General features: G+C 44.2%; 1 protein-coding gene across 3 annotated transcripts; it reads right to left on the bottom strand.

The window, feature by feature from the left end:
- Positions 1 to 21,674: 21,674 nt before the first annotated feature.
- On the bottom strand, positions 21,675 to 100,655 carry LRP12 (LDL receptor related protein 12). Of its 3 annotated transcripts, XM_073590169.1 has the most exons (9): positions 100,506 to 100,655; positions 91,547 to 91,627; positions 57,292 to 57,348; positions 53,115 to 53,250; positions 51,755 to 51,957; positions 42,238 to 43,330; positions 41,174 to 41,306; positions 29,808 to 29,888; positions 21,675 to 29,368 (listed from the first exon to the last, which is right to left on the bottom strand). In XM_073590169.1, exons 2-9 carry the CDS (start codon positions 91,614 to 91,616, stop codon positions 28,520 to 28,522), a joined length of 2,622 nt encoding a protein of 873 aa, XP_073446270.1. In that variant the 5' UTR covers positions 91,617 to 91,627; positions 100,506 to 100,655; the 3' UTR covers positions 21,675 to 28,519. The 3 variants fall into 3 exon arrangements, with proteins under 3 accessions (XP_073446270.1, XP_073446271.1, XP_073446273.1); XM_073590170.1 differs by lacking the exon at positions 29,808 to 29,888; XM_073590172.1 differs by having other exon boundaries at positions 29,235 to 29,888.
- Between the last annotated feature and the right edge of the window lie 43,524 nt (positions 100,656 to 144,179).

The following is a 144,179-nucleotide window of genomic DNA, read 5'->3' on the forward strand; positions in this document are numbered from 1 at the left end:
CTCCAGATCCCTTTTCCCAAAGGTGAGATCTGAAGAGGAGGTCAAGTCTAGATGGAAATGTTTGAAAAATGTAGAGGGGGAAGACCAAGTGGCAGCTCTACATATCTGATCTATTGAAGCGCTGGCTTTCTCTTCCCAGGATGATGCCACTGCCCTGGTTGAGTGGGCCCTTACGTCCTCCGGTATGGCCGCCCCGCAAGAGGAGTAGGATAGGGTGATGGCTTCTCTTATCCACCCCGCCAGTGTGGCCTTCGATGCTTTTTGACCTTTCCGAGGACCCTGAAAGCAAACAAACAGAGCCCTATCCTTCCTAAATTCCCTCGTGGTTGTTAAATATTGGACCAGGCATCTTTTTACATCTAAAGTGTGCAACACCTCTTCTGTTTTGTTTTTGGGATTGGGGCAGAAAGAGGGTAGGGAAATTTCCTGGGTCCTATGAAACTGTGACGACACCTTGGGGAGATATGCTGGGTCGGTTTTAAGAATTACTCTATCATCCAGAATTTGCGTGAAGGGTGCGTGGGCAGACAGAGCTTGCATGTCACTAATATGGCGGGCAGAAGTTAAGGCTACGAGGAGGGAAGTCTTAAGTGACAATATTTTTAAGGGAGCCTCCGCTAGGGGTTCGAAGGGAGATTTGGTTAGTGCGTTTAGCGCCAGGTTTAGATCCCAGGGGGGGTGTGGTGTAGAGGGATCGGCCTGGATCTACTTGAGGCTCTAATGAATCTCATAATCCATCTATTTTTGGCTAGGTCATGGTTATACAGAGCTCCCAAGGCCGCCACCTGTACTTTTAAGGTGCTGGTAGCTAACCCCTTTTCCAACCCCCTCTGAAGGAATTCCAAAATCTTGGCTACAGGGATTTCGCCCGTTGGGTAAGAGCCTGACACTGACATGAACTTCTTCCACACTTTGCCAACTTTGGTGGTTACTGGCTTTCTACTTTGTAGTAGTGTGGATACCAAGTTTGACGAGAAGCCCTTGTTACTTAGGAGCTCCCTCTCAAAAGCCAAGCTGTCATGTGTAGATTTTTTATGTGGGGGTGATACACTGGTTCCTGGGTTAGCAGGTCTGGAGTTTCTGGTAGAACCCAGGGATCCGTTACGGACATTCTTCTCAGCCAGAACCAAATTCTCTGTGGCCAGAAGGGCGCTATTACCACTACCGTTGCCTTGTCTTCCCGTATTTTCCTCAGTACTAAGGAGATGAGAGATATTGGTGGGAAGGCGTAGGCCAGCTGATAACCCCAGGGTATCGTGAAAGCGTCTAGCGCTACTGGGCCCCCCGGGGATCGATTGAGCAGAAGGTTTCCAGCTTCCGGTTCTGACTGTTCGCAAATAAGTCTATTTGTGGCTGGCCCCAGAGTTTCACGATCTGGTTGAAGATTAGCTGGCTTAGTTCCCACTCCCCCTGTTTTAGACGTGTTCTGCTTAAAAAGTCCACCTTTCGATTTTCTGCACCTTTTATGTGAAGGGCTGTCAGGGACTCTAGATTGTGTTCTGCCAGGTGGAAGATGGATTTTGTTACCTCCATCAGTGGTCGAGATCTGGTGCCCCCCTGGTGGTTTAGGTATGCCACCACTACCTGGTTGTCTGAGAAGACCCTTGCGTGATGGGAATGAAGGGAGTCCAGAAAATGATTGAGAGCTAGTTTTACTGCCAGCAGCTCCCTCATATTTGAGGAAGCGGACTTTCTTCCCTGGTCCCAGGCCCCCTGTGCCACTTGGTTGTCTAGATGTGCACCCCACCCCCAGGGGCTTGCGTCTGTAGTTAGGATCTTTGTCGCAGGCAATGTCCAAGGAACCCTCTTGACTAGGTTGACTGGAATTGTCCACCACGTTAAGGAATGTTTTGTCTCTGGTGAGATGTTTAACTGCATGTCTAAATTCTCGTGTAGGGAAGTGTTTGCGTTTAATATTTCCCATTGTAAGTCTTGAATATGGCTCTGAGCCCACTGAACTGCTGGCATGCAGGCTGTCATGGACCCTAACAGTGACATCGCTTTTCTCAGGGTAGTGTTTTGGGGAGGCTATCATTTGTGACGCCATTTGTGTCATTTTTTGAACCTTTGCCTGCGGCAGTTAACATTTCTGTTCAATTGAATCCAGTGTTATCCCCAAATACTCCTGTACCTGACTTGGTACGAGTTTGGACTTTAGTAAGTTCAGCATCCACCCTAGACTCAGTAGGGACCTCATGACTATGTCCAATTGTTGTTTGCAGTGGTGAGAGGTGACCCTTATTATTAAGAGATCGTCCAGGTATGGGACTATCAGAATGTTTTGCTCTCTTATGTGGGCCATTACCTCTGACATTACCTTTGTAAATACCCTTGGAGCAATGGCTAGCCCGAAGGGGAGGGCTTTGAACTGATAATGTTTTAACTCCCCCTGAATTGTCACCGCCACTCTGAGGTATTTCCTGTGGTCTCTGTGGATAGGCACATGATAATATGCATCCCTCAATTCTAATACGGCCATGAAGCAAGCTGGGGGAAGCATTTTTCTACAAGATTTTATCGTCTCCATTTTGAAGTGCTGAATTTCTAGAAATTTGTTCAGCCTTTTCAGATTTATGATCACCCTGTATGAACCGTCTGGTTTCTTGCGAAGGAAAAGAGGGGAGTAGAAGCATTTGCCCCTGTCTTAGTAGGGGACTTCTTGTAACACGTTTTTCTCCCTTAGGTTCACTATTTCTTGTTGTAGAGCAGGGGTCCTCAAACTTTTTAAACAGGGGGCCAGTTTACTGTCCCTCGGACCACTGGAGGGCCAGAATATACAGTAGTTTAATTAACCCCTTTCTGCCATATGATGTACTATCCCGTCCATGTCCCCTGGGACTTAATTCCCAGGGACGGGATAGTACGTCATAGCAATCAGCAGCGCTCACTTGGTCAGCGCTGCTGATCGCGGCCGGGTGTCAGCTGATTATCACATCTGACACCCGGCACTATGTGTCAGGGGCGGTCACGGACCGCCCCCAACACGTTAACCCCTGGCACACTGCGATCAAACACGATCACAGTGTATCGGGGGTTTAGGGAAGCATCGGCAGGGAGGGGGCTCCCTCCGTGCTTCCCTGCGACCCCCACAGCAGCGCGATGTCCCCGGATCCAAACTGGCGGTGGGGACATTCGGGGGCCTGCAGGGAGCCGGCTTCCTCAGTGCATGCAAAGCGCAGGCACGAGGAAGCCTGCAGCACTGCCTGTGACAGATCACTGATCTGTCACAGTGATCTGTGATGTGACAGATCAGCGATCTGTCATATGACAGTTATGTCCCCCCTGGGACATTGTAATACAGTTAAAAAAAAAAGTGTAAAAGTAATTTATAAAAAAATCACGAAATAAATTAAAAAAAAAAAAATTCCCTAAAAATTCATTTTTTGGAAATAAAAAAACTAAAACAATAAAAGTACACATATCTGGTATCGCCGCGTCCGTAAAGACCCGCCCTATAAAACTGTCCCATTAGTTAACCCCTTTAGTGAACCCCTTAAAAAATAAAAATAACAAACAAAGCAAAAAATAATGCTTCATTATCATACCGTCGAACAAAAAGTGCAATAACGCACGATCAAAAAGACGCATATAAATATCGAAGGTACCGCTGAAAACGTCATCTTGTCCCGCAAAAGATGAGCTGCCATACAGCATCATCAGCGAAAAAATAAAAAAGTTATAGCTCGCAGAATAAAGCGATGCAAAAATAATTATTTTTTTATATAAAATTGTTTTCATTGCATAAAAGCGCCAAAACATAAAAAAAGACCTAAATGAGGTATCACTGTAACCATACTGACCCGAAGAATAAAACCGCCTTATCAATTTTACCGCACGTGGAACGGTGTAAACGCACCCCCCCAAAAGAAATTCTTGAAATGCTGGTTTTTGTTCATTCTGCATCCAAAAAAATCGGAATAAAAAGCGATCAAAAAATGTCACGTGCCCGAAAATGGTGCCAATAAAAACGTCAACTCGTCCCGCAAAAAATAAGACCTCACATGACTTGGTGGGTCAAAATACGGAAAAATTATAGCTCTCAAAATGTGGTGATGCAAAAACTATCTTTACAATAAAAAGCGTCTTTTAGCGTGTGACAGCTGCCAAACATAAAACCCGCCATAAATAGTAAATCAAACCCCCCGTTATCACCCCCTTAGTTAGGGAAAAATAATAAATTAAAAAAAATGTATTTATTTCCATTTTCCCATTAGGGTTAGGGTTAGGGCTGAGATTAGGGTTAGGGGTGTGTTGGGGTTAGGGTTGTGTTGGGGTTAGGGTTGGAGTTAGAATTGGGGGTTTCCACTGTTTGGGCACATCAGGGGCTCTCCAAATGCAACATGGCGTCTAATCTCAATTCCAAACAATTCTGCGTTGAAAAAGTCAAATGGTGCTCCTTCCCTTCCAAGCTGTGCCATATGCCCAAACAGTGTTTTACTCCCACATATAGGGTATCTGCCTACTCAGGACAAATTGCAAAACAACTTTAGGAGTCCAATTTCTCCTGTTACCCTTAGGAAAATAAAAAATTGGGGGCAAAAATATCATTTTGTGGAAAAAAATATGATTTTTTTATTTTCACGCCCGGGCGTTATTAACTTCTGTGAAGCACATGGGGGTTAAAAGTGCTCACGACACATCTAGATAAGTTCCGTGGGGGGTCTAGTTTCCAAAATTGGGTCACTTGTGGGGAGTTTCAACAGTTTAGGCACATCAGAGGCTCTCCAAACGCAACATGACACCCGCAGACCATTCCATCAAAGTCTGCATTCCAAAACGTCACTACTTCCCTTCCGAAACCCGACGTGTCCCCATACAGTAGTTTTCTCCCACATATGGGGTATCAGTGTACTCAAGACAAATTGGACAACAACTTTTGGGGTCCAATTTCTCCTGTTACCCTTGGGAAAATAAAAAAATTGGGGACTAAAAGATCATGTTTGTGGAAAAAATATGATTTTTTTATTTTCATGCCCTGGCATTATAAACTTCTGTGAAGCACTGGGGGGTTCAAAGTGCTCACCACACATCTAGATAAGTTCCTTAGGGGGTCTAGTTTCCAAAATGGGGTCAATTGTGGGGGGGTTCCACTGTTTAGGCACATCAGAGGCTCTCCAAAGGCAACATGACACCGGCAGACCATTCCATCAAAGTCTGCATTCCAAAACGTCACTACTTCCCTTCCGAGCTCTGACGTGTGCCCATACAGTAGTTTTCTCCCACATATGGCGTATCAGTGTACTCAGGAAAAATTGACAACAACTTTTGGGGTCCAATTTCTCCTGCTACAGTACCATTGGGAAAATAAAAAATTGGGGACTAAAAGATCATGTTTGTGGAAAAAATATGATTTTTTTATTTTCACGCCCGGGCATTATAAACTTCTGTGAAGCCCTTGGGGGTTCAAAGTGCTCACCACACATCTATATAAGTTCCTTGGGGGGTCTAGTTTCCAAATGGTGTCATTTGTGGGGGGTTTCCACTGTTTAGGCACATCAGGGGCTTTCCAAACGCGGCATGGTGTCCAATACCAATTCCAGCCAAAAAAAATCAAATTGTGCTGCTTGCGCCAAAATAGTGGTTTACCCCCACATATGGGGTATCAGCGTACTCACAACAAATTGCACAATAACTTTTGGTGTCCTGTTACCCTGGGAAAAATAAAAATTGAGGGTGAAAAGATCATTTTTGTGGAAAAAATTATTTTTTAATTGTACGACTGTACGTTATAAACTTCTGTGAAGCCCTTGTGGGTTCAAAGTTCTCACCACATATCTAGATAAGTTCCTTGGGGGGTCTAGTTTCCAAAATGGGGTTACTTGTGGGGGGTTTCCATTGTTTAGGTACATCAGGGGCTCTCCAAACGTGACATGGCGTCCGATCTGAATTCCAGCCAATTTTGCATTGAAAAAGTCAAACGGCGCTCCTTCCCTTCTGAGCTCTGCCATGCGCCGAAACAGTGGTTCCCCCCCACATATCAGGTAGCAGCGTACTTAGGAGAAATTGCACAATAACTTATGCAGTCCAATTTCTCCTGTTACCCTTGGTAAAATCAAAAAAATTGGACCTGAAGTAATTTTTTTGTGAAAAGTTAAATGATCATTTTTTTTAAACATTTAAAAAATTCCTGTGAAGCACCTGAAGGGTTAATAAACTTCTTGAATGTGGTTTTGAGCACCTCCAGGGGTGCAGTTTTTAGAATGGTATCACTTTTGGGTGTTTTCTATCATATAGACCCCTCAAAGTGACTTCAAATGTGATGTGGTCAGAAAAAATAAAATGGTGTTGCAAAAATGAGAAATCGCTGGTCAACTTTTAACCCTTATAACTTCCAAATGAAAAAAAATTTTGGTTCCAAAATTGTGCTGATGTAAAGTAGACATGTGGGAAATGTTATTTATTAAATTTTTTGTGTGCCATACCTCTGTGATTTAAGGGCATAAAAATTCAAAGTTGGAAAATTGCGAAAGTTTCACCAAATTTCCTTTTTTTTCACAAATAAACCCAAGTTATTTCAATGAAATTTTACCACTAACATGAAGTACAATATGTCATGAGAAAACAATGTCAGAATCAGTGGGATCCATGGAAGAGTTTCAGAGTTATTACCTCATAAAGGGACAGTGGACAGTGGTCAGAATTGTAAAAATTGGCTCTGTCATGAACGTGCAAACCACCCTTGGGGGTTAGGGGGGTTAAAGAAAACGATGAACAAATTTCTATGCACACAGCACATATCTTATTTTGAAGTAAAAAAAAAACAAAACAGGAACAAAAACAATTTTTAAAATAAAGAACAAGTAAAGTTAAATCAACAAACTTACTGGTATTTCAATGGGAACTATGGGCCTGCTTTTGGCTAATGAGATGGTCAATGACCGGTTCCATATTTGTCACTGCTAGTGGTAACAAGTGAAGCAATTGTTCTCTTTCTTGATATCATTGTTTCCTAGGAATTCCAAATTGCTCTTAGTAAAATACCAATATATATACAGCACTACAAAAACAATATGCCAGCAATAAAATTGCCCACACAGAGACATACAGACTGCACTGCCCATCAATGCAGTCTGATCAATGCCCATCAATGCAGCCTTGCCAGTCCATATCATTTCAGCCTCACCAGTGCCCATATTGGTGGAACTCCGCTTTAACCTCAGGCCTAGACTGGTGTGGTGCAAGAGTCCCCAATAGGCAGGTAAATGTCCCCAATAGGCAGCATATTCCCCAGTAGGCAGCATAGTCCCCAATAGACAAGTAAATGTCCCCAACAGGCAGGTAAATGTCCCCAATAGGCAGCATAGGTCCTCAATAGGCAGCTTAGTCCCCAATAGGCAGCATAAGGTCCTCAATAGGCAGCATAGGCTCCTAAATAGGCAGAATAGGTCTCCAATAGGCAGGTAAATGTCCCCAACAGGCAGGTAAATGTCCCCAATAGGCAGGTAAATGTCCCCAATAGGCAGCACAGGTCCCCAATAGGCAGATAAATGTCCCCAATAGGCAGCATAGGTCCCCAATAGGCAGGTACATGTCCCCAATAGGCAGCATATTCCCCAGTAGGCAGCATAGTCCCCAATAGACAAGTAAATGTCCCCAACAGGCAGGTAAATGTCCCCAATAGGCAGCATAGGTCCTCAATAGGCAGCATAGTCCCCAATAGGCAGCATAAGGTCCTCAATAGGCAGCATAGGCTCCTAAATAGGCAGAATAGGTCTCCAATAGGCAGGTAAATGTCCCCAACAGGCAGGTAAATGTCCCCAATAGGCAGGTAAATGTCCCCAATAGGCAGCACAGGTCCCCAATAGGCAGATAAATGTCCCCAATAGGCAGCATAGGTCCCCAATAGGCAGGTACATGTCCCCAATAGGCAGCATAGGTACTCATCAGGCAGCATAGGTCCTCAATCGGCAGCATAGTTCCCAATAGGCAGCATAGGTCCCCAATAGGCAGGTAAATGTCCCCAATAGGCAGGTAAATGTCCCCAATAGGCAGCATAGGCTCCTAAATAGGCAGCATAGGTCTCCAATAGGCAGGTAAATGTCCCCAACAGGCAGGTAAATGTCCCCAATAGGCAGGCAAATGTCCCCAATAGGCAGCACAGGTCCCCAATAGGCAGGTAAATGTCCCCAATAGGCAGCATAGGTCCCCAATAGGCAGGTACACGTCCCCAATAGGCAGCATAGGTACTCATCAGGCAGCATAGGTCCTCAATCGGCAGCATAGTCCCCAATAGGCAGCATAGGGTCCTAAATAGGCAGCATTGGTCCCCAATAGGCAGGTAAATGTCCCCAGTAGGCAGCATAGGTTCTCAATAGGCAGCATAGGTCTCCAATAGACAGCATAGGCTCCTAAATAGGCAGCATAGGTCTCCAATAGGCAGCATAGGTCTCCAATAGGCAGGTAAATGTCCCCAATAGGCTGTTAAATGTTTCCAATAGGCAGGTAAATGTCCCCAATAGGCAGCACAGGTCCCCAATAGGCAGGTAAATGTCCCCAATAGGACCCGGCGTTAAAAACCAAAACAACAACAACAACAACAAAAAACAGTACTCACCTATGTCCCCTGCTGCTCTGAAGAGGCGCCCGCTCGTCTCCGTCTTCTTCTGGCATAGGCACAGGAAGCGTGACGTCATCAGGCGGCGCAGGCGGTGTGACGACAATCACGTCGTCTGTGTGTACTCGTATATAGCATATGGAGGGCTGCGAAACGCCTTTCCTCGGCGCCTCGTTGTTCTGCCCACGATTACAGGGCCCGCCAGCATTGAACTGCAGTGAAGTTCAATGTTGGCTGGGCCCATGGGGCCAGATAAAAGTCCTCGGCGGGCCGCATGTGGCCCGCGGGCAGTAGTTTGAGGACCCCTGTTGTAGAGCAAGCTGCTCTTGTGATGTCCTTTGAGGGGTTATTACGAAAGAGCTGTTTGGGAGGCAAATGAATTTTAGCCTCAGACCTTCCTTTATTATGTGCAGTATCCAAGAACTCGCGGATATTTTCTCCCAGGCCTGGAGAAAGTATGATAATCTTCCCCCGACCCGGGGAGTACCTTCATTGTGGCTTCTTGTTGTCGGGGGGTTTGTTAAACATAAAGTCTTTATTCTTGTTCCTTCTGTCCTCCTAACCTTCTTTGTTCCCTTTTGGGGGCTTCCGCCGCATAAACCTTCTATTCCGAAAGGGTCGTTTGTATGACTGGCTGGGGAACCCGGGAAAGGATTTTTTCTTGTCCCCGGCCTGGTCTAAGATGTCATCCAGTATTGGGTTAAACAAGAATTCCCCCTCGCACGGGATTGCGCACAATTTGGCTTCTGTCTGCAAATCTCCCAGCCAGCATTTCAGCCATAAGGCGCGTCTTGCGGCATTTGAAAAGGCCGCTGTCCTGGCTGCCAGTCTGGTTGAGTCTACCGACACATCCGCCAGAAACGCTGCTGCTCCCTTCATTACGGAAACTGACCTCTGTATCGTTTCCCTCGGGACCTTCTCCTTTATTTGAGAATCTAGGTGGTCCAGCCATACCATCAGGGCCCGTGCCGTACATGTGGCTGCTATGGCTGGTTTTAGCCCCCCTCCTGCTGCTTCCCAAGCGCTTTTTAAAAAGTTTCAGCCTTCTTATCCATTGGGTCCTTCAGGGTGCCCATGTCTTCGAAGGGCAGGGCAAACTTTTTAGAGGCTTTTGCGACCGCTACATCTAATTTAGGAGCTTTGTTCCAAAAGGAGCAGGCCGGGTCGTCAAAGGGGTATTTTCTCTTTGGTGTTAGGAGGACTTTTTTGTCTGGCTTTTTCCACTCTCGCTTGATGAGGGAGTGGATTTTCTCATTAATCGGGAAAGCCCTCCATTTCTTTTGCTCTAGCCCTCCGAACATTATATCTTGGGCTGTTTTCTTGGGGCGTTCGTCTACCAGCCCCATAGTTGTCCTCACGGCCTTTACCAGGGCGTCCGTCTCCTCAATGGGAAAGCAGCTGTGTCCCCCTTCTGAGGATAACGGAGAGGATTGGGAGGATGATGAATCACTTGAGTCGGATAGTTCGCTTCCCGACTCACTGATGCTCGACTCTGGGGATCTATGCCTGGACCGGCGTTTTTTCTTTGAGGTCCTGGCGCCCTTAAGGGCGTCTTCGATCTGAGTTTTTATTAATGCTTTGAGGTTTAAGGCAAACCCTGGGGATTCCTCTTGTATTATCTGCTCTATGCAAGCCGCACAGAGCTTTTTCTCCCATTTAGGGGGTAGTTCCTCCGTGCATATAGCACATACCACGTGTTTAGATTTGGTAGTGCATTACGCCCCTGAAAAAGAAAAATTAATAGTCGCAAATTAGCAGACGGCATTCACAGAGATCACTCACCCTCCTGTGGAACAAACGATGCCGTCTCGGACGTAGGGATTATCTCCACTGCTGAATCCACTTCTGGCTGTGCTGCCATGGTGGAGCTTTGGCTGCACCGCGGTCTCGTGTGACCGCTGCTGCTGCGCTGCTGGGAAGAGTCACGCTGGCGCTGTTCCTGAGTTTGCTGTGGTCCCTGCTTCGGTGACCGCCTCCGTGTCTCCTTCTCCTTCTGCGGTTTCCCACTCATGGTGACCGCTTCCTTCTCTTTCAGCGTGCTTTTTAAAGCCTCATCATTTTTTTTTTTTTTTTTTAAATTTCAAGTCGCCCCCTTCCCAGGGATCCCTGCGCTCCGCCGGTAGTCTCATGCGTGCGCACCGTGCAATCACCGAGCGGTGCATCGCGCTTCCCTTCCCCTAAGGGAGCTGACGTGACGCACGCGCGCCCCCATCCTCCGGTGTACCGCGCGTCCGGCGCCGGTTTCCTGCGGCCTCCCGGCGCTGCACAATTGGCTCTGGTGGCAGCCGCCCCCGCTGTGTGCTGCAGAGGCCTGCCTGCTTCCCGGCTCTCGGTGGCCCCCCTCCGTCCCGGGTATGGCAGGCTCTGCTGTATGGCCCTTGGTGACCGCCGCCACCTGCCCGGCCCCTTATCAGATTGGCTGGGCTCTCCTGTAGTGACCGCCGTCACTATACTGCAGGAGGCCCCCCTTTTTTTTTCTCCTTTTTTCCCGGGATCGGCAGACTTCCTGGATTCTTCACTGCCTCTCCCCACTCACCCTCAAGGCCCGCCGACCCCGATGGTGGTGCTTTGGGGGGGGAGCCTGTTCAAGGCCTCGACCCAGCCGAGGCAGGGAGCCCCGCTGCCTTATTGCCGGTCTGGATCGGTCCCCGGAATCCTGCGACGACTTCCAGGTACGTGCTGTAGGTTCCCCGTCAGGGACAGGAAACCAACTGATGTGGGAGAGAGGTACCGCCTTTTTCATCTGTAGGCTTCTTGTCCCTGAGGGCGGATCCCTCTCTCTCCGTGGTGCCATCATGGGGGAAAGAGAAAGTGGTCCTTGTAGTGCTATGGTGTGGATGTAGCAACCCAACGTCCAACACATTAATGAGCTTCTTACTTAGTCTAGTACCCTACTCCACAGTGACAAAAATTCTTGAAACAACTGCCTACAGATAGCTACTTTTCTTTAGGAAGAGACTCTAGTTTGGCCCACATTTTTAAAGTACATTTTCAGAAGAAGATAATGAATGAGCATTAGCATAGTTAAGAATACTAGTTAGAACACGATACCGTATGACCAAAACGCTCATTTATCATTCATACAGTTTATGCCGGGATTAAATTATAGTTATTGGCCACATAACACTGCATGTAACAGGGGATGGGCTGATGACAACATACATGCGATTTGGGGAGGGAATGATGCATAACAGCCATGAAATGGTGAGTTTGGCATGTCTGATGTTGAAATAAGACCAGGGAAGGCTACATGAAAAGTTTCGGGACACTGGGATGACATCTCAATGGCTTATGGTCATCAAAGGGTTGTAAGATGAGCCCAAGTAAGGTTATTTAGTGTGATGACAGAACCCAAGATGAAATATTATGCACTTCTGCCCAATGTGGCATCACTACTAGGAAAGTTATGTGCCAGATTGTCTTATCTGTCTCTGCCTTACTTTTTCCCAGGTGGCCACATGTTCACCAACATGTCTGTCCATGCGGGTTTCAAGAAATTGAGGAGACAGGATACAAAAGTGACACGGTATGACTGCATAGAATTTCTTACAATTTGAGTGGACAACACATTTTTAAAAAATGAAAGGGAAACATTTGGAATAAATATACTCCAATCCTTCATGTAGGGAATATATACTGGAGGAAAGGAGGGACATACAGACGCTGAACTTGTGAACTGTTATTTACTACATTCCTCAAAGCATTCCAATGAATATTTCACTCAAAAAAATCACTGGGCCAAATAAGAAAATACATTAGACTAAACCCATTTCAGGATATTAAGGAATTCCGAAAGTGGACACAGGACGCTCCACAAACAGCACAAGAGAATTGTATAAATAATACAGAGCTCAAAATAATCATTCATCTCAAAGAGAGGAAAAAAATAAAGCACCAAAATTGTCCACACTCATTAACATTGATCTTTGAACAAATTATTAAACAACATGTATGTCAATACCTGGATAAGAATGAAGTGATTAAACAGAGTCAGCATGGGTTTGTAACTAATAAGTCATGTCAGATTAACTTAATTTCCTTCTATGACGGTATCACTGATTGGGTGGATCAAGGAAATGCTGTAGATATAGTATATCTTGACTTCAGCAAAGCATTTGACAAAGTCTCTCATACAATCCTTATTGAAAAAATGATTAAGTATGGAATGGACAAGGCAACTGTTAGGTGGATTCATAACTGGCTTAGTGATCGGACCCAAAGAGTGGTCGTAAATGGCTGCACATCCAGTTGGAAGAATGTCTCAAGTGGGGTACCACAGGGCTCTGTCCTGGGCCCTGTATTGTTCAACATCTTTATCAACGATTTAGATGAAGGAATTGAGGGTAAACTGATTAAATTTGCTGATGACACAAAGCTAGGAGGGATAGCTAATACTAGAGAAGAGAGAGAGAGGATTCAAAAAGATTTAAATAAACTGGAGAAGTGGGCAGCAACTAACAGAATGGTTTTTAACAGGGAGAAATGCAAAGTACTACATCTGGGCAATAAAAATGGAAAAAGCATATATAGAATGGGAGGAATAGGGCTAAGTGACAGCACATGTGAAAAAGACTTGGGTATACTAATAGATCACAGACTGAATATGAGTCAACAATGTGATGCAGCAGCAAAAAAGGCAAATGCAATTCTAGGATGTATTAACAGAAGCATACAGTCTAGATCACGTGAAGTCATTATTTCCCTCTACTCCTCTTTGGTCAGACCTCATCTGGAATATTGTGTCCAGTTTTGGGCACCACATTTTAAAAAAGACATCAACAAACTGGAGCAAGTTCAGAAAAGAGCGACCAGAATGGTGACCGGTCTGCAAACCCTGTCTTATGAGGAAAGGTTGCAGGATTTGGGAATGTTTAGTTTGCAAAAGAGAAGACTGAGAGGAGACTTAATAGCTGTCTACAAATATCTAAAGGGCTGTCACATTGTAGAAGGATCAACTTTATTCTCATTTGCACAAGGAAAGACTAGAAGCAATGGGATGAAACTGAATGGGAGGAGACACAGATTAGATATTAGAAAAAACTTTTTGACAGTTAGAGTGATCAATGAGTGGAACAGGCTGCCACGAGAAGTGGTGAGTTCTCCTTCAATGGAAGTCTTCAAACAGAGGCTGGACAGACATCTGACTGGGATGATTTAGCGAATCCTGCTTTGAGCAGGGGGTTGGACCAGATGGCCCAGGAGGTCCCTTCCAACTCTACGATTCTATGATTAACACGTCCATGTTTGGACTACTACACTATGATTAGCAGTTAGATCCTGCAAACAATTGTGGTGATGGTGCAGGAAGGAGATTTGTATCCGGGATCCATAGGCAATAAGCGCCTGGGCTGATGCTGACTGGGGCATCTAGGTGGTTAGACAGAGGGAGGTGCCCCTTTGGAATGCAATGAAGGGGGGATGATTGGCTGCCATAACAAACAGAGCCTAATAGTGGCATAAGGTCTACCATTTTACTACCTCTTTTAGGCACAGTCAGTATTACAGTATACGAGCTCTTGTATACCAGTATACATACAGTATATGAGGGCTGGGCCCAATGCTCCATCGTTCTTTTTGAAAGGACCTTTGCCAGACTCCTGTGGCAGAAGAATATCTCAAGAGCAAAACGATTGCCCATTGGAATTCCAAATAATTTTGTCAGACTCTGGCTTCATTCAGATCTGTTTTTCGCCCCCTCATAGGTGGGGATAAGGACAGATTTTCATCATTGTGTCAGTGTTTCATCTGCGATTTAAAAAAAAAAAAAAAAAAATGTATATAATAAAATTCAATAAGTAATCTGAACATGAAAAACGTTTGAGAAAATTACACATACTACTCTCAATGAAGTTTCCTTCGACTTCAAACATACGTATTCCACTTCGGCTTTGGTAATTGGATGCCCTAAGAGTAGGAGACTTCTTGCTACTGCAAGAATGCTGTTGCTGCCTGTTTGATTACATTATCATCACAGAATCATTTCCCATGCAGAAATTTCTTCAGGTTCAGAAATGGACAGTAATCACAGGGAGCTAGGTCTGGACTGTAGGGAGGATGGCTAAGCTCCATGAAGCCACATTCCCCCGATAGCAGTTTGGAATTTATGAGACTTGTCAGCTGGCGCATTGTCGTAAAGCAGCAACACACCTGTCTACAACTTTCCAGGACATTTCTCTTTGATGGCCTCTTGTAATGTCTTCTTTGTTGAAGGATATGTGTCTCCAGCAATTGCCTTTTGTGGCACGAATTCTATTAATAAAACACCTACTGTGACCCACAAAACTGGTGCCGTGATCTTTCCAGCTGCCTGCTGGACACAAAATTTCTTTGGAGTTGGTGACACCTTGTGCTTCCATTGCATGGACTTTTGGTCTCGGGATCATGGTGTTGAACCCACATTTCATCACATGTAATAATTTGAGAACAGAAGTGTTCTGGATTTTCTCTAAGAAGGTCAAAATTCTATTGGCTAAAAATTTCTGACAATGTTTTTTGCTCAGGCGTCAACATTCGTGGCCACCACTGGTAACTGACCTTTGACATCATCAAAACATCATGAATGATACTGGAAACTGTGGCAACTGAAAAACCTAGTTTGTGAGCAATAACCTTGACTTTGACTTGATGACATTCCAAAATCATAGCCTCCACTACCCTCCGTCAGGAACAATGGATCTGACAGGCGCAGCTCTTCTACTTTCATTTCTCCCTTCTCACCAGATTTTCAGGAAACCCCCTCCCTCTAGATAGTCTCCTGGCTCTAGCTGCTGTGTGAAACCTGATACCACAGTTGATCTGCAGAGCTTCAGGAAGGAAGATATAGCTGTGCTGGCTTCAGGCTCATTGGTCCCGAACACATCACACTTTATAAGGCTGGTATGTAATGTTTTTAGCCATTACTATTGTTTATTTAGCTTGTTTTATGAATGGCTAGAGAAAGGTTTGTGGATATTTCATATAAATAAGGCAGATTTTCTTACAAATGAAAGTGTGCTTCTCAGGCACATTGTTCCCTAATGCATATTCTCTCTCTTGCTTCAGATTATCTTCTGAAATGGAGAAGAAAATGTATGATCTTTCAAAACCCCATCATGTTGAGGAAGTGGGAAACATGCTGTTAGATGATGATGATGATGCAGACCCCACAATGAATGAGGATTTTGAAGAAAGTGAGATTGATTCTCATGATGAGGTGGAAGTCTGTGAACTAAATTCTGAAACAGAGCAAGATGGTGACAGTGATGAGGAGGAAGAAGATATAGAATCTTATATGGGAAAAGATAAAAAAAACCAAATTGAACAAGAATCCACCCATAAAAAAAACATATGGAACCTCATAACATTATCACTCACCTTCCTGCAGTTATGGGAACAGCACGTAATGCAAAAAATGCAGCTGAATGCTGGAATACTTTTTTCACAGATGACATTCTGGACTCTATTGTCATATACACTAATCAATACATAGACAATATAAAGCACAAGTTCATCTGTGACAGAATCCTGAAGCCCACGGATGAATTCAAACTGCGTGCATTTTTTGGATTATTATACCTTGCAGGAGCTTATAGGGCAAATCGGCAAAGTTTGGAGGAACTTTGGGGTCTAAAAAGTGATGGAATTGAAAAATTTTGCCTTTTTATGTCTCTAAAAAGATTCAAGATTCTAATTCGTTGCCTTCGGTTTGATGACAGAACTACCCGAACCGAACGTAAAACATATGACCGGCTTGCTCCAATTCGCGATGTATTCCAAAAATTTCTGTAAAACTGTAAGATAAACTATCGCCCTGGGTAAAATGTCACAATTGACGAAATGCTCCCTGGTTTTCGTGGCAGATGCGCATTTCGTCAATACATACCATCAAAACCTAGCAAATACGGAATAAAAATGTATGCCCTTGTTGATGCCAGTAAGACCTACACATACAACATTGAAATTTATGCTGGAAAACAGCCAGATGGTCCTTACTGTGTCAGCAACAAACCCACTGATGTTGTGAAAAGAATATCTGAGCCCTTATTTGGATCAGGTCGCAATATAACTGCTGATAATTGGTTTTCAAATTGTGATCTTATTGATTATCTAAAAACGCAGAAGCTTTCATATGTCGGAACTGTAAGAAAAAATAAAAAAGAATTGCCGCCACAGCTTGTTACTGTGACAGGGAGAAAACAGTACAGCAGTATGTTTGCATTCCATGATGGAAAGGTTTTGGTTTCCTATGTACCACGTGAAAAAAAAAAAAAAATCTACTTCTCTCAACGCTTCATAATGATGATGCCATCGATCCTAAATCTGAAGCACAACAAAAACCAGAGATTATTACATTTTATAATGAAACCAAAAGGGGTGTTGATACAGCTGATCAGATGTGCTCAACTTTCAGCGTCAGCAGAAACACCAAGCGCTGGCCAATGGTCATATTTTTCGCTAAGCTAAATTTGGGTGGTATAAATTCACAAATCGTTTACCTTGAAAACCAGCTTGAACCACTCCGTAGACGATTGTACCTGAAAAAATTGGCCCATGAACTAATGCTTGGAGAGCTACGCAGGAGAAGTATGAAAACCATCGGTATCCCCTCTGGCCTTCAAGTTAGGCTCAAAAGATTCCGCCCAGATATTGATACTGAAAACCCAACACCTGTACTACCTCCCAAAAGAAGAAGATGCACCACCTGCACCATGGAAAGCGGGAACAGAAGGCTTTCTAATTATGAAAGTCTCAAATGTCATCATGCAATCTGCCTGACACATGCAAAAATGTATTGCAATTCTTGCTCTTTGCTTTGCAAATGTGTTTTTTCTGGGGAACCTTCAGGATCTAATTCAGATTAATTCTGTGTGTAATATTATTCTAGGTGCCTAGAAAATGTTTTTGTGCCAAAATTTTCTCTTTTTAATAACCGTTACTTGATATCATTGGGGGCTATTTGGTGGGAGTTTTGAAATTTGTGTATATCAAAGTTATTACTTTTATGTTGAGTAAATGGGTTTGTTTTGCACCTGATAATGTGTAGTCTCTTTTATTACATCCCTATGAAGGTCTCTGATCACTTTTAGATCACTGAAATTGAGAAAATTAGATATTCTAGGCATTTTTCTAGCCTGCGCTTGACAGGCACATCGTTCCATTACGAGTTAGTGCGAATATTGTTCCTGACGGAGGGTTAACGGCACATTTGCTCTGAAGATACTTTTACAAGTCACTATGATCGGGGGTCATCTTCAATTGATTTCCTACCCCACTTAAACTGCTTGGCCCAAAACGTTACTTGGGTGTAGGAAGATGTAACATCAACATATCATCCTTTCATGGATTTCTTTAAATTTCTTACAAAGGAAGAAAAGAAACCTAAATCACAGAACAAAGCCACATTTTCTTTGTAAAACCACGCCGCACTGTACTGCACTTGCCATCCTATCACATCCATCGATTCCATCAGACTGAACTCCTGAATCTGGGGCACATCCAGCCATGTCTTAACGTGCACAAAAAAACTCAGCTCTTTACCACTGACAGAGTGTGCTGGGGTAGGTAACTTATTGAACGCTCATTTGCAAAACTTTTCCTACTCATTACAATGTTAAAAGTGGACAGTACATGGGTGGCATTAGTGTTCCATCTATGGCTTTCACAGACCAATAGACTTGTATGAGTGTTCTTAATCCAAGTCCTGGGTCAAATACAGACATGTCGCCTCGTATTTATTTATTTTTTTAATTTTGCAGTTGGAGGAAAAAGAAAAAAAAGACAATCTACATAGATAATAGGTGTGTGTTCTAACTGAAGAACAGAACACGCATGTGAAATGTCTACTGTAAATGAGGCCCAACACTTGAGATAAGCACAAAAGGCTGCAATTCCTATTGGACAGTTTTATACCACAATTTTGTTGCAAACGTCAATGTCGCAAAATTTTTGTGCAACTCTGTAGCTTTTAGCATTTCTCAACAGTCCTAACCTGCTTCACCAACTTTTTAAAATATGGGGGGAAAAAAAAATGGCCAAGTCAATCCAACAAATTCATTATAAAAATATATATATGTCGCAAATCATGCCAGTAGGATACCCTGTAAAATTTTTGTAGACTTGCTCCAGTTTGCAATCTAGTACAAATACAGAGAACAGTGGTTAGGTGAAGAAATCAGAGTAACTATGAACTTTTAGAGGCAATGAACTTTAGTGGGAGGGACCCACATTGGCAAAAAAAAAAAAAATCATTGGAATTTGTCACAGTAGTCAGAGCGGCTGGTTAACGGTTATCTGATTAATCCAGAGCGTCAAGGTCATGTTCATTCTAGTGCACACATCAGTAAGCAGTAAAATGTGACCTCAAAACGGAGCAACAGAAGTCATGTAGAAACTTAGCAATTCACCAAGGTAGAGGTTATCGTCAACTTACTGTAATATTGTGAAGGTCTCCTTTGTTCCACCACAAGTCTCTGATCTGTTCAGGAACAGACACCACAAGACTTCTGAAGGCGTCCTGTGATATCTGGCATCAAGATGTCAGCAGCAGATCCTTTCAGTCTTGTCTGCTCTAGGGTTGGCCTTCATGTATTGGACTTTTTTTTTTCCCAGCACAATACACAGATGCTGGATGTGATTGAGAATGGCAAATTTGGAGGCCATTTCAACACCTCGAACATTTTCAAAACAAGGTTTGAATAATTTTATGAAGGGTGAAGGGTGTGCTGTCTTGCTGAACAAGTCCACTGGAATTGGGGAAGCCATTTTGTTAGATCCTCACCAGTGTGTGAACAGCTATGTTACTCGGTGAAATAACAAAACTGTGCTGAAGGGGTCATATTGCCAAAATTGAAGTCATCACAGGCCATGATCGTTACCTGGTATTCTCTTACTAAAAAGGTAGAGATTCTCCAAGAACCCCCACCCAGTAGGATTTTAGGTAACAGCAGTGAGAGCTACAAATAAAAATAAAAGGTGCATCTTGTGGGAGAAGTTGCTCAATATATTTTAGCAGGCTTTTAATTTTTACACGCACGCTAAATTACCCATAAAATATTTACAAGCAAGGTCAAGCTCCAAATTATAGAACACAGACATCTTTAACATAAGAATCACATTGGTGTTGCCAGGGAAAGATGCAAAAATACAGTATTACATGATGGTCAAGTAGAGTAGAATGAGAGCTTGTTAGTGGGAAGGGGGCAAGAGGGAAAAACCTCGGCCGATGGCAATACAGTTAGAGACATTAAACTTAGAAATGAATGTTTCATTACAGACGTATAAGAAAGAGAGCAATACTTACCACTGGAATCATCTCTGATGGTCTCCACTGGGACCAGATGTGACTATGTCCCAACCACAAGACATCTGTCCCTGAAGGCAATCAGTGGCCTCAGAAGTGGTGACAGGTGGTGGGATCACCACTTTTGGTACCTGTGGAGACCACCAGGGGATCCCATTGGTAAGTGTTGCTTTTTTTTGCTCTGTAAACTTGATCAAAGTAGCAGAAATCCCCTTTAACCCCCAGAACTTTACGGTTTTGCATTTTCGTTTCCCTCCTTCCCAGAGCCATAACTTTTTTTTTTAATTTTTCCATCAATATGGCCATGTGAAGGCTTATTTTTTTGCGGGACGAGTTGTACTTTTGAACGACTCCATTGGTTTTACCATGTCGTGACTATAAAAAAAAAAAAAAAAAAAAAACACACGAAAAAAATTCCAAGTGCGCTGAAATTGCAAAAAAAACAAAACAAAAAAACTAAAAACCCCATGCTTGTTTTTTTGGTTGGCTTTTTTCCAGGTTCACCAAATGCTAAAACTGACCTGCCATTATGATTCTCCAGGTCATTATTAGGAGTTCATAGACACCAAACATGTCTAGGTTCTCTTTTAACTAAGTGGTAAAAAAAAAAATTCCAAAGTTTGCTAAAAAAAAAATAAAAAAATTGCGCTATTTTCTGATACCCCGTAGTGTCTCCATTTTTCGTGACCTGGGGCCGGGAGAAGACTTTTTTTTGCGTGCCGGGCTGATGTTTTTAATGATACCATTTATGTGCAGATACGATCTTTTGATCGCTCACTATTGCATTTTAATTCAATGTTGCGACGACTAAAAAAAAAACAAAAAAAAAAAAACAAAACGTAATTCTGGTGTTCTGAATTTTTTTCTTGCTACACCGTTTAGCGAGGTTAACCATTTTTTTTTTTTTTTAAATTGACAGATCGGGCGATTCTGAATGTGGCGATACCAAATATGTGTATGCTTGATTTTATTTTTATTTATTTTTTAAATGGGGCTAAAGGGGGGTGATTTGAACTTTATTTTTTTTTTTAAATATTTTTAAAACTTTTTTTCTTTACTGTTGCCATACTTCCACCGCCGGAGCCCACATCAGAGGGAGGGATACCGACATCGGCGTAATTATACGTCCAGTCGGTAAGGGGTTAATCAAGAACCAACTCTCTGCACAGGTGTAATGCAATAGAGTCACAATTAAGCATTCAGCAATATATGCTCCAATACCTATACCATAGAAACGGCGGACTAAAAGATCTAAATTGTTATCAAAATTTGTATTTAGATTTCAATATAGAAGAAAACGGATGGCACTCACCAGTAAAAATCACTTTTTATTCCAACATTTTAAAACATATTGTGTGACCCGTAGAAGCGTTATCGCAGCGCGAAACGGCCGTCGTCTCCTCCACTGCTGCTCCCATCCTCCCGACGCCGATGTTTTAAAATGTTGGAATAAAAAGTGACTTTTACCGGTGAGTGCCATCCGTTTTCTTCTATATTGAAACCTAAATACAAATTTTGATAATTTAGATCTTTTAGTCCGCCGTTTCTATAGTATAGGCATTTCATTTTAAAGTATAACAGAAAACTAAACAATAAATCTACAAAACACTAAAGCAGCAAACTTTGTGAAAATCATAAATTTGCACCAGTTTCAAAACCTTTGGCCACTTTTTATACGCGCCGAATTAGTTAACGAGGTGTGCGCCTCCAACATATCCCCTCAAGACCAGCGTTAATGCCAGTATTGATGGGCTCCGATTCAAAGTGTTTCTTTTATAAGTCAAGTGGATAAAGAATGTAGATGGGACAATTAATTATTAACATCAGACCCAAAACACACAGTTTAGCAAAAAAAAGTAAAATTTAATGTTCATACATAAAACATTTGGTCAGTTTAACTGACTACACAGGACATATGCACAGGACTTGAAACATGCGTGTAAAATGCCGTTCAAAGTGTTTAAATTCAATAAATAGCATACAGACACAAACACAACGTCCATATTAATAATGTTCAGTAAAAGTACGAAAGAAAAGAAGAAATGAAGGAAAAACAAAAAAAAAACAAACTAAAAATGAATAAATAAAAAACAGATTTCTTTTTCCAATGTAATCGCAGGTTTGTCAATATTACACTGTGTTTTTTTTTTTTTTTTTACATTATAAAAATATAGAAAAAACAGTGAAAATTTTTTCTCATAACCAGCAATGAACCAGTAAGAACCCAGATAAAATAATGGTATTAGTATAAGCAAATCTGTCTGTAGCAAAAGCAGAAACCACCTGAATATAATCAAGAAAGCGCATAGTGTTTTTTTTTGGTGTATGTATATAGCGATATACATACACGGAGTCACAGGAGGTGCGAGTGTTGGAAAATAGCTCTGCTCTCTGACAGTACCAAAACGACCAATTACCAAGCAAGACTCGAGACTCAGGTAGTATATAGATACAATAAATAAAGCCCAAGTACAACTCTTAAAAAAAGAAAAATTCAAATTAAAGACCCACTTAAAAATTCAAGGCAATGCATAGTAGTAATCTCTTCCCTTTAAATCTACGTCATTACTCTACAGGTCACATTCCGAATTGGGAAAACCTACAGTGGGGAAAATGAGTATTTGATACACTGCCGATTTTGCAAGTTTTCCCACCTACAAAGAAGGGAGAGGTCTGTAATTTATATCGTAGGTACACATCACCTGTCAGACAGAATCTAGAAATAAAAAAAAAAACCAGAAAGCACATTTCATGATTTTTCCATAATTAAATTGCATTTTATTGCATGAAATAAGTATTTGATACAATAAAATTTTTTTCGATTCCGTCTCTCACAGTTGAAGTGTAGCTACGATAAAAATCACAGACCTCTCCATTCTTTTTAGGTGGGAAAACTTGCAAAATCGGCAGTGTATGAAATACTCCCCACTGTAGTTGTATACTTAAGGGGGGACTGGTTGTTGGAGAACTTCTTCTGCCTACAAAGTGGAGCAATTTTTCAGATTTTAAAATACTCCTCTCTGCAATTACGGCATATCTAGAAGGTCTGGTGGGCAGGAGGCCGGTGTACTTGCATGTAGGCTCCCTGTAGGTTCAGCGACTTGGGGGCTAAGGGTCCCGTTACACACAGCGACGACGCACCAGCGATCCCAACAACGATCTGACCTGGTCAGGATCGCTGGTGTGTCGCTACATGATCGCTGGTGAGCTGTCAAACAGGCAGATCTCACCAGAGATCAGGACCAGCGAGGACATGGGTAACTAAGCGCGCGTGTCGCTTAGTTACCCTCCCCTCTGTTTACCTTGGATACCAGCTCCCAGCGCAAGCATGATGGTATCCAGGGTACACAGCAAGTAACTAAGTGACACGCGCACTTACAGTGCCTACAAGTAGTATTCAACCCCCTGCAGATTTAGCAGGTTTACACATTCGGAATTAACTTGGCATTGTGACATTTGGACTGTAGATCAGCCTGGAAGTGTGAAATGCACTGCAGCAAAAAAAAATGTTATTTCTTTGTTTAATTTTTTTTTAAATTGTGAAAAGTTTATTCAGAGGGTCATTTATTATTCAACCCCTCAAACCACCAGAATTCTGTTTGGTTCCCCTAAAGTATTAAGAAGTATTTCAGGCACAAAGAACAATGAGCTTCACATGTTTGGATTAATTATCTCTTTTTCCAGCCTTTTCTGACTATTTAAGACCCTCCCCAAACTTGTGAACTGCACTCATACATGGTCAACATGGGAAAGAAAAAGGAGCATTCCAAGGCGATCAGAGACAAGATCGTGGAGGGTCACAAGGCTGGCAAGGGGTACAAAACCCTTTCCAAGGAGTTGGGCCTACCTGTCTCCACTGTTGGGAGCATCATCCGGAAGTGGAAGGCTTATGGAACTACTGTTAGCCTTCCACGGCCTGGACAGCCTTTGAAAGTTTCCTCCCGTGCCGAGGCCAGGCTTGTCCGAAGAGTCAAGGCTAACCCAAGGACAACAAGGAAGGAGCTCCGGGAAGATCTCATGGCAGTGGGGACATTGGTTTCAGTCAATACCATGAGTAACGTACTCCACCGCAATGGTCTCCGTTCCAGACGAGCCCGTAAGGTACCTTTACTTTCAAAGCGTCATGTCAAGGCTCGTCTACAGTTTGCTCATGATCACTTGGAGGACTCTGAGACAGACTGGTTCAAGGTTCTCTGGTCCGATGAAACCAAGATCGAGATCTTTGGTGCCAACCACACACGTGACGTTTGGAGACTGGATGGCACTGCATACGACCCCAAGAATACCATCCCTACAGTCAAGCATGGTGGTGGCAGCATCATGCTGTGGGGCTGTTTCTCAGCCAAGGGGCCTGACCATCTGGTCCGCATCCATGGGAAGATGGATAGCACGGCCTACCTGGAGATTTTGGCCAAGAGCCTCCGCTCCTCCATCAAGGATCTTAAGATGGGTCGTCATTTCATCTTCCAACAAGACAACGACCCAAAGCACACAGCCAACAAAATCAAGGCCTGGTTCAAGAGGCAAAAATCAAGGTGTTGGAGTGGCCTAGTCAGTCTCCTGACCTTAACCCAATTGAAAACTTGTGGAAGGAGCTCAAGATTAAAGTCCACATGAGACACCCAAAGAACCTAGATAACTTGGAGAAGATCTGCATGGAGGAGTGGGCCAAGATAACTCCAGAGACCTGTGCCGGCCTGATCAGGTCTTATAAAAGACGATTATTAGCTGTAATTGCAAACAAGGGTTATTCCACAAAATATTAAACCTAGGGGTTGAATAATAATTGACGCACACTTTGTTTAAAATGTATTAAAATTTAACTGAGCAACATAACTTTTTGGTTTGTAAGATTTATGCATCTGTTAATAATCTTGTGTGAAGTTTGAAGGCTCTAACTTATTTGCATCTTATCAAACCTGCTAAATCTGCAGGGGGTTGAATACTACTTGTAGGCACTGTAGTTGCCCGCTGTTTACCTTGGATATCAGCTCCCAGCGTCTGCTTACAGCGCTGGGAGCTCGCTGATCGATGGTCTCCCGCTGCCACACGCAGCGATGGGCGCTGGCCAGCGGGAGACCAACGATCAAAAAATGGCCCAGGAACATTCCTGCACGATCTGCGATACCCGGGGGGGGGTGATGGCGCGGTCACCGATACGTGTCACACAGCGAGATTGCTGCTGATGTCGCTGTTGCGTCACAAAACTCGTGACTCAGCAGCGATGTCGCGGTGTGTGACGGGGGCTTAAGTGAGCCCACCTATCAGCTCTCTGCCATCATAGACAATTCTGTGCACAAGGTTTATTTGCTAATACAGAAGTGTATTCCCTTTACATCACAAGTTTAATATTCAAGTTCACAAATCTTACACAATGTTAAATTCTAGCACATGTAAGTGGCAAGCTTGTAAACTAGCAGAGACCATGGCGTCGACTCCCGAAATACTCCGAATCCCAAGGGCTCATGCAGACGAGTGTATAAATCGGGCAGCACAATGACTCATGTTACTGAATAATGCTGTCCAGGTAAACAACTTTATTTCCCCCCTCGGTCCAAGTGTCTGCGAGAAAAAAAAAAAGTTGGGTCTCACACAGTCCACCTGATTTTTTCCGGATAGATTCCTCTTACAAATCTAGGAAACTGTATACGAACACGTACATGGTTTAATGGGAGTTGTATGAAAATGGATCGCATAGGGACGTAACAAAATTGGACACATGGATGGCACACATGAAAATTAGGGAAAAAAAAGGTTTTTTTTTGATGAAACTAACGATTTTTCAAACTTCTGTAGGCGCCATTTTCCCTCATCCCAGAATGTTCTCAGCACCTGCAAGCTAGCAACTGAATTGGCACTTTAGTAATCTCCACTAACATCAGGTAGATGGGCTTCTGTGCTGTCTCTGAACCCAGCAAAGCAGCTCGAATCGCTATTCAGAAGGATGGACACAGACATACTAATTACGGCACAAACATTTTTGTAAAACAAGATATGAAAAATGTAGACTTTATGCGCATGTATACTGCCACCAAATACATAATTTCTTTCCTTTCAATTGCAACTCAACAGGCTGCATTTTTCCCCATTTTCCAATCCTATTGTTAAACAGGTAAAATTGCAAAAAAAATAAAACAATTAAAAATATTCTCTGTTCTCAAAAACTATGATTTTTAAATGTAATTGCATAATGTTTGTGGCCCCTGGGTTACCTGCTACTACTGCAATCAGTAGAGGTTGAACATGCGCAGGAGCTGATCTGAGGCTCGCTGGACCCTGGAGCACCACAGCCAATCAGCTCCTCCAATGCTGCATATGAGACCTCCTTTAAAAGAAAAATATTCCCACTTTGCCTAGACTGAAGACACAACCCCAATTCCTGAGGAAGCCCCAATATCCACCATACTTTGCAGGTAAAGTGGTGTGCCCATTTTGGTGGAGTAGGTGTCATGGAAATTGAGAAGTCAGAGGTTTGGCTTATCGACTCCACAGCCCTGGGAATAGACATGACTAGTCCAACTGTGACCACCCAATTGTGGACACAGACAGAAAGACCCCTGTGAAAGAATGGTGTATATCGGCCTTTTCCAGTACAATAGCTCATCATAAAGCAGAATTCCACCGGATTTGGAGGCAGATATGGGCTCCCCTTATCTTTTGGGCCCCTGTTCAGCTGCACAGGTAACACCAATGAAATATCGGCCCCTGCGTCCCCCCATACGGCTACTCTTCAAAACACTCCAGTTGAACGACAGTTCTCTCCCATGTGTATATGTAGGGAAAGACGTGTCAATCATCTGGAGCAGGGCAGGGAGAAGCCGACCAAGGGCTGCACAAAAAGCTACCTGCTTTCTTCTGATATAGACTCCAAAACTGACCGGGAGCACAAAGCAGCGCTGGTTCTGGAGCGACTGTGCAAAAGTTTAAAAATCCTGCCCAATCTCTATAAACCGCCTGGATTATTTTGCTCAGCAGTTTCTTTAAATCCCTCGCCTATACAGACAGCACACCTTGTAATCTGTGCTGTTCCTGTTTCGCCTTGTCATGATTGTTATAATCCAGAGGCAGCAGCATGTGTGCCTATTGTGTAATGGAGAGAATACACAACCGTATACTATGGAGCGCCTCATAAAAGGGGTCCTTAAAAGGGGTTGTACACTACTAGAACAACCCCTTCTTGGTCAAAATGTTTGGCCTCCATAAAAGAAAGCTTATACGCACCTCTTGTTTCGGCACCGTTCCCATGGTGTCGGCAGTAGCTGTTGTGACTCGTGGCGCTGACGACCAATCGGAGCTGGCATCACTGGTCCTGCCTTCGGACAAATTGATCATAAAGAGGAGATCAGATCAGTTGCAGCCCGGACTTCCTATTCATGTTCTATTTGTCTGAAGTCGGGGACAGTGAAGCCAGCACTGACTGGGCACCGGCGTCTCAACACCCCACGAGTGTGCCGGGGAGAACGAACGCCGACACTGCGGGAACAGAGACGGTACGGGAGGCGAGTCTAGGCTTTATTATTATATTGGGGCCCAAGCTTGGGTATGACAAGAAGTTGTTCAAGTAGTACACAACTTATTTCTCTTAAAGATGTCCAGCAGCCAGCCATATCGCTCCCACCACTGAATACAAGCAACAGGAGCCATTTACGTTTTTTTTCCCTTTCAAGCACAATTCCAATGACAATGTAAAAAGCATATCCCGCTATATCAAGTATGTGTGAAACCATTAAAAAAACAAAACAAAAAGAACAATAACGGATTCTCCTATAAGGCAGATTTTTTTTTTAAACCAGTTTTTTTTTTCTTACAAAAATGGATTTTTCATAGCTTTTCCTTACCAATGCTAGGCTTTCTTTAGGTTGCAGTACCTTCTTTATAGCCCATCACAGTGACCATGCTGGACAAAATGAGGCACTACACCCTCACGAAGGACAACGTTTCTATTTCTGTGCAACTTCTAGTCCAAGTACCGTAAATGTAAGATTTAAGTACCGATATATTTGATTTCAAGTACCTGGTTCCCAAATGGATCGTGTCGCTCAACGGTAGAAAAGCAAGCAGAAAAAAAAAAAGTTTGTTAGCCAAACCTATAATAGCCACTGCCACAAAAACACGCTGTAATAGCTACGCGCAGATTTACATAATAGTTGCATCTGCCTTTAGGTGATCATTGTAAAACTTTATAATTTGAAATTATTACGAGAAAACATTGATAAATATTTGAAGAAAAAAAAGGGCAGAAGGGTTTGAAAAGTTCTGAGCAACTAAAAAAAACAAAACAAAAAGAACACACACAAAAAAAATACACACTTTCTTACAGAACATAATCAATGTTCAAGTTCTGTAATTTTTGTCAGAGGGACATTGTTTTTCACCCAAAGCAGAGTCTCCTCCGTCATTCGTTGCATTTGGCCACAAGTTACTGCTGCTCACTGAGCCACATATACAACCAAAGGTTACACAACGTAGACTAGACTTTAATTCTGTACGGACAAAAAGCTTATGGATCATCCACCAACATCTCCGCAGAAGGACATTCACGGTAGTAACCACAAGTGCCAAGATGCAGAACCAATTCCTGTATTCATTTTTTTTTCCTGAATATTCCAAGCGTTTGTTGGTTTCTGTGAAGTACAAAGCGGTGACAAGATATTGCTCCAAACACGATTCCCAAGTGCCGCGTGTGCCTAGCAGAGTAGCAATGCTTCGTCGTCGCTACTTTCATTCTTGAGCACAGCTTCCAAGCAGGTGTCTGGGATCTGAGCGGTGTGGACAATACCACAACACTCGCAAGGACCATCACGACTGCAGGACCTTGCTCCATGAGATGTTGCACTCTGCTGTGCAAGTCCTAGCCCCTGATCGGAGGCAAGATCAAGTAATGGTCTAGTGCAGTCATTTAGGTCAAAGTCTAAAGCTGGGATCAACATCTCTACATCATCATCATCTTCTCTTCCAGCTCCAGCGCTGTCGAGCTGCCTCAGGGGGCTTTGGTTCTGACCTGCAGAGCCTGACCTCCCAAGAGTAATCCGCACCCATCGTAAACCTTGAGTCATTCTGCTAAGAGCGCTGCTGAGCTGCTGACGAGCTGGACTTACAACGGGAAGTTCTGGAGCAGGGGTCTCCCTGATGGTAGTCGCCGGTCTACTATTAGATGCTGGAGTGGTAGAACTCCCACTTCCACTCACTGTGGCTTCCACGGCAGAAGCAGGAGGGGTTTTCTGAGGCAAAGGAGCAGCAACACCTCCAACAGCCCCTTGAGCATCTCTTCTTTCATTTTCCACATCTGTATCTTCAGACTCTACAGAGAAGAGTCCCCTGTTTGAGGTTCCCCGATCTCCCTCTCGATTAGCTCCTTGGCTTGTTGAACCATCTCCACTGGTAGACGCCAAAGACAGAGAACCAGAGTTACGGGACCGTACAAAATTGTAAATCCTATTCCAAATGTTGCTGGACCTGCCGGCTATTGGGAGTCGAATAGATGTGAATCCCAGTTGAGAACGTACAGCGATTCTCAAATTTTCCAAAACAGAAGCCTGAAAAAAAAAAAAACAAAAAAACGAAATACTTATTAAAACAGTAATTAGTGTCCTTCATCGGCTCAACAATTTATCATCTTTGCTTATTATCAAGGCTTCCAAACTTGTGGAGCCAACTATCTGTTGTGCATGGCCCCCCTTAACTTTCCTCTCCAATCTCCTCTATCCATTGAAAACTATGAAGCCTCGCTTCATGGTTGGGAGCCCCAAACCACCAGAAAATGATGGCTAAAATCAGTGCTTTAATCCCTTTAAAAAAAAAAAAAAAAAAAGTTCCTGCACGAATGCTTTCCGGACTAATGGCTGTGCAGGACACTGCGGCACACAATGGTTTAGATGTGGCCCTAGGAGGATTTGTTGGAAAAATGGTTTCTGTGGCTGCGATCAGTTCTGTAGATCCGAATTGGATTATTGTTCTGCATGTGGCTGTGCCCACCATGCGAAAAGTAAGCAGAAGATTTGCGGATGGTACCCACGGTCCGGAGGAGAGGAGACTGTCCTCAGGGGCACCATATCCCTGTAAAAAATAGAATAAAAAAAAAAAAAAAAAAATCAGGTTACATTCACCTTCTGATGTCCCGCGCAGCGTCCCGAGGCTTCAGCAATACACGCGGCAGCTCCCGTTCCCAGTAATGCATTGCGATAATGACCTCTGCTGACGTCGCGGTCTCGCGATACTGTAGCGGTCTCGAGAGACCTCGACGCCATCAAAGGTCATTGCCGCAATGCATCACTGGGAACGGGACCTGCCGGAGCATCGCGGAGGCCTGGGGACGCTGCGCGGGACATTGGATTGTGACTATCACCCGATTTTTTTTTTTTTGTATTATTTTTAACATGAAGTCTTTTTACTACTGATGCTGCATAGGCGGCCTCAATAGTAAAAAGTTGGTCACACTAGTTAAACACTATATTTGACGAGTGTGACCAACCTGTCAATCAGTTCTCCAAGCGATGCTACAGATCGCTTGGAAAACGCTAGGATTTTTCAAGCTAATTACGCCTGCAAACTTCGGCGGGAATTCCGCTACATGTGAACCCAGCCTAAGATGCACACCAGGTTTAGACAGCAGAAAATAAGAAAAACATTTTTTTTTTATATTAAAACTTCCCAGGCAGTTAAAAGTGGAGAGGTCAATATCACTAATTTTAAAATGTACTATATATATCTGTTGTTAGTGTCTCTGTAGTGTTATATACACACACACCTCTGCTGCATATTCACCTACTATGTACACACAGCTCGGCTACATGCACACATCGACAAATCCAGCATCTCCTAAGAGATTGAAAAAAAAAAAAAAAAAAACCTACTCTTTTTGCACTAAAAAAAAAAAAAAGTTTGTCTAAAATGCAAATGTTCACGTTTTCTTAATGTTAAGAGACTGGATTGTGCTTTACAAAAGAAAAAATGGCAAATATTTATATAGGATGAAGAAAACCCCCCCCCCCAAAACTCTGCCTACCTATTACTAAAACCACTTGTGTCCATGGAGTGGTAATGGCGATGGTCATGCAGCCCAACATCATTTAAGTAAATGTGGCTGAGCTGCAATACCAGATTCACATGATTGACAAGCAAGGTGCATTGTAAACACAAAGTACCTTTTATTTAACCCCTTAAGGACCAAGCCACTTTGTAGGTTAATGACCAGGCCTAAATTTTGAAATCTGACCACTGTCACTTGATGTGGTTATAACTCTGGAACGCTATAAACAGGTCCCGCTAATTCTGAGAATGTTTTTTCGTGACATATTGTATGTACATTGTGAAAGTGGTAACATTTCTTCAAAATTTCTCGGGTCTATTTGTGTGAAAAAGAAAAAAAAAAATCTATATAAAATTTGGCAAAAAATTTGAACATTTTCACAATTTTAAACTTTTAATTTTTATGCCGCTAAATCAGAGCGTTATGTCACACAAAATAGTTAACATTTCCCACACGTCTACTTTACATCAGCACAATTTTTGAAACTTTTCTTTTTTAAATTAGGAAGTTATAAGGGTTAAACAAACAAAATTTACAAATCCTTTTTTTTTTTATTTTTTTTTAGGGACCACCTCACATTTGAAGTCACATTGGGGGTGTATATGATAGAAAATACCCAAAAGTGACACCATTCTAAAAACTTGACTTTTTCAAGGCAAAATTGGCTGGAATTGAGATTGGACGCCATGTCGCATTTGGAGAGTCACTGATGTATCTAAACAGTTGAAACCCCCCCCCACAAGTGACCCCATTTTGGAAACTAGACCCCTCAAGAATGTATTTAGATACATGGTGAGCACCTTGAACCCCCAGGTGCTTCACAGAAGTTTATAACGTAGAGCTGTGAAAATTTAAAAAAAACAAAAAACAAACAAAAACAAAAAAACAACAACACATTTTTCCCTCAAAAATCATCCTTTAGCATCATTTTTTTTTTATTTTAACAAAAGGTAGCAGGAGAAAATGGACCCCAATAATTGTTGTGCAATTTATCCTAAGTTCGCCGATACCTCATGTGTGGAGGAAGACCACTGTTTGGGCGCACGGCAGGACCCGGAAGGGAAGGAGAAAGGTTTGACTTTTTGAAAAAAAAATTGACTTGAATAGAGAGTGGATGCCATGTCACTTTTGGAGGGCCCCTGATGTGCCTAAACAGTGGAAACCCCCCTCAAGTGACCCCATTTTGGAAACTAGACCTCTCAGGAACTTATCTAGATGTGTGGTGAGCATCTTGAACCACCAGGTGCTTTACAGAAGAGGTTTATAACAGAGCTAAAAAACACAAATGTTTTTCCTGCAAAATTTTTCTTTTAGCCCCAAATTATTTTCTCAAGGGTAAATGGAGAAAATAGACCTCAGAATTTATTGTGCATTTTCTCCTGAGTGTGCCAATACCCCATGTGTGGATGAAAACTACTTTTGAGGCTCAGTGCAAAGCTCAAAAGGGAAGGAGCGCCATATTACAGTGAAGATTTTACTATTATGGTTTGAGGGTGCCATAACCCAAAGGGAGAGCCCCTGAGTTGCCAGAATAGTAGAACACCTCATAAGTGACCCCATTTTACAAACTACACCTCTCAATGAATTAATCTAGGGGTGTAATGATCATATTGATACCAAGGGTGTGTCACAGAATTTTATGCCATTGGGCAGTGTAGAAAAAATAATTACTTCAAATATAGAAGAATCAGATGGCTCTCACCTATAAAAATCACTGTTTATTCCAACGGTTAAAACAAAGACGTCGGGAGGATGGGAGCGGGCGTACAGGAGGCGACGGCCGTAGAAGCGCAACTTCAGCGCGAAACGGCCGTCGTCTCCTGTATCTCTTCTATATTTGAATTTATTGTGGCTTGTTTTTTGGAGAGGCACTCGGATCTAAAAGCTGGAGCAATAGTCGCTGAACATATGTACTTGGCTTGATTGACTGGCACCTGTGTTGAGGCTCAGATTCCTCATTGTGCAGACTAGTGTTTCTCTGGTGTGCGGAAAAATTACATTTTTACAGCAAAAATTTTGTTTTAGCCCCAGATTTAACATTTTCGCACAAGAAGTGGGTAAAATTGGCACCAGAATGTGTCCCACAATTTCTGCTGAATATAGAAATACACAATATGTGGCAATATAGTACTGCTTAGCCATACGGAGAGTCTCGGTAGGGATGGAACGCTATTTGCCTCCTGGAGCGCAGATTTTCCTAGAATAGTTTGTGGACTCCATATACAGAGCTCCCTAAGTACTAGAGAGCAGAATCCCCCCCCCCCCCCCCCCCCCAAGTGACCCCATTTCGGAAATTATACCCCTGCCAAATGTGAATGCTAAAAGTGGTTTATGCACATTGGGGCTTTGTGCTACTAGTAACGTGGAAGCCCCCTACATTTCTGTTGACAGATGACAGACCTGAGTGGGGACTTTGTGGACTGAGTTGAAGCTTTTATTGGGAACATTTTTCATAAAGTTTATGATCACATTTATCAGGCACTCTACGCTGAGCACATACTTTAGGGTTTCCATCTAAATCTCTGAGCTACGTGACAGATGAAACCCCTGAGGGATCCATTCAATATAAGGAGGTAGCAGAGTAACTGCACTCCGTCAGGCCTCTGTTCAGCGTTGTCCTTCCTTTCTGAGGTGCACAAAACTATGACGGATTGCGTTTTTATGCACGCCGAAAAAGACGGACACCGCCAGATCACAGGTCCCATGGCATTCACAGTGCCTCCATCAGCCTGATTATAGGGAATCTTCCGCTGGCGGTTCTGACTGAACCACGTATTTCCGAGACTTACACGGAAATCCCGGTATAAGCGCTCAGTGTAGAGCACAGGATAAATGTGCGCCAAGCCTTAATCCGATCTTTGGGAGGCAGAATGAACAAATCCACAGCAGGTGAAGAATTAGTTTTATTTTTTACACCGTTCATCGTGCGGTATAAGAGATTAGGCGACTTTATTCTTTGGGTCGGCGCGATTACAGTGATAGCAGATTTACATTGGGTTTTTATGTTTGACAGCTGTCACACACTGAAAGACGTTTTTTTTTTTTTTCAAGAAGAAGTTTTTGCATCACCACATTTTGAGAGCTATAATTTTTCCATATTTCAGCCCACAGAGTCATGTGAGGGCTTGTTTTTTTGCGGGACGAGCTGACGTTTTTATTGGTACCATTTTCAGGCACATGACATTTTTTGATCGCTTTCTATTCCGATTCTTGTGGAGGCAGAATGAACAAAAGCCAGCAATTCGGGAATTTTTTTTTCCCTTCGGGTCAGCACAATTACAGCGATGCCACATTTAAATAGTTTATGTTTTGGTGCTTTTACACAACAAAAAAAAAACTTTTACAGAAAATAATTATTTTGGCATCGTTTTATTCTGAGAGCTATAATTTTTAGTTTTCTGCCGATGGAGATATATGGCGGCTTGTTTTTGGCAGAACAAAAGGGCGCGTTCAATGATACTATTTTTATTAACGTTAGTCTTTTTGATCGAGTTTTATTTCACTTTTTCCAAGTGGTATGATGATAAAGTACTCAATAAATTTGCTACTTTGTGCTTTTTTATGGTGTTCACTGAAGGGGTTAACTAGCGTGAAACTTTTATAGATCGGATTATTCCAGATGCGGCGATACTAAACATGTGTACTTTTTTGTTTATTTTATTTACCTAGTCCCTTCATGGGACTTTCACTTTTTTCACTTTGATTGCAGGCATAATGCATTGCAGTGCATTATACCTATGCTGAAAGCTTCTGACACCATGCTGCGAGCATGGTTTCAAAGGCTTTCCATAGCTTGATGACCCTGGATCACCATGGCAACAATCGGGCCCCGCGGGGACGAAGATCTGAAGGCAGAGGGAGCTCTCCCTCCCTCCTGAACACTGCGATTGTGCTTGATCGCAGCATTTAGGGGGTTAACATCCAGGGGCGACGCCGACAGTGCTCCTGGCTGTTAGTGCAGACGCTAGGCCACCGGCAGCGCTGAGCTCCTGCACTGACCGGGTGGGAGATGCTGATATTTCAACATCTCCTGTGCGATTGTGCTGTGATCGGTCAGTCAGACTGACTGATCACTGCGTTCTGGGTGTGGGGACGACAGCACGGGTCCCTGTAGTTCTTCCAGTGCCTCTCAGCTGTCAGACACCTGTCAGCACGGAACTGTCACTGCGCACATGCAGTAATAGTTTAAATGCATGATGGACACAGTCTGTCCTGGGGTGGGAACTGACACCCAGCCATGACGGACTGTCTGTCACTGGACACTAAGGGGTTAAACAACCTTTTAACTAGTTCATGACAATTGTGTAGTGGCATGTCATTGGCAGGCACCAGCTATATATTCTAGCTGACACCCTGCAGAAACACCCATGATTAGTGCTAGTGCCAATTGCGGGCGTTTAACCCCTCTGATGCAGCTGTGAACAGCAATCTGGTTAGAGGGGGAAGGAGCGCCTTTTTAGCTCCGATCGGCACAACGCGATTGTGAGTGTTGTGCCAATGGTCTCCATGGTGACCGCAGGCTGAAAGTTTGGCAGCGGGGTCATCCAGGTACAGTGGCCTGTAAGCTCCTGCACTGATTAGATCAGCGATCAGGGCAGGTAAAGTAAAAAGTTAAAAAATAAATAAATAATAAAGTAAAATAAAAATGCATATATTAAATGTAAAAACAAATAGAAAGTACACATATTTAGTATCACCGTGTCTGGTACAACCTGATCTATAACACTGTCCCACTAATTACGCTCTTCAGAGAACACCATGAAAAAAATAAACATGTTAAAAAACTAAGCTTTTTCCATCATCTTGCTGAACAGAAAGTGGGAAAATTGCGATCAAGAAGTGGAATGTAAATAAAAATAGTATCGCTGAAAACGTCATCTTGTCCGGCAAGTTGCCGCATAGCTCCATCAGTGGAAAAAAAAAAAAAAAAAAAAAACTTATAGCAAAATAAACCAATGCTAAAACAATTCTTTTTATAAAATTGTTTTTATTTTGTAAAAGCAGCAAAACATAAAAGATATGAAATAATACTGCCATCGTACTGACCCGAAGAATGGAAGGTGCCTTATCAATTTTACCACGCTGTGAACGGAATATATATATATTTTATATGTCAGTGTCTAGCTGCAGCAATGAGACTCATGGGTCTTTCCCACCTGGTAATCAAGTTCCTGCACAGACTGGATTAGGAGTAAATCCTTCAATAGGAGAACAAAAAGGAAATCCAGCAAGAACTCAGCAAACCAGGGTTGGAGTAAAATGATGCTTTTCTTTATTTCTTAAACAAGGTTAAGAAGACGACCCATAAGGATCAGGAACCAGAGTGCATGGCAGAAATAAATGCAAATGGGACTACGCGTTTCGGCGACCTAATCCGCCTTCTTCACGGTCCAAACCGTTTGGACCGTGAAGAAGGCGGATTAGGTCGCCGAAACGCGTAGTCCCATTTGCATTTATTTCTGCCATGCACTCTGGTTCCTGATCCTTGTGGGTCGTCTTTTTAACCTTGTTTAAGAAATAAAGAAAAGCATCATTTTACTCCAATCCTGGATTTCCCTTTTGTTCGTATATATATTATATTCCGTTCACAGTGTGGTCAAATTTAGTCACCAAATAATATTTTCTGGACTATAAGACACTTCTTTCCTCCAAAAATGTGGAGAAAAATTGGGGGTGCGTCTTATAGTCTGGATTACCTGCTCTGGCTGTGGTGGGGAGGTGGGTGAGCGGCAGTGGTGGCGTAGAGGGGCACAGGAGGCTGGAGTCGGCAGCTGCAGCTTACTCCTGTGCCCGCTGATCGAGAGAAATAAATATTCACTGCATTCCATGCTCATGGGAGTGGAAAGAAGTGAACATTCATTGCTCTTTAATAGTAGACACGCTGTTAGCCGCATCTGCTGGCTTCTTGCAGTTGTAGGGCTCTTGCATGTCCCTGCTACTTAAGGGAGTCAATAGGCGTGGAATGCAGCGAATATTCATTCCCTTTAGTAGTGGGCACATGTGAACGCCTGGCAGCTGCAGGAAGCCGGTGGCCGCGGCTGACAGAATGTCCGCTAATAAAGAATATTCACTGCTCTCCACATACATAGTCCAGGCGTGGAGAGCAGCGAGTATGCTGGCGCAGCTGCCCTTCGGCATGTAAGCAGAGCAAGACGTCACTGCCATGCGCTGCTTACAAGCTTAACCTCTTAATGACCGTCAATACATCTGTTAACTGACCTGAGATATAAGAGAATAGCATCCCCATACAGGTGACAATCCAGCAGCTATCGGCTGTACACTATAGCTGACAATTTGCTGTATCACAAACGATCAGTGTTGTCACCATCCATATCTGTTTAACCCCTTAGATTCTGATGTAAATAGTGACTATATCATAAAAATGTTTAAAACAGTGTGGTTTCTCCCTCTATCCCCATCGACACCCTGAGATCATGATTGTGTGGTCCTTATGTTTGACATGGCAAATCATGAGCAAATAGCGGCCTTAGAGTCTGCCGGCTACACTAACCTGTTCAAAAGTCAGCGACGTTTAGATGGTAAAAATCAACTTTTTCATTCCTATCATGCCACATTGTCTTAATTCCTGAAACGCACCTGAAGGGTTAATAAACTACCTGACAGCAGTTTTCAGTATGTCAGGGGGTGCGGTTTTTAAAATAGTATCACTTTTGGGGGTTTTCCGATACATAGGATCCCTAAAGGCACTTCAAACCTGGACAGGTCCCTAAAGAAATAATTTTGTAAATTTCTTTGAAAAAGTAAAAAAATTGCTGATACATTTTTAAACCTCCTAAAAGGCTAACAAAATAAAATAGCATTTTACAAATGGTGCTGATGGAAAGCAGGCATGTGGAAAATTTTATTTATTAATGTTTTGCTATGGTATGACCATTTTGATTAAAGTGATAATCATTCAAAGTTTGAAAACTGCTATTTTTTTTCATTTTTGTCAACTTTCTGTTATTCTTTATAAATAAACACAAAACATATCGACCTAAATTTACCATTATCATAAAGTATAATGTGTCTCGAAAAAACAAACTGAAAATCACTGGAATTTGTCAAAGTGTTCCAGAGTTATTACCACATAAAGTGACACTGGTCAGATTTTTAAAATTTGGCTCCGTCACTAAGGCTGGGTTCACACGTAGCGGAACTCTCGCGGAAATTACTGTGAGAATTCCAGAATTCCATTCCACGGGAAAATTGCATTTTAAATTCCCACGGAAAAACTAGCATTTTGCAAGCGTAATTAGCTTGCAGAATTGCTAGCGTTTTCCAAGCGATCTGAAGCATCGCTTGGAGAACTGATTGACAGGTTGGTCACACTCGTCAAACAGTGTTTTTACTGCCTATGCAGCATCAACAGTAAAAGATAGAATGTAAAAAATAATAATAATAAAAAAAAAAAAAAAATATTGTTATTCTCACCTTCCGACGTCCCGCGCTGCCTTCCCGCCTCTCTCCACGCTCCCGATCCCAGTAATCCTTTGCGACAATTACCGCGATGACGTCTGTTCTCGCGGGTTCGCGGTCATTCGCGATGACGTCGCGCGAATGACCGCGAGACTTCATGATCCCGCGAGAACGGACGTCATAGCTCGCAAAGGCTTACTGGGACCGGGAGCATGGAGAGAGGCGGGAATTCTGCGCGGGCGTCGGAAGGTGAGAATAACAATATTTATTTTTGATTCTATTTTTTACAGGGATATGGTACCCAAAGCCCGGAGGACAGTCTCCTCTCCTCCGGACCGTCGGTACCATCCACAAATGTTCTGCTTACTTTTCGCATGGTGTGCACAGCCACATGCGGAAAGTAAGCAGAACAATGCATTCCTATGGGTGCGGGATCGCCGCGACTCTGAAATTAATGAGCATGCTGCGTTTTTTACCGCAAATAGATTCCGCCGCGGTAAAAACCGCAGCATTAGCACAGCATTGCGGAATCCCATAGGAATGCATGGGATGCTTATTTTTTGCGTTTTCGCGGCAAAAATCGCACGGTTAAAACCGCCGCGGAAACGTGAAAAAAACGCCACGTGTGAACTCAGCCTAAGGGGTTAAAGCAGCTGCTGGCATTGGAACAAGACTCTGCGAGAGAGTGAAGGAAGGCAAGTATAATGGTATGTGTTTTTTTTAAAATGTTTTTCTGATGGGGGCCAATCATACCAGGATAGAGATGAGGATATTATAGTACAGAATTTACCACATTTTTGCTTAAATTTTTTTTCTAATTTCCTCCTCTAAAACCTTAGGTTCATCTTATGGTTCGATGTGTCTTATAGTCTGAAAAATTTGGTAACTAGTTTAAAGGGCATAAAAATTAAAAAAGTTTGAAAATTGCAATATATCCGCCAAGTTTCCGATATTTTCGCCAATAGCCAAAAATATAAAAATCGGCCTAAATTTGCCACTACCATAAAGAGCAATGATTCATGAAAAAAAAAAAAAATCTCAGAATCAGTGGGACCTGTTGAAGCGTTCCAGAGTTACCACAAAGTGACACTAGTCACTGGTCATAAAGATGAAAACAGTCACGGGGATGTAGGGGTTAATGAACATAGCCTAAGGCCTCTTTCACACTTCAGTTTTTTGCATCAGTCAAAATCCGCCAAAAGGATGGATGGCGGATCCGTTTTAGAACTGATGACAACGGATGCCACCCATCCGTTTTTTTTGATGGATCCGCAAAATGAAGAATTTTAAAGGAATCGCAGTCTGGAAAGAGAGAGAAAGAGAGAGAGAGAGAAAGAGAGAGAGAAAGAGAGAGAGAAAGAGAAAGAGAAAGAGAGAGAAAGAGAGAGAGAGAGAAAGAGAGAGAGAGAGAAAGAGAGAGAAAGAAAGAAAGAGAAAGAGAGAGAGAAAGAGAAAAAGAGAGAGAGAAAGAGAAAAAGAGAGAGAGAGAAAGAGAGAAAGAGAGAAAGAGAGAGAGAGAGAAAGAGAGAGAGAGAGAAAGAGAGAGAGAGAGAGAGAGAGAGAGAGAGAGAGAGAGAGAGAGAGAGAAAGAGAGAGAGAGAAAGAGAGAGAGAGAGAGAGAGAGAGAGAGAGAGAGAGAGAGAGAGAGAGAGAAAGAAAGAGAGAGAGAGAGAGAGAAAGAGAGAGAAAGAGAGAGAGAGAGAAAGAGAGAGAGAGAGAAAGAGAGAGAGAGAGAAAGAAAGAGAGAGAGAGAAAGAGAGAGAGAGAGAAAGAGAAAGAATTTTTTTTTTTTTGTCCGGCACCCCAGAAAGAATTTCGGGTTAAATGAGTGTCTGGAGGATCCGCCAGAGAAAAAAACGTTGCAAGCTCCGTTTTGAAATCTTTGAGGATGGTGACGGACAGCAACTTTTGGTGGATCCTCAAAAAAAAAACGGATGCAACGGACGGCAATCAGTCACAATCCGCCACTAATGGAAGTCAATGGGGAAAAAAACGGATCCTCAAAAGAAAATTGAGGATCCGTTTTTTTTCAAAACCTGGCGGATTGTGACTGATTGCAAAAAACTGAAGTGTGAAAGAGGCCTTACTATGTGCCCATGATCAGGATATAACAGCGTTTTGGATGCAGCGTATTTTCACTGCATCCAAAACGCTGTGTTCTAATCACGCAGGTAAACTCGCATGTGTTCAATGAACCATGTGGATTTACCGCATCTAATGAATGGCTGTGTGTGAGACTACGCTGCAGATAACATGCTGTGGCTCATAAACCTGCACCGCGGATGAGTTTACACAGCGTTAAATGGGAGCACAGTGAGCATGGGCTTTCTATAAATCCCATCCACTGTGGCTGTACTGTAGAACGCAGCTCAGGTGAGATGTGTCCAAACCGCTGCTCTTCCCTATTGTGCACACATAGTCTAAAGGCCCCGTCACACACAGCGATATCGCCAGTGAGAGCGCTGATTTTGTGACGCCACAGCAATCTCGCCAGCGATATCGTTGTGTGTGACATGGATCAGCAACCGTGCCGGGTATCGCTGATCGTGCAGGATCGTCCTGGGCCGGTTTTTGATCATTGGTCTCCCGCTGGCCAGCACTCATCGCTGCGTGTTGCAGCAGGAGAGCAACGGTCAGCGACGCTGCACGCTGGTTTCCAATGTAAACAGGGGGTATCTAGGAGCCGTGCGGCTCTTAGTTACTCACTGTTTACCTTGGAAACCAGCTTGCTCGCTGGTCCTGATCGCTGGCGAGTCTGTCTATGTGACAGCTCACCAGCGATCAGCCTAACGATGTCCCAGCGATCCCATCCATGCCGGATCGTTGGTGGAATCGCTGGAACATAGTTATGTGTAACAGAGCCTTTAGGGTCCTAATGAATTCAGACATTTACCTGGTTTGGAGAGCAGACCGGAAAGTCCTCCACTGGTGGGATTAAGCCTTGAGCAATCAGTTGGCCATAAGATGGAGGGGCTTCCCGTCTCAATAAATCAGCCTCCACGCGTGAAAGTTGGGTTTCAAAGGACCTTTAAGAAGGAGAAAAACCAAGAGATAATAAAAAACAGCCCCAAAACATCAGACTAAGGGGCTATTACAGCTACATGATGGCGCATACTCTGAACTGAAGCAAGTTGCTGAGCTCTCCATAGTGGTGCTTGCATGTCCCCATCTATTGCTGTGCCTGGGGGAGGTCATGTGTAACCTTCGGCCGATGTCACAACACATCAAGCGGTACCGTACCTCCAAGGCAGAGCCCTGGCAACAGGATACCGGGTACAGAAGTTCCTAACCCATATTTTCGATTCATGCCCTTTTCCTTTTGGGGGATGAAGGGTGGTTAGAGGTGAGCAGGAATTAAGGCTGGGTAGGAAAGTAGTGGTGGGGAAAGGAATGAGAGGGAGCCTACAAAACAGTCAGACCCTACCTGGGATGTGGGGAAAAAACAAAACCAAAAAAACAAAACACAAAAAAGACTAAGGCTCTGTGCACACGTAAGCGTTTTTTACCGGCAAAAACGCTTAAAAAACGCTTACAAGAAGCATCCCATTCATTTTAATGAATTCTGCACATATTGATGCGTTTTTTTCCGCGAAAAAAACGCATTGCGGTAAAAAACACAGCATGCTCATTAATTTTGCGGAAAAATCCGCATTTTTAACTATTTTTTATGAGACTGGGGATGCTCCGGAAAAAAAACAAGCGTTTTCTGAGAAGGAGTCCGGTTTTCAGTCAGGAATTTTCTGCATACGTGGGTACTCATAGCCTTAATGATATTTATTCCCTATATTCGTCACATTAAATCTGATTTGAAAAAAAAAAAAACAAAAAAAAAAACAAACCTGATTCAACCTACATCGATTTTTTTTTTCATAAAAAGAACAAAAATGTACGGTAATTGTAATAATAATCATAGTAATAATAATAAAATCTAAAAAATGGTGTTTATGAAATACTTACCTGCGCTCAAACATGCGTAGCGAGTAGAGCTTGCAGGTACATCCCAATGCAATCACCAGAAGTAGCCCACAGATGAGGCTGCCAATCACCGCCGCGGTGATGACCCGCGTGGGCACAATTACCGGACAGTTTTCCTCGTCGCTCCCGTCACCGCAGTCGTCTTGAGAATCGCACACCCAACTTTCAAAGACGCATCTGTTATTTTTGCAGTGAAAATTTCCTGGCTGGCAAAAGAAGCAGTTTTTCTCATCTGAGCCATTGGGGCAATGGTTTTGGTAATTACAGCGGTCAGAGCGCGGGTAGCACACCCCATTTCTGGAGCAAGGGAATTCATCTTTTTGGCACATTGAACAGTTCAACTCATCCCTTCCATTGGGGCAATGCCAGTAGCCATCGCATCGCTGCTGCTCAGTGTAACAGCCCCAGTTACCCCCGCAGGGAATCTCCCACGGGAGACAGAAACCGTCCACTTGGTAGGTGGCATTGAATCCTCTGGCCGCATTCACCTTATCAGCACAAAAATGGACCCGGATTTGCCCCGACGAGGAGACCACTGTAAGTGGAGTGTGGGAATCGAAAGCGGTTAAAACTCGCAAAAGTTTACGAGTGTTTTCCTCCAGCCCATCGTAAATTTTTACATAATCGCCATAGCCGGTTCCATCCAGCTTGAAGTCTGTAAAACGCAGAATAACCTTCCGGCGATCCCCGGTGTCAATAAGCCATGTGCAGTTGCTGCCTGGTGGGTAGAAGTCGGGGTAGTTGGGGGAGCTGAATGCACCGTAGAAGTATTTCAGTGACTGCCCACAGGTAGGCAATTCACAATCAATCTCATCTCCCAAGTCCAGGCAGTCAATGTTCCCATCACATTTCACAGAGTTAGGCAGGCAAGTGTAGGCTTTGGTGAAACGCGACAGGCACTGAAACTGACTGGAAGCACAGGGCTGAAAGGCCGCCTCTGTGGGGCGATTCAGCTTGGCACACAACTTCTCATCTGAACCGTCCCCACAGTCGTCCATGTGATTGCATTTTAACGTTTCGGAGATACATTTTCCGTTGTCACAACGAAATCTGCTCCGGTCGCATTTTTTCTTTCCTTAAAATAAAAAAAAATAAATTAATTAAAAAAAAAAAAAACCTGAAAATTGATTTAATAAAATAGTTATTTTTATTCTGTGTGTTTTTCTATAAGAAACTGGAAGATATTCTAAAGTATATTTAGAGACAGTTCCAGTAGGTGACGTGCAAAGACGGTCCTAATAAAAATCTTTTGTAAAAGGCAAGCAATGCGATAAAATGGCATCCTCACCGCTTCTACCACATCTACCTTATGTCCAGGTGGGATTGCTACCTCTGCACCCCCCAATAGTATCACCAATTGATAACATGTAGCCAAACTCACAAATAGTCACCGGCTATACGTTTGCTATACCGCAGACTGCCTCCCACACTGCACAGGATTGTTTCAGATCAGCTCCCTTACACTCATGGAAGCACAGCAAGACTCTATTGTGCAGCTTCAAATGCTTTACTGACCTGATCCCTTTGCCAGAGATGGGGTCCCTAGGAGGTGCTCATAAAGAGCAAAGTTTGTGGTCGTAAGCTGGGTAATTGATTTTAAAGTATTTTGTTTATACACAGTATAGTAATGTATGGCAGTCGGAAGGAGGCCAAGAGGGCACTTTGGGTCACTGAATGGGCTAATGGAGCCTCATGTACATATTTAGTGCACATGTTAGAAGTTGTAGGCAGGTTCTCTCCCCATTAGTACATATTGGTGGGCTGGCCACTATCCCATCCAATCCAGAATTGTTGTGGAATGGCACACCAGACAAAGCTTCATGGTGAAACACCACAAAATTCAGATCCAAATACAGTCCCTACATATGCAATTAATACTTTTGGTGAGACTCCAGAAGAACAGAGTAAATAAAGCAACATTTGAGGATTACAACACGCCTTCATGAGAATCCTGGAGTCTCAACCTGAATGCCTAATGAGCAAGAGAAAACATCGGTGATGGGGTAATAGCCTCAAACATGCAGACCATTACGAGTCTATGGTATGGTGTCTGTATGGCAACACCTCCTGGACTATTATCCCTCTTCTTTCTAAGAATCTTGAGGTCAAACCTTAAAATCCTGATGAAGTAGTGTTGTGAACCCGAAACGTTGCTTTAATCTACTATTGCGATAATAAAGAACAAAAGAAGTCAAAGCAACATCTCGGGTTTACAACAAATCTTCATCAGGTATTCAATTTGAGACACAGGAAGAGAAGAATGGTCCAGAGGTGTTGCGACTTGGGACATCAGATTGGTTTACACATTTAAGGCTATGACCCTATGATCACCGTTTCCCCTCTTCTGCATGAGAACCCTGGTGTCTCAACTTGAAGGCCTGATGAAGGGTTGGTGTAAACCTAACACATTGATTTCGGCCGTTCTTCTGGATCCTCACAAAAGTGGATTTGGACTTTGTGTTGCTGAAAATAACCTTTCATGATGTAAAATCTGCTTTAAAAGCAGGGAGTCAGGTTCTAGTAATGTGCATTTTCTATACTGGCAATTCAGCAGGAAACTTGAATGTTGGCCGTCAGTGTAAGAGAATGGTCAGTCATAATATACTGAGCGGCCATGTTGTCTCTAGCAGCCATTTTGTTGAAAGTTAGAGAAGATTCAACTTTTACAAAAGAGCTGATAAAATGTATTAAATGGAGGATGGAAAATGAGATCATGTCTCCTAGCAACCTCAGCCGATGTGCGTAGAGGAAGATTGGATCAATCAATAGGATCACAGGTCACCAAATATATGGCCAGTATGCTTATACGTGATAGTGTGGTAGCGAAGAGTAGAGGAGTTAAAATGTCAGGATGTAAGAATTTAGGGACCTAGACTGGAGACAATGATAAGATTTTAGGACAGTAGCCATAGATACCAATGACTTATGGGTTTTAGTGTTGCTTGAAGAAATGTTAATTAATATCTTCGTATTATGTCATTATATTCTCTTTTCTAAACCACGTTTCTGTAGATTACCATGAAAACGCCTTAGAATTATAATGTTAACGCCCTCTGCGGCAAAATGCAGCTTTCTTTGTTCTGATAATGTATAAGAAGCCCCTGTTACTGTCGATCGGGGCCATTCCATCGCCATCATGCCACCGTGCCTCACCATGGCCAGGGCACAGAGCCTTATCACCGCCAGACCTCCTAGCAAATCTCTGCCCGTCTGAATTCCTGTTTTTGCCCGCATATTCCAGCTCCTCTGTTATTCTGTATCTGTTTTGCCGTGTATCTCCGAATAAACTTCGACCTCAGCTTGATAAGAGATCGTCTGTGGAACTTCTTCCCGACTCTTCCAGCTCTCAGTAGGACTTTTTCTTACAAGTGGCGAGCCAGCCAGGAGAAGCAGCTCCGGAGAGTGGCCTCCAGAAGAACCTTTGTGGAAGAAGCCGCAGATGAGGGCTTGGAGGTGGGAAGAGGAAGAGAAAAAATAAAAGAAACGCGTATGGCCATACGTTAAACCGGTCAAAGGAAGCCAGCCTGAAGGAGAACCTCTCGTGATCGCTCTGAAACCGCCTGCCCGATTTTTTTTAATAAAACCACGGACAAAGAAAAAGACTATAAAAAGATGAGTAACTAAGAAGAAGCTATCTACAAGGACGTGAGAATTTGTTGTGCCGGGTAGCAAGAAGCTTTAAAAGGGCGTGGGGAGACGCCTGGCAAGCTAACGAGTGAGGCTGGAATCACGGCTGCACCTCTTTTGATATCTGGTCGACCCAGCCTGCAGGAGGTCTTCCATTCGAGAGAGGTGTGAGTATCTAACTTTGCTTAAATTGCATTTGTTGATACTAGGACAGAGTAAAACTCGTCCTTGTAGACCACTGTAAATATGGAGTGGTTACGGAAGCAGGCAGAGAAATATGCTGGCACACCCCAGCTGGAGGGGGTTAATGTGGAAACCACGTGGTTAAATTGTATGCGATGGTTTACCACAGAGAACAGGGAACTAGATAGAAAAAATTCGCTAGGTTAAGCTAATAGCCAAGTAGTGGCTTTGTGTAAGACAGTCATAACCTTTGATCAGGCTCTTGATAAATAGTCTACACAACAATATATTAACATGATCACCCGGGGAGGGGCAGCATATAGGGAGAGATCAGAAAAGCTGAATGAGATGCTGGAGCTAGCAGCGAAGCACAGAGAGGAGGGGTGCGAGCAGCAGCAGCTGAGAGCAGTTATGTCACAGATGGACACTGCAGCTTCGAAACACAGTGCTGATGTAAATACACTTGTAGACTGGAGAAGAGTTAGGAGAATGAGTGAAGTAGTACATAACAAGATATAGTGTCCCAACAGCTCCAGCTTATGCAGATACAGTTGAGGAAAGATATATTGTCCCAACAGCTTCAGCACATGCAGACCCTAGGTTAGGTGTGAAGCTGCTTCAACCCCGAGAAAAATATCCCTGACCAAATGTTCCTGATCCATCTTAAATTTATAAAAAAATTTGCCTAATTGGGAGGAAAGTGTTTTGTTAGGACGATGCAGTCCGAGGTGAAGGGTGATGAGTCTAATGTTTTTGCATGCCATTCACCTCGGGGTGTATCTGCTGATTAGGGGAGGCCAGGAGTTCCGGGGGGGTATGCGCAGCTGCTGAGAATGGGCAGGTCCCGTTCGGCAGAGCCCCCACAGGATCCTATGAGAGGTCCCCCCTTGTGTTATTTTCGTGGACATTTAGGACGTTAGGCGTTTTTGTCCCAACCTTGAGCCAGGGATTGCTCCCCAAGAACCCCGGGCACCATTTAACCCCCAACAGACCCGGGAGTTCTCTAGACCACCTTTCGGAGTTAGACCTCCGTATCCAGCAGTGAATGACCCTAGGCAGTATCAGCAGTACAACGGTCTTCAAATGGTTAACCCAGTCTCACAGGAGCCTTCTGCTCCTGCTCCCTCCCCAATAGCTTTCACTCATCCGCTCCCGGAGGTCCATGCTATTCAGGGAGGGGTCACTCCTCCTCGTCCCTATGCTCCGCTGATTAAGGAGCTGCGGGAACATGAGGACCGGACCCTGACCAGGGATCTCTTTGGGGCGGAGGTGGCAGCTGTTGGACGGAAGCCGTGTCCAGATGGGGATGATGGATTTTTCGGACTTCCCACGGCAGGTAACACTGATTGATGGAGTGCTCCCCCTGTTCCCCTTACCCTCCTTGCCCCCCTTTCCCTGGGCAAGGACGGTAGACCTTATGTCAGAGGGAGAATGGAGGGGCTGTCTTGGGAAGACATCCTCATCGATACAGGAGCCTCAGTTTCAATAACACGACACAAATTGCAGTCACCCCCTGGACTGCCTGAGACTACACTTTTGTAGAATTTGAGGACTCCTGTATTCAAGCAGTAAAAAGTCGTCCAGTAAACCTGAGATTTCAGGACACAGGGGGATCGAAGCAAAGGGGTCTTCGATGCGCTTTTTGGGTAAACCCACAGTTACGGTACACTATTTTGGGAACTGATGTTTTGGGAGCAATGGGAATTGTTGTTGATTTATGTAACAAAGTCTTGTGGCGGAAGAAAGAAGCCACTATCTGTTCTGTAATTGTCCCTGTAGAGGAGGAGGAGTGTCATAAATTACCCATTGCTAGCTTCGGATTAGGTGCTAATGAAAATGTTGAAAACACTGACAATGATGCTTTAAAGAATGAATTGAAGCAAAAGTTCCCTGAATTGTGGATCTCAAAGAAAACTGATTGTGGGTTAATGCAAACTCAGGTTAAAATTGATGGTGAAAAACTGCCACCTTTCCAGCGTCAGTACCGTATTCCGGAGGACGCAATCCCTTACATAAGGGTAGCAGTCAGTGAATTGGAGAAACAAGGTGTTGTTGTGAAAGGTAATTCTCCATGTAACAGTCCTATTCTACCTGTAAAAAAGGAAGATGGCAGTTTTCGAATGGTAGTAGACCTGAGACTTGTAAATAAGTACACTCCCTCAGCTGCTCACCTTGTGGCATCTGTCCCTGAAGTTATGTCACAGCTGAGGAGTGATTGTAAGGTATTTTCTTGTTTGGATATTGCAAATGGCTTTTTCTCAGTACCCCTAACACCTGAATCTGCACTCCGCTTCGCACGCGGTTGCCCATGGGATTTCACAGTTCTCCTGTGTATTTCCATCAGGCATTGGCTCAGATGTTAGAATCCCTTGGCTACGGAGACAAAGTCTTACAGAATGTGGATGATTTATTGATTCAAACTGTCGATGAATGTGAACACAGAGAAACCCTTGAAAATGTTTGTCAGGCTTTACAAGAGGCAGGACTCAAAATGAGTCTAGATAAAGTACAATTGATGAAATCAGAGGTTAAATTTCTGGGTGTGTCTGTCTCAGCAGAAGGAAAGAAGCCCATGCATGATAGGGTTAAAGCTATTCAGGCTGTCCCCATACCAACTAATATTACTGAACTCAGAAAATTTTTGGGTCTTATTAATTTTTCCAGAGAATTCATTGAAGATTTTGCTTATTTGGCTAAACCACTGTATGATTTATTGAAAAATGTTGATAATGACTTTGACCCTGTTAATGTAGAGGGAGCCGCCTTACAGGCTTTTGAGGGATTGAAGCGCGCCCTTACGGCAGCTACTGCATTGATTAACCCTGACCCTTCCCAGCCTTTCTACATTCAGACTCACACCAGTGATATCTCTATTTCTTCAGTGCTCCTACAAAAATGGCCCAAAGAAAGCTCAGAAGTGTCTAGTCAGTTGTATGCCCTAGGTTATTACTCTAGGTTGCTGACCCCCGTGGAAAAAGGATTCACTCAGTGCATGAAGGACCTACTGGGCGTGCACTGGACTATGAATCAAGTGAAGCATATAGTGGGATTTGCTCCTTTAATTCTACAGACCCCACATGTCACCTTAAAAACTTTGCTGAAGGGAAAAGCTTCAGGTATTAGTTCACAGAGAATGGCCCAATGGATCATTGATTTTGAGACTAGAGACTTACAAATCGAAGTGGGTGAGAAATATCACTTAGCCCAGATGATGCAGTATGCAGGAAAAAGTCACGATTGTCAAATTGAACAGGCTAATGTTACTCCCTCTCCCTTCTGAGCAGACTTTCAAGAGGGAATCCCCTGTGCCTATATTGACGGAGCTCGCTATTGGCATGAGGGGCATTACGTCACAGGCTTCGCTGTGTGGTTTCCAGCTAAGCCATTGCTGCTGCAGTATAAACTCCCTGGTCATTTCTCCGCTCAAAGAGCTGAGTTGGAAGCAGCTCTACAGGTCATTCTCGTGTGTCCAGAGCCAATGAATATCTTCAGTGATAGCGCATATGTCGTGTCGTCACTCACTCTATATCTTAATGTATGGGCCCTTAGGGGGATGGTTGATTCTCAGAACAAGCCCTTGCAGCATGCAGACATTCTAAAACAAATTGAGCAACGGGGTAAAGAATTTCCAAAATTATGGTCCTTCTGCAAAATTAAAGGACACCAAAGGCTAATTCCTGACCCTCACATCCTTGGCAATGCATATGTAGATCACGCAGCCAGGGAAGCTGCACTCACAGGCGAGGACAAATATCCCCAAGAAGTCATCGCTGCAGTTACTAAAAAAACCCCGAGAGCCCCACCTTGTTTATTCTTCTCTTCAATATCTCGTAAAAGCACAGGAGAAGGATGGAGACTCATATCTGTTCAATTCCCTTGAGTCCCTGCCCATTGAGGGGGAGTGCTTGTACTACAAACGGGTTAATGATAGACTTGTGCCTTATATTCCAACTACAATAATTAAGTCTTTGCTCAAATTTCAAGCTACAAAGTTGTTAAAATGGTTCATATCAATCAGTGTAGACTTCTTAATTATTTTACTGAGATTTCTGGTAAGGACTGATACTCCACTCTTTTTTTTTCTATTTCCTCCAGGTCAGCTGAAGATTTTCATATTCGACTCCTGGGACCGTGAACCTATTGGATGATCAGGAGATGTTTCACACTATACAGTGGGACTCTGATAGTGTGAGAGGGGGAGAAGATCAGGAAAATCCAGAAGACAAAGAATGAGAAGAAATAGACCAAAAGACTTGACTATTGTGCAACTTATTTTTTTTCGGGACTATTTGAATTATTTTTTTATTATGTGTTTGTTTTATTTTTAGGGACTTTTGCCTTACACACACACGTGCATAAAGTGCTGAATTACCTCCATATTCTTATTTTCAGTAATTCACCCATGAATATTACAGTACTGTATGTTGTACTCTGGATAGAGTACAAGAGGGGGACTTGTAAGAGAATGGTCAGTCATAATATACTGAGCGGCCATGTTGTCTCTAGCAGCCATTTTGTTGAAAGTTAGAGAAGATTCAACTTTTACAAAAGAGCTGATAAAATGTATTAAATGGAGGATGGAAAATGAGATCATGTCTCCTAGCAACCTCAGCCGATGTGCGTAGAGGAAGATTGGATCAATCAATAGGATCACAGGTCACCAAATATATGGCCAGTATGCTTATACGTGATAGTGTGGTAGCGAAGAGTAGAGTAGTTAAAATGTCAGGATGTAAGAATTTAGGGACCTAGACTGGAGACAATGATAAGATTTTAGGACAGTAGCCATAGATACCAATGACTTATGGGTTTTAGTGTTGCTTGAAGAAATGTTAATTAATATCTTCGTATTATGTCATTATATTCTCTTTTCTAAACCACGTTTCTGTAGATTACCATGAAAACGCCTTAGAATTATAATGTTAACGCCCTCTGCGGCAAAATGCAGCTTTCTTTGTTCTGATAATGTATAAGAAGCCCCTGTTACTGTCGATCGGGGCCATTCCATCGCCATCATGCCACCGTGCCTCACCATGGCCAGGGCACAGAGCCTTATCACCGCCAGACCTCCTAGCAAATCTCTGCCCGTCTGAATTCCTGTTTTTGCCCGCATATTCCAGCTCCTCTGTTATTCTGTATCTGTTTTGCCGTGTATCTCCGAATAAACTTCGACCTCAGCTTGATAAGAGATTGTCTGTGGAACTTCTTCCCGACTCTTCCAGCTCTCAGTAGGACTTTTTCTTACAGTCAGGTCTCTTCACAGACTACAACTAAAATTGATGCACATGCCTGATAGACACAATGTATTTGGCAGACAGTTAAAAAAAAAGGATTGTCCATTTCAAAAAGAATAAAAATTAACCCACAACATTACAAAAGCCCTTTCAAAACAAGATTAGGCAGGCCTTGTATAATTGTCATTCCCCTATGATGCCACGTTCGGATTCGATTGGCACAGACTGTACAAGAGCTTCAATTCACCAAATCTTTTATAGATATGAAGAGAAACCAAGCAGGACTACTTATGTAGAAAAGGGGGTGGCTGGGTGTCTGAGATGTAAGCAGAAGCTGCAGAACACGGAGTCAAGATCTTAAAGCAGCTCCGAGACCTTTGCCGTATTGTCTCCTAACGTGCTCCACAATAAGCCACAAGCTGCCATTACGCCTTCACACACAGATTACAAGCTACCTGCAGTATAAGATAGGCGGAATCCTTTTTTGGAAATGTGGTCATCGGCATGAAACTTGATCCACACGTGGTCCTGTATGGAGGTATATGGTGCTGGGATTGTGGAGCCACACGCCTTGACCCCGTCAGAGTTTTGTGATGGACTTATGGATAACCAGTCGAAACTGCAGGAGGCCGATCCCTGAATATCGAACTCTTGGAAACTGAAATTAGAGGAAAATCATGTGAAAATTTTAACAAGTCCTCTGTGCATGCCATGATATAATGGAAATAAAGCAACCCAAGCATAACGATCCCCACAGTAGGTTGACAGTGGTGTCTTTGAAGGCGGTCAGGAGCCAACATTACATTTGTACATTGCAAAAATTAAAACCTGATTTATATATATATATATATATATATATATATATATATATATATATATATATATATATAAAGTTTCAGAAACGGCCAATTACTCATAGACCAGGAGAGCGTGACCAATGTAATTTGTCCAAGCCGGGGAGGCCTGTACAGGGCGGTTCTACGTTCTGGCTTTAGTGGACCCACTACAGGGACGGGGATTGGGTTCACAAGAAAACCCTTGTAAAGCACCACTCCAGTGGTTTCTCTTTTCAGCTCCGGAGTGGGGGTTTCTAATACAAGTCCCCTGCCCTCGGTCATATACTCACCCTGCGGCATCTTCACCTTTTTTTGGCGCCTGCACCGGTCCTGCAACTTATGGCCAGAAGTCAGACGTGACGTCATAAGCTCTCAATGCAAGTATAAGACAGGCAGAACGTGGCTCTAGTAGACTTGTATTGAGTTGTGACCTCTGGCTCGTTCCACGAAACACTGGCGCAGTCGGCAGGTCACAAGCTGCTGGAGACCGAGGGGAGCCATGGTGATAAAGGTGAGGATGGCGGCAGGCGAGTATAAGAGTAGGGTCATGGACCTTACATTAGGAGCACCACTTCAGCAGTAAAATTTAAAAAAACAAAAACAAACCTACAACCCGCTGGAGTGACGCTTTAAAACGACTTGCCAAGCAATGGTGATACTTTATAAATGCAAGTCCTGCAGAAATGGTCTATTATCATGGATTTGACTGTAGAAACTCCCAGTGATCAGAGTCATTGCCGGAGCCAGCAGCAACCAACTATTTGTTAAAGGAAAAAAAAATGCTAATCTGCATTGCCCCATTGAATAACATCGGTGGCCCCAGTGCTGTCAGTAATATTACACAGATCTAGATAGAGATCTCTCTCTCTGAGTGTCCATCTTCCAATGCCATCTCTTCTGACACATAGTAACAGATGTATTAGTAGCACTGATGGGCTATGTAACTCATCATACAATTGTGTAACAGTATGCCACATACCTGATGGTGATGGTCTCTGCGGGGTTGGCATGGATGTACCAGCTACAGTTTATTCTGGATGGGTATTCTATAGGCCATCCCGGACTAGTGATAACACCGCTAGGCTGTCTAATCTGTTCAGGGATCCCGCTACAAGCTAGGATGGAGAGAAAAGAAAAAAAATATATCGTTTGCTTTAACTACAGAAACACAGGTAATAGTTTTCTGAAGTACAGTCATAACTATGGGACAACTGGGAGATATAAGAGAAAGGCGAAAATATTTCATTACTGATCCAATGATCTTGGAGGAGTGCAGTGCAAGGCTTGTATCTGCCAGCAGGTGGCACTGTGAGGTCAGTCACTATAAGCCTCCATATACAGTACCTATAGGTATAAATCTCATTAGTGGATCAATGAAAAAGAGAAGGGAGCGGTGACAGCAATGCAACAGCAAACTAAGGGCTCTCTCACATGTCCTGATATTTCCAGTACCAGAGCCATCTGTGTCTGTCATGATGGTTTACCCAGTTCATAGGCCGGCTCACACTAAAACTAAGCAAGGAACAGCTGGAAGAGACCGGCGGTAACCTCTGAAGTTACCGCTTGTCACTGAACCTGCGCTCCCAGCTCAGCTCACGGTCTCCTGAATTCATGGCCGAGTGGTCACATCATGCCAACACTCAGCCAAGTAATCCAGATGTAGCAGAGCTGGACTTTTTCGTGGGACAAATAGATTGTTGGATACAGTGCCTTGCGAAAGTATTCGGCTCCCTGGAACTTTTCAACCTTTTCCCACATATCGTGCTTCAAACATAAAGATACCAAATGCAAATTTTTGGTGAAGAATCAACAACGAGTGGGACACAATTGTGAAGTTGAACAAAATTTATTGGTTATTTTAAATTTTTGTGGAAATTCAAAAACTGAATTCTTCACCAAAAATTTACATTTGGTATCTTTATGTTTGAAGCATGATATGTGGGAAAAGGTTTAAAAGTTCCAGGGGGCCGAATACTTTCGCAAGGCACTGTAGGTGAGGACTATGGCGTTATTTTAATTCTTACAGTAATAAATGGGAAAAAGTGGGTGGGGAGTGTTTATTTCAAATAAAGGAGTCTGTGTCCTTCTATCAATTAAAAAAGACTTTATTCTATTTTTTTTTTAGAACATGACTATGGGGTTAGTAATGGGGGCGTCTTATCCATAGAGACACCTCTATATCACTAATCCCTGGGCTTGATGTCAACTGACACCAATCCAAATCCTACTGCCCCATTTGCAACCGCTCCAGGACAAGTGGGAAGAGCGAGGCTAAGCGCTAGATTTGGCACATCTTATGGATTCGCCATTTCTGGGATAGCTGAGGGCTGATGTTGGTAGCCTTGGGGAGGGGGGATGATGAAAGGGGGAAAATATCTCTGGTCCCTTCCCAGGCTATTAATATCAGCCTATAGCTGTCTGTTTAGGTTTTGCTGGTTAGAATTTGTAGGTGGACCTTACATTTTCATCTGGGCGTTCCCCCGTAAACTCACCATTAAAGGCTAAGTGTCAGCGGGTGTTCTGGTCAGCTAGCTGAAACCGCATGGACCAGGGATCATCCCACTGAACACCTGCTCTCCTCTCAAACAACACAGGGTGAGGGTAAACCAATGTGGCAATACTTATTGAACCACAAAGCAGGAAAACACCACATAGAACAGCCCCAGCAAAATACACAAGATGGGGCAAATTACAGAGTGTCAACTTTCTGCTGACCCGCTGGGATAAGAGAAGCTGTTACTTCAGAGTTTGGGCAGACTACCCCACCTATGGCACGCACACAGAAAGGAGGTAATGACAAGCTTAGGAAGATGACAGTCAATTGAGGTACAAGGGTCACAACCTGGCTTCTCCGAACATCTCCATGGGGCTCAGGTGACCGGTGGGTCCAAATTCTGTCTACCCCAAACGTATTCATGGTTCAATGGAGATCTGTATTCTTTCAGCCAGGGCCGTGGTCCCCTAAGCTGGCATCCTGTAGCATGAAAAATCGGTGTCCCTCATGATGGAGCCATGATGTATTGGCTGCTGTCCTGTAGAGTTTCCGGTTCTTTGTATATTTATCTGTACATCGAGGTATCTCCTACAGAAGCGCATACATACTCTTTTTATGGTTAACAAGTGTCCTTCAAGCCAGCATCCAGAGGTGAAGGGGAAGAATGGTGACGAGATCAACTTGCATTGTTTAATTTAGTTTATTTGCATAGTTTTTCCTCTTGTGTTTTGCAAGTCAACAAGCTAGCTGGCCTGGACAATGTGTAATCAAAATATAAGCAAACATCACTGTTCAAGTATCCTGCATCTCTAGTCATCCAATGCAATAGCACAATATGTTACATAAAGTGTCAAAAAGAAAGAAGCACAAATTTAATAGTCAACATATGGACAACAGTCAATGACTCCTGGCTTACTGAAAAGAGAAGTCTGGTTAAGATAAAATGCTGTCATCACACCACTTATTTCACTAGGTTTCTTTGCCTTCCATATGTGGGGTAGTGACTGTCCATCTTCGTCCTGCACTTCTACCACCTGCTCATGTAAAACAGAAACTACTTTCTAACGATTCTTCTGGATTTCTCTGCAGCAGTCAACACCGTAAATCACCGAGTGCCAAGCAGTATGCTTCATACGGTCGTATTAAATATTTTCTCTATATTTTGCCTGCATTTCCCAACTTGACTGGGACCAACAGCATCACAGGCATATACAGTTTAAAGATAATCATCTGGATCACACAAATCTTCAATTAAAAGTGGATGTCCAGAATCCAAAGTGATCCCTTTTCCCCAGGGGTCAGAACCCAGTGATCTTGAGAATGGGAACCTAAATCAGAAGAACTGGACTCTATTGAGCCCCAGTCTTGAATAGAGCAGAGGAGGAGTGAATGATCCATTCATTGGTTGGACTGCCAGAGAAAGTAGAGAACAGCATTTGGCCATTTCTGGCAATTAAAGGGGTTGTCTTGTCATGCAATATCGATATCCGACATGATAGCTAAACAATATGAGACTTGTGGGGTCCAGCACGCAGCATCCCCTTCGATCAGCTGCTATTCAAGAGTATATAGCGTTCTGCAGTACCCAGCAGCTGCCACTACACCTTGAATGAAGAGGTTTTCTGCTGCTCCACTCCCTGAATTTACTTCTTGCAAGCACTGGCTCAAACAGCTGATTGTGGTCATACCGCGAATCGAACTACCAATCTTGAGGACTCCGGTTCTCTGGATTGCTGGCGGTCCTGTGGTCAAACTTGTATCAGAAAGTTATCTTCCATCATATGTTTTCGCACTTTCCTTTGGTTACTCTTCCTTCCTCCAAAAGCCATAACTACTTCTCCATTGACAAACCTGTAGCAGAGGATTTTTTGCAGAATGGGGGTATGGTTTAGAACATCAATCAATTGATTGAATAATGTACTAAAAAGTAACGGATTTTTTTTTTCCCCAAAAAATGTGGTGAAAAAAAAAAAAAAGTGTGTCTTTTTACTGTGTGTTTGGTAAAAATGATCTGACAATACCGAATGTGCAGGTAAGGAGGCATATCCATCTTTTTTCATAGAATTTTTTGGCATCAATGCTATAAGCCAAGATGCCACAGAAATAAAACAAACAATTATAGTCACTCGGTCATGTAATAGGAACTAATTATGCACACAATAGACAAAAAAAAAAAAAAAAAAAAAAAAAAAAAAAAAAAAAAAGAGATCACCAGCTATTGAAAAGAGGAAAGCAAACATTAAGAAAATACAGAAAAAGGAAAAAAAAAAAAAGTTTTATTCGCTCTAGAAACCGTAACCAAGTAACGGCAGCCTTCCCTCCGCTCTTCCATCTCAGAGTACCCAACAATAATTTTCATTTCATGGAAATCACTGCATACAAATAGATTCCCAACAGCCAGCTAATGGCGGGCTTACGTAGGCAGGAAATTAGGCAGCCGATTTAGTTAAGTGAAATCTGCTCAGAGCAAGGCAGATGTCACTTTAATCTTTTCTGAATATTTCCAGAATTCAGCCGCTTAATTTCTTACATTAAATGCAGCAGTAAACTGGAAGCGAGCGGCGATTTATAGGAGAAACTGCTCTTGTTTTGGGCGAGTTGCACATTTTTTTTTTTTGCTGGTACATACACAAGACTCGGCGTCTATTTTTTGATCACTTACCCAGAGGGAGCCCCGAGAGACGAACGTTTCCCAGGTGCTCAGCATGGATGCCACATTCTAGAGAAGATAAAAAAAAAAAAAATAAAAAAAATAATGAAAAGTTAATTTTATGCAGCGCTAAGCATTATAATCAACTGGGAAAAGATCTGATCAGCCAGTCTAATGCATTTACAGGAAAAGCTTGGCAACAAGAATTAGGATATAGTTACACAGTTTTTTGCAGCAAAATTAGAAAAAAAAAAAATCTAAAGACAATAAAACAAACCTAAAATAAATTTCAATTTTTAGAAAAAAAAGCCAAGATTTTATTTAAAAAAACAACAAAAAAAAAAAACGATTTTCGCTTCATAATACTTTTGTTAATTATAACAAAAACTAAAATATATACAGTACAGGGCAAAATTTTGGAGACACCTTCTCATTCAAAGAATCTTCTTTATTTTCATGGCTATGAAAATGGGTAGATTCACTCTGAAGGCATCAAAACAATGAATTAACACATGTAGAATTATATAATTAACAAAAAAGTGTGAAACAACTGAAAATACTGTATGTCTTATATTCTAGGTTCTTCAAAGTAGCCACCTTTTGCTTTGATTACTGCTTTGCACACTCTTGCCATTCTCTTGATGAGCTTCAAGAGGTAAAACCTATTTTTTTTTTTTTAAATAAAACTAAAATTAGTTATGAAACTAAAATAAAAAAAATAGTATATTATTGGTTTTCAACGAGAATACCAGACCCCCATTCATAAAACCACAAAATTTCCACTGAATTTCTCATCCCCTATCCCTGCACAACGTCCTCTGCACAGATAACAGAGCATGTCTAGAACACTCTCCTAAGGAAGTCAATCCGCAATATGCTGAGATATATTATTATATATTCTCTCTCTCTCTCTCTAATATATATATATATATATATATATTACACACACACACACACACACACACACACATACATACATATATATACACACACATACACACACACACATACACACACACACCGTATCTATATCTCTAAATCAGATAGAGAAATGTTATAACGGTGATACAATCCCTCTAAAGAATTACTGAAGCCATATTTGGGAATCCAGGCCTGATGAAGATGACATGTTGTCAGTTGTACCTGGTGGGATATTAAAGGGAATCTGTCACCCCTTTTTTGAGATATATTATAATGATATCATTCAATTGTGTGTCACATAAGGATTCTCTTAGTACTTTTGCTTCCCCCTGACCCCGCTCCTTTCATGCATAAATACCTTTTTATATCGGTTCAGATGTATGTAAACTGCCGCTGTCCGGTCCGATGGGCGGGGCTTGTTCACCTGCTCCACCCCCTCCCTGTCTTGCTCTACACAAGAAGAAATGCATAGAGCAAGATAGAGAGGGGGTGGAGCAGGTGAATAAGCCCCGCCCAGCGGACCGGACAGCGGCAGTTTACATACATCTGAACCGATATAAAAAAGGTATTTATGCATGAAAGGTGCGGGGTCAGGGGGAAGCAAACGTACCAAGAGAACCCTTATGTGACACACAATTGAATGATATCACTATATAGGATATCTCAAAAAAGGGGTGACAGATTCCCTTTAATGGCTTCGTAGGACACGAGAGCTGACCCATTTTATGAGGAGAGCCAGCATACATATTAAATATGAAACACACTGATCTTCAGGGAAATATCGTTTCAGGCAGCTTGTCCCGGCATGTTTGCAGCAAATTATCGATCTTCTGCTCAGACATGTACATGTAAGAACAAGTCTTCAGCTTATTTAACTCCGAAGATGGAATGGAGAAAGTAAGCAAGAAGGTCAAGAGGCCGGATGTAGAGCTACAGATTACAGGAGAGTCTGAAGGCAGAAATTGTACAACACAGACCAGATGCCAAATAAAAAAAAAAAAAAAAAAAAAAGAGCGCAGGAATGTAAAAGCAAATTAGTTGTATGAATGACTGCACAGAGGCTTCTACAGAATAAATGGAATGTATCCCATAACTCATGTAAGGAGCCGCACAAAATAATGCAAATAAAGTGTCAAATATTCCTCTAGGGATAGAACCTACATAAACTGGGTAACTAAAGATGTAGCATTGCTTATAACATACTCTGTTCACATCTCCAGATGTCTTTTTTGTAACGTGTTCATAGTTCGAAAAAACAAAAAAAAACAAAACCGGATCTGTCTACACCTACCAGGCATTAAGATGTAACCTGACAACAGTGTTGTCCCCCATTAAGTAATTACATGGCAGCATTTGTCCTTTAGTGGTAATTTCATTGTATGGACAAAGTTTAAAGTATATCGCAATTCTCACTTTTGCAAAACAATGGGATTGGCTGAAATCACCACTAAGAAGACAAGCGCAGCCATGTAATTAGTGACTAGATGTCCATCCTCTGGTCACATTTCTTTTAAAGTTTATCCCTTGGATAAGGTAAAAGAAAAAAAAAACACAACAAAGTTTAAATAGTAACCACTGCTTCAGGCTTCAAAAAGACTTGAAGCCGCTAAAAAGAAGTGACCTGACAGTAGCATTTAAGCGTTTCGCTGCGTTTTTAAACGTGCGATTCTGCCGCGGAAACGCTTAAAAAAGCATTCCATTCAATTATAATTGAAAACGCACATGTTGTGCCAATGGTGCGTTTTTTACCGCTGCGGAATCGCTTAGCGATAAAAAACGCAGCATGTTCTTTAATTTTGAGGAATTGCCAGCGATTCCGCATACCATCAATTGTATGGCCGAAAACACATGCAAAAACGCTTGACAAACGCTTAAAAAAGCACGTCAAAAACCGCATGCGTTTTCCCGGGAGCAGGGTGTGCGATTCTGCTCAGGAATATTCTGCTTCAGAATCGCTACGTGGGCACATAGCCTTAAGGTAAAACACTGCCACTGTTTGGCCGAGGATTCTTCTGTTTAAAAAATTCAGTAGTTAAGCCGGCATTTAAAAAGACTCAATGTGCACATAACCCAAGACCGTCACAACAACAGATGACACTGGGAAGTTTGTAGGGATTCCCTCAAGGACATTTGTCCAGGTTGTCCCCAGGGTAAAAAGTAGAATTATTGCTCTTAACAAGTCGCTCAAGAATATAGCAAACCAAATGGTATGACTAGAGCGCTCCCCATTGTAGCTGGGCAATCCTAACACAGCCAGTAGTTACTGTCATCTACCAAACTACTCTGTAGAGTCCCATAACCATAGATGATCATTGGACACGCTGCAAACAGTTGACAATATGCTGACGGCGGTCGTTCCCGACAGGCTCTGCTCATGCTGCCGTCAATGCACAAACACCAATAGGGCAGCGCAGCTGTATTCGTGTCATCACAGCAATGATGGTAACACAACAACCCTTACTATGAGCCAATGTTTCCTGAGTCTGACATACAATGGATCCGGCATTGTGCCGTGACTTCAGTTAGGATATGTTCTCACCGGAGAATTTATATCCTGCGACTCAAATATTAACTTTTTTTTCTTAAATCTAGCCTTTACTTATTTGCAGGCAGATCTGTCATACCAAGAAACTGTAATGAAGAGGGGACCGTGAAGAAAATGGCTTTATGGGAGCAAGAAAGCAAGCAGAAACTAGAACGACACGAGAGAAGCTGGAATTCCGAGTGGGTTTAATTCAATGTGCGGATTCCTCAGGTGCGCGGTACTACAACATACGGCTTGTCCGCCCGAGGGCTGCTGCATTTTTAAACAACTAGCTTATATAAGGATTATGGCATATAGTGCTGCTCAGCTCTCCTTCTACCCAGTGTATCAGAAAGCATCCACAGGAATACAACGTGAAACGCGCCAACGCTCCCCGGCACCGGACGCCTACGTGGTTTTAAAATGTCACAATGAGTTTGCATAGTTTGAGTTAGTAAGCTGGTTCGGGCTGGGCTCTCCTTCCCATTATCTTGTCCCTTTAAATATATTATGTACTTGCAATTTCTGTGAATGTAATCCTAATCTGTAGGGGTTCAAAGGAATGATCGGAAAGAAAAAAAAAAAACGCAAAGTTTTTAAAAGATGCCGCTTTAGGATAAAAGTTTTAAATTGATTTTACTTAGTCCGCATTTGCGACGCCGATGACGTCAAAGACACAAGTAATGAGCAACTGATGATCCAGAAGACAAAACACTACACATGGGTGCCAATGCGCTATACGGTGAGGATCAATTCACATGTGACATCTGGTTAAAAAAAAAAAAAAGAAAAATCCACAATAGACCAGCAGCCGTATACCAGTCTCATCTACACCTTGCTATCATTTTCTGTGAAGATTTCTCATTGCAGCGGTTATCTTTGCAGAGCACAAAATCTGCGGCAAATCAGCACCAAAATCCATGTTTTCCATAGATATGCTCAAAAAAAGCTGAGACAAACCTGCGAAAGGAACAAGAAACTCCCCCATGTGCTCGGGTACCCTTAAAGTGAATCTACAGTGAAAAACAGAAACCTCTAAAAAGTGCCAAGATGCACTGTTCATACTGGCACCACGATTTCAAACCTCCTTTTCTCAGGATCCATGACTATGCTCCTAGAATATCAAGAGTTACCTGATGTGCCAAAAAGGAAAAGAAAAAAACCCGCAAACACGTGTCACATTACAGCTATGGTGAAGCTGCTGCCTAGTCATGGGTAGATGCCTCTCCACGCCAGCTAGGCCACATTAGACTTGCCCCTTCCCCCTTCATACTGCATAGATTGCTTCTGTTAATCGGTGCTGATGCTGCTGTAATCACATGACTACTGTAGCCAGCAAGTTTCTTCTGCAGAAAATAAAAAGTTGCAGCTAGGGATGAGCGGACCTAAGTTTGGTTAGAACTGTACCCGAACACCAATGAAATCAATGGGGACCCGAAGCTTGGAACTGGAAAATCTCACTCACTCCCAAACCCACAGTAGCGTTTTTGAAGCGTTTTTTAGGGGTCAAGCTGCTTCAAAAACGCTTAAAATAAGCTTCATATTCATTTTAATGCTTTTTGGCCATTTTGTGCTAATGAATGCGTTTACCACTAAGGAAATGCTTAGGCCTGTTTCACACTTCCGTTTTTCACCAGTCAAAATCCGCCGTTTTGCAAAAAAAAAAAAAAAAAAAAAAAAGGATCCGCCATTTTGCTTGGCGGATCCGTTTTTTCCCCCATTTAGTTGCATTACCGGAGGATGGCCATCCGTTTTTTTGCGGATCCTCCAAATGTTTGCCCACCGCTGTGATCATCGAACGGAGCCTGTAACCTTTTTTTGCCCTGCGGATCTGCATTTTCCCTTTTTAACCCTGAATCTTTTCTGGCTGCTGGAAGAAAATTCTCTCTCTCTGTCTAGGCGCAGTTCCTTTAAATTTTTACCTTCGGCGGATCCGTACGTCCGCCGATCCGCTGTCCCCCGTTTCTGTCAGTCCGCCTGCGGATCCGTTTTCCGCTATTTTGGCGGATTTTTAATGACAGAAAAAACTGAAGTGTGAAACAGGCCTTAGCGGCTAAAAATGCAGCATGCTCATTAATTTTGCGGCTTAGTCCACGTTTTTAGCCATTACTTATGGTCCAGAAGACGCGCGGAAAAAAACGCATCAAAAACGCGCGTTTTTTTAGCAAAAAAACCCGTGGAAAACGCACAAAAAACGCGCCTTTTCTGGGAAGGAGTCCGGTTTTGTGTTAGGTTTAAAACGCTACTGTGGGCACATAGCCTAAGAGACTTCCAGGAGGAGTCAGTGTTCTGCACGGTACACACCACGAACTTTACAGTTCGGGTTCGCTCATCTCTGGCTGCAGCAATTGAAATCTGCTCCTGATGTGGCACAAACAAAAAGTAGTGTGTAGGAAAAACAAACAAACAAAAAACCACACACCAGAAAGACACATCGTATACATGTACTTTGTTGACAATAAGGGTGGTAGTTTATCGCAATGTCCTCCCCCAATAAGTGTGGGTATATTTGCATGCCAATACCCAGGTCAGCACTGACTCTCAGGAGTCCTTGCGGTGATGAGTAGTTGATGAGATAGAGTGCTCTCTGAGGTGACTGTTCGTTGTCCAGCTACGATCAATAGTGGACAGAGAGACACAATCTAAAAGGGCTGAAAAAGTTTATGTAAAACACTTTGAAACACTGAAAAAGTAGCAAGAGTTTTGAAGTAGCTCCGCCAAATTAGGTGGGGACGGATCGGGACTGCACTCGCCCGTCTACCAAGAATTCCGATTCTGAAGCCAGAAACTTTTCCTTTTTTGGGCGTGTCCCATGCCTCTTAATGATTTTGCTGCATCTTATTCCTGAACGCCTCTCAAAAATAATTTTGGGGCCTAAAAGTTTGCTCATTGTATGAGCTATGCAGGTTGACCTCGTGTTCCCTGTTGGTGGAAAAAAAGTCATGTGAGCTCATGTGTCATAGAGCATCAGTGTAAACTCACATTAGAATAGGGAAGAGGAGGCAGATCTGGGTGATTCTGTTCGAAGTCTGGTCACCGGTGCTGGACTAGCCGGGTCCAGTATTCTAAAAAAAAAATGTATTCAATCTTGTGGCCAAGGAGTAGTGTGGACAATGTAGAGAATAGCGTGATCAAGAAAAGATATCCTGCAAAAGGGGGTCCCGTGGACATCATCAACTAGCTCTCGAAAGGGGTCCGAATAGGAGGTCAGGAATTGCTCTCGTGAACAGAAGGTGCACAATCACCCAAACTGCAGTGGAATACAACTCTGAAACTCCAACTAATTTGTCTGAACAAACACCACGAATGATCTACAACAACCACCATTTCAGAGTGCCACTGCCGTCTACACACAGATTGCTGTAGACCAAATGACGCTTCGGTCGATCATTCAGCCAACAGCCATCTCAGCTGACTCTCCCATGCACAGGTAGCTGCGCTCGCTCGTTGGGCCGAGTGCACCTGTGTTCTTCGTGAGAAAGTCGCATGCTTACACCATCAGCTGGTGGCTTCTCTCTCTGACAATACGTTCAGCCATGTGCAACACACCTCTCTCCCGATCATCAGTTAGCTGGCGTCCCCATACACATTACGCTTGACCCATTAATAGCAGCAGGTTTAGTCAACATTAGTCTTCGGTGTAAGAGGGCCATTAGGGAAATAAAAAAGGAAAGACTCAAAATGGGTTAAAAAGAGCAAAAGTTAGATCACATGTAGCTAAGCAATGTGGCCAACCAAAATCGTCTCTTTATGGCCGCTGTACGCTTCTACTAGAGTTGAGCGACTTTGGTCGGATCGGGTTTCGTGAAACCCGAATGAAACAAAATAAGTTTCAGATGAAACTCGTCCGACTAGAGCAAAACAAAGTCGGAGTTTCATCCGAAACCCGACCCCAATGCAAGTCAATGGGAAATAAAAGTCGGACGAAACTCCGACTTTTTTTTGCTCTAGTCGGACGAGTTTCATCTGAAACTTATTTTGTTTCATTCGGGTTTCACGAAACCCGATCCGACCAAAGTCGCTCAACTCTAGCTTCTACTCAATAGAAGCAGGACAATGCGCCACTTGACAAGGTCCTAGTATCATGAACTGGCTTATCCAGTTTTCCTCACTTCCCTGTCATTCATTGTCCCCAGATCTTAATGCTCTTAATGACTGTTGTGGAGGGCCGAACTAATAACTTGAAATTAATTCTACTCATTATTAATTGTATCACTTAACCCATTAACCCCCAAGGGTGGTTTGCACGTTCATGACCGGGCCAATTTTTACAATTCTGACCACTGTCCCTTTATGAGGTAATAACTCTGGAACGCTTCTATGGATCCTGGTGATTCTCACATTGTTTTCTCGTGACATATTGTACTTCATGATAGTGGTAAAATTTCATTCATATAACTTGCGTTTATATGTGAAAAACAGAAATTTGGTGAAAATTTTGAAAATTTCGCAATTTTCCAACTTTGAATTTTTATGCCGTTAAATTACAGAGATACGGCACACAAAAAACTTAAGTAACATTTCCCACATGTTTACTTTACATCAGCACAATTTTGGAACCCAATTTTTTTTTTGTTAGGAAGTTATAAGGGTTAAAAGTTGACCGGCGATTTCTCATTTTTGCAACACCATTTTATTTTTACGGACCACATCACATTTGAAGCCACTTTGAGGGGTCTATATGATAGAAAATACCCAAAAGTGACACCATTCTAAAAACTGCACCCCTTAAGGTGCTGAAAACCACATTCAAGAAGTTTATTAACCCTTCAGGTGCTTCATAGGAATTTTTTGAATATTAAAAAAAAAAAAAAAAAATGAACATTTAACTTTTTTTTCACAAAAAAATACTTCAGGTTCAATTTTTTTTTATTTTACCAAGGGTAACAGGAGAAGTTGGACTGCAAAAGTTATTGTGCAGTTTGTCCTGAGTACGCTGATATCTGATATGTGGGGGTGAACCACTGTTTCGGTGCATGGCAGAGCTCAGAAGGGAAGGAACGCCGTTTGACATCAATGCAAAATTGGCTAGAATTCAGATCGGACACCATGTCACGTTTGGAGAGCCCCTGATGTACCTAAACAGTGGAAACCCCCCACAAGTGACCCCTTTTTGGAAACTAGACCCCCCAAGGAACTTATCTAGATATGTGGTGAGAACTTTGAACCAACAAGGGCTTCACAGAAGTTTATAACGTACAGCGGTACAATTAAAAAATCATTTTTCCACAAAAATGATCTTTTCACCCTCAATTTTTATTTTCCTAAGGGTAACAGGACCCTAAAAGTTATTGTGCAATTTGTCCTGAGTACGCTGATACCCCACATGTGGGGGTAAACCACTATTTGGGCGCATGGCAGAGCTCAGAAGGGAAGCAGTGCCATTTGACGTTTTTGGCTGGAATTGAGATCAGACACCATGTCTCGTTTGGAAAGCCCCTGATGTACCAAAACAGTGACACCCCCCCCACAAATTACACCATTTTGGAAACTAGACCTCCCACGGAACTTATCTAGATGTGTGGTGAGCACTTTGAACCCCCAAGTGCTTCACAGAAGTTTATAACGCTCGGACGTGAAAATAACAAAATCATTTTTTTTTCCACAAAGATATTTTTGCCCCCAATTTTTTATTTTCCTAAGGGTAACAGGAGAAATTGGACCCCAAAAGTTGTTTTGCAATTTGTCCTGAGTAGGCTGATACCCTATATGTGGGGGTAAAACACTGTTTGGGCGCATGGCAGAGCTTGGAAGGGAAGGAGCACCGTTTGACTTTTTCAACGCAGAATTGGCTGGAATTGAGATCAGACGCCATGTTGCATTTGGAGAGCCCCTGATGTGCCCAAACAGTGGAAACCCCCAATTCTAACTCCAACCCTAACGCCAACACACCCCTAACCCTAATCTCAGCCCTAACCCTAATGGGAAAATGGAAATAAATACATTTTTTTAATTTTATTATTTTTCCCTAACTAAGGGGGTGATAACGGGGGGTTTGATTTACTATTTATGGCGGTTTTTATGTTTGGCGGCTGTCACACGCTAAAAGACGCTTTTTATTGTAAAAATAGTTTTTGCATCACCACATATTGAGAGCTATAATTTTTCTGTATTTTGACCCACCGAGTCATGAGAGGTCTTATTTTTTGCAGGACGAGTTGACATTTTTATTGGTACCATTTTCGGGCACGTGACATCTTTTGATCGCTTTTTATTCCGATTTTTGGGACGCAGAATGAACAAAAACCAGCGCTTCATGAATTTCTTTTGGGTGGTGCGTTTACACCGTTCCGCGTGCGGTAAAATTGATAAAGCCCTTTTATTCTTCGGGTCAGTACGGTTACAGCGATACCTCATTTAGGTCATTTTTTTATGTTTTGGCGCTTTTATGCAATGAAAACAATTTTATATAAAAAGTTAATTTTTGCATCGCTTTATTCTGCGAGCTATAACTTTATTTTTTTCACTGATGACGCTGTATGGTGGCTCATTTTTGGCGGGACAAGATGTCGTTTTCAGCGGTACCATGCATTATTTATATGCGTCTTTTTGTTCGGCGGTATGATAATCATTTTTTGCTTCGTTTTGTATTTTTATTTTTTAAAGGGGTTCGCTAAAGGGGTTAACTTGTGGGACAGTTTTATAGGGCGGGTTGTTACAGATGCGGCGATACCAAATGTGTACTTTTATTGCTTTTTTTATTTCCAAAAAATGAATTAGGGAATATTTTTTTTTAATTTAGCGATTTTTTTTTTAAATTATTTTTTTTTTTACTTTATTACATTGTCCCAGGTGGGACATCACTGTCCTGTGACAGATCACTGATCTGTCACATCACAGATCACTGTGACAGACCAGCGATCTGTCACAGGCACTGCACAAGGCTTCCTCCTTGCCTGCGCTTTGCAGGCATGAGGAAGCCAGCTCCCTGCAGGCCCACAAAGGTCCCCGTCGACATCTTGGATTCGGGGACCTGCAGGGATGGAGCTCCCCGCAGCAGCGCTGCACATTGCGCTGCTGTGGGGGGCTCAGGGAAGCACGGAGGGAGCTCCCTCCCTGCCGATGGTTCCCTTTAACCCCCGGTACACCGCGATCGTGTTTGATCGCTGTGTGCAAGGGGTTAACGTGTCGGGGGCGGTCCGTGACCGCCCCTGACACATTGTGCCGGGTGTCAGCTGTGATAATCAGCTGACACCCGGCCGCGATCAGCGGCGCTCACCACATGGGCGCCGCTGATTGCTGTGACGTACTATCTTGTTCCTGGGAATTAAGTCCCAGGGCACATGGACTGGATAGTACGTCACATGACAGAAAGGGGTTAAAGGGGTTGTCCGGGCTTTTCACATAAGCTCAGTACATATCTGGGCTGCAGAATTGTGACAATAAGTAATTTACTTTCTGTCACTAGTTTGCACGGTTTTCTAGATATTCTGAACAGAACGTCCAAGGGGGGGGGGGGGGGGGGTGTTATGGCATTGAAATAAGAACTAGTCGTAACCTCCTACTCTACTCCAAACATGCCCTCTATAGCAACCCCACCCTCCATAGCTACAGGCCCTCCCCGTCCACATGAAGCAGCCCTCATCACACAGTAACAAATCCTCCCCCTCTAGCAGCCTCAGTGCAGAGAGCAGAACCACCCACCTGCTCCTCCCCCAGACACACGCTGAACAGTGATCTATGGAAAGTGAAACTAGTGAGGAGTGAAAATCGTCCTGTATTCTGGGCCACTCCATGATTACAATACATAACTCATTATCAGTAATTCCTTCCCTCACTGTCCCAGGCTGCTGGCAGCAGTGAGAACAGACTGTGTGATGGCCAGTGATGGGGGTCTGCAGCTTCTAATCTGCACAGGGGATGGCAGTCACTGATGTAATCTGTTCTGTGACAAAGCCTCTGCTGTGTGAATGAGACAGCTCTGTGTCACTGATGTCTTCACACAGCAGCAGCTTTGGTATAAAATATACATATATGTTTTACACGTTTTGTAGTTGGTAGTTGAGGATCCTAGTGCGGTGCTCACTGGTGCTAGAAAGAGTGCAGGTCCTTTAGGCACCGGATTATGATGGCCTCAGGATTAAAACTAGGTCACTAGTTTTGACCACCACGATAATTTATGATCCTTGGAAACTGTAAATCGTCCTGATCGGTAAGATTATACACGGTCACCTTGGCACACTATGTGTACATAACAAACAGGAGCGGCAGACAGTGCTGGGAAAGAGAAGTTTGACAACACTTGCAGCAGGTGGCAGGTAGTAAAAATAGCAGAACACAAAGCTTAACTGTCTAAATGCAAAATAGCATGTAAAACGTGAAACCTGCACTACAAGTCAACATGACGTCATGATAAAGTCAGAGCAATGGTTCTTCTCAAGAGAAAGCACTAGCATATCAATCGTGTGAGATGGAAGATTATTGAAGAAGGTCTGGAAGCGACAAGAATCCAGACAATGAGATGTGGTCCTGATATGGGACTTCACAATCAGGCCTGGATCATCAGGAGAGAAGCATTGGTTATGCAGAGTCCTAGCCTTGATGAAACCATGGACTAGAAAAACGGTGGGGAACCTCAAGCCCATTTCTTCCAGGCTCCAGGCCGTGCGGTGCCTGGAAGAAATCCCTGCCTCCTCTCCTCATTGTAATACTATCCCCCTCCCATGCACGTCAGTTATGACCCAGAATCCTGCACCCCTTCCACAATGCGTACCGCTTCCTTCTATGGGCACTGCATTCAGGGATCTTCTGTGCAGAGGAGTCACCGTTACCTTCGGCGTGCGCGCCAAACCATGTGTACATAGTGATGACTATGCAGGGTGGAAGTGGGGAAGGCACCTTATCGTAGCACACGCCAGAGGTCAGTGGAGAGGATGTCCCCGGCGCAGGAGATTCCAGAATGCAGCGCCCATAGAAAGGAGGTAGAAGTATGCATTTTTGAGGGAGCGAAGGATGCAGGCATGCGGTTCTAGGGCCATAACTGATGTGCATTGAGGTGGGGTAGTATTACAATGAAGACAAGAGGCAGGGATTTCTTCCAGGCACCACACGCCTTGGTGTCTGGAATAAATCATCAGCATAAGGACAGAATATAATATTTGTCAGCAACAAGACCATTTACATGAGGAATACAGGTAGGACTAGTGTAACATTTAAACATGTTATATACGTCCCGGGGGGGGGATGACAGGTTCCCCTTAAGGAGTTGACTACCAGAAAAATATTACAAATCGAGTCTTCAGTGGTTGATTCCATTTAATGGCTCTATGGAATGATAAGTAACAAATAGCTGCTTTTGAGACTATACTCAGGGTTCCTCATCAGGAAGAGTTTACACTAAACCTAAAAAAAAAAAGTCACATTTATACACAACAGCACAATGGGAGTGCAGTAATAAGACAAGTGATGAGAAGCAGAACTATCAATATGGGAAGTGGAGTAACAGTTGGGGCAGTAAATATTGGCCAGTTCATAGATAAGTAGTATGAAACATTTATCGTCCACTGACTGAGGTCTTGTCCGTGGTGGTGATGCCCCCATAAGGGCACACATTCCTTAACCGATGTAGAAAGACATAAATCCATGAGACATTCATTCCTGATCCGTTGTCACAAGTTTGTACTCCGACTCTTCCGTCACTCCTGGATTTGAACTTACCTTCCAATACTAATATGCTCATGTCCATGACGCTCTGATCAGGGCTACAAAAAGGTTTGGCCGCAGGTAAATTATTATTCTTTTTTTTTTTTTTTTTTTTAATGTGTGGCAAGGAGAATTCATCTTCTACTAATCCAGAAACTTGGTTAATTGCTGTGCCCACACGTGAAATGATTGGTGGATTTTGGGAAGCATATAGGATGTCCCTACTCTTCGTCTCTCTGGTATAGGCTCATCAGCCATCGTGGATGTCAGGTAGACAAGAGACCACTTTTTTGGTTGCAGTCCTGTATAGAGGGGGACCTCAATTTTTTTGCAGTAGCGCGTGTCCATCAGTTGTGCATTTGCTTCTTTCATGTAGTCTGATACGTTCATCATGACCATTGCCCATCCTTGTCTGCAGGTTTCATGAGGATTTCTTTATTGGTTTTCAAAGTTTATATGGCTTCCTCTCCAGGGAACTGATGTTGGATGGTTGTCTCTGGATTGCGTCTAGGATGGTGGACATGACAAATACGTAGAATAAGGATAAACCTTTGTCACCACATAGTAAAACGGTCACACTTCTTACCCATGAACTGAACATTTAGGCTGTTCACACGTAGCGCTTTTTCTGCATTTTCGCGGCGATTTTAAACACGCGATTTTGCTGCGAAAACACACACACAAAAAAAAGCATCCCATGCAATCCTATGGGATTCCACACATGCTGTGCTAACGCTGCGGATTTTTCCGCGGCGGAATTGCATCGCGGAAAAATATGCAGCATGCTCATTCTTTGTGCGGAATTGAGGGAAAATCCGCCCAGATAGGAATGCATTGTTCTGCTTACTTTCCGCATGTGGCTGTGCCCACCATGCGAAAAGTAAGCAGAACATTTGCGGATGGTACCCACGGTCCGGAGGAGAGGAGACTGTCCTCCAGGCTCTGGGTACCATAATCCTGTAAAAAAAAAATATAAATAAAAAAAATAAATAAATAAATTAAAAAAAAAAAATAAAAATAGTCATATTCTCACCTTCCGGTGTCCCTCACAGCGTCCCCTCCCTAGGCCTCAGCGATGCTGACGGCAAGTCCCGTTCCCAGGGATGCCTTGCGACAATGACTTTTGATGACAGCGCGGTCTCGCGAGACCGCGACGTCAAAGGTCATTGTCGCAAGACATCGTTGGCAACGGGAGTTGCCGGGAACATCATGAGGATCGGGAACGCTGCGCGGGATGCTGGAAGGCGAGATCACGATATTTTTTTTTTTTTTTTTTAAATTTTAAACTTTACATCTTATTACTACTGATGCCGCATAGGCGGCCTCAATAGTAAAAAGTTGGTCACACTCGTCAAACACTATGTTTGACGAGTGTGACCAACCTGTCAGTTTTCCAAGCGATGCTACAGATTGCTTGGAAAACGCTAGCATTCTGCAGCTAATTACGCTTGCAAATTGCTACTTTTTCCGCAGGAAATAGGCGGGAATTTAAAATGCAGATTCTTCGCATATTTCTCGCGGAATGGAATTCTGGAATTCCCGCGAAAATTTCAGCAGGAATTCCACACGTGTGCACATAGCCTTATCCCCAAGTCTGTTTTTACCCCCCTTTCCCATATTGATCGTTCTGCTTACATCACTTGTCTTATTACGGCACTATTACCGTGTACAGTTGTGTATAAATATGCGAGTTCAGATTTTGTGTTCAACTATTCCTGACGAAGAGACCTGAGTAATCTCGAAAGCTGCCATTTCTTACCCATCTATTCAGGGTATCAACCACTGAGGACGCTCAATTTTTAATATTTTTCTAACATGATAGGAAAAAATAAATAATCTCTAAGACTACTAGTGTAATAATAGGATTCCTACAAGATGGACATCATGTGCCAGCACTGAGAAATCAAGCTTTGAAGACGTATGCAGAAGTGTATATAGGTCATATCCAAGTACTTGGACACTCCAATGTACTTCAAGGTTAATGTACAAGTCTTAAAAAGGGTGTGTCAATGCACTTGGACAAGCCTCCATCGCACTTCCAGGCCAATTTACTTATGTCTTACAAGCTCGATCTCTCAGCGCTGGCGCATCAGATTTCTTTCAAGTGACATTGTTGGGGTACAGATCCAACCATACCATTTTTTTTAGATTTGTTTTAAAGGAAGGAGAGGATATTTTTCAACTTGGTGTGCGCCTGACAAGGTTTTTTTTTTTTTTTAAGATTTTTTGGATGTCAGCAATAATGCCGTACATTCTGTTTGCAGTGCATTCTTCAGGGACGTCATGGAAGGAAAAAGATGCAGAGTAAATTCACACTAACACCAACTAAAAATAAAGAAATGATCATTGCACCAATTTGTCAGCGTCAGTGTAAGTAATGGTGTATGCGACGATTCACGTAAAAGTGTTAGACTGTGTGCACACGTAGCGATTTTTAAGCGTTTTCGCCGCGATTTTCGGCGCGCAGGGCTGTGGAGTCGGTAAGCCAAACCTGCGACTCCGACTCCTCAATTTCCCTTACACCGACTCCGACTCCAACTCCGACTCCACGACTCCGACTCCCACACATATTGCTTATATTTAAGTGAAAAATTTATTGTAGTACAATGTGAACCTCAGACATTTAATCATTTTTATGATCCAATAATCAAGATATTTAGATAGAACAGAATATATATTGGTGTACTACCCGGTTTTCATTCTTTTTGGTACAGATACGATATGGATAGAGAGATATGGATAAATGGATAGATAGAGCAGATTTCTAATCTGCTTTTGCTATTGAAAACATTATCTATGAGCTCAAAAACCTTTCAGGTGATGCGGTTTTTTAAAAAGATGATCGGCTTTTGCAGCTGAAAAACGTATCCTCAAAAAACACAGGAAAAATGCTGTGTGTGAATGTAGCCTTAGATCAGGAATATAACAGCCATTTATAGGACATTTCATAACTTTCCCAAACTCCTATGAAAAAATATTCAGCACATCCTGCATTGAATTACTGTACCCAATTTATTATATATTTTAGGAGTCGGAGTCGGTCCATTTTATACCGACTCCAACTCCGACTCCACCAAAATGAGCACCGACTCCGACTCCACGACTCCGACTCCACAGCCCTGGCGAAAACACTTAAAAATCGTGTACAGAACGCCCCCCATGCATTCCTATGGCATTCCGCACATGCTGTGCTAATGCTGCGCTTTTTTCCGCGGCGGAATCGCATCGCGGAAAAAAAAAAAAAAAAAATCGCAGCATGCTCATTCTTTTGTGCGGAATCGCAAAGAATTGCCGCGATTCCGCACCCATAGGAATGCATGAGAACCGCTTACTTCCCGCATGTGGCTATGCCCACCATGCGGGAAGTTAAGCGTCTCATGTGCGGTTGGTACCCACGGTGTGGAGGAGAGGAGACTGTCCTCCAGGCCCTGGGTACCATACCCCTGTAAAAAAAAATAAAAAATAAAAAAATCGGGCTATATTTACCTTCCGACGTCCCGCGCTGCATTCCCGGCCTAGCGTTCCCAGTAATGCCTTGCAGCAAGGCCCTGTAATGACGTGGTCTCGCGAGATCGCTATAGCGATGCGCTACGTCATCACAGGTCTCGCAAGGCATTACTGGGAACGCTGTGGCCCGGGATGGCAGCGCGGGACGTCGGAAGGTAAATATACCCCGATTTTTTTTAATTTTTTTAGCATTTTAACATTCTATCTTTTACTATTGATGGCACATAGGCGGCCTCAACAGTAAAAACCTGGTCACACTTGTCAAACACTATGCGATGCTTCAAATCGCTTGGAAAGTGCTTGAGAAAATCGCTAACAGAATCACGGTAAAATTGCGCGGAAAAAACTGCGCGATTTCTGGGAAGGAGTGCGGTTTTTAGTGAGCGTTTTAAAACGCTACGTGTGCCCACAGCCTTAGGGGTGTCATCTAAGGACACAAACACCATTTAAAACAAGCAGATGGGCCTTAAGTAAACCCAAATCCATGCAAGAACATGGAACAATAGGAAAATGACCTACACGACCTTGAATGGGGTCTCATTTTTAGTACAACAATTATATCAGATGCTTTCTACATCTGTACAGGGAGGATCATCTAGAGTCAGCAGAGACATGAGACCACCCGTAGCCCCTTTCATACGACATACAAGTTATAGAAATACGATTTTCAGGAAATAATGCATCCTAGCTGAACAGCTTATATCTTTGGGAATATATACACTGCTCCAAAAAAAATAAAGGGAACATTCACATAACATCCTAGATCTGAATGACTGAAATATTCTCATTGAATACTTTGTTCTCTACAAAGCTGAATATGCTGACAACAAAATCACACAAAAATCATCAATGGAAATCAAATTTATTAACCAATGGAGGCCTGGATTTGGAGTCACAAAAAAAATTAAAGAGGAATGTAATGTCCTTAAACAAGACAAACTGAGGGTCAATATGGTGTGTGGCCACCATGTGCCTGTATGACCTCCCTACAACACCTGGGCATGCTCCTGATGAGGCGGTGGATGGTCTCCTGAGGGATGTCCTCCCAGACCTGGACTAAAGCATCCGCCAACTCCTGGACAGTCTGTGGTGCAATGTGACATTGGTGGATGGAGTGAGACATGATGTCCTAGATGTGCTCAATCGGATTCAGGTCTTGGGGAACTGGTGGGCCAGTCCATAGCTTCAATGCCTTCATCTTGCAGGATCTGCTGACACACTCCAGCCACATGAGGTCTGGCATTGTCCTGCATTAGGAGGAACCCAGGGCCAACCGCACCAGCATATGGTCTCACAAGGGGTCTGAGGATTTCATCTCGGTACCTAATGGCAGTCAGGCTACCTCTGGTGAGCACATGGAGGCTTGTGCGACCCTCCAAAGAAATGCCACCCCACACTATTACTGACCCACTGCTAAACCGGTCATGCTGAAGGATGTTGCAGGCAAGTCTGATGTTAAAGGAGTATTAATGAGCATGTAAGCCCACCACTCCTATAAGACCGGTAATGGCGCAGTGGTTGCACATGCTCAAATAATGTACAACAGGAGTGGGGGATGCACGTGTTCACTAGTGCTGCTTCCACATTGGACATGAGACCCCCCACATCAGCATGTTAGGTGAACAGTCTCACCTCCAAAAAAAAAAAAAAAAAAAAGGAATGGCATGCCGCATCGGCTGCTGCATTATGGAGTTACAGGGCCTTGTAAAGTAGAGGACGGCATTAGGATGGCTAAACATAAAAACATTACACAACAGAACAGAAAACCCCCCAGTGCAGTAGACACAGTTAGCTCGCCTTGTTTTACGGCTGACAGACTATGGGGTAAAAATAAATCACACCTGCATCGTCTTCTTCATTTAACACGACAAATTCAAAAACAGTGTGCTGCAGACTAAATTTTATAGTAAAACAGGTCCCAGATAGAGAATTCACAAAAGACCATGTCTAAAAGGTGACTGAAAAACGCAAAACGTTCCCTATAATGCAAGTCATTTTTTCTATAGGAAAAAAAAAAAAAAAAAACACCCACACAAAAACAATCCTCCACCCATGTCTCTGCCTCTCCAGAAACCACACAGTTCTTGCCTACAGGCTGCGTCTAGTGTCGCAGCCCAGGTACACCACCAAATACAGCAAATGGACAAGCAAGATGCAGTGCCTTGTTCTAGTCTCAGAAAACTTATTTACCAGCAGTTCCCAGACTTGGAATTCTTAATAAAATTTTATAATTATATATATACATATACACACACACTATGGCAAATTCCTGAAGATGTCATAGTGCCACCAGACCGAAGCAAACCTAGTGCTGGCCCAGTGTCCGCTCCCGGACACCGAGACCGGCTACAGGACACCGGTTCACCACTACACTTTCCACACTTCCGCCTTTTGTCAATTCTTCCTGCTGATCAGCACAAGAAAGCAATGTGAGATGAAGTGACCAACTGTACATGAAGTCCCGCGTTAGTAAGATTGTCCTGGTGATCATGAAAGCCTTCAGTGACATGCTGTATATCGTCAAGAACCTGGGTCACACTGAACACCAGAAGACAAGCTGCTCACAGTAAAACTGTAGATCATTTAAAATTAAAAAAAAAAAAAAAAAAAAAAAAAAAAAATTGCTGCTGTTAAAATCTACATTGCAAATGGAGTAGCGGTCCATATTTAATCCTGCAGATTGCTCTGCGAAGCAAAGGGTGAGATTCTCATCTGTGCAAATATCCAGGAGGAGATTAATACCATGGGCGCCCAGAGGCCCATCATACATAAAGTCAGAGAGGGGGTGACCTGGTCAGAACCAATTGTTTTATCTACTGTACAAGGGGGCTCCCAACTCATCCCTGACGGATGATGTCAGGGGGAGACACATGGGTGGTTTGAAGCCCTTTTAGCAGATGGCGCTAGATGGGTCCAGCCAATAGTTATCCAAGCATCCAGCATCTTAAAAAGGTTGGCAAATATACATACACTAGATTGTGGCCCGATTCCAACGCATCGGGTATTCTAGTGTGTGTCTCTCTCGTGCGTACGAGTCCCGGCGGATGCATGTCTCAAGGCTGTTTCACAGCCACACCACATTCTGGGGATTGCCTGTTTTTTTAGACAACCTCTGGATGTGTTGCAGCTGTTGAACATCAGGGAGACATGCAGCTGCGGCAACTAACATAGTATTAGAGCACGCCGAAGATGCGCCATAAGCACCCGAGCATGTATGGACAACACCTTAACGGAGCACCCTCGCTCATCACCAACACTTACATATTGGGGCCTCCCGATTTCTGATCCGGCGAGTTAAAATGTGAAGGGATGATCATGCTGTTCTGTTCATAATCTGTATGGGGGGAGGCGCCTTTAGATCGTAAAAGGTTGCCGTAAGGACTAATGGAAGGCAATGAGAAGAATCATGGCCTCCAGGCCGAGCAAAATTCTTGCAAGTTTTATTTTGTGCAAACTAGCCACTGTCCTTTTGTGACGGCACGGCACTTTCCTCAGATAGGAGAGACTTGGCCAAAGGGAGTGTTGTCCAGAACCACTACAATATACGCTAAACATCTAGCTTACATTATGCAAGCAAGAGCCGCCGGAGATTTCATATTCTGGCACAGACAGCCTAAAGGTGTACTAAAACTGACAAATAACTCTTGCACCGACAGTCTTCAGAAATCTCCCCCACGAACACCAAAATAGGAAAACTGGCAAACAATTCTGACACACGGAGTCATACAGAGACACCGAGGACCCATCCTGCACGCAAGAAATCACTAGACATTTGGATGCAAGACGTTCAATCATTGTCCTCGGATCGTGAAGGGAATGAAAGCTACCTGAGCGGCGGCTCCCGGGGGTCAGAGAGCACAACTAGAACATGGGGACGGCTCGGATATCTCGGAGCAGATCTAGGATGAAGTCGGCTTAATGACAGTGTCAACACACCGGCCTCCGCTGGTCTCACAATCGGCGAGCAGATCGCATCTCAGCTTTCACTTCCCATTTCCAGAGGCAGTTTGGGTAGAAAATACACAACTGGCATTTTCAAAAGGATTCCAAAGTAATTAAACATATATATGACATTCCATACTGTGTGCATTCAGACATGCAAGATAAGTAGTTTATCAATATACTGGGAGACATTCACAATTGCCCCATACATATTAGATGAAAGATGGCCAATCATAATGAACAATTTTTCGCTTGATCATCCTACGAATGATTGGCATCGTTCAAAGACACAAATGGGTTTTTTGTGTTTGCCAACAAGCATTGCCTGTATTATCATCCAAAAAAAAAAAAAAAAAAAAAAAAAAAAAAAACAACAACATGGATGTTGCAGGTCAAGACATCCTCCCCCAGCCTCTCTCCAATGACTTGGGCTATGCTTTTTTTTTTTTTTTTTTTAATGCAGCAAAACCTACAGGAAAAATAAATAAAAAACAAACCCTCATTCTACTTCAATCAGGTTTTGGCACAAAAAAACGCTGCAAAACCCAATACCTGCTTTTTGGTGCAGATTGTCAATGTTTTTTCACCACCCATTACTTTCAATGGGTGAAAAAAAAAAAAAAAAAAAAAAAAAAGCTGTGTGCATGAGATTTCTGAAATCTCAGACTTTGCTGGTACTGTAATCCCCAGCTGAAAATTTGCATTAAAAAACGCCTAGTGTGAGCAAAGCCTAAAGGGTTCACACGGAATCTTTTTACTGAGCTAAACGAAATGGTAGACAGGGCTGCGGAGTCAGTGTCTGTATAAAATGGACTGACTCCTAAAATGTCTAATAAAATACAGCGGTACAATGCAGGATGTGCTGTAAATGTTTTCATAAAAATTTGGTAAAGTTATGAAATATCCTATAAAGGTCTTCTGTTACTGATCTAAGGATCTCAGCTCTTAGTGGAGATGAATCTGTGCTGCACTTTCTGTACATGCTCAGTAGTGACCAGTGCTGTGGGGTAATAGATGAGATGAATCTGTGCTGCACTTTATGCACATGCTCAGTAGTGACCAGTGCTGTGGGGTCGTAGATGAGATGAATCTGTGCTGCACTTTATGCACATGCTCAGTAGTAACCAGTGCTGTGGGGTCGTAGATGAGATGAATCTGTCCTGCACTTTATGCACATGCTCAGTAGTGACCAGTGCTGTGGAGTCATAGTGGAGATGAATCTGTGCTGCACTTTATGCACAGGCTCAGTAGTGACCAGTGCTGTGGGGTCATAGATGAGATGAATCTGTGCTGCACTTTATGCACAGGCTCAGTAGTGACCAGTGCTGTGGGGTCATAGATGAGATGAATCTGTGCTGCACTTTATGCACATGCTCAGTAGTGACCAGCGCTGTGGGGTCATAGACGAGATGAATCTGTGCTGCACTTTATGCACATGCTCAGTAGTGACCAGCGCTGTGGGGTCGTAGATGAGATGAATCTGTCCTGCACTTTATGCACATGCTCAGTAGTGACCAGTGCTGTGGAGTCATAGACGAGATGAATCTGTGCTGCACTTTATGCACATGCTCAGTAGTGACCAGTGCTGTGGGGTCGTAGATGAGATGAATCTGTGCTGCACTTTATGCACATGCTCAGTAGTAACCAGTGCTGTGGGGTCATAGATGAGATGAATCTGTGCTGCACTTTATGTACATGCTCAGTAGTGACCAGTGCTGTGGGGTCAGGGAAATTGAGAAGTCAGAGGTTTGGTTTAGCAACTCTACAGCCCTGATGGAAAGTTTCCAAAATCTTCTTTAAAAACTTGGGAGTTTCCACTGGAAAGCTCAGGAAGAATGCTGGAGAAACACACTAAAAACACATGTAAATCATGACTATATCAATTAAAGTTGTCAAATCCAACTACCAGGAAGTAACAAAAACAAATTTTATATAAGAGAAAAATAAAGCAGAACCAAAAACCCGCAATAAAAAGCACATAAAACAGTTTAAGCACAAGGTCTCAGATAACAATTTTTTTTCTTTAGGCAGTTATTTATCTTTTTATCTTCTTGGTTTCTCAGGGTGGTTTTGAGGAATTGTGGAAGGTTTTTTTTTTCTCCTTGTTCTGACTGGACAGTGCCTGGTATGGAGTAGATTACATCTGGAACCACTTTCAAAAGAAAAAAAAAACTAAATGAATAAAGGAAGCCAAAAGACTGAGCATTTCACCAAAGGGTTTTTTATAAAACAGCTACATAGAAAGTTTGTCATGAGCTTAAGTGATTTTTATTTCAAGTAGACCAGCTGCATGATACGTAATGAAGAGAAATTAAAAAAAAAAAAAACACTCCCAGGTGTACACACGCCAAGATATACAGGTTTCTAGATTTAGAACAGGAAGCAGGTTTTTTTTTTGTCCAAGTATTAAAAAGACCATGGACAATTTGTTCCAGAGACATGTCCTTGCATTGTCACTCATATTGCATCCAAGACCCCCTGAAACGGCTAGACCCGAGCTGCAATATCTCACACAAACTATGGCCAGATATAGCATGGTTTCTTCAAGCAACCATGTTTTCCTAATTGAAGACAACCCCTTTAAAAAACACAATGGCAGAGCCGGGGAAGTTGAAGCTTGTAGATCTTTTCATACAAGTGGTCCTCGCTCTATGGTGAGCTTGTGGTCCTTCTGATTATATCAAAACTTCCATGTAGTTGGTCAAATGTTTGGCTTGAATCAAACCCACTCATGCATTCTTCTGAGAACAATCTCAATACTTTTGCCTTTTTTGGAGAAATTACAAATTAATGTCATCTGACTGAAGAGAGTCTAAATGTCAACCTAAAAAGCAAAAGGCGGTCTTCTTTATTCATGCTGGCAAATTAGTTATGAACAAAACGAGTGACGTTAACTGGCTGTAAAGGGCTATTCCCAGCTTTAGAGGTTCCCTGTCAATAAAACAGGTGATGATAATTTGCCGATTGGAGAAGGTCCGACCGATGGAGAAAAACCACAAATTCGGAGAACAGAGTCCTGTCTGAAGGGATCAATAGCTGGTCATGCGCACCATAGCCCTTTCACCTCTTTCAGACAGTCAGATATAGTATATAGTGTGGCGTTTTCCTCAAGTCCCATAAAGGAACCAGTCACCATTCCGACAAGACTCTGCAGAATCCTGTTCTTGGAATCCGTCGGGGTTCCAGCGGTCGGACCCCCACCAAAAAGCAAGTTGACGCTCATCCAATGGATCTTTCAGCAGCCGAGTTTTCCTCAGGTGAAGCCGCTTCAGGAAAGCCCTGGCGATATAGTTTTCCTAAGGCGGCTTTACCACCATTCTTGAGGAGAGTCTGAACCGCCGGCGTATTTAATGCTATACTGTCAGATATGGCGAGTATACGGCTTCTGAGCAGAAACTGCCTGGAGAATGAGCAGGTCACTTAATGTCACAGTTTCTAAACTTCAAAGTGATTAAGAGAAGTGGCACGAGAGATGAAAAATTGTGAACAAAAAGGTCATTTTATGGGGCGTTTGTGTGAATGTGTAGCCTAAAGATGGATTAACGTTAAAACAAAAACACACTAAGCTATGTGGCAACTTGATTATCGAGAACCAGACCTCCGAGACCCCCTGCCAATCACGAAAGTGAGACACCGGGGCTTCCGTGGCCTTACTCCCTGTACAGGGATGGTTGCCAACCAGGGAAGGAGCCCCTGCCGCAGAACAGGGGAGAAGTGGAAACAACCATGATCCTTTTGTTCCAGTGATCGGGAGGGGACCACAAGCTCAGCACCCCCCCATCGCTGATCACATTACTGCAGTGTATTCTAGTAATGTATACTACACCATTATCAGTTACAAACATCCCCTTAATAGCAGTGCCAAAACTCATCCAAGTGATGAAGGTCCTAAAGTGCAGTAAAAGCCACTTTTATCATGGCCAAAGAAGTTCGGCATCATGGACGGCCTCAGACGCTGCACGTGGCATCACGCGGCCTCAATTTAATGACTTTTGCAAGGAAACCCAATATATCATGCAGACTTCATATAGTAAAAGGAGGTTGAACTAATGAAATAAAAACACGAGCTGCAAACCTAAAAAGCCCACAACCATCACGTGAAGTGAAGAGAGTGCTCTGTAACATTTCTAACCATCTCACAAAGATCTGACGCCTCGAGGTCCTAGTAGTAAAATCGAGAATCTGAGAAGAAAGCAGTCAATTGTCCTTGCAAGTGTAGAGTAAAAAGCCGTCAGATCCCAGACGCCGTGTGTAATGGTCCCTGCAGCACCACATTTTATTCACGTCAATTGGACCGCTCTCCTGTTGCAGTAAAGTAACTTTTCGGCATTGTCCATTTTGCTGTAAATCACTGATGAAATAATAAGCCTTCTTAAAAACTGCTTTCCAAGAGGCGATAAAAAAAATAAAAAGTTTTCCAAAGGAGGCAATCATTTATACAGGCTCTCAAGATAGTAAAGAACCCGAACAGACAAGTGGGGAAACAAACCTGATGTTAAAATTTACGTTAACTGTGAATCTGTGACTCCATATTTGTCAGACCTAACTAAGCAACAGGTTGGTAGGTGATCAAATACAGCACTTATTTCATGCAATAACATGCAATTTAATTATGTAAAAATCATACAACGTGATTTTCTGGATCTTATTTTTAGTTTCTGACTCACAGGTGATGTGTCCCTGCGATAAAAATTACTGACCTCTCCATTTTTTGTAGGTGGAAAAACTTGCAAAATCAGCAGTGTATCAAATACTTATTTTCCCTAATATATACAAGAAGGGAACATTTACAGAAGGAATATTAGCAATTCCAACCTAAAAGCACACCCATCACTTCAGAATAAGTTGAGTGTTCTTCTTAATGCACTGAGCAGTGTGCATCTGAATCCAACACTGGAGTAAGGCTAGGTTCACATTTGCGGATGGCTGCGGACTTCCTTTGTGAAGCTCCGCCCACTGCCGCACCTCCTCTGGTCAGCATACCCCATCTTTAAATATTGGGTACGCAGGCTGTGCGGATGTATGCAGATGTATAGTTTTGACGATACAGTGACCGCATTAAAATCGCAACTTGTTGTGTCCGATGCGTGTCGCCGAAGCGTCAAAACGACGCATCCGCACGGCCTGCGTACCCAATGTTAAAGATAGGTGCGCAGGCTGCATGTGTACGTAGGTGGAGCTGGCCGGAGGAGGTGCGGTAGTAGTGGGTGGAGCTTCACAGAGGACATCTGCAGTCCTGCCATCCGCAAATGTGAACCTAGCCTTTGAAAACACTTAGAAGAGGGTGGATTCACATTGGCCATAAACTTCATATTTTCTTATATGTAGAATTACTGTGGTGAAATTATCTTTTTCCATAGCAAATTGGCATGTATGACAAGGCTTATGCCTGTGGTTCGTCAGGGTTTAAAATTATAGCCCAAGTGCACGTACCCAAAAAGTGTCCCCCTTCCCTGGGACCTGCACCTTCATGCTTTCTGTATCAACAGCCTCTTCCATTCATTTTCTATAGCAGCCACCTGACCAGCCTGAGGGACCCCGGTCTAGAGATATTTATAGCATCTTCGTAGATGTATTACCCTTTTATTTTAACACCCTATCACCCCCTTAATCGGGGACTGAACAAAAAAAGGTCCCAGTATGTAAATGGTTATTGTCCGCATGCACTAAAACACCTGTTTCATAGCACAGCCCATCTGTCTTAAATCATTATTTCCCCTCCCCCCCAAAAAAATTTCTATAAGTCCTATGATGGGTGTTAATCGCTTTCAGGGTTCTACCATTGGTACCGCCAACTAGATCAAGATTCTCCGGGGGGGGGGGGGTCCAGAGACAGATACTCAGGATTACTGGAGGTCGCAGCTGTCAGAACTCCCTGATCATTAGGATGAGCCTTTTAGAGGAAGGGTTGCTGCCTGTGTGGGAGTAGTTTTTTTTTTTTTCTTCTGGTTCTCAGGCACAGCATTAGTCCAGAAAGCGAAATCCCAAATGTTTCCGCTTTAATACAGGTAAGATGTATATCTTTGTACCGGGTTAGCCAGTAGATAGAAAAATATTCAGAATTGAGAGTCCTCAGTGGTTGATACCATATTTTCAGTTAGCCATTAAAAGGTAACACATTGCAAGCTTTCGAGACTACTCAGGTCTCTTCATCAGGCATAGAATAATACAAAATCTGAAGAATCATATATTATGCACAATACAACACAGAAAAAATGCAATAGATGAGACAAGTGACGTGAAGCAGAACTATCATTGTGGGAGAGGGAGAAAAATAAATATTCGACCAGTTCATAGATAAGGAGTCCGGATGTTTTATTGTCCTCTGATTGGGGTCTCCTAATGTGCTGTGATGCCCCCACAGGGTCTTAGGAGCTAATTCCTTAATTGATGTAAAAAGACATAAATCCATGTGACACATTCATTCCTGCATTGCGAGTATAAATTTATGACGACTTTTGACACTCTCAAAGCTGGAATGAAAGTGTCGCATGGATTTATGTCTTTTTACATCAATTAAGGAATTTGCTCCTAAGACCGTGTGGGGGCATCACAACACATTAATTAGGAGACCCCAATCAGAGGACAATAAAACATCCGGACTCCTTATCTATGAACTGGAGCAATATTTATGTTTCTCCCTCTCCCATAATCATAATTCTGCTTCACGTCACTTGTCTCATCTATTGCATTTTTTCTGTGCTGTATTGTGCATAATATATGATTCTTCAGATTTTATATTAGTCTATGCCTGATGAAGAGACCTGAGTAGTCTCGAAAGCTTGCAATGTGTTACCATCTTTTCAGTAAGCCAATAAAAGGTATCAACCACTGAGGAATCTCAATTCTGAATATTTTTCCGCTTTAATAAGAAGAATCCCTTTACGGAATTGATTCGTGTGGCCGTGCAGTGAATCGGAGCATGTGCTCTCCATTACCATATTAGTGGAAGGAATGTGTCTGCTTCGGACAACCTCCTCAGTGACATGTAAAATGTGTTTTCGGTGGAGGAGAAGCTTTGTTTCCAATATTGTTTCTGGCCGCTGATCTGTGGAAGTTTAATGGGGCTTCTTCCCACCAGAGTTCAGCCGCTGTTCAGGCATGACGCTGTACAGAGAGGGGCGTCTGGGCTTCTCCCTGTGTTTCCCAGAACACCATGTCTGGAATTTATCATCGAAGTTCCTTCCAGACTTCCCTTTTGCTTTGACTGAACTTTTTGTATGACTCTGCGTTCCAGGTTAAGGAATTCCCATAATGTGGGTTTTTTTTCTTCTTTTACACTAATCACTTACTGTTATGTTCACACGCAGTCTGTTCGCAGAGTTTTACAGTATTCTACAGTTTGTTTTTTTCTTTACACATTTTTCGTGTGTTCCCTGAAATCTCACAGCTATTGCTGTGATATAAAAAAAAAACAAACAATTCAAATTTGCAGAAACGCAGCGTGTGAAGACATCTTTAAAAGCTGCTTCTCTTATACAGAAAGTAACAGGATAATAAAGCACTGCGTGTGAAAACAAGCCAAAGTGAGTTAGCTGAAAGTGAATCTTGCAATCCAAAATGTTGGGATTTATTTATAATGGGCAATCCCAGAAAGGTGAAACGCTTCCATCGATCAATCAGTCCTTCATCAGTCAACAAATTGTCCAGGAAACAGCGCGATAGTATGCCAGAGGTCTCCAACGCTGAGGAGAGTGAAAGCGCAGGGTTCTGGGGCCAGAACTGATGCTGATGGGAGGGGCGGAAGATCCCGGAACCCTGCGCCCTGTACTACCTCAGAAATACATACCTCAACCTCCCTTCTGTGGGCACTGCATTCAGGGATCTTCTGCGCAGGCACTGACGACTTCCGCTCCAGTGACCTCTGGTGTGCGCACGACGATAATATACTTTCCCCACTTCCTCCCTGCATAGTCATAAGTACACATGGTTCCTACCAATGACTATGTAGGGAGGAAGTGGGGAGGTCACAGTAACTCGCCTGCGCAAAAGATCCCCGAGTGCAGTGCCCATAGAAGGGGGAAAGATGTACAGATTGTGACGACTCGCAGAGGGCAGGATTCTGGGGCCGTGAGGCTACGTTCACACGTACCAGAACTCTCGCGGAAATTACCGCGAGAATTCCAAATTCCATTCCGTGGGAAAATCGCATTTTAAATTCCCGCGATTTTACCGCGGAAAAACTAGCATTTTGCAAGCGTTATTAGCTTGCAAAATTGCTAGCGTTTTCCAAGCGATCTGTAGCATTGCTTGGTGAACTGACTGACAGGTTGGTTATACTCGTCAAAACATAGTGTTTGCCGAGTGTGACCAAGTTTTTACTATTGAGGCTGCCTATGCAGCATCAATAGTAAAAGATAGGATGGGAAAAAAAAAAAAAAAATTTTTTTGCTATTCTTACCTTCCAGCGTCCCGTGCAGCCTTCCCACCTCTCTCCACGCTCCCGGTCCCAGTAATCTTTTGCGAGAATTACCGCGAGAACGAACGTAGTTGCGGTAATTCTCGCAAAGGATTACTGGGAACGGGAGCGTGGAGAGAGGCAGGAAGGCTGCACAGGACGCTGCAAGGTAAGAATAGCAATATTTTTTATTTTAAATTCCATTTTTTACAGGGATATGGCACCCAAAGCCCGGAGGACAGTCTCCTCTCCTCCGGACCGTGGGTACCATCCGCAAATGTTCTGCTTACTCTTTGCATGGTGGGCACAGCCACATGCAGAAAGTAAGCAGAACAATGCATTCCTATGGGTGCGGGATCGCTGCAATTCCGCTAAATCAATGAGCATGCTGGGTTTTTTACCGCAAAGTGATTCTGCCGCGGTAAAAACCGCAGCATTAGCACAGCATTGCGGAATCCCATAGGAATGCATGGGATGCTTATTTTTTGCGTTTTCGCGGCAAAATCGCGTGGTTAAAACCGCCGCGAAAACACAAAAAAAAAACACCACGTGTGAACATAGCCTAACTGACGTTGATGGGAGGGGGCAAGTATTACAATGAGGAGCAGAGGCAGGGATTTCTTCCTGGCACCACACACCCTATAGCCTGGAAGAAGTCATTAGCATAAAGACAGACCATAACATTTCTCAACAAGACCATTAATGAGGCATAGAGATAGGACTAATGTAACATTTCTATTACCTGTATGCCCATAAAAATAGGTCATACATGTCCTGAGGAGGGGGTGGGGTGACAGAAGATTCCCTCTAATCTCAGTCATGTTCTCAGGCCCCCGATTCATAGCATTGCTCGTGGCAGTATTGATGGTGGGGCGTGTTGGAGACAAAAAGGTGTCTTAAGTGGCGTGTGCCTCCATGCACCTCGCCACAAATCTTGCTCCGGTTGGCTCGTTATGAAGGAGACAAGTGGGAGTCACCATACCTTGTCACAACCATGTTGGCCGAGCTGCCCCAAAACTGCTGTGAAAACACCAAAGATTCACATTTGTGTGTAACTCTGCGCTGCACAAAAACGTTACGTCTTTTTAAAGCATTTTACCACAGAATTCTGCCATAAACATTGATGACTCGGGGCTCATCATTGAGGTGTCTGATGGAAGTTACCTCAAGACCTGAAGATGTCACCACAGAGCCCTCCATCCCCCTGACCACCATTATCTGTAATGGAGTGATCCCACCAGTCTTAGACCTCTACGGAATCGTACACCAATAGTCTGTCATGTCGGCACCAGTCGCTCATACAGAAGCTTCATCCTCCCACCACAAGGCGAGACCTGAAACTACAGGACCCCGACTGTTCACACTAACGCTCCCACACCACGACAGCCGACATGTGGCACATCACCATGTGTTGTAACTCGCAGCAGACATTTCGTTCAGTCTGTGGTTTCCCCACACACAAGTCGCATTTCCTCCCATTCAGCTGTGCCCAGAAACACGAAGAGATAAACCACCGGCTGACACAGCTGAACCCTCCATGGCCCCAGTGTGACCGACGCAGGGCCCATTATACACACAGGGTTACAATATCAACAGTGTGGTGAGGAGTAGGTAAGTTTGCCAGGAAGGGTAATGCCTGATTGATCATTTATTGATTCCCAAGAGAACGACAATCCAGAATTGTTTTTTTTTCTCCACAGGACACATACAAGTAGGAGATTGGGTTCATATTCTTCAACCATTGCTCTTTGCAATCGTTTTGAAAAAAAGAAAATGGCAGCAAGACATCTGGGGGATTTAGAAAATCAGGGTTTTTTGCAAACTTTCCAAAGCTGCAGCATACAACACATACAGCGGCCGCAGTGGGTAAACCCGAAGTTAGGTAACCACAAACATGACAGAAGAGCGCACATTAAAGCCAAATTCCCAGGATCAGTAGTTGAGGAGTTACCTGTACCATTTTGCTAAATTAAGGAGATTTCATGTTGCGTTTAGTCACCCGTTTGTTGGTCCAATTGGGGCTTACGTCCGACGCCCTTGCAATCCAGGAGCAAGGATGACGGGGCCACAGACAATAATGGTGCTGACAGAGCGAGTGACAGTGCGCACGTCAACTGGCGGCACCATTAAAGTCTATAGCCCTGACAGCATATGCTCCTGAGTCTCATTTTGCGAGGGGTTTGGACATAAGCCTCAACGGGGGTCACAGAACAGGTGACTAAACGCAATGTGAAATGATACTTAGGTTACTAGCATTTTTCCCCTTTGCGTCTCTTTGGTGTGTCATTTTGTATAGAGCCTTTTTTTTTTTTTTTAAACTTCTTGTTATATAGCTTTGACAAAACTTTACCGATACAATCATGTGCGGATTACATGAATCTTCAGAGCTTTCTGGCATCAAATACAATTCTATGTGGAAAATTTGCACATAAACCTCAGCGCACCCGCAAGAGAAACTGACATGTGCAGCGAGAATACGCAGCGTTAAAAACTGATCCATTTTTTGCATTGGTCCATAGAAACTGATCACGATGTAACATGTGAATGCAGCCTAGGACCTCATTCACACGTCGGTATTGCATGTAAGTGTTCTCCCTGTGTTTTTGACAAATACCCATTATAACCTGTGGGGCCCATTCATCAGTCCATGCCTTTTCACAGACAACATACATGTCTATGAGGATGAAGACCTCAGGTCAGGAGATCTGCAGCGGATACGGACCATACGCCAAACAATTTCACGCATCGGACAGGCAAGGTCTGATAATAGTTTACCACTGATGTCACAAGCGAACAGCCCATACGTTGTTATGCACAGGCAAAGATTACAGGACACATTTCTCACACAATAATTCCATTTAAAAATGGTTAGAATCTATGAACATTAACATTTAAAGATTCCAATGCTCTGAACATATAAAACCAATCCATGCAGCAACAGTGCCGGGAGCAGGTGGCAAAGCAAATGTCATCCCAGAAGTAAATCTTTCACCAGGGTTTTCAGGGCAAAGTCACTTTAATATAAAACTGAACAGTGATTGATCCAAGTGAAACAGAGAACCAATTTATATTTCAGCATGTCAACAGAATTGCCTCCATGGGACCTTCTAACGGTGAGGAGACCGCTGGGCATCTAGAAGGGACATCATCTACGGTGGCACTGAACCTCCGGTGTTATGGATTACACCAAGACGAGGAGGCATCTGTGAAATGGCACGTGGACCACCAATCAGGACATGCATGTAGAGTGGGTATGGAAAGTATTCAGACCCCTATAAATTTTTCACTCTTGTTTCATTGCAGCCGTTTGGTAAATTCAAAAAAGTTCATTTTATTCTCATTAATGTACACTCTGCACCCCATCTTGACTGGAAAAAAAACAAAACAAATGTAGAAATTTTTGCACGTTTATTAAAAAAAAACCCTGAAATATCACATGGTCATACGTATTCAGACCCTTTGCTCAGTATTGAGTAGAAGCACCTTTTGAGCTAGTACAGCCATGATTCTTCTTGGGAATGATGCAACAAGTTTTTCACACCTGGATTTGGGGATCCTCTGCCATTCTTCCTTGCAGATCCTCTCCAGTTCTGTCAGGTTGGATGGTGAACGTTGGTGGACAGCCATTTTCAGGTCTCTCCAGAAATGCTCAATTGGGTTTAGGTCAGGGCTCTGGCTGGGCCAGTCAAGAATGGTCACAGAGTTGTTCTGAAGCCACTACTTTTTTAGTTTAGCTGTGTGCTTAGGGTCATTGTCTTGTTGGAAGGTGAACCTTTGGCCAAGTCTGAGGTCCAGAGCACTAGAAGAGTTTGCCATCCAGGATCTCTATGTAATTGGCCGCATTCATGTTTCCTTCAATTGCAACCAGTAGTCAGTCCCTGCAGCTGAAAAACACCCCCATAGCATGATGGTGCCACCACGTTTCACTGTTGGGATTGTATTTGACAGGTGGTGAGCAGTGCCTGGTTTTCTCCTTCACATACCACTTAGAATTATCACCAAAAAGTTCTATATTCATCTCAGACCAGAGAATCTTATTTCTCATAGTCTGGGAGTCCTTCATGTGTTTTTTTTTAGCAAACTCTATGCGGGCTTTCATATGTCTTGCACTGAGGAGAGGCTTCCGTCGGCCAATCTGCCATAAAGGCCCGACTGGTGGAGGGCTGCAGTGATAGTTGACTTTGTGGAACTTTCTCCAATCTCCCTACTGCATCTGTGAAGCTCAGCCACAGTGATCTTTGGGTTCTTCTTTACCTCTATCGCCAAGGCTCTTCTTCCACGATTGTGCAGTTTGGCTGGACGGCCAGGTGTAGGAAGACTTCTGGTGGTCCCAAACTTCTCCCATTTAAGGATTATGGAGGCCACTGGACTCTTAGGAACCTTGAGTACTGCAGAAATTCTTTTGTAACCTTGGCCAGATATGTGCCTTGCCACAATTCTGTCTCAGAGCTCCTTGGCCAGGTCCTTTGAGCTCATGATTCTCATTTGGTCTGACATGCACTGTGAGCTGTGAGGTCTTATATAGACAGGTGTGCGCCTTTACTAATCAAGTCCTATCAGTTTAATTAAACACAGCTGGACTCCAATGAAGGAGTAGAACCACCTCAAAGAGGATGACAAGGAAACTGACAGCAAAAGGTTCTGAATACTTATCACCATGCGATATTTTAGTTTCTTTAATAAATTTGCAAAAATTTCTACATTTCTGTTTTTTTTTCCAGTCAAGATGGGGTGCAGAGTGTACATTAATGAGAAAAAAAAAAAAAAAAAAAAAAAAAAAGAACTTTTTTGAATTTACCAATTGGCTGCAATGAAACAAGAGTGAAAAATATATAGGGGTCTGAATACTTCCCGTACCCACTGTATACGGCCACGTCTGGTCAACACTATCTATCCACAAAGCCCGAGGGATCCAAGAAGCTGAACATGCAATGATCAGTAATGAGTATCAAACTCTTGCTGTGAGATTCTGGATTCTTGGCTCTGAGTACAGGTGATACCCCTTACTGACTTATTTAGTTTTCCTTTTTGGAGTCACAAAAATCCCTTCACAGTTCACCTCAATCCCTTTAATTTGGGAGCCTTGCATTAAGGCTACTGGTAGGGATTAATGAGACCACATGGAGTCATGAGGAACATTCATAGGACTAGAAAGCAGCGGACTTGCCCTGGATGCCGGAAAGAAGAAGACTGCCGGAGAAATAAGAAGAGTGAACACTGCCCTGGTGAAGGTGTCGTGGAGGACTGAACTGGATGTCAGACCAGGGAAGTTCAGATCTTTTTACTCATCTCTAGTTAACACAGATAATAAAGCATGCAGTTTCGGTACTCACCAGCCATACTGAGTAGACACAGCAGCAGCCCGGACATCCATCCTTGTAGAGACTGCACGCCCAGTCCCATGACAAATGTGCCTGTCGGAGAACACAATTAAGACACTAATAACATACACCGAATGTTATACAAAACACAAATCAGCATCTACTGCAGAGAAAATATTGAACTCGGCCCTGTTCACATTAGCGTTGCTGCTCCTGATGGGCTGTACACACTGGAATGCTGAAAAATCCCACCAAGGTTGTCGGGTATGGCCAAGAAATAGACCATGAAAAACTTTAAAGGGCAAGTCCGGTCTACAGAATCGATCAAGCCTGTGGAGATCTGTGTTTATCCTCTTTAAAGTCACACACAATCCTCAGGGGTTCTTACAGAAAAAAAATTCAAGCATTATTTGTGGCAAATTTTTCATTTTGTAACAATTTTTTCTCGCATTTATCCAAGTCTTCTAAAGAACTCTATCGCGAAAACAAAATATCAAGGGGCACGTGGCAAAGGCAGAAACCTAAAAAAAAAAAAAAAAAAAAAAACTCCATAACAATGACAAACTCTGTGCCTCTGCCCTTAGGCCTTTTTCACACTTCCATTTTTTGGCAGTCAAAATCCGCCATTTGGGGGAAAAAACCGGATCTGACGGATTTGCCTGGCGGATCCATCTTTTTCCCCCATATACTTGTATTGGCGGTGGATTGTGACGGATGGCCTTCCGTTGGATCCGTCATAAAATTGGCGTCCATCACGCAGGAAAAAAAATGTCCCTAGGAACGTTTGTCTGTATCGAAAAGACGGCTCTGGTGACGGATCTGTCGCTGTCCGTCGTCTGGTATAATGGACGCCTATAGGCGGCGGATCTGTCCCAGGACGGAATCCGTTGACGGATTCCGTTTTTCTAAACTGAGCATGCCCAGAAGAATTTCCTTTCGATAAATTTAACCCCAAAATCCGTTCTGGCACATAAAAGTCTCTCTCTCCAGAATCAAGTTCCTTTACATTCCAAAATCTGCAGCTTCAATGGATCCGTCAAAAAACGCAAGAAACAGATGAAAAAAAACGGATGCAACTGATTAAACGGATCAATTTTTTTTGGCAGATCCACTAGACGGATCAGTTGCATCCCTTTTTCACTAATTTCGACGGATCCGTCATAACGGCGGATTTTGACTGATGCCAAAAAACGGAAGTGTGAAACAGGCCTAATGTCTTCACACCAATTGCAATATCGTTCCAATTTCCCAAATATTGAGGGACACATTTTTCATAAATACTGGGAATTTTAGAAAGCGGAGATTAAACGGCAGACAAAAAACAAAACTTGCACTAGAGAGCCTTAAAATCCAGCAGCTCAAATTTCCACTTCAAGCGGTTGTTTAAGACTATTTTATTTACGGCATTTTTTTTTTTTACTATGGGTCTAAAACTCTAACAGGCAGTTGGTTGCCAACTAACAGAGAGGTCAATGTCTGCCCTGCCAGCAATTCAGGTGCATCACATCAATAGAGCTCCTCCTCTTCTTCGTGGCTGCTCAGTGGAGGAGGCGTGACTGCCGACATGTCGATTCACAATTGGCTCCCTGCGGTTAGGCAGTGGGGAGCCGGCTGTCAATCAGCGTGACACAGGCAGTCACGTCCAGGCAGCAGAGCAGAGTGGAAGAGAAGCTGCTTCTCTGTCAACAGAATGATGCAGCATCCCTACAAGGAGCGATCTGTGATATTTTTTATATTTTATTTTTTAATAGTCCTGGATAACCCCTTTTACATCAGGATATATCAGTTTCTGTCCATGATAGCATTCAAACGCCATAAGGCAGGAGAATAGGAACCTATGGTGTTCCAAGTTTGGTTTAGTAGAACACAGGGTCTGATGCCGTTTTTTAGCTGTGTGGATGCAGCCTGACGCATCGCTTCATTAGTCTGTCCAGTACTGGCACTATATGGAGCCGCATGACTGAGCACAGTAGATCCGCAGCACTGCTGGCCGGCCGAGATCACTGTGAATAAGGCATCATAAAGAGGCAAAAATTATATATATATAGTTGGGGACAATTAGATATAAGTGAGCTATCAGCATAGAATACGATGCATTAAAATAGGGCAGATAAAGTGTATGTAGCCCAGGCTTCCATCACTGGGCACTGATAGCAGAATGGCAATGCCCGATTCTCACATTTGCCAGTCTTCGCAGCACAATAGGAGAATTCATTTCTCAGTGACTTTAGCCAGTCTTCGCAGCACAATAGGAGAATTCATTTCTCAGTGACTTTATTAAAGGGATTTTCCAGGATTTAGCAATAAGTTGTCTCAGTACAGACAGCAGGGACATAACCACAGGACATGCCTGCCGCGTAAAGCAGAGAACCAATTCATTCTTGCGACTGCCGTGCGTCGCCATGCCACATGACCACGGTGGATAATCAAGGTTTCCACCTTCACATTGGGTCCATAATGAGTGACTTGGCACAATAAGTTGCAGTCATGGAATAGATGGTAAATGAGAAGAAATAAGGGAACATTTCACTTTGTGGCATCCACTGAGCACATTTGCCAGGAACCATCCCAGCCCCCAATTGACCAGTCCTGGTAAAGACCTGGGAGAGTTGGAGATTCTTTGCATCGAGACTCAAAAGCATCAAGTTAAGCCACAGGTGAACACATCCCCGGAAAGACAAGTGGAGGCCAATGAGGCATAAGAGGCGCACATCAGTAAGTCCTCCCGATAGACACCTCCGACTCTATGGCGCAGTCAGATGGCCGAATAAGTCAGAACGCAAAGCTGGCACGGACTGGCCGGCGGCTCTCCTGACCTGATTGTAACGAATCTGTCAGGCTCGGGTGGAGAGCTGCCGGCCAGTCTGTGCTCCGTGTCCCAATCTATACGGCAGTCTGGCTACGCCCGTGTTATATGTGCCATTTGGGTTTTGTCTTTTTAGAATGGAAGAAAGTTCTGCACGGTTCTAAACAACAGACAAAGGGGCCCCATAACAACCATCAGGGTCCCGCCGCTTCGATGTTCATAAGAAAATACAAGCGATCACTTACTGCATTTATCTGCTTCTAAAACTGATCACACACATGAAATATCTGAACAGACAGGTGACCGGATCTAGTCAGTGTGGGAGCAAGGCTCTACATCATCTGAGGAAAAGAGGCATCGCCTCAAGTCTTGTACCTAAACACAGGACTAGTGCACCCCCAACACACAAGCATGGCATCCGGGATACCCCTCACCACCAAAACGGCCAATCACAATACAGTAGATGAATTGCTGGAAGTTATGTTCAGCATAGAAGTAGTAAGAAAAAAAAAAAAATTAAACTTTGCAGCCAGGATCTAGATAATGAGGTTATCTTCAGATAACATATATGGAGTGAAGATAAGGGCCATCCACACTGGCTGAGCTCACTGGTCATTCAGTTGCTGGAATCTTGACTAAATCCCTAATAATTTGGCTTGTAACTTAAGTGCAAAGGGCAGGAGAATGTACCGACTGAAACGCTGGCTCCTGGGGTTAACATTTTTTTGGCACCTCCCCATGCCTGTTGTACAAAAAGACTGGGGGATCCTTGTACACTCCAGTAGACTGGGCAGGGAGGAGCGCAACCACTGGGGTCTAGGTACAGTCAATAAGACAGGAGGGGGGGTGGGGGGTGGGATGACACTGGGATTCTAGATACAGTCAATAAGACAGGAGGGGGGGGGGGATGACACTGGGGGTCTAGGTACAGTCAATAAGACAGGAGGGGGGGATGACACTGGGGGTCTAGGTACCGTCAATAAGACAGGGAAGACGACACTGGGGGTCTAGGTACCGTCAATAAGACAGGGAAGACGACACTGGGGGGTCTAGGTACCGTCAATAAGACAGGGAAGACGACACTGGGGGGTCTAGGTACCGTCAATAAGACAGGGAAGACGACACTGGGGGGTCTAGGTACCGTCAATAAGACAGGGAAGACGACACTGGGGGGTCTAGGTACCGTCAATAAGACAGGGAAGACGACACTGGGGGGTCTAGGTACCGTCAATAAGACAGGGAAGACGACACTGGGGGGTCTAGGTACCGTCAATAAGACAGGGAAGACGACACTGGGGGGTCTAGGTACCGTCAATAAGACAGGGAAGACGACACTGGGGGGTCTAGGTACCGTCAATAAGACAGGGAAGACGACACTGGGGGGTCTAGGTACCGTCAATAAGACAGGGAAGACGACACTGGGGGGTCTAGGTACCGTCAATAAGACAGGGAAGACGACACTGGGGGGTCTAGGTACCGTCAATAAGACAGGGAAGACGACACTGGGGGGTCTAGGTACCGTCAATAAGACAGGGAAGACGACACTGGGGGGTCTAGGTACCGTCAATAAGACAGGGAAGACACTGGGGGTCTAGGTACCGTCAATAAGACAGGGAAGACACTGGGGGTCTAGGTACCGTCAATAAGACAGGGAAGACACTGGGGGTCTAGGTACCGTCAATAAGACAGGGAAGACACTGGGGGTCTAGGTACCGTCAATAAGACAGGGAGGGGGATGACACTGGGGGTCTAGGCACCGTCAATAAGAGAGAGGGGATGACACTGGGGGTCTAGGTACAGCCAATAAGACAGGGAGGGGGATGACACTGGGGGTCTAGGTACCGTCAATAAGACAGGGAGGGGGATGACACTGGGGGTCTAGGCACCGTCAATAAGAGAGAGGGGATGACACTGGGGGTCTAGGTACCGTCAATAAGACAGGGAGGGGGATGACACTGGGGGTCTAGGCACCGTCAATAAGAGAGAGGGGAAGACACTGGGGGTCTAGGTACAGCCAATAAGACAGGGAGGGGGATGACACTGGGGGTCTAGGTACCGTCAATAAGACAGGGAGGGGGATGACACTGGGGGTCTAGGCACCGTCAATAAGAGAGAGGGGATGACACTGGGGGTCTAGGTACCGTCAATAAGACAGGGAGGGGGATGACACTGGGGGTCTAGGCAACGTCAATAAGAGAGGGGATGACACTGGGGGTCTAGGTACAGTCAATAAGACAGGGAAGACACTGGGGGTCTAGGTACAGTCAATAAGACAGGGAAGACACTGGGGGTCTAGGTACAGCCAATAAGACAGGGAGGGGGATGACACTGGGGGTCTAGGTACCGTCAATAAGACAGGGAGGGGGATGACACTGGGGGTCTAGGTACCGTCAATAAGACAGGGAGGGGGATGACACTGGGGTTCTAGGTACCGTCAATAAGACAGGGAAGACACTGGGGGTCTAGGTACCGTCAATAAGACAGGGAAGACACTGGGGGTCTAGGTACCGTCAATAAGACAGGGAAGACACTGGGGGTCTAGGTACCGTCAATAAGACAGGGAAGACACTGGGGGTCTAGGTACCGTCAATAAGACAGGGAAGACACTGGGGGTCTAGGTACCGTCAATAAGACAGGGAAGACACTGGGGGTCTAGGTACCGTCAATAAGACAGGGAAGACACTGGGGGTCTAGGTACCGTCAATAAGACAGGGAAGACACTGGGGGTCTAGGTACCGTCAATAAGACAGGGAAGACACTGGGGGTCTAGGTACCGTCAATAAGACAGGGAAGACACTGGGGGTCTAGGTACCGTCAATAAGACAGGGAGGGGGAAGACACTGGGGGTCTAGGTACCGTCAATAAGACAGGGAGGGGGAAGACACTGGGGGTCTAGGTACCGTCAATAAGACAGGGAGGGGGAAGACACTGGGGGTCTAGGTACCGTCAATAAGACAGGGAGGGGGAAGACACTGGGGGTCTAGGTACCGTCAATAAGACAGGGAGGGGGAAGACACTGGGGGTCTAGGTACCGTCAATAAGACAGGGAGGGGGAAGACACTGGGGGTCTAGGTACCGTCAATAAGACAGGAGGGGGATGACACTGGGGGTCTAGGTACCGTCAATATGACAGGAGGGGGATGACACTGGGGGTCTAGGTACCGTCAATATGACAGGAGGGGGATGACACTGGGGGTCTAGGTACAGTCAATATGACAGGAGGGGGATGACACTGGGGGTCTAGGTACAGTCAATATGACAGGAGGGGGGAAGACACTGGGGGTCTAGGTAAAGTCAATAAGACAGGAGGGGGGGGGTTAGACACTGGGGGTCTAGGTACAGCCAATAAGACAGGAGGGGGGGGGTTAGACACTGGGGGTCTAGGTACAGCCAATAAGACAGGAGGGGGGGATGACACTGGGGGTCTAGGTACAGCCAATAAGACAGGAGGGGGATGACACTGGGGGTCTAGGTACCGTCAATAAGACAGGAGGGGGATGACACTGGGGGTCTAGGTACCGTCAATAAGACAGAAGGGGGATGACACTGGGGGTCTAGGTACCGTCAATATGACAGGAGGGGGATGACACTGGGGGTCTAGGTACCGTCAATATGACAGGAGGGGGATGACACTGGGGGTCTAGGTACCGTCAATATGACAGGAGGGGGGGGAGACACTGGGGGTCTAGGTACAGCCAATAAGACAGGAGGGGGGGTGACACTGGGGGTCTAGGTACAGCCAATAAGACAGGAGGGGGGGGGGGGGAAGACACTGGGGGTCTAGGTACAGCCAATAAGACAGGAGGGGGGGATGACACTGGGGGTCTAGGTACAGCCAATAAGACAGGAGGGGGGGGATGACACTGGGGGTCTAGGTACAGTCAATAAGACAGGAGGGGGGGGGGAAGACACTGGAGGTCTAGGTACAGCCAATAAGACAGGAGGGGGGGGAAAGACACTGGGGGTCTAGGTACAGCCAATAAGACAGGAGGGGGGGGGAAGACACTGGGGGTCTAGGTACAGCCAATAAGACAGGAGGGGGGGGTGACACTGGGGGTCTAGGTACAGCCAATAAGACAGGAGGGGGGGGTGACATTGGGGGTCTAGGTACAGTCAATAAGACAGGAGGGGGGGGTGACACTGGGGGTCTAGGTACAGTCAATAAGACAGGAGGGGGGGTGACACTGGGGGTCTAGGTACAGTCAATAAGACAGGAGGGGGGAGACACTGGGGGTCTAGGTACAGCCAATAAGACAGGAGGGGGGGGGAAGACACTGGGGGTCTAGGTACAGCCAATAAGGCAGGAGGGGGGGGAAGACACTGGGGGTCTAGGTACAGCCAATAAGACAGGAGGGGGGGGGGAAGACACTGGGGGTCTAGGTACAGCCAATAAGACAGGAGGGGGGGGAAAGACACTGGGGGTCTAGGTACAGCCAATAAGACAGGAGGGGGGGGTGACATTGGGGGTCTAGGTACAGTCAATAAGACAGGAGGGGGGGGTGACACTGGGGGTCTAGGTACAGTCAATAAGACAGGAGGGGGGGGGTGACACTGGGGGTCTAGGTACAGTCAATAAGACAGGAGGGGGGGGTGACACTGGGGGTCTAGGTACAGCCAATAAGACAGGAGGGGGGGGGGGAAGACACTGGGGGTCTAGGTACAGCCAATAAGGCAGGAGGGGGGATGACACTGGGGGTCTAGGTACAGCCAATAAGACAGGAGGGGGGGGATGACACTGGGGGTCTAGGTACAGTCAATAAGACAGGAGGGGGGGGAAGACACTGGAGGTCTAGGTACAGTCAATAAGACAGGAGGGGGGGGATGACACTGGGGGTCTAGGTACAGTCAATAAGACAGGAGGGGGGGATGACACTGGGGGTCTAGGTACAGTCAATAAGACAGGAGGGGGGGGGATGACACTGGGGGTCTAGGTACAGTCAATAAGACAGGAGGGGGGGGGGATGACACTGGGGGTCTAGGTACAGTCAATAAGACAGGAGGGGGGGGGATGACACTGGGGGTCTAGGTACAGTCAATAAGACAGGAGGGGGGGGATGACACTGGGGGTCTAGGTACAGTCAATAAGACAGGAGGGGGGGATGACACTGGGGGTCTAGGTACAGCCAATAAGACAGGAGGGGGGGGGGAAGACACTGGGGGTCTAGGTACAGCCAATAAGACAGGAGGGGGGGGAAAGACACTGGGGGTCTAGGTACAGCCAATAAGACAGGAGGGGGGGGTGACATTGGGGGTCTAGGTACAGTCAATAAGACAGGAGGGGGGGGTGACACTGGGGGTCTAGGTACAGTCAATAAGACAGGAGGGGGGGGATGACACTGGGGGTCTAGGTACAGTCAATAAGACAGGAGGGGGGGATGACACTGGGGGTCTAGGTACAGTCAATAAGACAGGAGGGGGGGGGATGACACTGGGGGTCTAGGTACAGTCAATAAGACAGGAGGGGGGGGGGGATGACACTGGGGGTCTAGGTACAGTCAATAAGACAGGAGGGGGGGGGATGACACTGGGGGTCTAGGTACAGTCAATAAGACAGGAGGGGGGGGGATGACACTGGGGGTCTAGGTACAGTCAATAAGACAGGAGGGGGGGATGACACTGGGGGTCTAGGTACAGTCAATAAGACAGGAGGGGGGGATGACACTGGGGGTCTAGGTACAGTCAATAAGACAGGAGGGGGGGGGGATGACACTGGGGGTCTAGGTACAGTCAATAAGACAGGAGGGGGGGGGGATGACACTGGGGGTCTAGGTACAGTCAATAAGACAGGAGGGGGGGGGGATGACACTGGGGGTCTAGGTACAGTCAATAAGACAGGAGGGGGGGGGATGACACTGGGGGTCTAGGTACAGTCAATAAGACAGGAGGGGGGGGGATGACACTGGGGGTCTAGGTACAGCCAATAAGATGACCGGGCTGATATTGGAGCCGACTCTAGCCCTGTGTATACAGGCGGCTCCGTATAGCGCAGGGCACGCCGTATAGCCGGGCTGTACACCCCACATAATGGGCTCTGTGTGCTGTATGTCAGGACACAATAGAGTTCTATGTAGAGCCGCAGCACAGCGGGAACAATGGGCATCTATATAAGGCAGAGCCATGGACGCCTCCATCCATCGCTGCCCTCCTCCGCCGCACGGCACTCACCTTCCTGCCGTGTTCCGCGGTCAGTCCGCCGCTCGGTAACGGATGAGCACGGAGAGCAGACCGGATGCTAGAGCGACACACACTAACCCTGCAAAAAAAACACTTCCCCTGCTGCGTCTGCCTCCGCCCATCTGCCCACTCACGTCCAATCACTACGGGGCACGCCATCCACCAATCGACGACAGCGGCTTACCTCGATTCTACAAGATGGAAAATAGAAAGAGAGCTGTGATTGGTCAGCGGCAAAACTATGGGGGCTATAGAAAACACAAAGCTAATGAGAGAAGGTTACAGTGTGCTGGAGAGAGTGGTGTCAGGAGGTCAGGGGGGCGGCTCAGGGCATTGTGAGGGGCTGCTGCCAGCAAAATGGGGCATGGGATGGTATTATGTGACTGTATAGCCAGCTTGTCCATATGTATATGTTTGTGCAGTGGATATAAAAAGTCTACACTCCCCTGTTACAAAATCATACCAAGTAGAATAATTTCAGAACTTTTCCCTTCTTTCATGTCATCCATAATCTGTACTATTCAATTAAAATATTTTCTGGTGGAAAAAGAACAAAATAATTTGCTTGCATAAGTATGCACACCCTGTAATTCTTTGTGCAGGTGCCCTTTGAATTTATGACAGCATTAATATCTTTTGGGTCAGAGTCTATCAGCATAGCACCTTACGGCAAAATTAGCAATCCCCCCCCCTTCCTTGCAGTAGACCCCCCATCTATCAGACTGTGACGGCATCTCCTATGTACAGCGCCCTCCTCAGGTCACCCACAGATTTTCAGTTGAATTCATGTCTGGGCTCTGGCTGGTCCATTCCAAAAATGTGATCGTTTTGTGGCAAAGCCATTTTTTTGGTTGATTTGCAGGTCACTCGGCGTTGTTGTGCTGAAATGTGAGATTCCTTTTTATCTTCAGCTTTTTACTAGCAGCCTGAAGGTATTAATGAAAAATTGACAATTATTTGATTATTTGGAACTGTTCATAATTCCCTCCGCCTTGACTAAAGCCCCAGTTCCAGCTACCAAAAAGAAGCCCCAAAGCATAATGCTGTCTCCCCCATGCTTCACTGTGGGTATGATGTTCTTTTGATGATGATGCTCATGTGTGACTTTGCGTCAAACATATTTTTTGGAATTATGGCCAAACCTTGTTCAACCTTGTTCTTGTCATATGATAATAAATTTTCCCATGTGCTTTTGGCAGCAGAAGATGATGTAGGTTTGGGCAAATACATAGCCAGTCTTGGAAGTTTTTCTATAGAAGAAAAAATGTCCACTACTTTCCTGCAGCTCTTTTAATGTTGCTGTAGGCCTCTTGGCAGAAGGAGCTGGCGGGCGCATGACCGCAAGTATTCAATTTGCATACATGTGGTCATGTGCCGACTAGACATGCACGGCCTTGCTCAATGCAAGAAATTGAGAGAGGCTGGACATGTCTGGTCGGAATGTGGCTGTAAGGCCGGAGTCACACTACAGCGAGGTACGGCCGAGTCTCGCAGGTTAAAACCAAGCTCTGGCACCGGCACTCCGGAGCGCAGCGTGCAGCTCCATGTATTGCTGTGTGGCTGCACGCTCCGCTCCAGAGTGTCGGCGCCAGAGCTTGGTTTTAACCTGCGAGACTCGGCCATATCTCGCTTTGTGTGATCCCGGTCTAAGGCCGAGATCACACTTGCGAGGCACTTGCACGAGTGTCGCACCTCAATACCCGGCACTGACACCAGCACTCGGGACCAGAGCACTCAGCTGCATAGAAATACAGGCAGCCGCACACTCCGGTCCCGAGTGTCGGCGGCAGTGCCGGGTATTGAGGTGCGAGACTCTTGCGAGTTTCTCGCAAGTGTGATGCCGCCTAAGTATGAAAAGCACATACTTACAGTCACCGGACCGTTCACTACTGGCACTGGAGAATCCTGACAGCTAGCACTGTGCACACTGTGAGGATTCACAAGTCTGCAGTCATATTGAGTGATTGCCAACTTGCGCCCCAAGCCTTGTCAAAACCCTTTAAAATCTATGGTGCTATTCACACTTGCGGTATAAAAAAAAAAAAAATCAGGGAGACATTTCTGCTGTTGATTGGAGTCTCCTCTTAAATCAAAATCACCGGGAATATCACGGCCAGCACGCGGATGGCATCAGCATACAATCTGTCTGCAGTCCGTGATTACTATTCTAATGCGTACGAGAAGCTTCGCAGGCAATTTTAGCATTTTCCATAGGTGAAAATCACTGATTAAACACTGATGGTAAAATGTGGCACCGTGACCAATAATGAGGAAACTTGGACTGGGAAATATCACAATGTCTGACTGAGGCTTTAGGCTGTTGAGTTGAGGTCAGGAGGCTGGTTGGCGGTCCGGGCCGTGACTGTTATACTCTCACTTATGGTATTGATGTGTCCGTTACAATGTCCCAAATATACCATCATATTATAACAGTATTCTATCACTGTGTGAGACGGGAAGAACCTCTTTGTAATAATCACACATTCCGATGTCGAGACCAAAAATATTGGAAGCAAATGGGGTTGTGGTTGTGACAGATGTCCCTTGTGCAGCTGCTTGCAGTAGTGTACGGCAGGGAACAGCTGATGCATTTCTATGGGAATCTCTCAGTTCACGTCCCGTCTTCCTGACTGTAGGGGGCAGTAGAAATAGGGGTCCCAGAAGTTGCAATTCTAACTCAACCGTTTTACTTCCAGAGCGCCTCCATCGAAGTGACCCCATTATTAGGGCAAACATGGATACCCCATGAGTAATAGTGCTGCCCACATCTCCTTGCACCTCTGTGCCAGCGAATTACCTGACCGTATTGTTATTCCTTTTACACGGAATTCCTATCATCTCCTTCATTTCTGCGACATTCCTTATTTCAGATTTTTTTTCCTTCTTCTTCCACCTCTCTGAACAGTGTCATAGCTATTTTGTTTTTTCGTCTAAGGCTTCTTTTACATTTACCGTGTTTTTGCAGGCCGTTTTTGGGGCCCCAATAGATTTCTATAGGGCCGCGAAATCAGCCCGCAAAAATTAGTGGGAGCACCGTGTGCCGTATGGCCATGAGGGCCGTATTTGCGGCTGTAAAACAACGATCGAGCCTGCTCCATCTTTTTCACGGCTTACGGACACGGCCCCCCCATTGAAAATCAATGGGGCCGCTAAAACAAGCGGAACTTTGTTTTTGCGGTGCACCATCACTTCCGGTTTCACGGAACGCCGTTTTTTTTCCCCAATACTTCTTCCATGGTATTGGAAACATGAAAAACGGTGATCTGCAAGTTTTTTGTGGTCCGTTATTGCAGTAGACCGTGAAAATTGAAAAACGGCCCTCAAAAAGTAAGTGTAAGAGAAGCCTAAAACGGACATATGAGAGTAGTTTCGAATAACAGCATTCAATTTACCATGTACTAAAAGACGGAGAAGAAATTCGACATCAGGTAATATAGTAAATAAAAAGGCAATTCCACCGTTGATTTCGAGTTTGTTTTTTTCCAGTGTTCATTATGCAGTAACAATGACTAGATAACAGGATTTTACGGATCAGTATGATTATGACCATACCAAGCTTGTATAGTTTTTTTTTATATATATTTTAGTGCTTAAAAAAATCATAACTTTGTAAAGAAAAAAATGTTAGTTTATGCTGCCATTTTCCGAGATCCGTGTATGTTTATATTTTTCTGCCGATGGACCTATATGAGGGCTTAGTTATTGGTGATCCTTTTCTATACTGCGCTGTCCAGAGATTAGACTCCATGTATAATGTAGTTTACTGTTTGCTGCATAGGTTGTTGGCTGTAGCTGGAGTTGATCAGCGGGGCCTAAGGCTGCTTTCACACATCCGGCTTTGTGTCTCCGGCGCCGTGCGGCGAAAAGCTGTAGGGGCGGATCCGGGATGTGCCGGAGACACCGGATGCCTGTCTGGCCGGATACGGTGGCACCCACATTTAAAAGAGCAGCGCGAGACTCAGAGTCTCCGCGCATGCGCTCTGAGATAAACCGGTCCGGCGCTGTCAAAAAACGTTGCAGCGAACGTTTTTTTGCAGACGCCGGACGGCTACTTTTTGCCGTATCCGGCAAAAATCGGATGCACTGCATACCCATCCGGCACGGTGCGGCGACAATACAACTCTATGGGACAAAACCGGATCCGGTACCGGATCCGGTTGTTCCAAATTTCGCTGCATCGTGCCGGATTCAAAAAGCCGGATGTGTGAAAGCAGCCTAAGCAAGGAGCGCAGTGTTTACAAGCTCTTTGATATAGATCTTGTAAGCGCTGCTATAAAGATAGCTAGATACGGCCAGCTTCATTCCCCCCTCCGCTTCTCGCATGCAGAGGCAGAGGTGCCTTTTCTTGCAACATGAGTTAGTGCACTATTTGTCCCATGGCAAGCCGTACTCCAGGAGGCAACTTTGAAAGAACATGAAGAGAGAACATGACAAAACAACCCTTTTACCTCGTAGATATCAACGTCGGATGTTCAAAACTAAAATAAAAAAATATTCGCCTTACTGCTCATTTCTCTGCTACAATTTTAGATATATAATTAAAATAGAAAAGCCGCCAACTGTAAAAAAAACACCGCAAAAATGAAGTAACCAGCGACAATGAAGACGCTTCAGGAAAATCACCGCCGTCATTTCCCTGAAACGTCTTCTGATTTAAAAACTGTGCGGGTACTCCGACGTCAAAGACAACATGTGCACGTAGCCTAGCTAAAACCACTGTTTCTCATGCCAGTCCTAATCAAAGGAGTGCTGGAATGAAATTTGGCAAAGCTATTTAGGAACACACAGCTGTTAGAACATTTGGGGCATCTTACATTTTCACGTGCAAAGGGTATTGTACAAAAATGCTTGCAAAGTGGCCTGTCTACAAAGGTAATTGTTGGGAATGCAGTACTAGCCTCTTGACCCTTAAGAGTCAATACTGCAAGACCAAAGCCAAGTGCCCCTTAAAGCGGTTGTCCTTAAAACTAACAGGGGCAACTACCTGCCTGTTCTATCCAGCACAGGCTCAGAGCGGTCGGTGACTGCTTTCTACCTCTAATTCAGCCGCTCCACATCAACAGATTCAGCTGCTCTGTCGACAGGGCGTGGCTGTCAGTATCATGCTAATTGACATCTGGCTTCCTGCATTTAAGCATCGGGGAACTGGCTATCTATCAGCATAACATCGGCAGTCACGCCCCGTCAACAGAGCAGAAGAGAAGCCGCTGCTCTGTCGATGTGACTTCAGCAGAAGCCAGTGAATCGCCAGTAAAACTGGTCGTGACCGCTCTCTGCTGACAGAGATCGCACCAGGACAACATAAAGTAGTTAAACCGAAACGTGCGTCGGGGCGTGCTTCGCACTAGGTCACTCCTTTACACAGGTAATATGGTTTATACCTTATTCTGCATATATATGCTCTAGCCTTTAATTTTACCATTGGTATTACTTGGGCCCATTTTCTATTGGGCATATTTTCTACTTCTTTGCCCACATTGTATTGGCAGCACTCTGTATGGTCCACTTGAATTTTTTTTATATATTGGATCCCATATTTTGTACAATAAGGGGTGCATGCTGCTTTTAGCTGCCATTATAATGTCTTTCTTTGTATAAAGATTCCTTGCGTCCTTGGTACTAATTCAATAATCAGCCTATATATAAATATCTTATTGTATATTGTAACAGCAGTTTTTTGTGACCGATTTTTTATTCCCATGTTTGTATTTTTATTTATTAACCTTCAAATTGCACAATTGCACTTTATATATTGACTTTCTTCTTTTGGTCCTATGCATCTCATATTCTTTATTTACACGTTTGACTGTTGATTACTTATCTAGTAATAGTTTTTTGTTCTTTGTTGCACTTGTGTCACTTTACTCCTGTACATCTGGCTGATATATACGGCGAATAATTTTTACTCCACAAAATAATTATTTATCCGTCAATTTATCCATCCTGTGTAGTGGTGTTCTTTTGATTACTTTTTATCATATTTTTGTCTATTACTATGATATACCGTATGTTTCGTGCAAGCACTACTGTGTGTATTGTACTATTTACCGATATCAATAAAGGTATTTTATTTATTCCTTCTCTTGTACTTTTATCTTCTCTGGTTGGGGGACTCTTGGTTTTATTAGTTAATAGGCCAGTGGTAAAAAAAAAATAAAATAGTCCTGGTTAGCCCCTTTTAAAGAGTACCAGTCATGTACCCATTTAAAAGTTGCATCTAGATACCTCTTTAACATATCCATCCACAGTCTTCTAAAACAATGCAAGCCAAAGTGCTCCCCTAACAATCCAACTAGGTGCCCCATAACTGTGCATCCCCGTGGCACATTCAGACACATTGGTTCACCATTCCTCCTCTGGTCCTAGCGGAACCACCAACGTGAAAATTACAGAGAAAGCAGTGCGTCAAGGTATTGTATCGGGTGCAGGTCTGCGGAGACGTACAGTATAGGACGAGCCTAGATGCCCCGAATCAGCAGCAGTGTCCTTCAAAATGGTCTAACAATCGCAGCAGCATTGTAATACGATGGTAATATACCCACGGAGCAAACTCTCGGTCTTTGATTATTATGTCGAGAACCATAAGCTGAAGAAAGATATTTAAATATACTGAAATGAATCCTGACATGTACGTTATCTTTCCTTGGATGTGATGACAGTTCCAGTTCCTCAGAAAATCATTTTAAGATTTTGCACAGCATGTTAATGTGGCGGTAAGAGAACTCGAGGAGGAGAGGCATTTTCATGAGTTATGCCCTGAAGAAAAGTTTGGAAAATGCATTTCAAGAGTGGTTACAAGAGGCATGGACAGTGGGCTCCAATATGGATGGGGTTTTCCTCTGCTATAGCTTCTGTGGACCAAGTTTAACAGTCAATTCCCAGGAGTCGAGGCCGACCACCATGGCCAGAAAGTGCTGCCAATTGAGCTGGTTGATTTTTGCTTCCTATGTTTCTGTTTCCCTGTTTCCAGCCACTCAGTATACACTTTATGGACAGAATTAATGTTTTTTTCAGTCCCACTATCTCCAGTATATAACATCCTTCTCCTCACCATGCTATCTACCTTTGCAGACATTTGTGACAGATTGGCTGGTGGTAAAGAACTCACTGAACCCAGCACGGTCCTGTAATCAGAGCCACCATTGTTGGTTCATGAAATTTCTTCCTTCCTCAATATTCCACCATCTGTGAGTGACATTGTTGATAAGATAAGGAACGGCAGAAACTCAGCCAGCAGAGGGCAGAGAAGTCTCCAACGCTCTGCTGACTCCATGACTGCAGAGTCCAGACCACCTCTGGTATTAACATCAGCATCTGTGAGTGATATTGTGGATAAGATAAGGAAACTCAGCCATGAAGTGGAGATCACATAACGTTATGGAGCGGGGTCACCGAGTGCTGAGGACCAGAGGGCAGAAAAGTCTCCAACGCTCTGCTGACTCCATGACTGCAGAGTCCAGACCTCCTCTGGTATTAACATCAGCACAAAACTGTGCGCTGGAAGCTTCATGGTATAGGCATCCATGGCTGAGCAGATGTATTCAGCCTTACATCACCAAGCGTTAGGCTGAGCATCAGATGGAGTGGTGTAAAGCAGCCGTCACTGGACATTGGAGCAGTAGAAACATTCTTTGTGGAGTGACGGATCACGTTTCCTGGTCTAATAAATGAGTTCACGTTTGGTGAATGTATAAGGGGTGAATGATACTGTTTTCTCTCTCTCCTTTTGTGTTCTTAATGTTTTTATAATAATCTGGTGGTACTGCTACTTTTTGCCATGTATTACCACCCAGAATTAATGGTATTGCCACACTATTATATGTGTTACCATTTGCTGTAAATATATTGTGTTCCTTTTGTATAATGTTAAACTTTAGAAATGGAAAGCGTAATGCTCCCTTTTGGACACTAGAGGGGGGCACTCTAGTATATATAGAGCTCTTAGTAGGATAGGGATAAGTGTAGGAGGGGCTGCTGGGAGTTAAGGCTAGGTTAGAAGGAAGTTAGGTGAGACGGGGCCAGGGTGCCTGAAGCTTCCACATGGGCTAAAGGCCCAGGAAAGCTTGGCAGCCACGCAACGTTAAGAAGCTACAGCCCAAGTTAATCCACGGTTATTGGGCATCAGTTTAGTGGACCAGAAGCAGTAGAGAGGATGTGGCGACTCATAGCCTGGGCGGACGCTCTTAGGGCGGGAGTCAGATGGAGTGAGGAGCAGAAAGATGCTGGAGCTTCACAGGGAGCAGCACAGACGGGTCAGATGCTTTTCCAGAGGCAACTAAATTAGGTGGCGGTTGATTTAAAGTCTGGGGAGAAACAGGCAGAGGGAATTGTCATCATGGCGAGGTTAGGCCAGGTAGAAGCTGGGAAGCAGTCTAAGCCGGACTGGTCTGGGCACGTGCCATATAGAAGCATCAGCAAAGGAGGGAAAGCTGAGGAAGCAAGTAAAGACGAATGTGTAATCTATGATGTACCAACTGTGGAGATATTGTGTGAAGTTATCAGTAAAGAAACCGTTCAAGTTACCATGGACTGTGTCTCAGTTACTGGGAGTCGCCTCGGAGAGGGGTCATCGCTGCTTGGGAAGTGCCCAGGTGGACCCAAAACTGGAGACGCAGGTATGCCAAACAGTGGATTGCAATTTTCTGTAAAGGAAGGCCGGGACACTGATGCTTTAGTGCAGGGGTCCTCAAACTTTTTAAACAGGGGGCCAGATCACGGTCCCTCGGACCATTGGAGGGCCAGAATATAGTTTAAAAAAAATTATGAATAAATTCCTGTGCACACTGCACATATCTTATTTAGAGGTAATAAAACAAAAATAGGAACAAATACTATATTAAAAATGAAGTTAAATCATCAAACTTACCGATTTTTTGGGTTCTTCGAATATCCTACACTTCGAGTCAATTTTTTCTCTTTCTTGATATCATTGCTTCCTAGGGATTCAAAATTGCTATTAGTAAAATACCAACATATATACAGCGCTACCAAAACAATATACCAGCAATAAAACTGCCCACACAGAGACATACAGACTGCACTGCCCATCAATGCAGCCTGATCAGTGCCCATCAATGCAGCCTGATCAGTGCCCATCAATGCAGCCTGATCAGTGCCCATCAATGCAGCCTGATCAGTGCCCATCAGCGCAGCCTGATCAGTGCCCATCAGCGCAGCCTGATCAGTGCCCATCAGCGCAGCCTGATCAGTGCCCATCAGCGCAGCCTGATCAGTGCCCATCAGCGCAGCCTGATCAGTGCCCATCAATGCAGCCTGATCAGTGCCCTTCAGCGCAGCCTGATCAGTGCACATCAATGCAGCCTCACCAGTGCCCATATTGGTGGAACTCCACTTTTACCTCAGGCTCAGACTGGTGTGGTGCAAGAATCCCCAATAGGCAACATTGGTCCCTAAAAGGCAGGTAAATGTCCCCAATAGGCAGCACAGGTCCCCAATAGACAGGTAAATGTCCCCAATAGGCAGGTAAATGTCCCCAATAGGCAGCACAGGTCCCCAATAGGCAGGTAAATGTCCCCAATAGGCAGCACAGGTCCCCAATAGGCAGGTAAATGTCTCCAATAGGCAGCAAAGGTCCCCAATAGGCAGGTAAATGTCCCCAATAGGCAGCACAGGTCCCCAATAGGCAGGTAAATGTCTCCAATAGGCAGCACAGGTCCCCAATAGGCAGCACAGGTCCCCAATAGGCAGGTAAATGTCCCCAATAGGCAGGTAAATGTCCCCAATAGGCAGCACAGGTCCCCATTAGGCAGCACAGGTCCCCAATAGGCAGCAAAGGTCCCCAATAGGCAGGTAAATGTCCCCAATAGGCAGCACAGGTCCCCAATAGGCAGGTAAATGTCCCCAATAGGCAGCACTGGTCCCCATTAGGCAGCACAGGTCCCCAATAGGCAGCACAGGTCCCCAATAGGCAGGTAAATGTCCCCATTAGGCATCACAGGTCCCCATTAGGCAGCACAGGTCCCCAATAGGCAGGTAAATGTCCCCAATATGCAGCACAGGTCCCCATTAGGCAGCACAGGTCCCCAATTAGGCAGGTAAATGTCCCCATTAGGCAGCACAAGTCCCCAATAGGCAGGTAGATGTCCCCATTAGGCAGGTAAATGTCCCCAATAGGCAGGTAAATGCCTCCAATAGGCAGCACAGGTCCCCATTAGGCAGCACAAGTCCCCAATAGGCAGGTAAATGTCCCCATTAGGCAGCACAGGTCCCCAATAGGCAGGTAAATGTCCCCATTAGGCAGAACAGGTCCCCATTAGGCAGGTAAATGTCCCCATTAGGCAGCACAGGTCCCCATTAGGCAGGTAAATGTCCCCATTAGGCAGGTAAATGTCCCCAATAGGCAGGTAAATGTCTCCAATAGGCAGCACAGGTCCCCAATAGGCAGGTAAATGTCTCCAATAGGCAGCACAGGTCCCCAATAGGCAGCACAGGTCCCCAATAGGCAGGTAAATGTCCCCAATAGGCAGGTAAATGTCCCCAATAGGCAGCACAGGTCCCCATTAGGCAGCACAGGTCCCCAATAGGCAGCAAAGGTCCCCAATAGGCAGGTAAATGTCCCCAATAGGCAGCACAGGTCCCCAATAGGCAGGTAAATGTCCCCAATAGGCAGCACTGGTCCCCATTAGGCAGCACAGGTCCCCAATAGGCAGCACAGGTCCCCAATAGGCAGGTAAATGTCCCCATTAGGCAGCACAGGTCCCCATTAGGCAGCACAGGTCCCCAATAGGCAGGTAAATGTCCCCAATATGCAGCACAGGTCCCCATTAGGCAGCACAGGTCCCCAATTAGGCAGGTAAATGTCCCCATTAGGCAGCACAAGTCCCCAATAGGCAGGTAGATGTCCCCATTAGGCAGGTAAATGTCCCCAATAGGCAGGTAAATGTCTCCAATAGGGAGCACAGGTCCCCATTAGGCAGCACAAGTCCCCAATAGGCAGGTAAATGTCCCCATTAGGCAGCACAGGTCCCCAATAGGCAGGTAAATGTCCCCATTAGGCAGAACAGGTCCCCATTAGGCAGGTAAATGTCCCCATTAGGCAGCACAGGTCCCCATTAGGCAGGTAAATGACCCCATTAGGCAGGTAAATGTCCCCAATAGGCAGGTAAATGTCTCCAATAGGCAGCACAGGTCCCCATTAGGCAGCACAAGTCCCCAATAGGCAGGTAAATGTCCCCATTAGGCAGCACAGGTCCCCATTAGGCAGGTAAATGTCCCCATTAGGCAGATAAATGTCCCCAATAGGCAGGTAAATGTCCCCAATAGGCAGCACAGGTCCCTATTAGGCAGCACAGGTCCCCATTAGACAGGTAAATGACCCCAATAGGACCCGGCGTTAAAAAAAAAAAAAAGTACTCACCTATGTCCCCTGCTGCTCTGAAGAGGCGCCCGCTCATCTCAGTCTTCTTCCTGCACAGGCACACAGGCGGCGTGACGTCATCAGGCCGCGCAGGCGGCGTGATGATAATCAGGCCGTCTGTGTGCACTGTGCTCTGCTGCGTACGGAGGGCTGCGTAACGCCTTTCCTCGGCGCCTCGTCCCGCCCGCGATTACAGGGCCCGCCGGCATTGAACTGCAGTGCAGTTCATAAGTTCAATGTCGGCCTGGCGGGGGGCCGGATAAAAGTCCTTGGCGGGCCGCATGTGGCCCGCGGGCCGTAGTTTGAGGACCCCTGCTTTAGTGTCTCTGGCCTCGACTATAGTCCTGGCCGACCCTTACCAATGCTACCTCCAGTGACATTGATTTATCCAGCTATATTCAGGTGACATCTACCTTGTCTATTGTTGGGCACATTATTCATTTGGAGGATTCACATGCGGACTGGTCTGGGTATCATATATAGGAGATTCTGATTATATTTATCTATTACTTTTTTACTGTATGTTTTGTTACCTAACCCTTTTTACTGCATCTATTGAATTTTTGTATGCATATGTTCCATCCAGGTTGCACTATTAACATTAGCTTGTATGTTTTTAGACATAATCACAAACCATTTTACAGTGTTCTTATCATATAAATTTCAATTTTGTAACTAACGAAGATAATTTGATAGTGTTTATGATGTATTCAGTTAATCAGTGTTTTATCAGCAAGAGATTATTACTAGAGAACTAGGTTTCATGCACAAGCTAGTCCAACTAATTTGATAAACCCTGCCCTCACCACTGATTGACAGCTTGCTGAACATGTACAGTTTACGCTGGAAGCTGCCAATCAGAGGTGTGGGGCATGTTATACACAGCTCAGCAAACTGAGCACTGACACATCTACAACATGGATTCTATCAAAACTGCACCAAGCAATCCAGTAAGTGACACATCACTCAAATCAGGGTCTGTTGCCCCATATTATAGTCATGAATGCTCTGGATACAGTGAGTAAAAGTTTAGCCATCCAATCTAGGGTGGGGGCGTGCTGAGCTGTCAGTATGGTGATGGACAGCTGAGCCATCCAATTGGAGGTTGGGGCAAGCTGAGCTGTCAGTGTTGTGAGAGACAGTCCAGCCACCCAATCAGGGCCAGGGCGTGCAGTGTTTCATCCATCTGTCTCCTGTTTGGAGTGATTAACTGGCTATTTAGCTGGCTCTCTGCTGCCAATTACTGCTAGTTGTAGCTTAGATTAAGTGGTGTGTGTTTGCTATGTGCTATGAGTTCTTATAAACTGATCTTTGTTGCTTGACCTTGGATTTGCCTTTGACCATCCACTTGCCTATACCATTTGTCTTCATACACTACCTTCCTGGAATTCTGACCTCAGACAGTGACTACGCCTCTGTCTTTTTCCTTAGTTTATGATGAGTTCTCTTGGTATCTGACCCCTGATGTCTTGACATCCCTGGCTTACAGCTTGTTTGTGAGTAGCGACTAGCCTCACATTTATGCATCTCTGATTACAGAGCAAAATCTTGCTGACAGATTCCCTTTAACCTCTTCCCGACCGACCACAGTAGATAAACGTTGGCGCTTGCTGGGCTTTGTGCAGCGTCGACGTTTATCTACTGTCGGCGGTTTTGTGCCCCCCGGGACCCCCACATACCTTACAACGCGGGGATCCCGGTGCACAATGCATGCTGGGACCCCCGACGTCATCGAGACCTGATTGGTTCAGGTCCTGATGACATCAGCGTCACAGCAGCCAATGGGAGCGATCGCTGGGAAAGCTGCTTGTTTCCCGGCGATCTCACTCATTGTAACGCGGCTTCTCCTCTGATCTAACACTGACAGATGATCAGAGGTGAAGCAGCGTTACTGTGTGACTAGATCGCTGCCTGGCACAGCTGATCGCTGCCTGGCACAGCTGTGCCAGGCAGCGATCTTGTCACACAGTAATGCTGCTTCACCTCTGATCATCTGTCATTGTGAGATCAGAGGAGAAGTCGTGTTATTATGTGCCAGGCAGCGATCTTGTCACATAGTAACGCTGCTTCACCTCTGATCATCTGTCAGTGTGAGATCAGAGGAGAAGTGGCGTTACTATGAGTCAGATCGCAGGGCAGCGATCTTGTCACAAAAATAAAAAAAGTAAAGAAAAAAAAAAGCAGGTACACAGGCTAGGGCTAGGGTTAGGGCTAGGTTTAGGGTTAGGGCTAGGGTTAGGGCTAGGGTTAGGGCTGGGATTAAGGTTATGGGTGTGTTGGTGTTAGGTTTGTGGTTAGGGTTATGGTTAGGGCTGAGATTAGGGTTAGGGGTGTGTTGGGGTTAGGGTTGGAATTAGAATTGGGGGTTTCCACTGTTTAGGTACATCAGGGGCTCTGTAAATGCAATATGACGCCCGCAGACCATTCCATCAAAGTCTGCATTTCAGAACGTCACTACTTCCCTTCCAAGCCCCACCGTGTGCCCAAACAGTAGTTTTCTCCCACATATGGGGTACCAGCGTACTCAGGACAAATTGGACAACTCTTAGGGTCCAATTTCTCCTGTTACCCTTGTGAAAATAAAAATTGGGGGCTAAAAGATCATTTTTGTGGAAAAAAAATGATTTTTTTATTTTCTCGCCTCTACATTATAAACTTTACTGAAACACTTGGGGGTTCAAAGTGCTCACCACACATCTAGATAAGTCCCTTGGGGGGGTCTAATTTCCAAAATGGGGTCACTAGTGGGGGGTTTCCACTGTTTAGGTACATCAGGGGCTCTCCAAATGCGACATGGCATCCGATCTCAATTCCAGCCAATTATGCATTGAAAAAGTCAAACGGCACTCCTTCCGTTCTGAGCTCTGCCGTGTGCTCAAACAGTGGTTTAGCCCCACATAGTATTCGGGAGAAATTGCACAAAAAATTTTGTGGTTCATTTTCTCTTTTTACACTTGTGAAAATAAAAAAAAATGGTTTTGAAGTAAAATGTTTGTGAAAAAAAGTTAAATGTTTATTTTTTCCTTCCATATTCCATTCATTCATGTGAAGCACCTGAAGGGTTAATAAACTTCTTGAATGTGGTTTTGAGTACATTGAGAGGTGCAGTTTTTAGAATGGTGTCACTTTTGGGTATTTTCTGTCATATTGACCCCTCAAACTCACTTCAAATGTGAGGTGGTCCCTAAAAAAAATGGTGTTGCAAATTTTGTTGTAAAAATGAGAAATCGCTGGTCAAGTTTTAACCCTTATAACTTCCTAAAAAAAAAAATTATGTTTCCAAAATTGTGCAGATGTAAAGTAGACATGTGGGAAATGTTATTTATTAACTATTTTGTGCGATATCACACTCTGATTTAAGGGCATAAAAATTAAAAGTTTGAAAATTGCAAAATTTTCTAAATTCTCGCCAAATTTTGATTTTTTTAACAAATAAGCGCAGATCATATCTAAAATTTTTTACCACCATCATGAAGTACAATATGTCATGAGAAAACAATGTCAGAATCAGTAGGATCCGTTGAAGCGTTCTAGAGTTATGACCTCATAAAGTGACACTGGTCAGAATTGAAAAAATTGGCCCGTCACGAAGGCAAAAACAGGCTTGGGTGCAAAGGGGTTAATTTACGTTACGTTACAGTAATCAATGTAGTGTATATAGAGAACGAGACACTAATTTAGTGGTTTCCTTTTACAGTGTAAAGGGAAGTATTTTTGCAACATAGAAAGTCTTAGTGATAAGATGGTAAAGATGTGGGTATTTTTTGTAATCTTTGCCAGTAAGAGTGACGGATGTGTGAGGTAAAAGTTCACATCAGAACCATAGTAATGTAACACCCAGATGGTGGGCTTGTCTTATAATTTAATTTTATTGGATTACAAGTGCAAATTTTTGCTTTATTGTACCTGTGTGTCACTTACGTAGCCTCTTCTCCTTTATTTGTTCATGATTTGTATCTTGTTATGTATTTTTAAAAGATTGTAATGTTCTGTAATCCCTGTTTTAGTATGTACAGCGCCTGGGAATTAAGGATGCTGTGAAATTAATAATAATGTTATTAATAATAATAATTCACAAAATGAATGCAACGTAATAAACCATTTACTGCAGGAAAAAGGTAGATGAGCGAGTATACTCGTTGCTTGGGTTTTCCCGAACATGCTTGGGTGTCCTCCGGGTATTTTGGTGTGCTCGGAGATTTAGTTTCTGTCGCTGTAGCTGCATGATTTGCGGCTGCTAGACAGCCTGAATACATGTGAGGAATGCCTGTTTGTTAGGGAATCCCCACATGTATTCAGGCTGTCTAGCAGCCGCAAATCATGCAGCTACGTTGACAAAAACTAAATCTCCGAGCACGCCAAAATACTCGAGTATACTCGCTCATCACTAGTGGTGACCCATAACATTTTATCTTTTATGAAAACATCTGGTCGGGGAATGTTAATGGTTGACACAATTTAAGACAGAAAAATGTTTTCAAAAAATACATTCCCATATGATGTACAGTATCTCATATGGAATTTCTGGCACACAAAAACCTCCGCAAAATCCACAGCAGAAAATTTTGAAAAGGATAGCTTTTCTGTGCATTTCACTGTTTGCATTGCAAAAGGGGAAATCTGAGGAGATATCCGCAGCATAAATGGACATGCTGCAGATTTCTAATCCACTGGGCTGGCAAATTTCTGCAGCGGATTTTCTCGCCATTGTTGCGGATTCTGCTGCGGATTTGTCGGTGCGGATTTGCCTGAATCCGCAGGTCAAAAGACCTGCGGTTTTCCCCTACGGTTTGACACCTGATCATGGAGTAGGTGTCAAACCGCTGCGGAATCCGCACAAAGAAGTGACATGCTGCGTATTTAAAACTGCAGCAAATCTGCTTGGAAAAATCTGCAGCATGTGCACAGCGGTTTTTGTTTTCAATTGAATATAATGGTACTGTACACCGCCGCAGAATCCGCAACGTGTGCACACACCCTGAAACCCATTATCAGCTAACAAGGCATTGAGTATTTATTCTTGAGCATGTAAACCGTGTAGTGCCTGCTCCTTCCTCACCTTCACAGCTCGGTTCTTCCACAACGAGACTAAATTAGAAAGGTGAACAGACTTGGTAGCGGTTACATGGCCACCTCGGAGCCTTGCAGATTCTTTGCAAATCAGGATTTAATTATTTTACATCACCTCCTGGAAATGGAATTTAATAAATTTCTCGTCTGCACAGATAACATATTTATTGTCTATTGAGCGAGGAGATGTTCCAAAAATGTTCTGCCTGTAGTACATCCGTATCCATGTACATGGTTTTTGGTCTTACTTTTACACAAAAAAAAGTTTCCAACTTAAACCCTCAGGAACTAGAGATGAATAATAAAGAACTCACTCGGTATAAAATCTGAAATTAAGTTTATTACGGTAACTTCAGTATTTCTCACATAAGCAGCGGATACAGGACTGTAAACAACTGTAATTACTTTATTATGGTCGGGGGAATCTCAATGTGATTTATCAAGGAGGTATCTGCAGGTGGCTCCCAGTTCATGTAATTCCCCTCATGAAGTAAATTGGTTTCAAAACTATATATACACGTGAAGTTTCACAACCAATTTATGCACGTCTGATATCTATATTTATCTGTTACACTGATTACACAAAATTATGATTATTTTGTACTAATTATGTCTAATGATGTTCCTAATTGCTATACCTTTATATGCATAGCTTGTACACTTGTTTAACTGCTTGAGAAACGTTCACACTACGAGCCGAAAGTTTGCCACGTGGGCCATTAAAGTTCCATAAGTTGCACTATGTTTGGAGTGCCGCTTCAATTTTTGTGTACATATATATATATATATATATATATATATATATGTGGTATATACAGTATATTTATATATATATGTAATGCATTTTATTGGGATTTTATGTAATATACCAACAAAAGTAGCAAGTTATTTGTGAAGTGTAAGGGTATGTTTCCACGTGGTGTATTTGCTGGATGCTGCGTACAGCCGATGTTACAGCATAGTGGGTGGGATTTTATGAAATCCCACATCCACTATGCATACAAAGACGTAGGTGGCAGACGTGCATATACGCACATGCGGCGCGTCTTTATAGACTGCAGCATGTCTAATTATCTTGCGGAGACGCCCAGTGTCCACAAGATAAATAGTACTGTTCTATGTATAGGATGCGGTGATTCCACATGTGTTCAATGAATACATACGGAGTCACCGCACGTACAGATAGGGGCACCGCTTTGGGCAGGGTGGGTATCTGCTGTGTTCAAAGCGCTGACAATTCTGAACGTGGAGACATACCCTAAGGGTATGTGCACACGATCAGGAATGGCTCAGTATTTGCTCAGGATTTGACGCAGGTGAAATCTGCATCTGAGGTCACTGGCAGGTCACCTGCGTTTTTGATGCGTTTTTCATTGCATGCATTTTTTTTGTCACTTGAAATAAAGCTAATTGAATGTTGGCTTCTGGGAAGGAAAAAAAAAGTGATTTCCTGTTTGCGGATATATTGGGGTATGTTCCCACGGTCAGTAAACGCTGCGGGTTGGACACTGCTTACATCTGCAGCATCCAACCCGCAGCGTCCAGCTGTTACAGCACAGTGGATGGGATTTCAAGAGATCCCATGCCCGCTATGCGAGCACCGATGCCCGTGCCTCACCCACAGAGACGGACATGTGGCGTGTCTTTCCAGACCGCAGCATGTTAATTTATGTAGCAGAGACGCTCAATCTTCGTTGCGTAAATTACCCATACACTTTCATTAGATGCGGTAAAACCGCATTATCTTCCTAGTCACATGCGTATTAAGTGCGGGAACACAGCTTACTATGCATGTGTACTAATTTAAATAATGCTGAATCTTGTGACACAGCCAGACGTACATGACACAGGAAGTGGAGGAAAGCACAGAGAGAGGTCCCCTCCTTTTTAATAAATGCTATTTTTTTTAAAAAAGGTGCGGGGTCCCCCTATATATGTTAACCAGCCAGAGTAAAGCAGACTAAAGGGACTGATATTTCAGGCTGGTACAGATCCAATATTCATGAACCTTACCAGCCTGATAATACCAGGCCGCTGCACTTTGCTTACCTTGGATGGTAAACAAAAATAGTGGGATCCTCTCCTAAAAAACAGCGTGGGGTCCCCCTATTTTTGTTAACCAGCCAAGGAAAAAGAAGACAGCTGCAGCCTGGTATTCTCAGGCTGGCGAGGCCTATGGATTTTGGCTCTAACCAGCCTAAAAATAGCAGCCTGCAGCCGCTCCACAATTGGCACATCCAAACATGCAATTGTGGCCCTTTACCTGCTCTTCCCACTTGCCCTGTAACGATGGCATTGGGGTAATGTTTGTGGGTTTGATGTCAACTTTGTATTGTCTTGTGACATCAAGCCCACGGCTTAGTAATGGAGAAGCGTCTATAAGACACCTCTCCATTACTAATCCTATAGTTTTATGGTAATTAAAGACACAGCCAGAATAAAGTCCTTTATTTGAAATAATGACACAGTCTCCTTTAATAGATCTTAATTAAACCATACTTACTGCATTGTCTACTTCACCTACTCCCTCTTCTCTTGGAAGAGAATTAAAATAAAAAAGCAACAATATCCTTACCTGTTTGCCGAGAAGATATACATACTGTCCCACGATGACTCCAGCTCTGCTACATCTGGATGCCTTTGGCTGAACGGTGGAATTATGCCACCACTCAGCCTGACATCCAGACACATTGGAGCTTGAAGATGATCACCGGAGATGTTCCCGGCGGTCAAGTGCCCTGCAGTTCTCACGGTCAGCTGATTGTGAGAACTTGGCTAGTGACCGGAGATAACCCCGTCCCCGGTAGTCACATGCATAGCAGTTCTTGCGATCAGCTCAGCTCATCGTGAGAACTGCAGTGTATGCGAACTCCGGACTGAAACAAGGTACACCTTCATTTAAATTAGTGCACATACGTAGTAAGCAGCATTCCCGCACTTAATATGCATGTGACTAGAAAGATAATGCGGTGTTGCCGCATCTAATGATGGTGAATGGGTAATTAACGGTCTCCGCTACATAAATAGACATGCTGTCGTCTGGAAAGACGTGCTGCATGTCTGTCTTCGCAGGGAAGCCGGAGGCATCCGTGCACGCATAGTGGGCATGTGATTTCTTGAAATCCCATCCACTGTGCTGTAACATCTGGCCGCTGTGGGTTTGATGCTGCGGATGTACGGAGCATCCAACCCGCAGTGTTTACTGAACGTGGGAACATATCCTAAAGGAAGTGATAGGTGGTTTGAAAAGAAATCTAAAAAATTGTTCCCTGTAGTCTGATACCGATAAATATAATCCTGAGTGACCAATTGCCTCGAGAAGTCACACAATTAGTAAATTGAGTCCGCCTGTGTGTAATTTATTCCCAGTATAACTACAGCTGTTCTGTGATGGCCTCAGAGGTTTGTTTGAGAACATTAGGGATCAATCAGCATCATGAAAACAAAGGAACACAGCAGACAGGTCAGGGATAAAGTAAAGAGTAAAGCAGGGTTAGGTTATAACAAATAGCCCAAGCTCTGAATGTTTCATAAAGTATTTCTTCATCCAAAGATGAAAGGAGTATGGCACAACTGCAAACCTACCAAGACATGGTCATCCACCTAATCTGACATCCAAATGAGAGCAGTGATTGGAAAAACAGCCAAGACGTCCATGGTCACTCTGGAGGAGCTGCAGAGATCCACAGCTCAGATGGGTGAATCTGTTCATTGTACAACTATTAGGCCACATTCACATGTTCAGTATTTGGTCAGTATTTTACATCAGTAATTGTAGGCTAAAATCAGGAGTGGAACAATCAGAGGCAAAGTATAATAGAAACACGTCTGCATTTTTCACTCACTTCTGGTTTTGGCTTCCAAATTCTGAGGTAAACTGATTTATACTTATCAGAAAAAAAAAGGATTTTGGCACCCAGTCTGAAGAAAACGCTGAACCTTCTTCAGCATTTTCTTAGGATGTTATTTCACTTCAGAAATGGCCCCAAGGCAGCAAATGCCACAATAATTACAAGTATGGACAATAATCTGATCACCACATATAACGTTTGGAGCTGAATTAGGGCTCCCAGACGCTTCGTGGAGAATACGTGACTCATGTTGGAGCTTCCTGACAGCTGGAGAAACACTGAGTCAAGACATAAGAAGCAGTGGGTTGTACAGAAAAGACTGGCTTTATATAAACTGTGGTGTACTGTATGTTCCCTGCTTTGTATAATGGCAGAAATGTTGAAAATGTCCCTTTTTATTCTGACAATACAGGAAATAAGAAGTCTTCTATAGTCTTGAATAGCTTGAGAAAATTTATCGCATAGTACCAAGAATTTTTCCTCAGGCATGTCAGCTCTCCCAAATATCGTGTATGACCAACAGCTATTTGTGAGGACATGGCCCGGAGATGGCAGAAAGTGCAGGAAAGGGGAACTTCTACTTCTCTTGATCTAGACAAGTTTCTCATCTTGATAGCAACATTTTGCTCTGAGAGTTGGTCGAGAGCCACATTCAGCGCCTTTACCATCACATTAGTGACACCTAGAACATGATATAAAGACAGCCATAAGCATCCATATCTGCTGTTTTGTGCATGCCTACTCAGATAAGTCACCATCTTGAGACCTGCTCTTCATATCGGTTTTGGTAGACCTGGTATTAATAAATTTAAGCTGTAAGCCACACATCATGGGCCAGTGAGCCTCAAGTTGGGGATGTCCCCCTCCATGTTACAGTTACAGGAGCTTTTATGTCCCATCCCAAAACCATAGTCATTAATATGAGGTTGATTATCCCTTTGCAGCTATTGGCGATGAGTAGACCTTTGGATGTTTGGATTCACCGAACTGTTGTCCAAAGTTTGGGCATCAGAATTTGACCCGAACTTGACACCAAACCCGAACCCAATTGACGTCGATGGGGACCCGAGCTTTGGTGCTGTAAAATGGTTGTAGTAAAGGCTAGGGGGCTGCAAAGGGAAGCAAAATGGGGATATTATTAGGACAATTACCCTCCAAACAATCTTGAACCAGAAGGCGAAGGTCCAAGTGCAGGTGTAGGTGGACGTGGCGGTGTAGGTGGAACAGACAAAGGAGTAGGTAGACAACACCTTTTTTTGAGGGGAGGGATTACTCAAACTAACATAAAATAGAAAAATTTAAAAACATCAATCTTGTGCTAGAAGGTAAAGGCACAAGTGGAGGAGGAGGTGGAGGTGCATGTTGTGGAGGAGGAGGTAGCCAACACGGTTCTTGCGTTTTTTTTAGGGAAATGACTTAAAATAACATAGAAATAAAAAATTAAATAACAGCAATATCGAACCAGTAGGCGGAAAACCAAGTGGCGGAGGAGGTGGACATGGCAGTGAAGGCAGAAGAAGTGAAAGAGAAGGTAGCCAAAACTTTTTGTTTGTTTGTTTTTTTAGGGAAATTACTTAAAATAATTTTGAATAAAAAAAAATAAAAATACCAATCTTGAACAAGGAGAGAGAGGTTCCAATGGAGGAGGAGGTGGAGTTGAACATGGATGTGTTCGTGAAGGAAGCAGAGGAGGAGGTAGCCAACACTGTTTTTGTTTTTTATTTTTTCATATTTGGGGAGGCCCCAAAACCCTGTGAATGGCAAAACAGAATAAACAAACTGAGGTGGAGTAAAAAAATGGCTGGGTGCGGCTGGTTTACTTTAGTTAGCTCAAGGTACGGACAAGTCCTTTGGGATCCACGCCTGGTTCATTTTAATGAATATGAGCTTGCCCATATTGGCTGTGGACAGACGGATGCGCCTGTTTGTGATGACACCCCCTGCCGTGCTAAATGCACGTTGTGACAGTACACTTGCTGCAGGGCAGGCCAGCACCTCCAAGGCATAAAGGGGAAGCTCAGGTTATGTGTCCAATTTGGAGAAACAAAAGTTAAATAGGGCAGACCCATCACTCAGCATGTGGAGACATGTGGACATGTACTCTTCCACCATGTTGTTGATCTGCTGCCTCCTGCTAATAGGGACTGTGTCAGGGTCGGACTGAGACCAAAAAGCAGCCCTGTCACAAAGAAAATTCACCAGCCCACATACAATGAATGTCCTCACCCAAATCGTAGAACACTGGCAGGTTGTGCCAACTTTTGCATTAGCTCACACACAGTTCACACGTATCACACACACACAGCTCACACTTATCACACACACACAGCTCACACGTATCACACACGTATCACACACACACGTATCACACAGCTCAAGCATGTATCACATAGCTCACACACAAGTAGCTCACACACACAGCTCACGCTCACACACAGTTCACACACGTATCAAACAGCTCACACGTATCACACACACACACAGCTCACACATATCACACATGCATGTATCACACAACTCATACACATAGCTCACGCTCACACACACCTCACACACACACAGCTCACACACACCCACAGCTCACGCACAGACAGCTCACACACAGACAGCTCACTCACACACAGCTCACACACACACACACAGCTCACTCACACCCACAGCTCAAGCACACACACAGCTCACGCACACACACAGCTCATGCACACACAGCTCACGCTCACACACAGCTCACACGTATCACACTCGCATGTATCACACAGCTCACACACACAAGTAGCTCACACACAGCTCACGCACACACACAGCTCACGCTCACACACAGTTCACACACGTATCAAACAGCTCACACGTATCACACACACACAGCTCACACGTATCACACATGCATGTATCACACAGCTCATACACATAGCTCACGCTCACACACAGATTACACACACACACCTCACACACACACACAGCTCACTCACACAGCTCACTCACACAGCTCACTCACACAACTCACTCACACACAGCTCACTCACACACACAGCTCACTCACACACACAGCTCACACACACCCACAGCTCACTCACCCACACAGCTTACACACACACACAGCTCACACACACAGCTCACTCACAGAGCTCACGCACAGCTCACGCTCACACAGCTCACACGTATCACACTCGCATGTATCACACAGCTAACACACACACAAGGAGCTTACAAACAGCTCACGCTCACACACATATCACACAGCTCACACTCACATATCACAGCTCACACACGTATCACACAGCTCACATACACAGACACACACACACACACACTCTCCTCTGTGGTGCAAGGGATGCTGATGTCCACATGCAGCTCTTCAGCTCCTCCTGCTCACATCAGCACTGTCCAGCTCATCCCCCAGTCTCGCCTCTCTACCGGGATAACAGTTGAGAGCAGGAGAAGCTGTCACCCTACTGACCGGAGCTTATCTCTCCCTGGGAGCACGCCACCTATGCTGACATTATGCTGACCATCTTGATTGCTGATGGCTCTCTACCTCAGAGTCGAGCTGCACAGGATAGGAGCACTGGCCAATAAGCGGCATCCGGGGCTCTGGGCAAGACGTTCAGGGCAAGAGCCCCTGGAGCTTTCACGTTAGCGACTCCCCAGAGGAGAGCACCAGCGTCAGACAGAGCGAGCAGAGAGGCGTCCTGTGCACGCCGAGGTGGCCATTTGAAATTTCTGACTAGGCCCTGCGTGCGCGCAATCCCTGCTTGGCCGTTTTGAAGAGGGCTGCAGCTGCGCTCACACACTGATGCGGGCCGCTGCAGCCCTTATCAGCACGTGCACCAATAGAGCGCGAGTGGACACAGGGCTTAGTCAGAAGCAAGCAAGCGGCCCATTTTATAGTTCAGAGCCGCCGGCCCACCGGGAATCTGCCCGGCTCTGCAGAAAAGCAGTCCTGGGCCTGTATGGGCATGTAAGCTATAGAAAGTTGAACAAAATAATCACTTAACCCCTTTCTGACATATATCGTGCTATGTGCCCTGGGACTTAATTCCCAAGGACGGGATAGTACGTCATAACGATCAGCGGCACCCCCCCTGGGGGAGCGCCGCTGATCGCGGCCGAGTGTCAGCTGATTATCACAGCTGACACCCGGCACTATGTGTCAGGGGCCTGCCACATTAACCCCTGGCACACTGCGATCAAACACGATAGCAGTGTACTGGGAGCATAGGAGAGAAGCGCGCAGGGAGGGGCCTCCCTCGGTGCTTCCCTGTGACCTCCGGAGCAGCGCGATGTGCTGCTTAGCTTCGAAGGTGTCCTCTCTGCAGGCCCACGGATCCAATATGGCCACGGGGGCCTGCAGAAAGGCGGCTTCCACAGTGCCTGCTGAGAGCAGGCATGAGGAAGCCTGCAGCAGCGCCTGTCAGATTGGTGATCTGACAGAGTGCTGTCTAAACTGTCAGATCAGCGATCTGACACCTTATAGTGATGTCCCCCCTGGGACAATATAAAAAAGTAGAAAAAAAAAACAAGTGTAAAAATAATTTATAAAAAATCCACAAATAAATTAAAAAAAAAAAATTCCCCAACAAATTCTTATTTTTGTAAATAAAAAAAAGATAAAAATGCACATATTTAGTATCGCCGCGTTCGTAACGACCCGCCCTATAAAACTGCCCCACTAGTTAACCCCTTTAGTTAACCCCTTCAAAAAAAAGCGAAGCAAAAAACAATGCTTTATCATCATACCGCCAAACAAAAAGTGCAATAAGGAGCGTTCAAAAAGACGGATATAAATAAACATGGTACCGCTGAAAACGTCATCTTGTCCTGCAAAAAATGAGCCGCAACACAGCATCATCAGCAAAAAAAATTAAGTTATAGCTCACAGAATAAAGCGATGCAAAAATAATTATTTTTATATAAAATTGATTTCATTGCATAAAAGCGGCAAAACATAAAAAAAGACATAAATGAGGCATCGCTGTAATCGTACTGACCCAAAGAATTAAATCGCTTTATCAATTTTACCACACATGGAACGGTGTAAACGCACCCCCCAAAAGAAATTCTTGAAATGCTGGTTTTTGTTCATTCTGTGTCCCAAAAATCGGAATAAAAAGCGATCAAAAAATGTCACGTGCCCGAAAATAGTACCAATGAAAACGTCAACTCGTCCTGCAAAAAATAAGACCTCACATGACTTAGTGGATCAAAATATGGAAAAATTATAGCTCTCAAAATGTGGTGATGCAAAAACTATTTTTACAATAAAAAGCGTCTTTTAGCGTATGACAGCTGCCAAACATAAAAACCCGCCATAAATAGTAAATCAAACCCCCCGTTATCACCCCCTTAGTTAGGGAAAAATAATAAAATTAAAAAAAAGTATTTATTTCCATTTTCCCATTAGGCTTAGGGGTAGAGTTAGGGCTAGGGCTAGGGTAAGGCTGTGTGCACAAAATGCGGATTCTGCTGCGGATTTTTCCGCGCAGATTTGGCTAAATCTGCAGGTCAAGTGACCTGTGTTAAACATGCGGATTTAATGCGGAGTAGCCTGCGGTTTTCCCCTGCATTTTGACACCTGGTAATGAAGGTGTCAAACCGCTGCGGATTCTGCACAAAGAAGTGACATGCTGCGGACTTAAAACCACAGCAAAACCGCATGTTAAAATCCGCAGCATGTGCACTGCGTTTTTCATTTGCCATTGAATATAAAGATACTGTACAATGCAGCAGAAATTGCTGCGGATCCACAGGGCCAAATTCGTTGCGGATCCGGAGCAGAATCCGCAACGTGTGCACACTTTCTTAGGGGTAGGGCTAGGTGTCATGCCCGCCATGTCTGTTATGCCGCATGACCCCTGGAGCAGTGTGCACGCGCACCAAACTGTCATGCCCGCTATGTCTGTTATGCTGCATGACCCCTGGAGCAGTGTGCACGCACACCGAACTATCATGCCCGCCATGTCTCGTATGCCGCATGACTCCTGGAGCAGTGTGCACGCGCACCGAACTATCATGCCCGTTAGGTCTTATGCTGCAAGATACCTAGAGCAATGTGCACACGCACCTCGTGACTGTTGCGCTGCAAGATGCCTGGAGCAGTGTGCATGCGCCTCAACTCATGGCTGCCCGTCATTGCCAGTGCGCGTGTGTGCTTTACCTCATGGCTGCACGCCGTTGCTGGGTGACCACCAGTCTCTGCTCTGCCTGTGGAGTGCCCTCACTCACCAGGGCCGTGGGGTACACGGTACCGGGCCGGTTGGTCTTCTCAATGGGGGTTGTCACGGCAGCAGTGACCCGGTCCGTGGCCCTGGGGCTCCATTACAAAAGGGGTTGTTTCATTGTGCTTATGGTGGTGAAAGTTTATAAGTGATTTGTGACGCCACCTGTCAGATGTTCCTATGAACTCTACTTGTACGGCAGACAGCTGTAGCCTACTTCGGGGACTCCTTCTACCTAGTCCCGACTCACTATCGTTGCTGTTGTGCCCCCAAGTCTTGTGTGGGAATAAAGTGGTCACTACTTCTATTCCTCCGGTGTCTGCTGCAGGACCATTACTATCCATACAACCTCGGGGACCGGGCCCCGACCTTCCTCTTAGAACTTGGGAAGGGTTCTCCTCTAACCCTGGTCCTTGTTCTCTTATTCTCCTCACGCTCCGTACTAATCCTTTCCTTCTTATGGAGAGTCAGGCTTTCCTTCAATGTTCCTTTCTTGTGCCACCAGACCCAGATCACTGAGGTCGGCTGCAGCACTTCCTTCCTCCGTCCCACACAGGGGATCTCCTTTCACAGACTGACCTCGTCCGACTCCTGTGACTAACTCCCTGAATCCTATCCTCTTCCTGCTCTTTTAGTGCCAACTAAACTCAGCTCCACCCACCTCCCAGCATGTTTGGTGTTCCAAGCAGGGAGCCACCAAGGGGTGCTATGCTACACTCCAAGCAGGGAGCCGCCGAAGGTGCTTTGCTACACTACTTTGTGGTGTGGGGTGCAGGTGTTGGAGTGTGGTCAGGTGTCTCCCACCTTACCTGGATGGTGGGGTACCACACCTCAGGAGATGCAGTACCTCTGTGGCGACTGAAGCCTCAGGGGCGCCACACCTGCAGCGATCCTCTCTATGATCTTGGAGTCCCTGATCATGTGACCCTCTCTATGGTCCAGCAGAATCTGGTCTAGCTAGCTTCTCTATAATCCTGGAGGATCTGAACCGAAAGTCCTCTCCTGGTCCTGACCCGGAAGTGCAAGTGCTAATGCCCTATATTAAACCGCCCCTTCCTATGGTCGGGGCCTGAGTATCGTGTTGCTTCCCTGCATGGCTGCTTGGTCTGCTCGGTCGCTCCCTGTATTCTGTGCCCCTGCACTCTGCCCTGTTGTGCCTCTCTGCACACGCTCTGTGCTTGTATTCTGCCTCTTGTCTCGTGCCATGTCTTGTGTTGTTTTGTGCCATGTGTTGTCTTGCTATTCTTTGCCTTGTAGTACTTCCTATGTTCTCTGCCTTGCCTGTTTCGCCATGTCTGGTCTTTGCTATTCTGAGCCTTGTAGTACTTCTCATGTTCCCTGTCTTTGCCTGGTTTTCCTTACTCTGTCCTATGATGCTCTCCTGCACATTCCATATCTAGTCTCAAGGTTCTGCCTTGACCCTGCTCTGGGCTTCGGCCTACGCTCCGCTGCTAGACTCTGTCCTATGGTGCTCTCTAGCACATTTCCTGGCTAGTCTCAAGGTTCTCCCTTGACCTGGCTCTGGGCTTCGGCCTACGCTCCGCTGCTAGCCCTATACTCTCTTACCCGGCTCTGTGCTTCTGCCTACGTTTCGCTCCTTGTTCTGTACCTTGCCTAGCCTTGCCTTGTCTCTTGCCTTGTTCCTTGCCCTGCCTTGTTTCTTCATGTGCCCTTTGCATGTGCCTGGCCTTCCCTCGCCTGCCTGTTTGTGCCTCAGCCGTGTCACGCTATACGTGCCCGCCTGTCTGTGCCTCAGTCGTGCTCGTCGGCCAGTGACTAAGCTGTGTCCGCCTGTTGTGCTTCAGCTGTGCTCGCCTCAGTCTTGCCCGCTGGTCTGAACCTCAGCCCGATCAGCTAGCCAGTGCCCCAGTCGTGCTCTGTGCTTCCTTGCACCCATGCTGCATACATATTTCCCATATGAGATGGGGGCATTGCTCTAGAATCACTGCATTGAGAAACGTGATGGTGTCTCCGCAGTGTTGGATGTTGATCTCCATGAGTTCATGCATCCTCATTTTTCACAGTCTTCATTTCACAGGCATTGCTCCTACTGGCCAGATTCCTACTCCACACTGATGAGGGGCAATACCCTGAAACAGCTGTCTGTGGATGGATAAATGTTTTGGCATAGGTGGTTTCCTTCATTGGAGACTGCCCTTCCCGTAGTTGTTCCTTCCCGGGGAAAGACCTGGCTAGTCATTGCATGTGTTGAGAAACATGTGATGGTGTCTCCGCGGCTTGTGTTTTGCATGTTTTTACATATTTCCCATAAGGGATGGGGGCATTGCTCTAGCATCACTGCGTTGAGAAACATGTGATGGTGTCTCCGCAGTGTTGGATGTTGATCTCCATGAGTTCATTCATCCTCATTTTTCACAGTCTTCTACTAGGCATTGCTCCTACTGGCCAGTTTCCTACTCCACACTGATGAGGGGCAATACCCCGAAACAGCTGTCTGTGGATGGATACCATGTTTTGGCATAGGTGGTTTCCTTCATTTGAGACTGCCCTTCCCGTGGTTGTTCCTTCCCGGGGAAAGACCTGGCTAGTCATTGCTTGCGTTGAGAAACTTGTGATGGTGTCTCCACGGCTTGTGTTTTGCATGTTTTTATATATTTCCCATAAGGGATGGGGGCATTGCTCTAGAATCACTGCATTGAGAAACATGTGATGGTGTCTCCGCAGTGTTGGATGTTGATCTCTATGAGTTCATTCATACCCCCATTTTTCACAGTCTTCTACTAGGCATTGCTCCTACTGTCCAGTTTCCTACTCCACACTGATGAGGTGCGGAGTTTCCTGAATACCTTGCGTGCTGTCTCTTGGCCTTCCGGCATCGCCACTCCGGTGGCTTAAGCCGGTCGCTGCTTTTGGGAGATAGCCAGGAGGTTTCGGGGAGGAGACCCTTGGAGTTGTGGACGATGGGAGTCCGACTTCAATTCTCTGGGACCGGTGATAGCCGGGTCAAAAATGGATTCAGGATTGACATCGCTGAAGATAAGAAGTTGCATTTTTCCCTGGGTTATTTGGTCAACATGGTGTTTTATGACATCCTGAAGATTCGGAAGTCCGATATAATATGCCTGCAGGAGTTTAGGAGAGAAGGCAGGTATGTACTGGTGCTATCTTCATTGGCGGTTTGCCAGAATTTGTTTTCTGCCCTGAAAAATGGAGTGGCAAATCCTTTGCTGGAAGGTCTTACCTTTACTGTGCTGTACTCTAAGGGAGATATCCCACTTGTAGTTTTCATGCACAACCCTTTTGTTTCCCTGGAGGACATTGCTTTATTTTTGAAAAGACATTGCATTTATGTTCAGTACTCCCACAGGGTCCTGAATGGAGAAGGGCTCTGGACCGGGAAGTACAAATTTTTTGTGAGATTTGGGATGGATCCCCAAGGCCTGGCGCATCCATTACCCCCCTCTTAATTTTTCAATTAGGAAAAATACTGGATTTTTGTTCTTTCCAGATGCCCTGATGTATTGCAGGAGGTGTAAAAATTTCGGGCATACCCAGGATAGTTGCAAGGAGATGCCAACTTGCAGGAATTGCAATGCTTCTGGCCATATGGCAAAAGACTGCGCAAATCCTGTTATGTGTAATGCTTGTGGTGAGGAGGGCCATAAGTATCGGGACTGTAAGGCCAGGATCAGTCCTAGGTCTTACGCTGAGGTCTCAGGTGGGGCAGCTGCACCCCCTGCTGCTGTTGTTGACATTCCACAGGTTTCAGACCCGGAACTTATTGAGGAACCTGAAATCATGGATGCACATGAGGAGGCCCTGCCCCAAACGGAGTCTCCCAGCCCAGAGGTGGCAGTTTTGGAAGCTACTGATGTTGAATGTGAGCTCCCTCATCAGTCTGATGTCTGTGTGGAGGGGGAGTTGGAGAGTACTCTTGGCAATACCCCCAGTGTATCTTGGTTTGCTACTGATGAGTTGGCCAGTTGTGGAGATCAAGGTGACTTCACTCTTGCGAGGTCCTCTGAGGATGAGGAGCCTGGAAATTCCTGTAAGAAGCCCAGAACGGATTGGGCAGACCCCGGTGAAGTTGGTTTAAGTCCGGTGAGTGAGCGTAGTTACCCTCAGAATGTCTTCTCTCCTGACACCAATGCTTTTTTAGGCATTCCCGCAGACGTAAACAGATTCAAGGAGTTGCAGTTCCAGATGGAAGACGAAAACGGCTGAAGAGGAAGTGGCGTGTTTGTCGTCATGTAAATAACACAGTCATGTTATAGCTCCCCAAGCTGGTTGGGGCATTGCGTCCCTGAATGTCAGGCAAATTAGATCCAAATTCAGGAGGGCAATCGTTCTAGATTATATTAAACAGATGAATGCTCACATCTTTTGTCTTCAGGAATGTGGGATTGTGGACGCTCCAAGCGATAAGGACTGGCCCTACCGGACAGCATGTATGGTCTGGCTCATGTGTTAATAGGAATGATGGTGTAGGGATATTAATGGGTAACAGGGAGATTAGTTTAGATAGCTACACGGTGGTAGAGGTGGGTAGATGTATAATTGCACATGTTAGCTATAGGGGGTGGTGGGCTAGAATTATTAATGTGTACTGTCCATCAGGACACAACAGGAAAAAGGAGCATCTGGCTCTTTTGGAAAAATTAAGTTTGTTTCTTCCGGGCAAAATGCCTACAGTTTTAGTTGGAGACTTTAATTTCAGAACGGAATTGTGACATAACTGGTAAAAAGTTATCCAATCTTATTTCTGATTTTTCCCTTCTAGATGCTGCTGCTCTGAAATTTGGCATCCCACCACAGCCAACGTACCATGCTGATAGGGGTGGTATTGCATCCAGGATAGATGAAATGTTGTTTTCCAAAAATATGTTGTGTATGAATTTTGAACAAAATGCTGTACCTTTTTCTGATCATGAGTGTTTGAGAGGTGTGTTTAGTGCGATTGATGACCGTGTGTATGGGGGTGGGGTTTGGAAGCTGAATGTAAGATTGTTAGAAGATGAGGATGTGATGAATGAATTAATAATAAAGTATAAAGAGTGGAGAGTATGTAAGAGGGATTTTGCGTCTGTACTGGAATGGTGGGACTGGGTTAAGGTGTGTTGCAAAAATTTTTTTAAAAAAATGGGGCTATAAAAAGCTGCTATTTATCGGAGTAGATTTAATGATTTAATGACAGGCGCTTAGACTGGTTAAGGAAGTGTGGAGAAAGTGGCATGGATGTGTCTGATCTGCTGGCTGAGACAAAGAGTGAATTAAAGAGTGTTATGGATGAAAAAGGGAAAGAAATCATCTATTGCACCAAAATAGAACATCTTGAGAAAGATGAAAAGTGCACGAGGTTCTTTTTTAAGAAAATGAATGGGAGAAAGGCTGATATGGATAAAATCCTGCATAGGAACGGTTTGTGTGTGTCAGGTGACAATGTGATAAAGGAGGTGAATAGGTTCTATAGCAAGTTATATGATAAAAAATGGATTGATTCTGGTCTTGTTTCAGAAGTGCTGTATGGGTTAGAGAACAAGTTGGATAGTGGAGAATGTGATATTTTGAATGAGGACGTAATTATGGAAGAAGTAGAAAATGTGATGAAGAGTGCTAAAAAGAATAAGACACCAGGTAAAGACGGATTGCCGGTAGAATTCTATGTGAAGGCGTGGGATTTTCTGGGTGCTGATTTGACTGAGATATGTAAGTATATGTGGGAGAGTGGTAAGTTGTGTGAATCAATGAAAGAGGGGGTGGTTGTGCTTGTGCATAAGAAAGGTGAGAGAAAGTGTTTAGAGAATTGGAGACCTATAACATTGCTGAACGCAGATTACAAAATGTATAGCAAGTTGTTGGCGAATCGCATGCGTGAGGTGATTGGTAGTATTGTGGATGAGGATCAAGTGTGCGCTGTGCCTGGAAGAAGTATGAGTGATAACTTATTGTTATTAAGGGATTTGATTGGAGACTGCATGGAAGGAAACGGAAGTGTATGGTTCTGTCAATTGATTTTGAGAAAGCGTTTGATAGGGTCTCGCATGTGTTTTTGTTTAAAGTTCTGGATAGAATGGGATTTCCTCAAAAATTTGTGAATGGGATAATGTCTTTGTATGATTGTGTGTCAAGTAAGTTTCTTGTTAATGGGTGGTTGAGTGAGAAAGTGAATATTAAGTCTGGTGTAAGGCAGGGGTGTCCCATGTCCCCTGTCTTGTTTGTATGTGTGATTGAACCTCTGTTGTGCTTGGTGAGACATGATAAAATGATGCGAGGTTTGTTGGGACCTGGGAGTAGTGGGAAGCATGTGAAAGTTCTTGGATATATGGTTGATGTTGTGGCTGTGAGTGAAAGTGTTGCGTCTATGAGTAGGGTTAAGTTGCTTCTGGAGTTTTTCTGTGGTGCATCTGGCTGTAGAGTGAATTGGAATAAATGTAGTTTTAAATGTTTTGGGGATAACAGGGGTAAATTGGAGGGGGTAAAGTGTGAGGAGGGTGCTAGCAAAGTGCTGGGAGTATTATTTAATAAGGACTTGGAAGGTAAGGAGAGCTGGGAGGAGTGTGTTTTGTGCATAGAGCGTAAGTTACATTTTTGGCGACTGAGAGACTTGACCTTGAGTGGTAAGATTTTGGTCATAAAAGCGGTGATTCTTCCGATTTTGCTTTTTATTGCAACAGTTTTTCCACCATCATGTAGGAAAATAAAAAGAGTGGAAAAGTTAGTTTTTACTTTTTTCTGGAGCAGTAAAATAGAGAAACTTAAGAGAGAGAATCTTTTCAAGGCGTGTCACCATGGTGGCATGGCCTTTCCAAACATTGAGATTTTTCGGGGGCTTCAGTATATAAAACTGGTGTTATTTTGCTGAATAAAGGAAATAAGGGAGCTTATATGGCAAGTTATTCTGCTGGTTGGATGTTATATGGCTTATGTTGGAGAAAGAGGGATGCTAGAGTGCCTGTTGCTTTCAAGTGTCCGGTCTGGTATGAGGTGATTGAGAAGTTTGTGAGGAAGCATGATTTGCTGAGTGTACCGATGAATGATTTTAGAATGGCTAAGAATGTGATGAAAATAATACGTAAGAATGATGTGGAATGTAATATTGTGGGGTTGAGAGGGAATGAAGTTTCGGTTGCATGGAAGAGTTTGGGAACGCACGGGATGTCTAATAGACAAAGGGATATTGTATGGATGTCCTTGCACAATATTTTACCTGTGCGACAGGTTCAGAAGAGACGAGGTCTGACCAGAACTGATGTGTGCCCAAGGGAAGGATGTGGTGGATGTGAGACTGTGTGGCATACTATGTGGGACTGTGATTACGCGTGCAGTGTGTAGAAGTGTGTGGGTGGGTTGTGTAAGGAGTTAGCAGGTGTGAGTTTTATTGACCGGCGTGTTGCGATGTTTGGAATTGGTGCATGTGGTCGTGTGAAAAATAGAATCCTAAGGTTAATTATGACTTGTGTGATGCAGAGTTTGTGGGATGTGAGGAATTTAGGAATTTTCAAAGAGAAGCATGTATCTGTGAATAAGTGTGTCGGGCTGATCCTTTCTAGATTATACTTGATTTATAAATTAGACAGCGAAGGCGGTGGTGGTTCTGATGCATAGGGTGTCTGGAAATTTAAAAAATGGCAGCACCTGATCAAATATCAGTGAATTTTAGTGATGTTTATTGATGTTCAGGATATCTTTTGTGTATACCCTTGGTTTGTTATACTAAAATAAATATGAACCATGATGATAAGAGTTGAAACAACAACGTTTAAGTTGATGAGCTTGTATTGAGTTGTTTATAACTAACCTGAATGGTTTAAAAAAAAAAAAAAAAAAGAAACAGCTCTCTGTGGATGGATACCATGTTTTGGCATAGGTGGTTTCCTTCATTGGAGACTACCCTTCCCGTGGTAGTTCCTTCCCCGGGAAAGACCTAGCTAGTCATTGCTTGCGTTGAGAAACATGTGATGGTGTCTCTGCGGCTTGTGTTTTGCATGTTTTTACATATTTCCCATAAGGGATGGGGGCATTGCTCTAGAATCACTGCGTTGAGAAACATGTGATGGTGTCTCCACAGTGTTGGATGTTGATCTCCATGAGTTCATTCATCCTCATTTTTCACAGTCTTCTACTAGGCATTGCTCCTACTGTCCAGTTTCCTACTCCACACTGATGAGGGGCAATACCCCGAAACAGCTGTCTGTGGATGGATACCATGTTTTGGCATAGGTGGTTTCCTTCAATGGAGACTGCCCTTCCCGTGGTTATTCCTTCCTGGGGAAAGACCTGGCTAGTCATTGCTTGCGTTGAGAAACATGTGATGGTGTTTCCGCGGCTTGTGTTTTGCATGTTTTTACATATTTCCCATACGGGATGGGGGCATTGCTCTAGAATCACTGCGTTGAGAAACATGTGATGGTGTCTCCACAGTGTTGGATGTTGATCTCCATGAGTTCATTCATCCTCATTTTTCACACTCTTGCACACACAGGTCCTAGCTTATACCTTGTCGTGCCCTCTTGCATGCACAGGCCTTAGCCTGAACTCTGGCATGCCTCCTAGCACGCGCAGGCCCTTGCCTTAGCCTGAACCCTGGCATGTCTCCTAGCATGCGCAGGCCCCTGACTTGAACCTGACCCTGGCGTGCCCCTCTGCACGCGCAGGACTATGCCTTGAACCCTGACCCTGGCGTGTCCCTCGGCACGTGCAGGTCCTTGCCTTGAACCCTGACCCTGGTGTGTCCCTCGGCACGTGCAGGACCTTGCCTTGAACCCTGACCCTGGCGTGTCCCCTAAACACGCACCATGCCTAGTGTGTTGAACCCTGCCTTGCACCTTGCCTTGGACCCTGACATGTTCCTAGCACGCACCCTGCCTTGCACCTTGCCTTGGACCCTGGTGTGCCCCTAGCACGCACCCTGCCTGGAACCTTGCCTTGGACCTTGGCGTGTTCCCTAACACGCACCATGTCTGGAGCTCTGTCGTGCCTCCTTGCCTGAACTCTGCTTTGCCTGCTGGATGTGTGGTGCCCCCAGGAGTATGGTCGCCACAATGGCATTACCTTCCTCCTAGGGAGTGTGATGTCCTGCTTGGAAGCAATAAAGGGTCTCTCTGGCAGTTAACCACAAGACACAACACAGCTCCCACTCCAGGCCAGCAGACGGAGCTCTGAACAAAAACTGGGGGGAAGAGCTGCTCTCTGGGGGCCAGGAAGGGGAAATTAGTTAGTTCGTTTGAGGAGGGCAACGTGTGTGGACGTGAGGAGAGGAGCTGGGAGATTGAGCAGAGAGTTCAGGCTCATTCCCAGCTATTGCGCCTGATCTGGAGCCCGGTATCCAAGGCTGTATGGACACTGATGGTCCTGCAACAGAAACCGGAGGAATAGGAAGTTGTCAATGCTCTATTTCCACTTAAGACTCAGAGGCACAACAGCGACGTGTGAGCCAGAAGAGAAAGGCTACAGCTGTCTGCCTTATGAGGGAGTTATAAAGAGAATAAGCAAGTGGAACTTCAGTGTAACACAGTGCTGCAAGTACCTAAAAATAAGCGCTAGGAAGGAGACTACACAACCCATCTGCATAGAGAGATTCCTAAGTTGCTTCCAGGCTAGCCAGCTCCTGTGCCATCTGTAATCTGGACCCTGGACTGCATTTGCCAAGCAAAGTAAAGGTAAAGAAACTGCACCCTGTTGTGTCCTTGCCTTCTTCCTGCAAACTCTCCAGTACTGCTACATCTCTGTGCCAAACACTACACCCTCTTCCTCAACACCTACCCTCTTCATCTACTCTGCCCTGGGACTACAGCCCTGCCTGTGGAGGGCTACACAATCACGAATCATTCACTCACAAACTTTATTCCATCACTTAATCCCTTTTACATGGGCGCCCAGGGCCACGGACTGGGTCACCACTACTGTGACACTTCCCTCTGAGATACCGGCCCGGTACCGAGTACCCCACGGCCCTGGCGGGCGACCCAGAACCTGCCGATCGCTGGCAGAGATCGTAAGCCTGATGACTGCGGCCTGATGTCTGGAGCTGATGTCCACAGCCTGATGCCCTGATCCTGTCGATCGTTGCCAGCTGTCCGGAGTCCGATGCCATCGAGCCTTGCTTGTACCTAGGCATGCCATCTAGCACGTACCATGCCATGGACCTTGGCGTGCCACGCACGCACCTTGCTGTTTTCCTGTTATCACGTTTTGCACCTGTTGTTACCCTGAGTTCGCCTTAATGAAGATACCTTGAACCCACGCCTTGTCTTGTCTTGTTTCCTGAACGTCCCTTGTCGTCAGACACTCGTACTTAGTGTCTACCTGAGCCCGCCGTCTGGTTCCAGCAGTCGTTGTGGCTCACCCCCTTGGTCTTGTCCTGACACTCCCTGTATAGGGGGTGGTTCCTCACAAGGTCAGCTCGCCCTAGGTGGGTGGGTGCCACGACCCACAGGGTCCACTCTAAAGAAAACGACTCAGTGAAAGCTGACTCCGTCACACTAGGGTTAGGGCTGAGATTAGGATTAGGGTTGTGTTGGGGTTAGGTTTGGAGTTAGAATTGGGGGGTTTCCACTGTTTGGGCACATCAGGGGCTCTCAAAACGCAACATGGCGTCTGATCTCAATTCCAGCTAATTCTGCGTTCAAAAAGTCAAACAGTGCTCCTTCTCTTCCAAGCTCTGCCATGTGCCCAAACAGTGGTTTACCCCCACATATAGGATATCAGCCTACTCAGGACAAATTGCACAACAAACTTTGTGGTCCAATTTCTCCTGTTACCCTTGGGAAAATTAAAAATTGGGGACAAAAATATCATTTTTGTGGAAAAAAATATAATTTTTTTATTTTTATGGCTCTACGTTATAAATATCTGTGAAGCACTTGGGGGTTCAAAGTGCTCACCACACATCTAGATAAGTTCCTTGGGGGTCTAGTTTCCAAAATGGGGTCACATGTGGGGGGTCAACATGACACCCGCAGACCATTCCATCAAAGTCTGCATTCCAACGTCACTACTTCCCTTCCGAGCCCCGACGTGTGCCCATACAGTTGTTTTCTCCCACATATGGCCTTTGTAAAGGTTGTCTGAATCATGTCAAAACTACTATTTTTTGTAATTCGGATGGATCCCATGACTTTGTGATAAGAAAACATCTCAGCTGCAATTCTGTGGGAGTGGTTTATCACGCACAATGCCCATGTGGAAAAATGTATGTGGGTCTTACCACCAGAGAACTAAAGGTAAGAACTAGGCAGCACGTGAGAGATATAGAAAAAGCGAAAAAGGTAGATGAAATTTCATCCCTGAAACCTCTCCCCAGACATTTTAAACTACAGCATAATTGTAATGCCACGGGGTTAAAAATTAAAGCCATAGATCTGATTAACTTGGGATCCAGGGGAGGAGACTTCGCCAAAGTCTTAGCACAATGTGAGAGCAGATGGATATTTCGTCTGGGGACCTTAAGTCCCAAGGGTCTCAACGAAACTTTAGGTTTTTCATCATTTTTATAAGCTAGTTTCATTTGAGGTATTTTTATGGGTTGGGTAGTATTGTGCATATAATAACTTCTCCTTTTCAGGATTTTATCCATATAGGTGTTGGTTTTAATTTGTTCTCTGTTATTAGTTACAGTTTATATTTCAACCTACTGATGTCTGAGTCCATTAGAAGAGGATTTATGGGTGTTTATGGTCTAAGTGTATTGGAAGAGGAATGGAAGTCTGCCGATCGTTCCTGAGGAGGGAGTGACAAGAAATGTGACAATTCATCAGGAATTAACTATCTTTATGGATTATCATTTATTATTATTTTTTATTATTTTTTTCTTTTCTTTTTATTTATTTTTTATTATTTTTTTATAATTTTTGGATAACATTATAGTGTGTAATAGTAGGGTTTTCTTGTAAAGGATCAGATGCTACACTTTAATATCACATAGTATGTGTGGCTATATTATGGTAGTTTTGTCATGATATTTATATGACATTATAAGCGCTTCACTTTTTTATCAGTGCAATACATTGTCACATATTAACTGTATTGGAGTTATTATGGTTTTCTCCAATAAGGCATGATTATTTATTTGCACAAGCATATGTCACTTTAATGTGTAATATTTTATATCTTATGTAGTTTTTAATAATGCACATATAATTTCTTTTTCTTCTGTGATGTATTATCACCAATTAAATAATCACCTTAGCACGGGCACTTTCGGTGATGTCTTTCCTTCTTTTTTCTTCTCTTTTTTTATTTTTATTTTTAATTCAGCGCGGATGCGCAGGCGCATTGGAGTCCTATTAAGGAGTGGGTAACTTCTTATTCCAAAAGAGCCCGGAGCTTGTGCGCATACGCTGTTGTCATCGCTCCAAACACTTCCGACAGCGCTGCCATAGTAACATGCGTGAGTCACACCACTCTATTTACTTTAGCGCATGTCAGGATGTGTATTTTAACTCCAATGGAGCAGTATGATCGACGCATGCGCCGTCTAAAGCCTTGGATGACTCATCACCTTATTGGCACCCTCATTGGTCTCTCTCTGTATAAAATCACCTCCCCAACTCACTGGGTCACGCCCCCGGAAGAAGCAAGCGGGCGAAACACGCGTCGGGGTGTGGGGGCAGCATCACAAGCGGCACTTATCCTTGTTTAGTCTTTAAGTAAGTACACCATGTGAATTAGTGAATAATTATGTGATTAGCATTCCTATATTATACATGGACTTTGGCAATCAGAGATATATGACATTGGGGTATGTTAATGAGTATGCAGTTTGTGGCTCAGTTCAATGGGATTCCTTTATGTTATTCTCTGACAGTGCACTTATTTTGCTGCATATCTCTTTTGCAATTTATTCAATTGGTGTGCTTATAATTTGATGTTGATGTAGTTTTTATGCCACTGAGCTATATCATTATAATATAAATACAATATTGTAATATTATAATAATTCTTATGGGCTATAGTTGATGCTGCCCCCTAGGGGTACATGTTTGTTTGTAACAAATCACAGTAGCTATTTTAAATATTTTTATTGTTTAATAAATAAAAGTGTTTGTCAACATTTATGGTTCTCTTCTTTTTGGTGTCAGTTTAAATAACTGCCTCCATTGGTTTTGTGCAAGCTTCTTGGGGTGTCTAGTTTCCAAAATGGGGTCACTTGTGAGGGGTTTCCACAGTTTAGGCCATCAGGGGCTCTCCAAAGGCAACATGACACCCGCAGACCGTTCCATTAAAGTCTGCATTCCAAGACGTCACTACTTCCCTTTCGAGCCCTGACGTGTGCCCATACGGTAGTTTTCTCACACATATGGGATATCAGCGTACTCAGGACAAATTGGACAACAACTTTTGGGGTCCAATTTCTCCTGTTACCCTTGGTAAAATAAAAAAATTGGGGACTAAAAGATCATGTTTGTGGAAAAAATGTTTTTTTTATTTTCACGCAGGGCATTATAAACTTCTGTGAAGCACTTGGGGGTTCAAAGTGCTTACCACACATCTAGATATGTTCCTTGGGGGGTCTAGTTTCCAAAATGGTGTGATTTGTGGGGGGTTTCCACTGTTTTGGCACATCAGGGGCTTTCTAAACGCGACATGGCGTCCGATCTCAATTCCAGCCAAAAAAGTCAAATGGCGCTGCTTCCCTTCCGAGCTCTGCCATGCTCCCAAATAATCGTTTACCCCCACATATGGGGTATCAGCATACTAAAGACAAATTGCACAATAACTTTTGGGGTCCTGTTACCCTTGGGAAAATAAAAATTGGGTGTGAAAAGATCATTTTTGTGGAAAAAATATGATTTTTTTAATTGTACGGCTGTACGTTATAAACTTCTGTGAAGCCCTTGGGGGTTCAAAGTTCTCACCACATATCTAGATAAGTTCCTTGGGGGGGTCTAGTTTCCAAAATGGGGTCACTTGTGGGGGGTTTCCACTGTTTAGGCACATCAGGGGCTCTTCAAACTTGACATTCCAGCCAATTTTGCGTTGAAAAAGTCAAACGGCGCTTCTTCCCTTCTGAGCTCTGCCATGCGCTGAAACAGTGGATCCCCCACATATCAGGTATCAGCATACTCAGGGCAAATTGCACAATAACTTTTGCAGTCCAATTTCTCCTGTTACCCTTGGTAAAATAAAAAAAATTGGACCTGAAGTAAATTTTTTTATGAAAAAAGGTTAAATGTTCTTTTTTTTATACATTCAAAAAATCCTGTGAACACTTGAAGGGTTAATAAACTTCTTGAATCTGGTTTTGAGCACCTTGAAGGGTGCAGTTTTTAGAATGGTGTCACTTTTGGGTATTTCCTATCATATAGACCCCTCAAAGTGGCTTCAAATGTGATGTGGTCCCTAAAAATAAAATGGTGCTGTAAAAATGAGAAATCGCTGGTCAACTTTTAACCCTTATAACTTCCTAACAAAAAAAAATTTTGGTTCCCAAATTGTGCTGATGTAAAGTAAACATGTGGGAAATGTTACTTATTAAGTTTTTTGTGTGCCATATCTCTGTGATTTAAGGGCATAAAAATTCAAAGTTGAAAAATTGCGAAATTTTCAAAATTTTTGCCAAATTTACATTTTTTTCACAAGTAAACGCAAGTTATATGAATGAAATTTTACCACTAACATGAAGTACAATATGTCATGAGAAAACAATGTCAGAATCACCGGGATCCATGGAAGCGTTTCAGAGTTATTACCTCATAAAGGGACAGTGGTCAGAATGGTAAAAATTGGCTCGGTCATTAACGTGCAAACCACCCTTGGGGGTAAAGGGGTTAATATCTGAGATCTGATGTTTTATTCCAGAGAAATAGATGGTTTTGTTAATATGTAAATGAGCTGTTAAGATCTATGGGTCAGACATAGATCTCTCTGAAAATCTCCCTCCAGAGATTATCTTAAATGAAAGGGGTGTCACATGTAGATCAGGAGAGCAGAATGACAGTCATTACATCGCTCATGGTGGTAACGACCCCTTTCTTTTAAAATAGGCTTTCAGGAAGTTCTGTGTCCGGCCCCTAGATCTTAACAGCTCATTTACATATTAAGAAAAATGTGAATTTTTCAGGAATAAAACATTGGATCGCAGATATCAAGGTATCATTTTATTCAGCTTCCTATGACCTGCGTGCCCTTATAGACGGCTCAGGAGGGTTGATCCTACCCTACAAATTCTCTTTAAAGTGTCAATACTACCTATAGGATTGCTACCTCCAACAGATGGCTCTGGGGATTCTGTTCTCTATTTTCTTGCATAATTAATTGTAATTAAGAAAGAAGAATAAACCAAGACAGACACTGAAGAAATATCACTAGAATTGACTATCACTGCTGGGGGTCCAACTGCTGTGAAATCCTATCCCCTAACTCCTCTGTGCAAGAACAAAGTGGCGACAGATCTGGAGAGAAGCTTTCGGCAAAAATATCGCCAGTTTGATGATTAAAAAAGAACTCAACTGCCCCCATTCCCTGAGTGACTGAATCTCCTTTTAGTTTTTGGTGCTAATGAGCTACTTAATGCAAGTGTCAATAGAAGAGACACATAAGAAATGATCCATGTTTACTAATCATTTCGAGCCTAAAGTGAATATGGACAGTATATTGATCTGAAATAAGTCATTTTAACAATTGACCATTGCAGCTTTGCTTTCTCCTCAATCCTTGCTATATCGCTAATTTATATAAATAAGGTTTAGCTGCAGTTTTAGGGAGTATTTACATGCAGATTTTTAAGAATATTTGCTTATAACATATTTATGGGACTTTTGTAATCAGTGCCTTAGAAAAATCCACAAATCCTCCATAGCAGAGAGCATATTTTCCTATACAGCTATTCTGTGAGGGCTTTAAACGCCTAATAAATGGATGATAGGTGTTAAATTGGTTGTGTCAATAGTTACTTTCAGGAGCAGGCCGCTCCTCTGCCCTCCGACTTCTTGCTTGCCTGGGCTGGCGGTCCACTCTTGAATGATGACAGTTCAGATCAGTGGCATGGTTGAGTTGTTGACTCAATCTGTGCACCCTGCATTGCTGCAAGCAGAGACAGCTTTGCCTTTGCAGCATCAGAGGAGCATATTTCACTAAAGCTAGCCCAATCCAGCAATCCGACCAGCATTAGAGCAGCATTTACAATCTCTTTTGTTGTGAGTTTGTAAGCACTGCACTTCTAGCCTTGGGTACCGGCCACGTCTGATAGACTGAATTGGTGGCCACTAACCTAGACAACAAGTAGTAAACTATACAATCAATAATCTCTCCTTTCGCAAAAACATATAGGATTTTTACTAGGTAGTAAATGGGAACGTTGCTGGTTTTTACAAATAGTTTGCAGTTTACATATTGAAGAGCTTGAGAATAAACTTTTAAGGCCGATTATTAACCATCATTAATGAACTTGTACATGAGAATAATTGCCAGAGAAGAAGATGAGAAAACAATTTTGCATTATTTGATTTCGGTACAAGTCTTTAGTACTTTTGCAAATACTAAAACTTCTTGATTCATTTCAGACAAATCACACACATGGTTAGAACCATGTTACAGATAACATAAAACAGAATATAAGAGCCAATGGCCTCTGACAGGGGCATTTCCCAAAATGTCTTTGAGGACAATAATGACTTGTAGCCACTATAAAAGTCCAAGAAGGAGATATGGATACTATTTTGTGGGGAATGGGGATAGAAAAGAAAACCTCAGCGCTCAGTCAGAGAGACATAGTACACATTGTGAAGATTATTGTGTGTGAAGAAATAGATTTCATTATAAATAAATTGAAATAGAGAAATGTTTTAGGGAAAGAGATGTGACTCGCTGACAACTTGGTCAGACAGATGTTGTGTTCAGTGCTGCAGATCACAGTCACTCTGTGTTTGTGATTTAATCAGTGTGATCTGTGTCCATGATAAGTGACAATTATTCACTCCATTCTGTTGTATCTGTGCATTGTCTGCGACTCCACACAATATTGCAGTCTGTTAATTGTGCGCTAAAGTAGCAGATAGCACCGCCATTAATTATGGATCAATCTGTGATAAGGCACAGCACTCTATAACCAGTGTAGGCTCAGTGGTGTCTGATAACTGTCAGAAGAAAGAGGGGCAATGGATGGAGTAATGTAGAAGGAAGCCCTGCCATGTTGTCTGCCAATATAAATGTGGGCGGCTGGTATTATATTTGTGGGCCTATTGCCCTGGTT

The sequence above is a fragment of the Dendrobates tinctorius genome, unplaced genomic scaffold, assembly GCF_039654945.1.
Source record: "Dendrobates tinctorius isolate UK_male_01 unplaced genomic scaffold, ASM3965494v1 ptg000116l, whole genome shotgun sequence".
Lineage (NCBI taxonomy): Eukaryota > Metazoa > Chordata > Amphibia > Anura > Dendrobatidae > Dendrobates > Dendrobates tinctorius.

Coding starts and splice junctions, on each gene's coding strand:
- LRP12 (XM_073590169.1), bottom strand. CDS start 91,616: ATGGGACTGGGCGTGCAGTCTCTACAAGGATGGATGTCCGGGCTGCTG. Junction 57,349..91,546: donor GTGTCTACTCAGTATGGCTG/GTGAGTACCGAA, acceptor TATCTTCTCTAG/AATGTGGCATCCATGCTGAG. Junction 41,307..42,237: donor CTACGCATGTTTGAGCGCAG/GTAAGTATTTCA, acceptor TCCTTCTTAAAG/GTCCTTTGAAACCCAACTTT.